This window comes from Euprymna scolopes, chromosome 17 (genome assembly GCF_053919585.1).
Source record: "Euprymna scolopes isolate OS-2025 chromosome 17, ASM5391958v1, whole genome shotgun sequence".
Lineage (NCBI taxonomy): Eukaryota > Metazoa > Mollusca > Cephalopoda > Sepiida > Sepiolidae > Euprymna > Euprymna scolopes.
The window spans coordinates 110798523-110920463 of record NC_136498.1 but is presented as its reverse complement, the minus strand read 5'-3'; the positions used below and the strand labels follow the sequence as shown (position 1 = coordinate 110920463).

General features: G+C 33.3%; 4 protein-coding genes across 8 annotated transcripts; 3 read left to right on the top strand and 1 right to left on the bottom strand.

Annotated features, from left to right (window-relative positions):
* The first annotated feature begins 8635 nt into the window (after positions 1–8635).
* Positions 8636–9004, top strand: LOC145297056 (uncharacterized). Its single transcript, XM_080143283.1, has one exon. It carries the CDS (start codon positions 8636–8638, stop codon positions 9002–9004), a length of 369 nt encoding a protein of 122 aa, XP_079999409.1.
* Positions 9005–11659: 2655 nt separating this feature from the next.
* On the bottom strand, positions 11660–13333 carry LOC145296882 (microfibrillar-associated protein 1-like). The gene has a single exon (XM_080143026.1). It carries the CDS (start codon positions 13053–13055, stop codon positions 11730–11732), a length of 1326 nt encoding a protein of 441 aa, XP_079999152.1. The 5' UTR covers positions 13056–13333; the 3' UTR covers positions 11660–11729.
* A 61-nt stretch (positions 13334–13394) lies between these two features.
* On the top strand, positions 13395–43418 carry LOC145296881 (divergent protein kinase domain 2A-like). Of its 4 annotated transcripts, XM_080143023.1 has the most exons (6): positions 24285–24302; positions 27631–27839; positions 28656–29388; positions 30845–30967; positions 37126–37303; positions 42732–43418. In XM_080143023.1, the coding sequence occupies exons 3-6, from the start codon at positions 28699–28701 to the stop codon at positions 43076–43078; spliced, it is 1338 nt and encodes a 445-aa protein (XP_079999149.1). In that variant the 5' UTR covers positions 24285–24302; positions 27631–27839; positions 28656–28698; the 3' UTR covers positions 43079–43418. The 4 variants fall into 4 exon arrangements, with proteins under 4 accessions (XP_079999150.1, XP_079999148.1, XP_079999149.1 ...); XM_080143024.1 differs by lacking the exons at positions 24285–24302; positions 27631–27839 and adding an exon at positions 13395–13501; XM_080143022.1 differs by lacking the exon at positions 27631–27839 and having other exon boundaries at positions 24164–24302.
* Positions 43338–116387, top strand: LOC145296878 (methylcrotonoyl-CoA carboxylase subunit alpha, mitochondrial-like). 2 transcript variants are annotated; one of them, XM_080143015.1, is made up of 17 exons: positions 43338–43356; positions 63260–63309; positions 63714–63853; positions 66798–66893; positions 69637–69758; positions 71063–71210; positions 74591–74712; positions 82513–82624; positions 86499–86580; positions 90823–90950; positions 93662–93845; positions 98980–99089; positions 100272–100485; positions 102523–102609; positions 108957–109144; positions 113237–113416; positions 116245–116387. In XM_080143015.1, the coding sequence occupies exons 2-17, from the start codon at positions 63303–63305 to the stop codon at positions 116359–116361; spliced, it is 2037 nt and encodes a 678-aa protein (XP_079999141.1). In that variant the 5' UTR covers positions 43338–43356; positions 63260–63302; the 3' UTR covers positions 116362–116387. The 2 variants fall into 2 exon arrangements, with proteins under 2 accessions (XP_079999141.1, XP_079999140.1); XM_080143014.1 differs by lacking the exon at positions 43338–43356 and adding an exon at positions 53500–53605.
* The last annotated feature ends 5554 nt before the right edge of the window (positions 116388–121941 follow it).

Below are 121941 nucleotides of genomic sequence, written 5' to 3'. Positions count from 1 at the left end.
TGTGATGGTTTTATGAAGGGGGGGGGGTAGAGCTCAGCCGAGCATCTATCATGGAAATACCAATAAATTAGAGAACTACTAACTTCTCTTTAAGAAAAGGACTTGTAAGGAAGAGAAGCGATTCTCACTAGATTGTGAAGTCAATGTTTTTTGTACTGTATGTGCAGGGAAGGTACATCCATAGACATGGCAACATACTAAATCTCAAGACATTTCTGACTCTTGTACAAGTAAAGGATTGTATTAGATTAATTTTCTAGAGCAATAGAATGATCCCATTTTCTTTTTTTTTTTTTTTTTTCAGATTCGCCCATCCCAAAGTGATTTGCAAGTCATTTATTTCAGTTTGGGAATACAAGATACATTCAGAGCATTGCCAAAGCCACTGCAAGGAAGGTTGGCTCTCTATTGTGTTAGAAAGTTACCTCTGCAAGGCCACCATTCTCCCATGTATGGAGTATTGTTGTCATATTTGGACTGGTGCATCTGCTACTAGTTTCTCACTCCTAGACAGGGTTCAAAAGAGAGTTGCCAACCTGAACTGTCATTTAAGCTTCAACCTCTGTCCCATCGACGAAATGTTGCATCCCTCTGCCTGTTCTACAAGTATTTTAGTGGTGGATGCTCTAACGAACTACAAGCCCTTGTACCCCCTCAATGTAAATATCCCCAACAATTAGCAAAATCCGACCCCTACACAGATCCCTAAACTTTCTACTCTAATAGTTTTTTCCTCAAAACTGCTAGACTCTGGAACTCCCTTCTGGGTTCCTGTTTTTCCAACTGTACTGACATGCAGAAGTTCAAGTGAACAGACATCTTGCTGTTCAATTCTCTACAACTTATGTCCCCGATACTAACCCCTACATCAAAGTGGCATTGTGCCTTGTTTGGGGTGAAAATGGAATTTAAAAAAAAAAAAAAAAAAAAAAAATAGTCCTTGGAGCTTGTTAAAGCAAAGGTCTTTCGTAATGAGATGCCAATTTTCAAGTAATTCAGCTGCCAGAATATGCCGCGGCAACATTCACGGAATAAAACAGCTCAGTAAATGATGCAGAAGTACTGCGTTTCTGTTTTATACTCAGATTAAGAGATCATCTTTGTAGCATCGCTCCTGCCTTGGCTAGGGTATAGGCATCTATACAAATTGCACCTTTGGAAATTGCAAGGATTGCACCTTTGGAAATTGCTAAGAAGCACGGTGACTATTAGTAATAAACAATTATAAGATGGTAGTTTTTTGTTGGTGTTGTCATCGTATTTAAGTGAATATTATTTTTGTTAAATTCCGAAAAAAAAAAAAAAAAAATCTGGTTTCAAAACATTTTCATCTTGTTTGTTCACTTCATTTAAACCTTGCACTTTATTTCATTCCACATCAATCTGCAAGGAACGCGTTAACAGGTTATTGATCCAGTAACTTTACAAGTGTACATTTTTTTTTTTTTTTTTTTTTTTTTTTACAAGAATCAATACTTATCAAGGCCTAAAGGCTACTTGAGGATAAGGGTTAATGGTGTAGATTGGGTAGAATTTGGATTATTTTTTGTCAGCACAGATTCTGAATATGCTTTTTGAGAGAAAAAAAATGTTTTGCCAACAACATATATTGACTACCTGATAGAAATATCAAATGGCGGCCATTGATAAAGCTAAGTCCATATAAATTGCATGTTGCTTCACCATTGTTCAAACTTGAAGGCTTGAATTCCTGGAATGTTCAATGGCAGGGAGGTCTCTATTCAAAATTTCAACAGTAGTCAGCTATCATGACGAACTGCATCTCATCGATCCTGATACCGTGTCTCCATCTCTTTTGGGTCCTGATGGAATTTCTCCTGCTCACGAAAATAGGTAGTGCATCTTGACGTTCATGTTGCATGCAGTCCAGGTTTCTGAAAGCAGTCTGCGTAGTTTCTGGCCTTATTGCTGCCAAGAAAGCTTTTCACAACCAGAACAAATGCTTTCCGTGTTTCTAGCTCCACTTCATTTACCGAGTTTTTGAATTCTACATCTCTGAGCTGCCAGATTTGAGGACTCTCAAAGATGCCAGTTTTCAACTTTTCCAAGGTCAATCTTGAAAAAGTTTGCCACAACTGAAGCAGTCACCATCCTTTTCTAGAGTCTTCATGATCTGTTTGATGTGTAACGGTGGGAAAAAGGTCATTGATGACGTTACTTTCTTTGAAAAGCACCAATTTCTCCCACACAGGCCAGTCTTTTGTGTATGCTGAGCAAAGTTTTCGAAGATTTCAAGGTTTTAGAACTGTAAACTGATCACTTTTCGACATAATCACCCAGAACTATTAGACCTGAATACTTCTTTTCAATAAAATAATCATTTAACTAAACAATTATTCAATATGGCATTTTATCCTAACCAACTTTTAAAATGCTCCACATGTGAACAAAAACATAAAAACCGACATGTCGTCATAGCTCAAAAACTTGACCTGATTGAGATAAACCAATGATTCAGTGCATCAGATTAATCCTAAATCAGATGAAAAAAAACAGATAACAAATTTGCTGATCAGTGACTTATTTAAATACTAGCCATTAAGAAAAAAAAAGATGAAAATAAGGTGAATAACTATGCAGTAAATATTTGCTGCTGCACCACAATGTATCTAACATTATGATATTATATAGGATCTGGAAATTATGTTTAAAAATGCAGAGATCATGTATAATTTATGCATTATCTAAAGATTAATTTATTTGTCTGTACATCCAGTGTCACAAAAAAAAAAACAAAAAAAAACATTGTAAACATTAATTAATGAAACAAATTACCTCCCTTTATAGTAGCTCTTTATCAGTTAAAATCATTAAAACCATTTCCTCTCGAAAAATTTTCAAAAAAAAAAAAACAACAAAAGAAAAAACATGGCTGTCTTTTTACGGTTTCAAATTGGCTATTTTATTTCATAATTAAAAGAAAAGTCATGCTGAGAGGAGACTTCCTAGTCTAGTTTCTTGTAAAAATTTTTAAAAATGTGCAAGTGAATTGACATCTGTTCTTTTATAATTTATATAAAAAATATTAAAAAAAAAAACTGTGTTGTGTGCTGAATTTTAATTGAAAAAAAAAAATCTAAATTTTTTAAATCAATTCTTTTTAGCTTTAAAAAGGTTAAAGAATTTGCTAAAAAAAAAAAAAAAGTTTTAAATTTGTTTTATTTTATTTTTTTATTCATTTTATCTATGTTTTAAAAATTTGCAACTACTGTGGAATTTCCACGGGTTCTGCTAGTTATTTTTATTTTTCTTAATGGCTGAAAGTTATCCCGGAGTGACTAGTTACTCCAGCTTATGGTACCCTTTTTTATGGCTATTGCTGCTTTTTTCCTGTTGATTATGCCTCAGAATTGTCTGGTCTGTATGAAGTTCTCGTTAGTCACCGCTATTCATTAACATGCAAGTTGTTTGATTTTACTCCTAACACCATGATGTGATGACTGAGTACATCTGCGTTCTTCCTTATAAAATATGATTGGCTGATTAAGCCATAAATACCAACTGGTAGAGCCACCTGAGAAAGATGTCAAAAGATACACTGAAAACCTCACATTTAAGGATATACAGAGTGTCCAAAAAGTTACTGAAGGGTTGAAAATCTTTGTCATTGATACTACGATGAGGAAGAGCTGGATTTTAAGAGGAGTGCTGCTGCTGATTATATAGTTGAAGGCATATAAAAAAGGGAAATTTTGTCAAAAGAACAAAATCGTGAAGGAGAGGAGACGACATTGTTTTTTGCACATCGTAATAAAGATCACAGGAAAAATTGTCACAGTCATTGATCAATTTTTATCAACAAGCAATAACTCGGATAAGAAATGACAGTAGAGCAGAAAATACAACACTGACAAATTTTTTTCCCCAAATATATCACAGTGAAATGGGTAATTTGATATGAACTGACAAAAATCACTAAACCTTGGACAAAAAAAAAAAACAAAAAAATTAAACCATAGACAAATAAAAAAAATCACTACAATATGGACAAAAATAAAAAAACAAACTAAACCATAGACAAAAAAAAAAATCACTACACCATGGACAAAAAAAAACAATGGACAAATAAAAAAATCACTAAATCATTGAATAAAAGAAAATATCACTAAACCGTTGACAAAAAAACTAAACCATGGACAAAAAGAAAAAAATGTCACTAAACCATGGACAAAAAACAAAAATGACTAAACCATGGAAAAAAAAAATCTCACTAAATCATGGATTAAAAAAATGACCAAACCATGGACAAAAAAAAAAAAAAAATCATGGGCAAAAAAGAAAAAAAATGTCACTAAACCATGGTAAAAAAAAAAAAAAATATCACTAAACCGTGGAAAAAAAATAAAAAAATTCACTAAACTGTGGATAAAAACAAGTCAGTAAAACATGGACAAAAAAAAAAAAAATTCACTAAACTGGACAAAAACAAAATCACTATAAAATAAAAGTTACTAGTACAGAAATATTTTTTTTAATTTGATTTAAAGAAAAATCACATGGATTGAATGTTATCTTTTGGAACTTTAGAGAAGAGGATTGATAATTTGTATTATTCAGACTAATGTCATCTTGCATGTTTATTTCACAACGTTTTGAACGATTTAACTTTAATAAGCCAGATCATTGTGAGATAAACATGCAAGGCGAATACAATAGTCAGAATCCTACAAATAATACAATTTAGATTACAATGTTTTAAATTTTTTTTTAATTTTTATTAATACTATCATTTTCCTTAATACAAAAATCATTTAAAAGAGAATTTGAAGAAATCCAGATAATCATTTTTTTCTATTTTTTTCAAGACTGTCACATGAGTCAACATGAAAAACTACTTGTTTCCTGGAATTTTAAACGTTATTTAGGGAACAAACAAGTAAAAAAACATATCAAACACAAACTATGAATAATTTTTAGGAATGAAAACAAAGAATAAAATACAAAAAAAATGTAAATCCAATAAATAACTTAAATACAAACAATAAATATATAAATGCAGAAATATTTTCTTTAATTTAGAGAAAAATCACATGGGTTGAATGTTATTTTTTGGAACTTTAGAGATGAGGATTGATAAATTGTATTATTCAGACTAATGTTCTCCTCTTGCGTGTTTATTTCACAACGTTTCGGTCGATTTAACTTCTGACCTTCATCAGGTGTATTTTTTTAAACTTGTGAATTTTGCCAGATGAGTTCATTCAATGTTGATAATTGGACCTTCGCTCATCTCAATAAGCTTGGAAAAGTATGAAAATTAGCCGAGTGGGTTCTCCAAACTTTCTGATAACAAAAGAGCCGGACATAGACCAAACAATACAATGCTTGGTTTTTTTATTAGGAGCAAAGTGTAAGAGAAAAAAAAAAAACAATCAAAATAATGCAAAATGTAGTCTGATATTACATTACATTGTTTTTCTCCTCGGTCAGTGCAGGAAAAATCCTTCTAGACCAAGGAAATTTTATTTTTATTCCAATCTAGAGTTACAATTTCTGGTGAGCTGGATTTTATCCACATTAAAATCTGACCTTGTGTCTAACAATCTCTGAATTTTTATTGAGCTGCTGAAAATTTTGAAAAGCAGATGCAACAATTATGCACCAAATATGAAAAAAAAAAAAAAAAAGCTGTCTGCCTATGTTTGCAGTTTTGCATGTGGAGTTATGATTTTCTCAGTTACTATTGAAATTTAGTTTATTTGCAGGGGGGGGGGGGGTTAATCTGGAAAAAAAAAAGCAACAACAAAAACCCATGCATTCTTTTTGTCATACATAAAAGTGACCAGAATGGACACAAGATAAAGTAGGATAAATAAAAACTTGTCCAGATATAGGTTAGTTTGGAAGTAGTTTGAGACTTTCTTGAAAGTTCAAACGCGTTCATTTCAAAAGTTTTTACTTATACAGAATACGGACGGTGCTAAAATGTTATTTAGAAATCCATTCTTAACATGATGAGTGGAAGAGGGTATTTCTTTTTTTTTTTTTTTCAACTACTCTATATTTTCAACTAACAAATATAAAAATTGAATTTAACTTGAAAATCTTATGTAAAAATAACATGGTGTGTATTCTGCATACTGCATAAAAGTTTCTCTATTTAAAAATTAAAGTCCTTTTTTATTTATTTTTTTACATGGAAGTCACCACTTATCAAGGCCCGGAGGCCACTCAGGGATAAGGGTTATTGCGTGTACAATAATCAATGGGATAGTAGCGTAGTAATCGTTAGTAATGGAGATCTGATAAAGTGTCTTACTTAAGGGGGGTATTTCATCAGGAATTTGTTTATGTTGGACTTGAAGTTGTAGTCAGTTGGGAAACAGGCAAACGGAACAGAGTTCCACAGGAATCATGACATCTGATTTGGAGAAAAATCAAATACTTCATAAAACTTACCTGGCACAAGGGATTCTCACCCTTCAATTGGAGTGAAGTGGAATATGATTTTATTTGGTTCAGCCATCCTACCATTTTTAAGTAGGAGATACCATTTTTAAGTAGGAGATACCATTTTTAAGTAGGAGATATGGATTTATCACCTGTTACCTGAGGTGTTGCTTCCAAAGAATGCTAATGGGTCTGATAGCGACAAATTTTGCTAACTTGGTGCAGTGGAAGGAGTGGATTTAAAATATTGGTACTAGTGCACTTATTGATCCGTGCTGAAATAATAACATTATTATTTAAAAAGCCATACTTAACATGGGGAAGGTGTTTTGTACCTATTCTATACTTTAACCTTACAATCGAATAAAAAAAAACAGTAAACTGATGATGATAATTTACTTTCTAGAAAGTTTGTTTAAAAATTGAAAAGCTTTTGTTTTCATGATGTCTGATTGTGGAAAAAATGTTTGTACTAGTGCAGAGAGTGATCCGGACGTAAATAATAACATTATTTAAAAAGCCATTCTTAGCATGAGGAGGGGAAGGTGTTTTGTACATATTCTATACTTCAACCTTACAATTGAATAATAAAAAAAAAAAAACAACATAAAACTTTAATTAAACTTGGAAATACGATTAAAAAAATAGCATGGATCAGTAAGTGCACCAGCACCAAAATATTAAAGGCATATATGGAATTTAAAAAGAAATAGACATGTAAAACCAGCAGAAAATCTTTAAGATGAATTACAAAAAAAAAAAACAAAAAAAAACCAGTAAACTGATAAGTTAACTTTCTAGAAAGTTTATCAAAATTATTAATTTCAAAAGTTTGTTTAAAAATTGAAAAGCTCCTTTTTTTTTTTTGTTTTCATGATGTCTGATTGTGGAAAAATGTTTGTACTAGTGCAGAGAGTGATCCGGACGTAAATAATAACGTTATTATTTAAAAAGCCATTCTTAGCATGAGGAGGGGAAGGTGCTTTGTACCTATTCTATACTTCAACCTTACAATTGAATAAAAAACATATCATAAAACTTTAATTAAACTTGGAAATACGATTTAAAAAATAGCACGGATCACTCTGCTCTGCACTAGCACCAAAATGTGTAAAAAGAAAAAAAAAGGGGGTTGAAGGGCAGTGGCGTATCTAGGGTATGGCAGGCATGGCCCGTGCCATAGACGCAAAAATTGCTTGACAAAAATTAAAATTTGAACATATGCATAATTACTGGAGCGAGTTTTTCTGCATAATTCCGATATATTCAAACCGGAATAAACGTAAGGCTACCACCCATTTTTATGCATTCCATGTCAAATCATCCAGGGCTTGACACCCATACCCTCAGATTTGGCTGTAATTTGCAGTGCAGGTAGACAATATAGAAACTAAGAAATCCTGAAAATTTGAGCATCTAATTCCAAGCGGTTTTCGATTTAGAGCATTTTTTGTTTTCGTTTTTGCTGCATAATGTGGCGCCCGGGATAAATTTTGTGATGTCATTTCTTTGAATATTTTCTGATTGAAAGATCGTGTGGCTCTGAAAATTTGCACAGGTAAGTATTTTGACCCAAGGAATCCAAAAATGGCATCAGATTTGCTAAAAAGTTAATCCTTATAGAGATATTAAGGGTTTTTGGATTTTTTACCCACATGCACCAAAATCCAATAAAAAAGGGTGTGGCTGATATGGTAATGCATTTTTTTTTTTCATATATTTTTTCTAGACGCAATAAATTACCTCTGGACCAAAAATGGTAAAAAGTTCTTGTTCCGTTCACTCACAGTTTCTGTTGAAAGTCGAGTCTATTTTCGATGATAATGAAAAATATTCTCTCCCCTATTAGATGTAATAATTAATTTAGACATTTGCTAAACTGACATCACACCTTAATTTTGGAATAAATTTGCAAGTAAGCCAGATACTAAAAAGTTCTGATAACAATTTCAACAATTTCACAGGCCTATAGTCTTCAAAATTAATTGATAAGGGTTGGAAACACCAAGCTATGATAAAAGTATGCTATTTTTTTAAAATAAGAAACTAGTAATAGGATGGTAAAAATCTTAAACTTTTAGTACTATCTCAATCCAACAATTTTTATTAGAAAACTTCTTCAGAAACTTTTTAACCCTCAAAATACCTGCTCTATTCCCGATCAGAGCATCAATCCACATTGCAGCAGGAGGGTGGATTTAGTCAGTGGAAAGCACCTGAAAGGATGACCGTTCATGAAAATGCTAAGAATCATCGAGAGTGTTTTACACTGTGGAAAGAACTGGAAAGAAATCTGACTGAAAAAAAAGGGATTCTTGACGTAGAACTCCAGTTACAAATTGAAAAAGAAAAGCCTAAATGGCGTGACATTTTCATGAGAATATTACACGGTATCAAATACTTGACAAAACAGAACCTTGCTTTGCGAGGACACAGGGAATCACTTCAGGCAGATGGTAACTCAAATGTGGGTAATTTCCTTAGTTTAATGAAATTTCTTGCCGTCTTTGATCATGTGATGCGAGAGCACCTCGCTCTTATTGAAAGTCATCCTTACGCATTATCTTACATTTCCCCAGGTGTTCAGAATTAATTTATTCATATTATGGCATCTACCGTTCGCAAGAATTTACTAGACAGCATTAAAAAAGCTAAGTATTATGGTCTTCTATTCGACTCAACCCCGGACCAGGCACATCGTGAGCAGATTTCAGAAGTTGTAAGGTATGTGGATATTGATTTTGAAAGGAAAATAGTTTGTGTTAGAGAGTCCTTTCTGGGTTTTCTCCATATACGTCAGAAGGATGCTGCAAGCTTCGTTGAAGTTATCATGCAACAATTGGAGAAAGACCAGATGAAGATAGAAGATTGTCGGTCACAATGTTATGACAATGCTGCTGTGATGGTGGGACACAGAAGTAGTGTGCAGCAAAGAATAAATGAAAAAAACAAGCTGGCAGTGTTTGTAAATTGTGATAACAATTCACTTAACCTTGTAGGTGTTCAGGCAGCCAGGCAAGACACAGAAATGGTCTCGTTCTTTGGAGTTATTGACTCATTGTATAGCTTCTTTTCCCGTTCCACACAGCGGTGGTAGAAATTAAAAGATGCTGTCCCACTGTAATCGCATACTAACATACGAGTTTCTAACATTGTTGGATTTTTGGCACAAAATACTTACGCCAATAGATAGAGTGCAAAAACGATTGCAAGACAAGACACAAATGGGACGTTGAAATCAAAAGAAGGACAAGGGGAAAAACAAGAATGGCTGGTAAAAATGCATGAGATGCCGGGTTATCAAGAACAGATGAAATGAAACGAGTCATGAAGGGAGCTCTAGACCGCATGCACAAAGAAATGGATGATCAATTCTCCCGGTTATTTGACATCGATTCCAAATTTGGCTTTCTGTTGGATGTCCAAGGCCTTTGTTACGGTCCTGACTCATCTGACTGTGAATAATTAGAGTCTATGTGTGAAAATTTAGGAGCTGTGTACAGTTCAGACATAGATGGCAAGCAATTATATGAGGAGATTATTGATTGCAAAATGTTGATATCAAGTCGTGCCAACTTAAAGTTATCGCGTCCTGAAGACCTTCTAACATTCATAGTTGAATATGGTGATGAGAGCGTATTTCCCAATCTTCGAATTACTTTGCAAATAATGTTGACAATGGCAGTATCTATTGCAAGCTGCGAGCGAAGTTTCAGTAAACTGAAACTAATTCTTTCATGTCTCCGAGCCTTAATGAGTCAGGACAGATTGTGTGATCTAGCTTTGATGAGTATAGAAAGGGAAGAATTAGAGAAAACTAACTTTGATAAAATCATAGACGAATTTGCTTCCATAAAGGCACGAAAAGTGTTATTTTAGAATGGTATTATTGAAACAAAAAAGGCCGGATTTATTGAGGTTTATTGTGGTATGTTTGTTATCCTTCAATTTCTTCATAATAAAAATAAATGAAGTATGTTGTAGTCCTTTCTTTTTGGATAATTTAGAATTTTATTTCTTAAAGCAAGAATAACCACATAATTACTTTATTAAAACATTCATTTCATGGTTTATCTTTCGTTAAAATTGTGCCTGTATTATAATATTATGTAGGTTAGGTATATCTAAGGTATTAATTATTAAGAAGGGGCGCACATTCAAACTTTGCCATGGGCGCCATTTTACATAGGTACGCCACTGTTGAAGGGCGATGCTTAAAAGGTGCAGGTTGCAAAAAAGAAATCCTCCTAAAGCGACCCGCCCAACGGGGTCTGGTAACAACACTATCTAAACTTCCTGAGTAGACTTAACGGTCTGCTGGTCTCTATGGTAACACAGAAAGCTGGTAATCACCTCCCACCCCTCCTACTCAATCCTGACTATAAATATCAGAAGTAAACAGACATTCAAGTTGGTCACAATATCCCCCGTCGCTGAGCCCGCCAGATGTAAGTAACATTCATCCAACTCATTTGTAACATTGCCGTTACATAACGAACAAGAGGAAATAAATAAAAATTCAGGTCGGCACTTTTTCCGGTAAAACTTGCGGAGAACACTGTTTTACAGTTGTTTTCTTTAAATTGTGTCCAATGTCAAACTCACCGTTCACATTCGGCATGTCAACTTTTAAAGGTTTTTGGGTATGCTGACAAGGTTGGGGATGTCTATTCTGAAAGCCGTTCTTAACATGGGAAGGTTGGGGGAGGTATCTATTCCGAAAGCCAATTTTAAAAAAACATTTTTTTTTTTACAGCGGAAAAACACGTTTTTATGAGACCACGTTGAAGGCCCCCATCTTGGATTTAAAAAAAAATTTGTTTGAATTTTAGAAATGACAAAGGGAGATAACTCCAGTTAAAGCGCTGACACCCCTCCCCATCTTTAATACTAGCTTTTCTTCATAAAAATCGAACATTTTGCTCGGTATCATAACAAATTGTTTTTTCGCTGTAAAATAAAAAAAATAAAAAACTTGATGAAATTAAGTGAAATTTTTTTTTCAGAGAACTTCGTTCCATAACGGATACATACAATTTAAACTTTTTTCGATATTTTAATTTTTTAATGTCTTGACTAAACTGTACAAGTACCAATTTTGCTAACTTTGTTGCAGTGGAAGGGGCAGATTATAAACTTATGAATTGAAATTAATAAAAGCATACATGTAATTAAAAAACAAAAAAAAAAAAAGCAGAAAATCTTAAAAATGAATTACAAAAAAAAAAAAAAAAAAATAGCACAAATGTAAATGTTATAAAATTATTTTTTTATATTCCCATAAAAAAGTTTTAAATAGAAAAAAAAAAGAAAAAGATTTATTTTCTTTTCTTGACACTAGGTCTCTCAAACAACTGTTTCATTCCACCTCCTTTCGTCATATGGAATTTAATATTTTGAGCAGAGTCTGTAAGCCATGGTGAATCAAACTGTGTTGTGTCTTGGTCAACCAAGTGTGTATATTTTGTTCGGCCTGAGCGGCCAAAGTTCTTGACCTGCATAACTTTTGGAAGAATAGTCTTATCAAAATGATCTTCCAGAGTTGGAGCAGAAAAGTCCCGTTTGTATACCATGTCATCTTCGTCCATATAGAACGAACCCCTGTGATAATATTTCTGGAGAAACTTGTACCTTCCCTTGGGCGCTTTGTTTGGAATCACCTTCGGATTGGCACGCAAATCTGCCCTCCTCTCCTCGTCCGTCATAGTTCTCAACCGATCGACCTCACCTTTCTCTTTTTCCAGCGCTTCCCTTTCATCGCGATCGCGTTTGATTCGCTTCAATTCACGGACTTTCCATGTTTCGTATTCTTCCTCATCATTCTCGTCGCCGGTGTCGACAGCGTTGCAAGGATCGTCCTCTACTTTCTCTTCGTTCTCTTTCTTTGTCTCTGTTTCGATGATTTTCAAGGTTTGTCGTCGACGCTCTTCCGTCATTCGCTTTGTTTCTATTTCTTGTTCACGTAATTTCTGGTCTTCCTTCTCTTTTTCTTGTATTGTGATTCGGTCTTTTTTGCGTACAAAGACAGGTTTCAACCTGGGCCCGGTCTCCTCTTCAGAGTCGGTGTACTCTTCATACTCCGACGATTCCTCTTCACTTTCGCCTTCTGAACGTTCATCTTCGACATCCATCACCTCCTCTTCTTGCTCTTCTTTCCGCTGCATGGCCCGCTGTCGAAGAAGTTCTCGACGCCGTTCGATCTCCTCCTCATCCAGCTCTTCCTCTTCGCTGCTCTCTTCTTCTTCGCGGCGGTGCCGATTGGTATCAACCTCCTCATCTTCAGAGGCTTCTTGTAAGATCTCGGGCTCAATCACCTCACGGCGATGTCGTGTCACCCGATCTTCGACGTCGCTATCATTGTCTTCATCATTTGCTCTTTCTTTCAACCGTCGCAGGCGAGGGTCTTCGTACTGGGTCTCGACAGGGATCACTTTCGCCACATCGAGCACAGTCTTCTTTGGACCAAAGTGAAAATCAACATCTTCCTCATCGCTACTAGTGTCAGGAGCATAATCAGGTCTTTTACCGGTGACGTAACGATTCACCTTTACTTTTTGCATAGTAATATCACCCTTTTCATTTTTGATAGGGACGGCACCAGCCGTCGACTGAAGCGGAACGGAGTTGTTCGGCCTTCCACTCATCTTGTTTCAGCGTTTAGTCCTACTTCCTTAAAGAAAGAAACGAAACAAGATGGCTAAAAACGAAAACAATCGTTCGACTGTTTTGTTTATAATTACTCCGTCAGCAGCTCAGAATTAGTGAACAAACAAAAAAAACGATATAATATTTCGTTCGAAAAGTTCTTAAAAGTGAATTGTTTTGAAGAGTTTTAAAAAGTACTCACAAACGCAGTGTAACTTCACAGAAAAGAATATAATCATTAATGAAACACGACCAAAGGAAGACACTTTTTGATTTTCAAATTAGAGATTTCCACTTCCGATTAGAAATTGCTCAATCAGAGTTATTTCCCCTTTAACTTTTTTTTTTTTTTTTTTTTAAACTTCAGCCAATGTACATTGTTCTCAAGTTTCAGATACAGGCTGTTCCTATGTCGAATTCGACTAATTAAAAAAGTTTAAATCCGGTAAAATATTTATGATGTATGCACTAGTCACGGAACGAAAATGTCATATTCTAAAGAACACGTAAATTGATCAAGTTTTTTTAACGAAGAAAATCAAAATTTACGATTTTTAGCGGTTAAAAAATTGTAATTATTTTAAATACAAACATAATCTCGGTAGTCGAAGCGAGTTGTCGCCTTTGAATTTTAACACATTCTAAAATAACATGCCGCTGTTCATAAAATTTGATGGCCGACGTACACGAGTACTGCTACGCTACTAGCGAAATATGTATCGGCTCCGATATTGAACGTTGTTCGATTGAGGGAGACATCATTATTTTTACAAGGAAAGAAGTTTTGCATGTGTTCGTGTGTCTTTTTTTTTTTTTTTTTTGGATGGATATTTTTTTTGCCGGAGTTTATGTAATTATTAACACGAAAATTGGTGAATATTATTTTCAAGTTTTTTTTTAAATTTAAAAAAATTTTTTTTTTTTTTTTAACTTTAATATTTTTTTTGTTGTTTTTTTTTTTTTGCCGGATTTAACAAACAAACAAAATGAAAGCAAAACAAAACAAAAATTCGGTGCTTTTCTTTTTTAATGGTTTAAGTGCCCCCCCCCCATGTTTTAATTGTTTTTTAAAGGAAAATTGGTGAAAGTCAAAATTAGCATTGTGGTGATAAACAAAAAGCTTTAACGTGTACGTACCTAATGGAATGTCGTAGATCGAAACATAGTGAAATGTTATTTGGTGCTAGTGCACTTGCACTTCTTGATCCGGGCTATTTTTAAATAGTACTTTCAAGTTTAAAGTTTTACGATACCTGTTTTTATTAAATTGTTAGGTGAAAGTACAGAATAGGTACACAAACACCCTCCTGTCCCATGTTAAGAATGGCTTTCTAAATAATGTCATTATTTCAGCACGGCTTAATAAGTGCATGAGTCATTGCATGAGTGCATGAGTACCTTTTATTTTCTTGAATAAAAAAAATTTCCCCAAAACTTTATTGGGTTTTTTTTTAATTGCCATATTTTTCATGAACATGCGCTAAAAATGTGTCAAAATTACATAAACTCCGGCAAAAAAAAAGTATCCATCTCCCCCCCCCCGCCCCCCCCCCAAAAAAAAACAGATAAAACATGGGACGGGAGGGTGCTGTTGCTGTCTGTGTACCTATTCTGTACTTTCACCTAACAATTTAATAAAAACAAGTATCGTAAAACTGTAATTAAACTTAAAAATAGCGCGGGTACTTTCACCTAACAATTTAATAAGAACAGGTAATTTTTTAACATTGGGAGAGGCACTTAAACCATTAAAAAAATAACGGTAACATAAGTGCATCACTGCAGTGCAGTGATGCACTTATGTTACCGTTACACTGCACTGCATCATCAGCACCAAATTTTTGTTTTGTTTTACTTTCATTTTGTTTGTTTATTAAATCCGGTCAAAAAAAAAGTAAAGTTTTTTTTCACCAATTTTCATGTTAATAATTACATAAACTCCAACAACAAAAAAAAAATATCCATCCCAAAAACAAACAAAAAGAAAACATAAAATCATAACAAAAATCATGCGCAAATTTCAAACCAAAATAAATTTAAAAAAAAAAGCTAGGTCATACGCAAAAATACTGTTCTTGTAAAAATAATGATGGCTACTCAATCGAACAACGTTCAACATCAGAGCCGATGTGTATTTCGCTAGTAGCGTAGCAGAGCAGCACTGCAGCAGCACTCGTGTACGTCGGCTAATTTGATTTTCTAATTAGATAATTAAAAAAAAACAAAAACCTTTCTGATGAAATTTTGGAATATGACATGATATATTCGTTCCGTGACAGTTACATTCATCATAAAGATGTTTCTATTTTCTGTATTTTTTGTTTTATAATTAAATAAAATTCAAAATAAGAACCTACGCCGCTAAACTACACCTTCACCGAACCAATTAATACATAATATAGACCAGTATTTCTCAACTTTTTAGTGCTTTGCATAACTCATAAAATAAGTAACATTACTACCTCCCCCCCCCCCAAAAAAAACTCTGGGTAAAAAAAAAGAAAAATTATGGTAATCTTGAAGATTCGTCTCCCTTTGTTTACAAATGTTTAAAATGCAAGAGAGCTATATACTCAGTCCGTTAATTCCAAAGTAGCTGAGCAGCGGCTTGGTTCCCACCAGTTTTGGACAATAGCAAACAGGATCCTGAACAGAAGCGTGCGTTCTATCCCAACCATCATCAATGGACCTGAGGTCATCTCGTCAGCATCAAACAAGGCCAAACTATTTGCAAAGAACTTTGCAGCTAATTCTACCCTATGTGACGAAGGCCATCAACTCCCCATATTTCCTCCTATAAAAGACAACATGCTATGCAACCTACAAATATCTGTGCGTGAAGTCGTCAAGCTAATCAAGAACCTTGAAGCAACTGGCCCTGACGGCATTCCAATTATAGTGTTGAAAAAGCTTCAACCAGAACTTGGCCCCATACGTACAAAACTGCTTAAGTGTTGTTTTAAGGAGAAGTGCTTTCCAACACCCTGGAAAACCTCATCAGTATGCCATGCATTTAAGAATTCAGGTGATAGGTCATCTCCCTCTCAGTACAGATTAATAAGTCTCTTGTGTGTCATGAGTAAGTTGCTTGAATCCATATTAAATAAAGAAGTAGTCAACCACCTCAGCAGAAATAACCTTCCTAATGACATGAAATATGGTTTCTGTTCTGCTAGATCTATAGCAGATGTGCTAATGGTTATATCTCATCGGATAAGTGAATCTCTCGATAAAGGCTTCCTTTCTAGGGCAATTGCTCTTGACATATCAAAGGCCTTCAATAAGGTATGGCATAAGGGCCTACTTCACAAGATTTCCAGCTACGGTATAACTGGAAATGTGTTCTCAATTATCAAATCATTTTTCTCTGATAGGTTCATAAGAGTAGTGGTTGATGGGCAGAAATCAGAGGCCCACAGTATTAATGCTGAAGTCTCCCAGGGGTCCATACTGGGCCCAACTCTCTTCCTGATCTACATCAATGATCTCTCAAAACACGTACTTAAATCATTCGTTGACATCTATGCTGATGACACGACCATCTATGGCAACACATCAAAGGCCGTAAATGACAAAGTTCTCTCTAATTCTCTCTCCTGTGATCTTGAGCACGTGGTAGAGTGGGAGAAGAGGTGGCTGGTTACTTTTAATGCATCCAAGACCAAGTTTCTATCTTTACATCATCAACGCTCTGATCCCCATCTGGCATCAATTGAAATGGATGGCTCTCGTCTTGGGAGGCTCCATGTTTTGACAAGCTTCTGGGATTGACGTTTACTCCTGATCTGAAATGGAACAATTACATCACATCCGTTGCCAAGGTCGCTGGAAAAATGATGGGATCCTTCTACCGCTACGGAAGATATCTCACTGCTGATGCAATTCTCTATCTATATAAAAGCCAAGTACGTCTAAGGATGGAGTACTGCTGCCACATCTAGGCAGGAGTTGCTAAAAAACAGCCTGTCTTGCCTTGACAGAGTACAAAATAGACTCCGTAGCTTAGTGGGAGATGCCCTTTTCTCTTTCCTGCAACCTCTCTTCCACACAAGAGACGTTGCGAGGTTGTCTTTGTTTTATTGTTATTTCCATGGCAAGTTCTCGTATGAGCTTCAATTTCTGGTCCCCCCTCACAAATCTTTTACAAAAAGCACTCGTCTAGCTGAACCACTCAATTTTCCTCACTCTTTATCTGTGCCTAAATCAAAACGTAGATTCCATGGGCAAAGCTTCTTTCTGAGAAGTGCACGCCTGTGGAACTCTCTTCCGTTTTCTTGTTTCCCACCTAACTACAACTTGGATGTGTTCAAGCCCAACATAAACAAATTCCTGATAAACCGCCCCCTTAAGTATGACACTTTATCAAATCTCCATTACAAACAATTACTACGATATTGTCCCATTGATTACTGTACACGCAATAACCCTTATCCCCGAGTAGCCTATGAGCCTTGATAAGTGGTGACTACGATGTAAGGAAAAAAAAAAAAAAAACGTCATTTAGCAGAAGTGACGTCCGACATATTTAGCTACGAATGACCAAAACCGTATAGAATGAAGAAACCCTTTTTTTTTTTTTAAGAAGTTTTAGTCAAACAGTCTTTATTTGAACTTAATGGACTTTTTTATATTTATTAACTGTTTTATTCTTTTTATCAAACAAAAATAGAACTTTTATAATGAAATATATATTATGGACTGTTTTCCAAACATCGAAATTTTAAAATTATAGTTTTATTTAAAAAGAAAAAAAAGTAGACGAGGTGCTTTTCTTTTGAGATATTTTTTCTTCCATTTACGGTAATTCTTTTGGCACGCCAGGACACCAAATTTCATTCCGTCATAAAAACAATTTTCTACAGAAAAAAAAAAAAAAAATTATTTTTACATTTTTATCTCGTGAATAAACATAAAAATATTAAAAACCTTGGTTATTATTTGTAATATCCAACAACAGTTGAAGTCAATGTTTTCATTTTTTTTTTTCTTAAACGAAAGTGACTTTGTTTGATAAAATTGTTTGGCGTACTCATTAATTATTTTTCCTAAAGAATAAAATTGAATAAAGTTTATTTTTATAAGAATGTTTAGAGATTTACTTAGCAAATAAGCATACAAATATAGGAAAACCCGCATTTATTATTTTTTTAAAAATCCAAATTATACACCGGTTATGAAGTTGTCTTCGGGTAATTTTTTTTTTTTTAGGACGCCAGCTCACAAAAAAGTACGCCACGCATAAAATTATATTAAAAACCGCGTTTATTATTTTTAAAATCAAACAGCGGAGTTGAAGTCAATGTTTTCGATTGTAAAACAAAACTTTTGATAAATTTCTGTGTGGCGTACTCATGAATTATTTTTTCTAAAGAATAAAATTGAATAAAGTTTATTTTTACAAGAATTTTTAGACATTTATTTAGCAAATATGCATAAAATTATATATGAAAAACTGTTTATTTAAAAAAAATCAAATCAAAATTATGCATTGCACCGGCTATGAAGTTTTTTTGTTTTTTTTCTTAAACGAAACTGCCTTCATACCTGGCGCATAATTTGATTTTTTTTTTTTAAATAATAAACGCGGCTTTTCAGAGTAATTTATCAAAAACAGTTTTGTTTTACAATCGAAAACTGACTTCAACTCCGTTGTTTGATTTTAAAAATAATAAACGCGATTTTTTATATAATTTTATGTTTATTCACAAGATAAAAATGTAAAAATAAGTTGTTTTTTTCTGTAGAAAGTTGTTTTTAAGACGGAATGAAATTTGGCGCGTGGCGTCGTCCTGGCGTGCCAAAACAGAATTACTGGTTGGCTTCTTTTTTTTTTTTCTTAAACGAAAGTGACCGTTTGATAAAGTTGTGTTTGGCGTACTCAAATTATTTTGGTACTCCTTGGGCGTCGAGTTCCATGGCGACCAGCAGAAAAATTTAATAGGTAAATGTTTACTTTACAACAGAACACCGACCAATAATTTTTTTTCTAGGTTTTCGGGGTCGCTGACAACGAATCTGATATTCGAACCCGTCTCAAATTTACCGTTTACATGGTATTAACTCCTGAACCCTCGCACTATTTTGTGCCAACTCACCGCCATTGTTTAGGCTATTCTTACATGATGCGTTCGCGCATAGTAAGGTGACCTATCACATCGCGGAATAATTTTTTAGCAGACATTTAAAATAATAAGAAAGTTTTCAAAAACAATGTTGTTCATTTTTCTGTGTTATGTAGCTTGATGCTTTTTTAATTGATCTAAAAAAATTAAGTTTTCACGAGCGGTCTACAAAAGCATTTTCATTTTTCGTTTTTTATGGTTTTTTTTTTTTTGTATTTTTTTGGAAGGGGGCGCATATATCATAAAGTTCTTTTCTTTTTTTTTTTAAAGATTTTTCAGCGCTCGTTAAGATTGTGTCGACAGATCGATTTTTTAAATATATATGCTTTAAGCAAAAACAATGTTACATACTTAATTGTCATGAAGAAGATAGTAACATATCCCAAAATTATGAAAATTCATTGGTATTGATTTTTATTATGAAAAAGTCTATTGCTAGAGACAACTAGGCATCTCCACGGCGATATGTAAAACGTCAGCATTACATACATTAATAGTGACGTTATCATTTCGTGTGTTAGTCAATTCTATGGATGGGCATTCGCGTTATAATTGTTAATGGAAGTAACATTTTTTTTTGCTATGAATAAAAAATGATATAAAACTTACCTTTTGTAAAACAAATAGATTTTTATTAACGAACTACACAGACTAGAGTTAATGAAATAAAATTAATTTTAACGTCTTCTGTTGACACATATATTTAAAGATAATGTTCATTACAAGCCTCCATACATTTTTGAAAAAAGGCACAAAACATAAGGACCACCCTCTATCAAGTTAAATAATAAAATCAAAACGGATTTTTTAAGCCGATTTTGGATTTACAATTTTTATTATCTCAATAGTCTTATATTCTCTTATATGAATATATTCTTTTATTATCATTGGAAACCTGTTATTAAAAAATCCGTTTAAAGTTCATATTGCGTAATATTTGAATTTAATATCATTTAAAACTCTTAAAAAATAATTATTTTTTAGAATTGTTTTTTTTTTTTTTGTTATAATTCAAATAATTATATTACCGAGAAAAAAATTATCAAGAAAAGTGTTATTTTTTTTTAACATAATAATATTGATTTTATGTCCAACTTTATTTACAAGTTTAAAGTAAGTGAAATAAATAACAGGATTATATATATATATATATATATATATATATATATATATATATATATATATATATATGTATATATGTATATATATATATATATATATATATATATATATATATATATATATATACTAGCTGTACCCAGCCATGCGTTGCTGTGGCTCAGTTTGTTAAAATGGAACACATTCCTCAAGAAAAATTGCATTTTGTTCGTTTATTTACTTTTATTATTTTTTGCAATTTTTTTTTATCAATAAAAGTTGTTCCCCCCCCCCCCAATTAACTTTTTACCATAAATTGTTAGGTGAAAGTTTTTTTTGTTTTTTTTTCAGGAAAACTTGCACTTTTTTTTTTTAAAGAAATTTGGCAGTAAACGTTTCTTTTTGAAAACGGAATTTTTATTATAAAAAGAACAGATGAACATTGTAAATAGTTAGGTGAAAGTAGAGAAAAGTTTGATTTTTTTTTTTTTCAAGAGACTGTACAAATTATGTTTTTCAACAGATGTTAAGAAAAACAGAAAACATACTTCCATCATTAATTATGCAAAAAAATAAATAAACTGGAAAACTTTCTGTTATTAATGTTTGCTAAAAAATAAATACAGTAAATTTCGTTTAAGTGTTAGCATATGCTGCATCTTAAAAAGTTGGTTCATGCTGGCAATTAAATAAAATAAACGTCTAAAAATTAGTAAAAATAAGTAAAATCATGAATGACGGCTCGGGGGGGGGGGAGGCAAGTAAGTAGGAACAACACAATCATTTGTGTAAAATAATTAATATTCGAGAAATTGTAGACAGTAACAAAAATACCTGATACCAAATGCAGTAAAATTCAAGTATCTTTTATACGTGCTGAAACTGTGTTTAAGTTATTTTTACTTCATTTCTTTTATTAAAAGTTGTCTTTCCAACAATTAACTGGTTGCATGTCGTTTAATCATTGGGGACTTCACTCTTGGAAAATTGTATAAAAAATCTATGACTATGACTAACTCTAAATTTGGGAGTGCAACTCAAACTTAGGGTTAGTGGTAGATAAGTCATTTGTTAGGTGTGTCAGAAATTTCGTGAAAAATATTGAATAATTCCACCCCGTTTTCTAAGCTTATAACTACTCGAAAAATATAATTCAAGCCCTAATTTTTTTTTTCAATTAAAGGAGCAAGGATCAAGGTTTCATTTAAAAAAAAACAAAAAAAAAACAAACAAACAAACAACGTGGTTTAAAAAAAAAAGGTTTTAAACTTCAGACTTTACAGGTAAATTTCTAAAAAAAACACTACTTTTTTCTTTGTTTTAAATTTGAATATATTATTTATTGATCTTTTATCTTCAATTTGTGATATATAACATTTTGGTGAGTAAATGAATTATTTACTTTTTAATAGACATTTCAAAATGGGAGGCGTGAATTAATTCGCCCGCCTGTCTTTCCAAGCTTATAACTACTCGAAAACTATAATTCAAACCCTAATTTCTTTTTTGAATTAAAGAAGCAAGGACCAAGGTTTCATTTAAAAAATAAAAAAAAAATAAGAAAACAACGTGTTTTTAAAAATAAAAAAAAAAAGGTTTTAAACTTCGAACTTTTCGTACTGGTAAATTTCTAAAAAACACTACGTTTTTTTTTGTTTTAAATTTGAATATATTATTTATTGATCTTTCATCTTCAATTTGTGATATATAAAACTTTGGTGAGTAAATTATTTACTTTTTAATAGACATTTGAAAATGGGGCGGGGGCTTTAATTAAAAAAAGCTTGTCTAAAATATTATACTCAATTTATTGGAAAGAGCATAAAATTTCACATTGACCCTGAAAATATCGTAAAAATTGAATCAATAGAAAAGTTTTGATAGATTTTTCAAGTTTAAAAATTGAAAATACTGAGCTCGTAAAATTCAATTAATTTCATTACTGTTTTTTAAAAAATAAAAAAGTAATATTTCTATTACTTTTTATACAACTTTAATAGTTTATTTTGGAAGTATAATCCATAAAGAAAATAAACAACCCAGTTTTAAAAGAGAAATTACGAGTTTTTTATATTTTATTCGCAGTTTCGTGTTAGGGGTGTCAAAAATTCATACAAAAATTCTGATACACCTTGTCATTTATTTACAACTTTTGAGAAATTAAGCCTCCTTACTCCTTAAGCGATAAGCGGACATTTGTTTATTTTTTTTTTTTTTATTATTCAGGGTGTAAAATTCACTTTGAACAACATATTTGGAAATTAGAAAAATAAAAAAACCCAAAAATCTTTGTTTTAGCATGTTAAAAGTATTTAGGTTGGTAGATAATTAAATTCTACTGTGTTCGGTATAAGATTTTTTTTTTTTTTTTTTTTTTGCTGTTGTTTCTTGCTTTTTAGAATTTTTGACTAAGGGGGGTTGCTTAGATCGTATTTTAAACTAAACTACGGAGGTTGGAATGCCCCCCCCCCCTTAAAATGTACTTGGAAAAATCGATTTTATAGCGAAATTTAAGAATGGTTAGCCGAAAATAAAGGTGAACAACAAAACAAATAATCAATAAATAATTGTTACCAAAGGCAATAAATGCTACTTTTTTTTACTTACATGAATGAGTTTATTTTATGTTTTAAAGTATTTTCAAGTGCTTTTCTTTATTTTTTAATCTAAAATTGCGGATGTGTGGCTGCGAAATATCTCCAGATTTTCTAGAATTCCCTGCTAGATTGCAAACGAAATCTCCAGATCTAGCGGGAAAACCGCTAAATTGGAAACACTGGTCGCGTGACAGAAAGCGGTGATAAATAATTGTCCATAAAACAAAAAAATGGCCTATTGGTACAAAGAAAACCACCTATTTATTATAGAAAAATTAAGTATCATGTTATAATTAAAGAGATATATAAAAACACGCATAGGTACAGCAAACATATTATACCAAAATGTCGAAGCAATCATTTATTTAGTTATTTAGACTATTAATTACGAACGAACCAAGTGTTATATATATATATATATATATATATATATATATATATATATATATATATATATATATATATATATTTTTATTTGATCTCTTCAGCTTTAAAAAAATGTTGAAATTTTTACCGACCTACATTTATTTTGTTTAGTTTTGGGACCATGAAATATAGGGGGAGGTAGAACACCTAAAAAATATCTATTTCCTCTAATATATTTAACGAAACCTACTTTTATTATATAAGTTTATTCAATAATGAATAATTATCGAAAATTTTAGGAAGATATGACTATTATTTGATTTTTGCTAGATTTTTAAAACATGGGTGTGTCTACGGCTTAAAAAACGTCACTACATAGGAACGTTGTTTTAAAGCGTCGATAATATAAACACGATTTTTGTCTCGCATTTTCATTATTTTTGTATGCTGTAAAAAAAGTAAAAAATATTAGCAGTTTATTTGAAGCTTTTTTTTTAAATGGTAAAAAAAAAATGATAATAAATTAAATTACAATGTGTTACACTGTTACATATAGGCGGGCGCGCACTGGAGGTCAGAGGTGCCTATAAAAAAAGTGTGGTGTGGTGCGCATTGGAGATACCTATAGACAACAAATATTGCACGCCATTGACGTAATCTAAAATATTCTTTCCGAGTTATGTCCCCTGTGTGTGAACTCTTTACTGTCTACTTAATACCGTCTTATTTTACCCAATTTTCCGTAAAACTTAGTTTTAACTATAGATAACTTTCTTTCTACTCGATGAATTTCCGTAATCTTACTAATCTCTGCATAATAATTAAGTACGTGATATATATATATATATATTTGCTTAAAATGACATTTAAAAAATCGATCTGCCGACTCTATCTTAACAAGTGCCGATTTATTCTGTATTTTTGTTTCGAAAGCAGATTCAATTCTAAATAAGCATTGACATTGATCGACAGTTTATAACTTTAAAAACGTAAAGAGTTCCACTTTCGGAAGTGACAATCAGCTGAGAGTAATCTCCCTTGAGAAAAGCAGATTACGTTCTTGGTAAGTCTCTTTAAAAATCTGATGTGAGAATTCTTCGTTCTTAGCACAGTTGTACGATTACCCAGAAGTCATCGTTGAGCTTAATTAAGCGTTCATTATAACTTTTAATTTACTAAATGTACATCAGTAAGTTAAAAGGAATCCGAAAAACAATATTTTCGTCTTTTATTTTATTTTTATTGATAAACAACGAATGTTAAAATAATGTAATCAAATTTAGGGTTTGTATTACTGTACACATAGATTCGAAAAAGTTGTCAAAAAACAAATATATAACAAATAAATGTTATCAAAGGCAAGATAAGTTACTTTTCTACCTAACTGGATATATTTTTTTGTGTTTTTATTCAATGTAACATGTTTATTCAGCTTGAAAACCATACAGTGTTTACCGATGTATTGGAAAATTCAAGATGGCGTCTCACACCCTCTTTAACACGGTAAGTTTGGGAAAAGGTGTTATAAATAAAAAACTATACAAAATACTATTAAAACCCCGCCGAATATATGTCAACCTATGTCACAGTAACATATATTGAGCGAGTTTTTAACAATATTTTAACCGGTTTTTTATTTATAACACCTTTTCCCAAACTTACCGTGTTAAAGAGAGAATCAGACGCCATCTTGAATGTTCCAATACATCGGTAAACACTGTATGGTTTTCAAGCTGAATAAACATGTTACATTGAATAAAAACACGAAAAATATATCCAGTTTGGTAGAAAAGTAACTTATCTTGCCTTTGATAACATTTATTTGTTATATATTTGTTTTTTGACAACTTTTTCGAATCTATGTGTACATTAATACAAACCCCAAATTTACCTTCGTTTGGTTGGAACTTAATTGGAGTGTTCAATTTCACTGGTTTTGATAGCAAAAGTCTGTGTGTGTGTGTGTGTGTGTATATATATATATATATATATATATATATATATATAATCACACACACACACACACACACACACATTGAAAAATCAAGTTTGAAATTTTAAGTAAATAATGCTTAAAAATCAGTCCAGTACTTATGCAGAATACAGATTGTACTATTTAAAAAAAAAAAAATTTTTTTTTTTTTTTTAATGATTTTCAAGTTAGATCCAATTTTTACAGTACGTTTTGTTTATTAGCTTGTTAGGTGGAAGTACAAAATAGTTACAAAAAAAACAAACAAACAAAAGCTCACCCCCTCTTATGTTAAGAATGCCTTTCTGCATAACGTTGTTATTTCAGCATAAGTTGTACATTGCAATATTTAGTATATAGCCTAAGAATTAACCCTTGTCTTCTTGGCATCTAGGTATGGGTTCGGTTTACACTGAATTAAAAGTTAAGATAATACAGTGTTTAGTACGTGAATAGAGCTAGGTAGCAAATATGTCCATTTAAGCCTAATTACCTTAGATAATAATATAATGTATATATTTATATGGTAATGTTGACACATACAGGCCCTATGTCGAAACAGACGTCATGTCCAGTGTCACGTGACTTTTGTTTATGTAAAATACGACCTTAGGGAATTCCTGTTACCGAAATGAATTACGTTTTAATAGTTTTTGTATCTTGCTTTTCACCTATTAAGGTTAACATTTATTTAAAAAAAAAAAAAAATAAAAAATTTTTTTTTTGTCCTCGAAGTTGCGTTGGTTTCAGCGTCTTAAATTCTTGTACGAAACAAATGAACAAATCTATTAACATCGAGTTAACCACCTGTTTTTTTGTTTTTTTTTTATTGACTCTGATGTCGCATTTTGCATAAACATAAGTCACGTGACACATTGTTAGCCATGACATCTATAGGAGTTAATTTTATAGGAGGGAAATGTTGTGCATTTCTCTCCGAATAATTACTTAGATAAACACAAGGCCAAACGATATTGCTTTTAACGAAACAATAATAAAGGGTTTATTTAAAAAAAGGCGAGATTGTATCTCGAACTGGAGAGAAAGAAAGAAAGTGTAAATGTCTGTTTGAAGGTATCGTCTGCCATCAGACTGCAGTCGTCAACAAGTGGCAGTGGGAGGGGTGAGTGAGAGAGGTCTGTATAGGTAGCTTGCTGGTGTCTCTCTGTCAATCGCAGATGAGATCCCAAAGGGCTAAAAAATAGTCCTTAAGGGGACAGCTCAAATCAATGCGCCCTGCCAACCAATTGGTCAGTGTGGCCGAATCACTTTGGCACCGGGCATTGATCCGCTTATAGTAAATAGTTTGTTAACTGCTACACATCTATGTTTCGGCATATGTCAACATTATTTTATATATCGATTTAAAGTATTTACTTCAACAATGCTCAGTACATGGGTAATAATCGGGTTATCTCCAAAATGCAGTCCTCGGAAGAATCAAGGTACTGGAAGTGGGTACAGAACAGAAGCCTAACACGAAAAACAAAACACAACATAACACATTCAATTTAAATTGATGTGAAATATTTATATGTAGGAATAAACGCTAGCTATAGAGCATAACATTTTGCCGAATTTGTTTGGCTCTATTCTGCCTCTCCACATAAATTCATACAAATATGATGAAAACAGACTTGCTGATGTCCTGTATTGCTGATGTAGTTTTCTTTTGGCCCTCCTCAGTGTGTTCTCAACTAGAGACAACGAAATGGTAATTCCTTCTTTCTAAAATAATAACAGGGGAATACATCTTTTCTGGTAATAATAAAAATAAATTTTGTTTCATTACGTGTTCGAGTTCCAGTTCGGTGTTTAAGTTTGATGGACATAAACGATTTTTTTTTAATTTTTTTTTTTAGCAGTGATTTAGCCAGGGTATTCCAATATCGACATTTATCCACCAAAGCCCATTTTGAAATGGTCTTTTTTTTTTTTTAACGAAAAGTTTTTTCTTTTTTTTTTCTTTTTTGTGTCAATAGTAAAATGAAACAATTTTTTTCCTATTGTATTTTTTTTTTTTTTAATAAGCAAACGAACAAAAGTTTAAAGAGTAGTTTACAAAAAAATAAAAAAAATAGTGGCGGATATGAAGGAGCTTGGCCACTACCTGTAAATGATTTCCTTTTTATTTTTTTTTTAATGTTTTTTTTCATGGATTATCATCGATTATAGACTTAACTTTCAGGTTTCAATTTTTTTTTTTAATGACTTTTAATGTCAGGATAACTTCTTAATTGTACCGTTCTACTTAATTGATTCCTAACTTTTGGATATAGTCGCTGTCATAACCTTCATAATGTGTCACGTGACCAGTGATAATGTGAAAATAGCTCTTGAGATGTAATTCAAATGCGACAAAGTATCAATCCTCATCTCAAAATTTAATTTTTTTTTCTTTTTAAACCTTAACATGTAGCAGCCAGAACTGGCTACAATCACAGGCAGAAGCTAATTCTTGTGACTCGAGATTTGAAATCCATTTTCTCCCTGGCTTGTCCAGTCACAAGCCAGCTCTCAGTCATGTGACCGAGTACATAAAAGGCGAAATCTGAAACTCTTGACCCTCTTTCTTACTCGCCCCAGCTGGCAGCCGACTTCGCGTGGGGCTGTGGTCCCAGGCTGAATGTGAGTACAAAGCAAGATAACATGGCGACCTTTCAAACTCCTACTTGCTTCCACGTGCACTTCACACACATACTCTTTCTTTTCTTACCACAAAACACTCACTCTTTGCTCTGTCTCCACTATCGGACGCACGCTGCTACATACGTAAATACACTGAATACCTTTTCCCTTTCTTTCTCCTTTAACCGGTCCTTCGTCCCCGACTACTACTATAAAAACATGTGCGCACACAAACACTGAACTCTCATACTAACCCGTTCCTCTTCTACTAACGCAGATGACAAAGTTTATTAATATAGAATGAAACTCCATTGCGTTGTCTCCCTCATCTATAAACATTTGATAAAAACAATTTATTTTTTAAATTTAAAACCTTTTTAACATTTTATAAAAGCAATTTATTTTTAAATGTAAACCTTTTTAATGTTTTGTAAAAACAATTTATTTTTAAATGTAAAGCTTTTTAACATTTTGTAAAAACAATTTATTTTTTAAATGTAAACCTTTTTAACATTTTGTAAAAACAATTTATTTTTTAAATGTAAACCTTTTTAACATTTTGTAAAAACAATTTATTTTTTAAATGTAAACCTTTTTACATTTTGTAAAAACAATTTATTTTTTAAATGTAAACTTTTTAATGTTTTGTAAAAACAATTTATTGTTATTTAAAATGTAAACCTTTTTACATTTTGTAAAAACAATTTATTTTTTAAATGTAAACTTTTTTAATGTTTTGTAAAAACAATTTGTTTTTTAAAATTTAAACCTTTTTATCATTTTGTAAAAAACATTTTTTTTTTTTATTATTTCAAGTTGATCATTACATGGAAAGTCTACAACTTCAATTCTTTCATAAATGGATATTTCCAACAATGGACTTCGGCAGCGACGCAGAACCGAGCCATTGAACATGCTTAGGTCTGCCATAAAATCAACGTCTTCGAAATTCAGCCGACTTTCTCTTCGAACAAAATGCGTCCTCATATTCTGTGGGTTTATGTTCATAGTGGTCTACATCTTGATGGCGATGCACCAGGTTTCCAATCGCCTCCAAGAAGACGCCTACTTAGAGACTCACAAGTGCCCTGCTTGCTACGGTGCCAGCATTTGTAAAAAACTTTACGATGGCAAAGCCCAATTCTCAGGCATATCCAGCATCCGATCGTTTGATCTCATAAACTTTAAAAACTTCCATTATGGAAAATACCGGGGCGACAACGTTATTTTAAAAAAATTAGCCCAGGACAATGTCTTGCGGGAAATAGATGAACGAATATGTTATTCAGCGAATAGGAAGATTGGTTGTGATGTTGGTAGGGTTTCTTACCTTGCGGATTTCACTAGGGAGATTCGCACCACTGATTTGCAGGTCGCCCACTTGATGGGTGTGAGTGACATGTTCCGATGTCCCTCACCACGCTTTGTACGACGGCTTCTATCCAAGTACAAGGAACGCGCCAAACACGAAGTTCCCATTTATTATATCACCGATAAAATTCAAGTACTTATCACAGCGATGATCAACAGTGAACCTTTAATGCTACAGGTAAGTCTTGATTATGTTCAGTAGGGCTACCTAGTGTTGCCTGGATGCATGAATAGCAAAATAGAAGCATTTAAATGTAACCTTTTTCTTCTAAATTGCTCTTTTTCCTCTTCTCTTCTCCTCCGTTCCATCTTTTCCTCTTCCTGATGAGGTTCCCATTTACAACATCTTATCGTCTCCTTCTTCCCCATCTTATCATCTCCTCCCCCCCCATCTTATCGTCTCCCCCCCCCATCTTATCGTCTCCCCCCCATCTTATCGTCTCCCCCCCATCTTATCGTCTCCCCCCCATCTTATCGTCTCCTACCCCCCATCTTATCATCTCTTCCCCATCTTATTGTCCCCCCCCCATCTTATCGGTCTTCCTCCCCCCTCCCCCATCTTATCTCCTCCTTCATTCCTTCCATCTTATCTCTTCCTCCTTTCCTCATTTAATATTTCAACGGAATATGTTCTGATGAACTAGTTTCACTTGTACCCCCTTGACGTACATATCTCCGACAAACCTGCTTAGCAATAAGATCTCACCCCTTCACTGTTGATGTTCCTAAATGCCAGGAAACTTTCTATTCTAATAGTTTCTTCCCTCGAACAGCTAGACTTTGGAATTCCCTTCTTGCTGCCTGCTTTCCTGGCTGTACTGGTATGTAGAAGTTTAAATGTAACATAAACAAATATCTTGTTAATCTTTCCTAGACATGGACCCCTAATAGTAGCCCCTTACGTCCAAGTGGCGATATGCTTTGTAAGGGGTGAACATGAGTAAAAAAAAAAAAAAATCTTATCTCCTCCTTCTTCCCCCTAGCTTATCTCCTCCTCCTTCCCCCTAGCTTATCTCCTCCTCCTTCCCCCATCTTATCTCCTCCTCCTCTGCCCCCTCCACCTTGTCTTCTCCTCTGCCTCCCTCCACCTTGTCTTCTCCTCTGCCTCCCTCCACCTTGTCTTCTCCTCTGCCTCCCTCCACCTTGTCTTCTCCTCTGCCTCCCTCCACCTTGTCTTCTCCTCTGCCTCCCTCCACCTTGTCTTCTCCTCTGCCTCCCTCCACCTTGTCTTCTCCTCTGCCCCCCTCCACCTTGTCTTCTCCTCTGCCCCCCTCCACCTTGTCTTCTCCTCTGCCCCACTCCACCTTGTCTTCTCCTCTGCCCCCCTCCACCTTGTCTTCTCCTCTGCCCCCCTCCACCTTGTCTTCTCCTCTGCCCCCCTCCACCTTGTCTTCTCTGTCCCCTCCTCCTTCTCTTCTTACCTTCCTTTCTCCTACTCATTTTTCACCACTTTTTTCTTGTCTTAAAAAGGAACCATAAAAAAAATCACAGCAACAGTTTTTTTTTTTTTTTTTTAAGTTTTGAAAGATTTAAAAAGAAAGATTTTGTTTTTTATGTAGGAAACCAATTCTGGTCTGAAATTCATTCTTCTGCATTGTCAGGAATTCTTAAATGATTTTTTTCTGTTTTTCTAGACATTTCCATCTGCTGACGGCTGGCCATTTCCCGCTTACATTGGAGCCTGTGGGAGGTTCATTATGGTTGAAAATTGTGGGCAGCCTCTCAAAAACTTCTACGATGAACCAATTACAAAAAGAGTAAATAAAATAAACATTTTTTATCTTTCATTACGAAAATTTCAAATGGCAAAAGAAAAAGTAAAGCATGAGATCTCCCTCCCCATGCAATCACTACTCTTTGAATGTAATGTAAACAATCATTCATGACAAAACTACTGACTTTAAAAGTATTTAATATTAAATATGCTTTAATATGATAATTTTGGTTCTAGTGCACTTATTGATCCGCGCTATTTTTTAAATAGTATTTTCAAATTTAATTAAAGTTTTATGATGTCTTTTTTAATTATATTGTGAAGTTAAAGTACAGAATAGCTACAAAACACCCTTCCTCACCCATGTTAAGAATGGCTTTCTAAATAATGTTATTATTTCAGCACGAATCAATAAGTGCACTAGTACCGATATTTTTATTGTCCAGATTTTAGATATATTATTATAGAGTGGTGATTTAAAAAAAGAAAAAAAAAAAAAAGTATTTAGGGTACCATCTGCTAGAATTGAAACTGAAATTGTAGCATTCAAAGCTGATTTTACCACTGTAAACATGACACACATATAAACCAATTAAAAATTAAAAATAAACAAAGATGAATGTGCAAATTGTTTAATGATTTTTTTTTTTCAATTTTGACCCATTTTTGACCCTTTAAAAACAATTTTAACCGACTAAAGACCCATAAAAGAACGGAACGGCCCTTAAAACATCCAATCATTTGTAGGCCCCTAGCACTGCTCTGCAACTTTTAGTTTCGGAGGAGATAAAGTTTGAAAACATGGAGACGGACCGACAGGCAGACAGAAATATAGCCGTTTATATATTAGATTTAAGAAAATGTACAAAAGGAGGTAATTCTCATCCTGATTGTTATATTCACATGTTGGCCGACATAATCTCTCGAACCTTATTCATGTGTATCCTTTCAAACTCACAACTTGCACAGAATTTCGAACTAGACCCTTTATTTAGTCTACAAGATTAGTATAATGATAATAACCCTGAACTTTGATGTTAAAACGCTCTTACGAGCAAATACAGATTTTTTTACGAAAGGGAGATATATCTCAAAAATTAAAAATACACTGTCCTGATTTGATGCACTAAATTGCTAAATAAATATCTATGTGCATGTGTGTGTGTATATATGTATGTATATATCTGTGTGTGTGTATATATATGTATGTATCAGTGTGTGTATATATATCTATAAAAGTGAACATGTCTGTGTACATTTCCCTACGCAATAACTTTGTCAATTTTTAGGCTATAGACTCAAACTTTTATATACAGGGTACTGAGATTTGGGAAAATCGATGTGATCGGTTTTCGGCCAGAAATTTGACTGTTAAGGGGTCAAAATTCAACGATTTGACCTTTTGAGAACTCTACCAAACTCCTCTGACAATTTTGGGTATAAACACTTGAAATTTTAGATATAGGTTCCTTGGACATGGATCTAAGTTAATAACTTAATTTGCACCCAGAACAATAAATTTTAAGCAGTTATAAAAGGGGTCAAAGTTAAAAAAATTGACCTTTTTTTTTTTGCTTAGCATGCACCTCCAAACACCCGGGCAACGCCAGGCACCCATGCTAGTATATATATATATATATATATATATTAGTGATGGGACAATTCCAATATTTTTACCGATTCCTATTCTTTATAAATCTCTAATTATTTAGCTATAAGATTGTTATTTTCCCCGATCTTCATAAAACACGTTAAATATGTAGATATTTTCCTAAACGTCAAAATACACTTGTGAAGGATGATCTATCGATTTTAGCTTTACTGGTATTTTAAAATCAATAAATATTTATTATTTTATCATTATAACAGCAATGGAAGATTTTATTTTACAAAAAAAACAAATAAAAAAAAAAAGACAAAAGAATCGTTTTGGCATTGGAAAATAAGCATAAATTTTTCCGATTCCGATACCCCCCAAATCTTCTGATTTTTTTTTCGATTCCCGATTCCGGTTCATTGTCCCAACACTAATATATATGCATATATGTATATATCTGTGTATAATGTGTGTGTATATATATATATATATATATATATATATATATATATATAGGTGTGTGTATATATTGAATTATAATATAATTATGTTATCAAAGAGTAAATCTTTAACAAAGTAAAACTTATCAAGATAGGAAAAGCTCAACATTATTAAGAGGAGCAAACAATAATATTCAATGAAAGATGAAGAATAAAGTTACAACTTTATTATATCATCAGAACAATAGGGAAAAGTTAAGGGGAAAATTAAGAAAAAAAAACTTTTTAAGCAACGGCATTTCAAAGCTAAATGCTTTTTTTTTTTTTTTTTTTTTTACATGGAGTTTACCACTTATCAAGGCTCAAGGGCCACTCGGGGATATTGTGTGTACAGTAATCAATGGGATAGTGTAGCAATAGTATTGGAGAATTGATAAGGGGGCATTACTTAGGGGGGGGCGGTTCATCAGGAATTTGTTTGTATTGGACTTGAAGACATCCAGGTTGAAGTCGGGAGGGAAACAGGCAAGCGGAACAGAGTTCCACAGGTGTGCAGTTCTAAGAAAGAAGCTTTGGTCATGGAATCTACGTTTTGATTTAGGCACAGATAAGGAGTGGGGAAAATTATTGACGGTGGTTTCAGCTAGTCGGGTGTTTTTTGAAAAAGATCGGCGAAGGGGGGATCAGAGAAAGTAATAAAATATAAGGTAATAGTAAATATATATATATATATATATATCTATAAAAGTGAACCTGTCTGTCTGTCTGTCTGTGTACATTTCCCTACGCAATAACTCTGTCAATTTTTAGTCTATAGACTCGAAATTTGAAATACCGGGTACTGAGATTTGGGAAAATTGATGTGACGGGTGTCAGCCAGAAATTTGGCTGTTAAGGGGTCAAATTTCAACGATTTGACCTTTAAGAACTCTACCAAACTCCTCCGACAATTTTGGGTCTAGACACTTGAAATTTTAGATATAGGTTCCTTGAACCTGGATCTAACTTAATAAAGTGATTTGAGCCCGAAACTATAAATTTTAAGGGGTCATAATAGGGGTCAAATTAAAAAAAAAAATTTACTCTTTTTTTTTTTTTTTTTTTTGCTCAGCATACACCTCCAAACACCCGGGCAACGCCGGGCTGAAATGCTAGTATATATATATATATATACTAGTATGGATACCATGAAGTTCGGTTTGGCCACACCTGCTATACTAAGAATATTGACCAGTTTTTCATTATGTCAACTCCATCGTTACCCCAACAAAAATTTCAAAAATAAAAGAATGAATGAAAATATGAAAATGTAATCCCGCCCCCCCGAAAAAAGCAAAAGTATGTGACAAACTCTCCACCAGATATTTAGGCAGAAGGGATACGAAGAGAAGCTATTCTCTGGATATTGAGCACCTTTTTATGACTATATTCCAGTTTAAGCGAATTTCTTTTAATGCTCCCTCAGTCTAGAAAGATTTGTTGTTACGGTTTGTTGCTACGAAAACAAACTGTAAATAATTCAGTTTCAAAAATACCAAAATAGAATTTGTGTCAACCGAAATGCAGGTTTTTATGTTATAAAAATGATGAGTTTTGATTTATTGTTTTATTAAAAGAAAAAAAAAAATTAGCAGTTACAATGTCAAAAAATAAAGAAAAAAAACTGGTAAAAAAAACGTAAATGAAAGGTTTTTTTTTGTTTTTGTTTTAAATAAGAAATTGTAGTTGAATTGGATTGTTTATTTTAAAATAAAAATCCACTGGACCAAAACGTTAATTGCGAAATCACGGAAATTATTTTATTTGAACTGATTCCAAAAATAATGCTTGAAAGTTTGTGTAAATTATTTTTAGTTTGATTATCCACCGAAAAAGAAAACAAAAAGAAGGGAAATAAGTCAAAACTCAAATAACTCAAACTGTTTTATAAAAAAAAATCGATGTTGGTAAAAATAAATGAAATTAAATATGTTATCAATATAAATCAAATTTAAATAATAAAATTAAATAGAACACTTAAAACAATTCTCTCACTATAAACAATAATTAACACACCGCTATTTAATAAATCGATTTTCCTTAATGTAATAGGCAAATGACATCATCTCTCAATCATCTATTTTACAATAACTATATATATATATATATATATATATATATATATATAGGACTGAATGAAGCAATGAAGAAATGGACTTTTTGTATATATTAATCAAATTGTGAATAAACAAACAAACAGGCAGGAATACAGATTTATAGATATATATTAGGGAAGATAGAGGAGAAAGAAGGAGAGGAAATAGAAACAGTAAGTAGGGAATACAGAAATACATATATAAATTACAATATAAAAATGTGAGCATGAAAAGTAATATGGTTAAACTTAAACATGGAAAAGAAAAGTACAAGATATTCTTGTAAAAAATATAAGTTTATGACTTATAATATTGCAGCATTACAAATCTTTTTAAAATTGAATTTAAGTTATAAATTTATATTTTTTTACTAGAATATCTTGTCCTTTTCTTTTCCAGTTTTAACAACTAGTCCTTTACTTTTCCATGTTTAAGCTTAACCATATTACTTTTCATGCTCGCATTTTTTGATTGCAATCTATGATTTTTCCAGGCTTCCAGTAAATTCACTTGTTTTTTGTTTTATTTCAGTCTTATTTATTTGGCCCCATAAACATAACATACATATATGTAAAAACAATGTACGGCACTCATCTACTTTCATTCTCTCTGTTTCACTTGTTACTTCTCTTTTTGCGAGAGCGGTGAATTAGTAGCAACACTAGTCGCTGATATTACATGGTTGCTATGGAAATGAGCCATAAAAAATGTCGCTCACCTCCTTACAAATTTTTATGATTTTTAACACCAGTAAATTCATCATAACTTTTGCTTTACTGAACGAAAATTGAAAAATCTTTTCACAATATAGCTGAGAATGATGATCTATAAACTGTTATAATTTTTTGAAATTTGGTCAAAAAATGAGTGAGCGGTTAAGCTCTAAATGACTAAGACTGCCACTTAACCATATTTTCAGACACTACCGAAAAACAAAAAATCTGAAAGTGAAGAAAATGGGATTAGAAAAATGTTCACAAACAGTGTTCAAAATAAGTTCAAAAGTTTTGAAATGCCATGGCCTAAAAAGTTTGTTTTTTTCCTTATTTTTCCCTTAACCTTTTCTTATTGTTTTGATATAATAAAGTTATATATAACTTTTATTCCTCATCTTTCATTTAATAATATATTAAATTGTATTATCCTGAGTCACATCTTCTGCTTGGTGTGGATTGTGAACCCACGTGGCTTATTTTTCGCCATTCCCTCTGATCCAGGGCAAGTTGATTGATGGATCCCCTTCTGTTGAGAGATGTCCAATCAAAAACATTTTCTCTTCATCTCTAAACTATAAACTCTTTATAAGTATCATTGGCAACAGAATCCCAAGTGATCTTTATTCCTGTCTCCCCGATTCCCAAGCGACCTATTAACCTGAAAGGGGCACAATCGAACAGATTTTTGCCTTGAAAAATCAATCGAGGTTCGATAAAACATTATACATTTTTTTTTTTTTTTTTTTTTTTTTTTGACACAAAAGCTTTTGATAGTATCAAATTAAACAACTCTGGTCAATTTTAGATAAAACTCCTCTCAACAAAAACTACATTAATCTTCTAAAATCACTTTACAATGGATCACAGACTTTTATAAAAACTAACCTTGGGTTTAGCCGCTCTGTAAACATTAAACAGGGCATCAAGCAAGGAGATATGGTTTCAGCAATCCTGTTCTGTTTCACTAACTGCTGTTTTGCTTAAGACAGAAGACAGAAGAGACTTGCCAAAGCGTTTTTTCTATAACTGGACAAATCCTCTCCAACCTCTCATACACTGATGACAATGTTAATGGATGCACATATAAACTTTCAGGTTTTATTTAATGTATTAGCAAAGAATGTAAAAGAAATAGGATTAGAAATAAACCTAGAGAAACAGAATGTATGTCTGCAGTTAAATCACAGTTTAACTTAAACATGACTATTCACAGTAAACCCATCAGGTCACCCAATTAATTTATTGGCATAAACTGATTTTTTCCAGTGATCATGAGACAACATTAAATTGTATACATTTTCTTTTTTTTCCAGGCAGATCTTGCTTATCAAGTATTAAAAATCGCAGAAATTCTAACGGAAAATCCTGATGGTTACGCAATTTATTGGACCGAATTGAAAGTCAATGACTTTGTTGTGGACAAATACGGTCAAGTGAAATTTGTTGATCTAAAAAATACAATTGTTGTGGACCGACAAGCAATTGAGACAAGTAAGTTTTTGTTTGCTTATTTCTCAACACTTTAAAATCAAATATGTTGATGATGTAGTTGCTGTAGCTCTTATCATGATCATCATCATAATCAGTTTAGCATCCGTTTTACATACTGGCGTGTCTTGGACAGTTTCATAGAAATTGATTTGCAAACTAACCTATCTCTGACCAGGTCTTTATTTAACAACTTCTTTCCCACAGAAGACGCATTGCTAGCCTGTCTCTGCTCTATCATTATTTTCATAGTGACCGCTCATCTAAGCTTTAAGCAATGGTCCCCCTTCGTCAAACTTTCACAAAAACCACTTGTCTAACTAGAAACACTATCGACACCTTCTCCCTCTCTCTATCCGTACCTAAATCTAAATGTGGATTCCCTGAACAAAGCTTCTTTCCTAAACTGTGTGCCTGCGGAACTTGGTTCTGTGTGCCTGCTTACCAGCTGACTAAAATACAGTTGTCTTCAAGTTCAATGTAAACAAGTTTTTACTGAGATGTCCTTTTAAATAATCAAATCATACCAAGTTCCCACTACTAACAGTTACTACACTGTTGTCCTGATGATTGCTCTACACCCATATCCTCGAGTGACTTTCAGACTTGATAACATTTTGACCGTCCCCCTTGTAAAAAAACAAAAAAAAACTTACTTTCGTCTATCTTTAATCACTTATGTTTGCTTCAGCTTCCCTGTAAACTATCTCGTCTATTCTACATCTACTAACCCAAGAACTCTCATCCATGTTTTTTTTCTCAACGTAGTTATTCAAGTTTCCTGTTATGTCTTCCTACACTGTCGGCCCTGTCGGTGGGGCATTAGAATATGCTGACTGCCCCCCCTACAGAGGGTAAAAGTCCCTCAATGGGGGTCCTGGATATGACCTTAAACTATATCCAATGGTGAGGCCCCAGCTTGCGGGCTCCGGGGAGTGTGGAGCCACCCTTTAATTGCCATTGCTCCCAGGTCCACTCTGACTCGGAGTGGTAGTACCTGTTAGGGTCCCAACTATGGGTTAAATAGAAACTGACTTGCAAAAAACAAATATATTCTATTAAAAAAATTTTCTTCAAAATCACTGGATTCAGCATTAAATAACCTGAAAAGGGTTGATATGCCGTAAAACAAAAACAATCAACCAATCCTACACTGTCCAAATTTACTTTTCTTCAAAGGTTATCAGATTCAAGCCTGTATTTAATGCTCATTACATATCCAATGTATCATTCTCATATCATTTTTTGGTGATTATTTACAACTGCATTTATTTAAACAAAAAATAGAATATGGAAAACTTTTGATACATGTACTCGTCACGGAACAAAAATGTCATATTCCAAAAATGATGTAAATTGCTCAAGTATTTTTTTTTTTTTATCTAAGAACATAAAGATTTACAATTTTTTGCAATTTTAATACTGTATCCTTTATAAAACTGATTTTGATTTTCATAGTCATTTTTTTTTAAATTTATTTATTTTCTTTATTTATTTATTTTTTTACTCGCGTTCACCCCTTACAAGGCATATTGCCATATGGATGTAAAGGGCTAATATTTGGCACCAGTCCTAGGAAGGATTAAGAAGATGTTGGTTTACATTACATTTAAGCTCCTGCATATCAGTACAGCCAGAGAAGTAGCTGGAAGGGAATTCCAAAGTCTAGCTATTCGAGAAAAGAAACTATTAGAATAGAAACTTTATGGCATTTAGGGACCTCAATAGTGAAGGGGTAAGATTTTGTTGCTGAGCGGGTTTGTCGAGGATATGTACATTGACAGGAGCAAAAGTGCAACGAGTTTACCAGAGCACATTCCATTAAAATATTTATAAAACAGGCACAGGGATTGATTGATTTACGTGATTTTTGGAATATGACATTGCAACGATGGGACAGTACGTAGAGCTTAGTTGATAAAGTGAAACCTGTTAGATTGAAGACATTTTTTTGAACCGTATCCAAGAGTGAGAGGCTAGTGGTAGATGCACCAGCCCAGGTGTGGCAACAATACTCCATGCATGGGCGAATGGTGGCCTTATAAAGGTACAGGATACTCTTGGTAGTGACAGTAGTCTTCTAGCTTGATAGAGGGAACCTACCTTCTTTGCAACAACCTTTGCAATATCCTCAATATATTTGTGCTGGTTCATATTGTCCGTGAATGTTAGGCTGAGGAGTTCGAAGGAAGAATTCTCAGGTAGAATGTTATTTGTCATGACTAAATAGGTGGTTGGAGAGATGTCTTGTAATTGTTAGAATTGAGTTGTCTCCCTCTTATTTATTCAACGTAGCTGATCAAAAATTCTTTGTCTTGCTTCATCATAAAATTTGATTCTCTTAGTTAAGAAAACCTACTTGATTGATTTACGTGATTTTTGGAATATGACCTCTTTGTTCCATGACAAGTACGTATACCATAAGGATTTTTCTGTATTTTTAAAATTTCTTTAATAAGTGTAATTCTAAATAAGCACCCATTTTTTTTTTTTTTTTTTTCTCCATACAACATATATCCTCAACCCTCATTGGCCAGACTTCACTTCCACACAGTGGTTGAAAATGGTAATGCTCTGCTGATTAGTAATGACAAAAATTCCTGGAACTTCATTCATTCCTTGTTCTTACAATCACACTAGCACTTGTTCCATGCTGTTCACCAATGGTATCCCCGAGGTAAAACAGCTTCACCATTCCGATAGTCTTTCTTCTGATTTCTCGGCCATCTCTGTTGTCTTGCAATTCCTACACAGAAATCAGTTATCATCTCCCAACCTAATTCCACTGCACCCAATGTTTACAGTTACCACAAAAAAACTGAATTGCATCTGACTCCCTTTCCAAAAACTAAGCAGGGGAACTTTCTTATTTTTGGGAGCTTTCCAACACTTCAACCACTGATTATCTGTTGGTCTCTCTTGCAGTTCAGAAAAAAAGTGGGGGCATCTGATAAACTTACTACGTGTCTCTGGTGACTTCCTGTCCAACACAATATCCTGACACATGGTTCTAATTCTAAACTTTTCATTTCTAATGATATTGCGAAATCCTTGCGTCACTCACTATTATTTCCCATCCATATCTCTAACACGTACCTCTCTTTCCAGATTTCGAACACCACTCCTTCTCTGGCCACATGTGTCCTTTTGTTTCTGCTATGACATCATTTCGCGCAACTGGCTTGATCATTTGCATATGTTAGCTGTCATAAAGCTGCTGCTAACAGTTCTGGCTGTGTTATCTTGGTCATTGCTGAGGGCACGAGCACCAGCTTAGAAATATGAAAAAGATAAACTACAAAAGTAAATTCACAAGTGAAAACATATCGCGTTTGAATCAGTTGTGCTATGAGTGTGTGTGAGAAAGAACCCTTCCCCAAACGTTGTCTGTTGATGGTTGTTTGTTGAAGCATGTTTGTCTGTCAATTGATCAATTCAGTGCAACTTTACTATAGTGTGTCTTTGAAAAAAAAATACATTCCAGAGAAAAACATTCTTACGTACTTACGTGTCATACTGAAATTAGTATAAATTCCAAAAATTACGAAAAATGGTCCCATAGGAAAATAATGATAAATAAAAACAGAATTTTTTGAAGTTATGATTTTCACTGTAAATTAACTCTTTAGAATATTGAAAATAGGGGGAGATAACTGCATTCTACAGTTTAAGTTGCCTTGTGCAAAATCCAATGACACTATCTTTCAGGTCGGCCTTCTTGCATTTTTCTGAAAATCAGCTCTGACACATCTTCTACTGGACCATTTTTACAAATTTTTATAATTTGTACTAATTGTGACCTGGCACTTAAGTACGTAATAATGTTCTTTCCTAAAATGCCTTTGTTTGAAAATACAACACACTATAATAAAGTTGCATCATCAATTCGCATCATCTGCTAAAACTCTTCTGAGCTGCAAACTGTCGCCAACCGTCCCAAACTGATATAAATACTGAGAGTAGAAAGTGGATTTTGTGTTTACTTCCAGCAGACACGTAATTCTCACTTTCCTTATTTTTGTCCTTTAGTCCTCACATTCCAGGAGTGATGTTTCTGACAAAGAGGGAAGAATTGCTGTTTTCTCAGTCAGAATCTGTTCCATCACTTATCTTTGACAAGTTTTTGACCTTAAAGTAATATTTTTTCTTTAACTTGTTTTTTAGCTCTTAAGATCAAGTGGTTTCATGTCGTGTCTGGAGCGATTTCCATTAAAAAGAAGATAAATAAACTAGCTTTGACTCCTAAACTTATTGATTCAAAATTGGAAAGTTACTGCCACACCTGATTAATAGAAACTAACTATTTCTGCTCTATCAGCTACTCCCAACTAATAATCTGGGAACAGACCACTGACCGTGAGGTGTCTTCTTCAAAAGTTCGAAATAATATCAGTGTCTACCCCCGTCGTCTTTTTACTAATCTCACTTCCTATACTTTTACTCTGCTGATGAATCATTGGTGCTTTTACAGTATAAAAACAAAAAATATATTGAATTTCAAGTAAAGCAAATGGCACCACCTACGTAATTGTCAGTTATCAAATAGTAAAATATCCGAATATTATGAAAAACAATAAAGTCGAAAAATAATTATTTATGAAAAATAGTTTTGAATAAAGATTATGATTAGTCCTACATCTTGATATTACTGTGTCACGTGACATGAATTTCTGACAGAAATTAAAAACTTATGACATTTCTGACAGGGGAGGTAAATATTTTCTTTTGGTAAAAGTGAAAAACGTGATTTTACAAAAATACTTTTTTCATGAATAATTATTTTTCTACCTTATCATTTTTCATGATATTTGGATATTTTACTATTTGATAACTGATGATTAGGTAGCTACCATTTGTCTTTATACTGTAGAAGCCCCAAATAATTTCTTCCTATTGTTACAGATCTTGACTTTGGGCAGAAGAGGCACATTCATAGTATCACAGAAAATCCATTTATTTTTTATTTATTTTATTTTTTTTTTACATAGGCATAACCACTTATCAAGGCCCAGAGGCCACTCGAGGATAAGGGTTAGAGTGTGTACAGTAGTCAATTGGACACTATAGTAATCATTAGTAATGGAAATTCGGTAAATTTGTTAGCTTAAGTGGAACGGCTCATGAAGAACTTGTTTACGTTGGACTTGGAGACAACCATATTGTAGTCAGCTGGAAAGCAGGCAAACAGAAGACAGTTCCACAGGCGTGCAATTCTAAGAAAGAAACTTTGTTCATGGAATCTACATTTAGGTTTAGGCACAGATAAAGAGTGGGGGAAATTATTGATAGTGTTTTCAGCTCAGTAGACAAGTGTTTTTCGTGAAAGCTTGGCGAATGTGGTAAATATCGTTTTTTAAAATTATTTTCATGCACAACTTGAATTTCTATCGTTAAAATCTAATTGCTTGTTTCATTTTGTTTCCAATTGCAGAAGATAAAGATGCTTACATGGAGAACCACGAAGCTAAATTTGTTGTTTACGATGAAGTTGTTCCTCCAATACCTTACAAGGAATTATGCAATCACGTTCATTCTGACTGGAATATTTATATGACTTGCCGTCACATCCTGTCTGGACATACAGCAGACCCCGAGATTCCTGGTGGCTTCCTGCATGACATGTCCAAAGCCGCTCGTGACGATTGGGACATGGACTACCTACTTAAGGAATGCAACTCGCCTTCAACAAAAGGCGGAAGATTTAAAATGCTTCAAAAGTTGTTTCACACATTGGATGCATTACGGAATGGAAAAGAGACACACAACGTAGATGTTTGAAAACAATTAGCCCCCCCCCTCCTTTATTTCTTTTTCTTCTTTTTTTTTACCTTATTATTTCTGCATACTTATTTTTGTATTTTTTTTTAAAGTAGTTTTATTTTATTTATTTATTTTTTTTTTTTTACATTGTTTCATTTACTTATGTGTATTTATATTTACTAATAGAGTAAGTTTTTACTAGTAACTTAGTCTCCATTTCATATATACTCGAAAATATCTGACAAAGTGGGTCAACCATTGAGCTTGGAATATTATTATATGAGTTGAGGAAAAAAGTGAGTATGCAAAGCCAGTTAAATTTTTTAAAGTAAAGACAAAATCTAAAATAAAAAAAAAATACAATTTGAAAGCAAAAATGAAAAACAAACTAGTTTCATTTTGCAGGTGTCAGCTCCACACAAAACCTTTATCAACATTGAGGGACATAGCTTCAAGATAACTAAACGTTTTCTTAGCAGTTTATGAATGTCCATCAATACGTTAGAGATGTGTAGAGGATTTGAACTTTAAAATGCATCAGAAATTACTTAGTTTTGAGTGCAGATGCAATTTGTTTAAATTTTCTGTAAATCTATCCATCATGGTGGAATTTAAACTAGAACGATCTCACCAAAAATTATCTATTGCTAAAAATTCGCCATGAGGGATTAATTTATGTGAAATTTGAACAATCTGGAACCTACTCAAGCCCCATTATTAAAAATTAAACTAAGATTTTTTTTTTCCTAAATAATTTCTGAAGGTAAATTAAAAATAAATAAATAAAATATGAAGAAAAATGAAAATTGTTCATTTACTGTTTCCAATTTAATAAATAAAAAATAAAATAGAAGAATATTAAGTATTAGGAAGAAAATTGAATTAATTTGTTTTAATTGAAAATCATTTTTTTACAAATAATTTTCAATTTTTGACATTTGAATTTTTTTTTGAAGTTTCATTTCATTCATCAATTCTTCAGGGGGCAGGTGAGGAACAAACCATTATTTATTTATTTTTTTTTATTTATTTTAATTTTTTTTTTCTAAAAGGAATTTAATGTTACGCTTAATACCGGGCAACACCAGATACATCTTCTAGTTCTAAATAAAATATCTTTTTATAAACTCATAATTTGGATATAAACAATTATTTGTAATATTTTATCACCCATACACACAGTTGCAAACAAGATGGCTAACACCCATAATATTATATCGCATATTATTCATATATTTTCTTATTAAAACATTAAACTAACCAAACTAACTTTTTGTGCACTCTGAAAAAAAAAAAACTGCTAACCAAAGTTAGTAAAAAGAGGAATGTTAAAAGAAAAGGGAGAAGTGCTAAAAAAAATATACTAAATAGCTTCCAGAACTAAATATTAAAATGGTTGAAGTTTGCCTAGGTGATTGATGTACTGGTTGAGGAATTTATTTTTAGGAATAGTAGCCTTGCAGGCTGGTAATAAAACAAAACAAAACACAACAGTATAATTAACAAAAAGTGTATTAGCAAAAATGTTACTGAAGTACACGTCATGATTTGGGGGCCATAACTGCCACAAATTGCTACTAATTAATAATTAGATGTAACTATATTTATAATCTTTTGGTATATCAGTTATTCCTGAAATCGGTAAATCAGCTTACCTCACAACACATGCAGCAGCCCTGCTGTTTTAACAGCATCGGTGACCACGGCTCTCCAAATTGTAGAGCCATAATAATCACGCGAAGACAAGTAAAGACAGTAGTTTCTTGTTGCTTTCCGTCTTGATTCCGGGATGTATCTTCCCCATGAGTTAAAAACACCCCTAAATACCAACCTGGAAAATTCTACGACTCTGTGTGGTACGTACAGAGCCTAGCATTCCCAAATGATCATCCGTACTGGCCAGGCTCATCATTGCTTAACTTCGGTGATCTGGCGAGAACCGGTGTGTCATGATTGTGCCGTATACATAACACTAAGTATATCAAAAAGATGTTTGTTTCCTTTTTATTTAATTTTACTGTTAATGCAAGAAATAGTTCAACTTTATAAATACTGAAAATAAACTGAAAATTGGGGAATATTTATTAACTAGCAGGACCCATGTAAATTTCATGAAATCAGAAATATAGTTAATAACTTCCTTTAGAATAGCTAGACTTTGGAATTCCCTTCCTGCTACCTGCTTCCCTAAATGTACTGATATACAGAAGTTCAAATGTAACGTAAACTAACATCTTAATCTTTCTTAGGCATGGTCTCAATTAGTATCCCCTTACATCCAAGTAGCGATATGCCTTGTTTTGGGTGAAGGTGAATAAATAAATAAAAAAATAAACAGACGTTTTGCTAAATCTGCCCACAAAATTAGTTCTTTGAACAGAAAAACCAATAACATGCAGCAAGTGTGAGTTTATTAGCATTTCTATGAAAAATAGTGTCCATTGTATTTTAAAAATAGAACTAACCCAAACGACACGAGTCAATAAGTACTAACAAATACTATTGTGCTACATAGTTCAATGCGAATAATAAAATCATATTGTAAGAGAATTTAGTCCTTTAGTCAAGCACCTCTTGGCAGACAAGATTTTTTTCCCTGTTTCTTTTGAATGTTCCCTTACTACAAATGATAATAACTAAAAATAACAATAATCAACACTTTTATCTGGTCATGGCTGATAGAACTGGTGGTGGACGATTCTGATACAATTTCTGATTTTGATTCCGATTCTTTTGAAATCTCTGTTTGCTTTTTCAGATTGCTATAAAGCCCATGTAATATGTGCATATATTTTCACAAATGTCAAAATACATGGGGTGGGGGATATATAGTTTAGTTTTACTGGTAGTTTAAAATCAAATATTTATCATTTGTATCAACAAGGGAAAATTAAGTTGTGTAAAAAAAAAAAAAAAAAAAAAAAAAAAAAAATTAAAAGAATCTTTTTTGGCATTGGAAAATAGGCACAAATTTTTTTTTGGATAATACAGAAAGTTGTGATTTTTTTTTTTTTTTTTTTTTTTTTCTAATTCCAATTATTCGTCCCAACACTAGATGGAATAAGATAAAGAAATCCTCCCCTTCCCAAGTTCAAAATGCACCTGAAGAAGGTTGGAGGTTACATTGTCTGATACATAACAATCACTTAGATAAGAATAGTAATTCGAATAATGCATAATACTAAGCTCTCTCTCTATCTATCTATCTATCTATCTATATATATATATATATATATATATATATATAGTAATTTATAAAATATATATATTACTAACTAGCTCTACCTACGTATTGAGCACTTTTGAAGTAAATACTTAAAGTTTACGCATAAATCTATACTTTCGTATATTAATTTTATGTGAGTAAATGAAGTAGTTATATATATATATATATATATATATATATATATATATATATAAACACTGTTCAAGTAAATACTGAAACAATATGTGGGTGTGCGTGTGATTTTTAGATAGTAAGGATATGAATGTCAAAAAATAAAAATGGATAAAAAGACCAAATATAAGAGAAATCACAACATATATTGGTCTTTGCTTATACCTTATTTATTTTTATTTGTATATATATATATATATATATGTGTGTGTGTGTGTGTAATCCATAAAATGTCAAAACATTCCAATAATCGCAGCCAAATTATTTTTAACATTTCAGTATTTTGTAATATTTGCAAATATTGTAGAGATACCTTTTCATATTATTTTTTCTTAATTTTTTTTTTTTTTTTTGCACGTTTTTATATTGCAATTAAAACCTTTATAAAAAAACAAAAAGAATTTGTGTTTTTCTTTTTTCAAAAGGAATTTTTGTTTACGTTTTTCAAGATTTCCCCCACTCTTTATCTGTGCCTAAACCTAGACGTAGATTCCATGAGCAAAGCTTCTTTCTTAGAACTGCACGCCTCTGGAATTGTTTTCCGTTTTCCAGCTGACTACAATATGGTTGTCTTCAAGTCTAACGTAAACAAGTTTTTTATGAGCCGTTCCATATAAGTTAACAAATTTACCGAATTTCAATTACTAAGGATTACTATATTGTCCAATTTCTACTGTGCACTCTTTAACTCTTATCCTTGAGTGGCCTCTTGGCCTTGATAAGTGGTGATGCATATGTAAAAAAAAAAAAGTCTGCATTTTGTCATGTACATAGAATGAATGCAAGTTGAGAAAGACGAAAGAAAACTCAAAAGGAAGAGAGGGGATGAGAGTATTAAGAGAAAGAATGAAAAGTTTACATAACTAGTAAACGCATAAAAAATATTAAATACGGAAATTTCAGATTAAGTAAAAATAAATAAAATAAAAAAAAGTTTCTGTTAGCAATAAGCTGATGTGTACAGGAAGCTACGTCATAGCAGGAAGTTGACATTACTAAGAAGCCAGTTAGATCGTATCCAATATTTGAAGCGAACAGACATTTTGTTTTGCAAAGCCCTTTCACCTTGCTTACTGTGATATTCATACTGCGATTCTGATTTTAAAATATAGTCATTTTTTTGTTTTGTTTTTTTAATCAGAAAATATTTGTTTCATATTTTTACAAATCTTAAAAAAAATTATTTGAGTTAATTCTTCACAATTTAGAAAAAGGGGTTCACACAGAATATAATCTATATATCAATAGAATAGCGTGTGTGTTATTTATTTTGTGTGTCACGCTTACATCCGAGTGACTGTCATTTAATTGTTATGGACTTCCATTTCTTGTAATAATTTTACCAAGGATTCTTCATAAGTTTTGGTTTTGATTATAGCTGATGGCACTCCAGTAATCTATTTTTTTTTTTTTTTTTATAAATTTATCAAGAATTCTTCATAAGTTTTGGTTTTGATATCGATTGTAGCTGAAGGGACTCCAGTTTTATTCATATATATATATATATATATATATATATATATATATATATTTTATTCATTTTTTTTTTTTTTTCTCCACAAGTTTCGGTTTCAATTTAAGTTGATGCACCCAAGTCATATGGATATATTTTTTATTTTTGAAATTGCAACTTTATAATATAAAAAATCAATAGAACATTAACTCTATAATAATATATACAAAATCTGCGAGAATTAAAATATCAAAAGGTAAGGAAGATGAGGTGGATAATTGTGAGTTTGAAACCCTTGTCAACATCCGGGCAGCTTTATCCTTTGCTGCTATACTCCCTGTTGGACTCCTTCTCCTCCTCCTCCTCTTGTATTTTTACTTTGTGAACTCGTGATACTGAAAAAAGGAAATTTTTCTTATTCATGAAATTGAAATCTTTACTATTACATAAAAAGAACTTTGTGTGTGTGAATTCGTTCCCTGTGGACTCCTAAACAGCTGGGCTGAATTTTATGAAATTTCACACACACTTTATGTATCTGGCAGTGTTTTTGGATAGGTTTTGTATCAGAATGTCTTTGATAAGTATAATACCTTTTAACTTGGTATGTATATATATATATATATATATATATCCCGAAACAGTATTTCATGGTAAACTGATGATCCCTTAAAAAATAAATTATTACTGGTACTATAGTGAATTCGAGAGAGCAAGTTGATGCAGTGATTTCAGGTGATTGAAAGACTTACTGACTAAATAGTTTTCTAACGATTGATAAAAAATATATATATATTTTTTTTAATAGTTTTAAAGGTTAAAAACTTCCAAGACTAACTAATATATATATATATATATATATATATATATATATATATATATGAGCAAATAGTTAATAAAACATGTTAAAAAAAACACTTTGAAAAAGAGTTAAAAACATATTTAATCTGAAAAAGAAACACTTAATAAGTGGATAGTCCTTAATCCACGGAGTTTCAAAGAAATACTTTCCTTCTCATCAGAATGTAGGAATTAGCAAAATGCAGGATCGGATTTTGCATACAAAAGTATTTGCTGAAACTGCAAGTAAGTCAAAGATCTTACTTGATAACAAAAAGTGAAGCAGAGGGAATATGGTGAAGAAAAAGGTGATTACGTGTGAATGGATAGTCTGGTGAAAGGTAAATTATCCAATGACGGTAAAATCCAAAAATATAAATCCAAGAAAGTTAATTAATAAATATATATATATATATATATATATATATATATATTGGTATAATGTTGTGCGAAGACCTGACCTCCCTCGGTTAAGATGAAACATGAAGAAGACCGTAATCCTAGTGTAGTTCTAGCTAGTTCAGCTCCAACATCCACCAAAGTCCTGCGACGCAGTCTCAGTCGCTTTCACGAAGAGAGGGTTGATATGATGCAGTTGATGATTTTTTCTTTCTTCGGCTGAAAGAGATAATTCAACTTGGTTGTTTTTCCTTAAGTTTACTTGCAAGTCCTAATTATCGACGCTGACTCTGGTTGTAGTCTTCATATGAAATTAATTATTCATGAAAGAGAAAAAATAGAAAATAATTATACAGTTTTTAACAGGAGAATTAAAAATAAAAAGAATGAAAATGTTGATTACAACTCTCTTTTTCTAGTAATTACAGTAGTCAATGAACGTGGCCTTACTTGCTTATCAACCAGTCAAAGGACAAGTGCTTTCTTGAACGGGCTGGAGTGTGGAGTGGTGGACAGTCTCCAGACTGAGATCAAAAACTGATTTTCTTTGCTCTACAGTGCTTTACATATGAAGGAGTCGTGTAGGTCGGAGTAGACATGGGTTTTCCATCTAACCAATCATCGTCAAATCTGTTACACCTTGGTTCGTTCTGATTGGATAATCAGCCACCTTCCATATACATCCCAATCAGGAAACTTTCCACAGAACAAAGGTTCTCATCAACAATTTTCTCATGCACCCGGCCGCTTCAGTTCTTGACCTCTGGGGCAAATTTTTAGCCCAAACAATCAGTTAGTAATCTCCAAATAGTCACTTTTATAGCAATATTGTTTCATATTTTAGACTGTTTTTTATTTTTTTTACAAAGAAAAATGTATTTCGGTGCAGTTATCTGCTGTCATTCGGGACCTGCCATGAAATTAAAAAAGCAGTTTTCAACCATAGCTCTAATTCAGCTCTCCTTACTCCCTCTGGGGTAATCTCTCATTATCATGGCTGGTTGGGTCACAATAGTTTTCCAGGTTACATGTATCTAAGAGCCAAAAAGAGAAAACAATGAATATAATGAGTTCATTGACAGTGCTCAATATATATATATACTAGCATTTCAGCCTGGCGTTGCCCAGATGTTTGGAGGTGTATGATAAGCAAAAAAAAAACGCTGTCAATTTTTTTAAAATTTGACCCCTATTATGACCCCTTAACATTTATTGTTTTGTGCTCAAATCAAGTTATTAAGTTAGATCCATGTCCAAGGAACCTATATCTAAAATTTCAAGTGTTTAGACCCAAAATTGGTGTAGGATTTTGGTAGAGTTCTCAAAGATCAAATCGTTGAACTTTGACCCCTTAATTGCCAAATTTCTGGCCAAAAACCGATTACAAAGATTTTCCCAAATCTCAGTACCCTGTATATCAAATTTCGAGTCTAGACTTAAAATTGACAGGTATTGCGTAGGGAAATGTACACACACAGAGACACATTCACTTTTATATATATACTAGCATGAGTTCCCGGCGTTGCTCGGGTATTTGGAGATGTATGTTGAGCAAAAAAAAAAAAAGTGGTCAATTTTTTTAACTTTGACCCCCATTATGACCCCTTAAAATTTATTGTTTTGGGCTAAAATTAAGTTAAGTTAGATCCATGTCCAATGAACCTGTATCCAAAAGTTAAAGTGTTTAGACCGAAAATTGTTGGAGGAGTTTGGTAGAGTTCTCAAAGGTCAAATCGTTGAATTTTGACCCCTTAATCGACAAATTTCTGGCCGAAAACCGATCACATCGATTTTCCCAAATCTCAGTACCCTGTATATCAAATTTCGAGTCTGTAGACTTAGAATTGTCAGTTATTGCGTAGGGAAATGTACACTTTAACTTATATAGTAGCACAGAAACCCAATCTTGTCTGGCATCAAATGATGATCAACAAATGTTTCATACTCCCATATTTTTATTGTCATCGAAATTGGTGAAATAGCCTATTTTCCAATCAAATTGCTTGATTGCCTCCTCTAATTGGGGACCCATCGCGGTGCACCAGGAAGAAGCTACGCATGCCTCTCGAGTGACTTAGTTCACAATACATTGTAGTCTACATTGCACTGTAGAGAACTTACTGTTCATTTTATAAATTTATTTTTATCTATAATGGCTTGTAGTAAAGGTTGAAATACAAAAGGCAGGTATTATTTAATTAATTGGAATTCATTATTGAGATGAGTAATTTGTATTAATTTATTTATTGCGGATTATTATCCTCATCTTTTACTTGTTGCTTCATGACGTTTCGACCAATTATTCCTCTGGCCTTCATCAGACCAAATGAACCTGACGTTTACCACCTAACGAAGGCCAGAGAAATAGTTGGCCGAAATGTCGTGAAACAACAAGTAAAAGATGAGGACAATAGTCCGCAATAAATAAATAAATGCATGAATGAATGCATGAATGAATGCATAAATAAATAAATGAATGCATAAATGAATGCATAAATAAATAAATAAATGAATGCATAAATGAATGCATAATAAATAAATAAATAAATGAATAAATAAATAAATAAATGAATGCATAAATAAATGAATGCATAAATAAATAAATAAATAAATGAATGCATAAATAAATAAATGAATGCATAAATAAATAAATAAATAAATGAATGCATAAATAAATAAATAAATAAATAAATGCATAAATAAATAAATAAATAAATGAATGCATAAATAAATAAATAAATAAATGAATGCATAAATGAATGCATAAATAAATAAATAAATGAATGCATAAATGAATGCATAATAAATAAATAAATAAATGAATAAATAAATAAATAAATGAATGCATAAATAAATAAATAAATGAATGCATAAATAAATAAATAAATAAATGCATAAATGAATGCATAAATAAATAAATAAATGAATGCATAAATGAATGCATAATAAATAAATAAATAAATGAATAAATAAATAAATGAATGCATAAATAAATAAATAAATAAATGAATGCATAAATGAATGCATAAATAAATAAATAAATGAATGCATAAATGAATGCATAATAAATAAATAAATAAATGAATAAATAAATAAATAAATGAATGCATAAATAAATAAATAAATGAATGCATAATAAATAAATGAATGCATAAATGAATGCATAATAAATAAATAAATAAATGAATAAATAAATAAATAAATGAATGCATAAATAAATAAATAAATGAATGCATAAATAAATAAATAAATAAATGATTAAATAAATAAATGAATGCATAAATAAATAAATAAATGAATGCATAAATGAATGCATAAATAAATAAATAAATGAATGATTAAATAAATAAATAAATAAATGCATAAATGAATGCATAAATGAATGCATAAATAAATAAATACATAAATGATTAAATAAATAAATGCATAAATAAATGAATGCATAAATAAATGAATGAATGAATAAATAATACTCATCTCAATAATGAATTCCAATTAATTAAATAATATATACCATTCGGTACGGACCCGACAATGGAAGATCAGATAATAAATAAACATGGATTTATAAGACGAAAAAATCCAACCTTCATCGCCCTTCGAGGTCCATGATGCAGCAGATAGAGACGTTGAATACAGTTCCAGGTGAACATTGTCTGAAGATAGCGGTTTCAATCGTACCCAAAGCTGGCCAGAGGCCAAAACGTGATGAGATGAAAAACAACTATGGAAAGGCAGTAATTGCTGAAAATGCTGTTAGGAGATTCGGAGTTCCTATCCTGTTACAGTTACCACCTGATGAAGGCCAGAGGAAAAGTTGGCCGAAATGTTGTGACGCAACAACTAAAAATAAGGATAATAGTCCACAATAAATAAATGAACAAAAGGTAAATATCATGCTTCAATTGTGCTCGAAACAGAAACATTCATTTCGAACGCACCCTTGTCATATCAAAGGACCTACTGTTGATTTTATATGTCGGGCCTTTTGGCTTGTGTGGTAATAAACATTCTCAAATCCATGTGTGTAAGGTGTTAAATTTGGTGAAAATCACCTTTTCCTTATTACATCAGATTATTTCGATTAATGATTATTGATACTTATCAAAGACATTCCGATACAAAACCTACCTAAGAACACTGCCAGGCACATAAATTCTCTTTGTGTGAAATTTCATAAAAAATTGACCCATTTTCGAGTTTATAGAGACACAAAGTTCTCATATAATAGATACATACATACATACATACATACATACATACATACATACATATCTATATCTATATATCTATATATCTATATATATAAGGTATGTAGCTTATAGTGTAAAGCAATGAAGAGCCACATCTCATAGGGAAGTAACCCCGAATAACTTCCGCAAATGTGATTTTTTTTATTTAAGAGTTATCGAACTTAGCTGCGACACGCTGGAAAACTTCAAAGTATTGTTATCAGGTTAGACTTATTATTTATGTTTATGTCCATATTGTAATTGTGATAATCTTGTCAATGATTTAAAGTTTATATTTTGATTGAATGTCGTTTATATTAAATGTTTATTTTAGTTACTTGATTCGATAATGGTGTTGTGTTTTTTTCGCTTCGTTCACCTCGTTTTTCAAACTTACAAGAGAACAAACTTATGAATGACCTTTTGATTACGGCGGTCAACAAAATCTTGTTTATCTTTTGATTTTAGCGAAATTATGTAACATAATAGTTGCCTTTCGTCTTAGTTTTTTTTTTTTTTATTATTCTAGCCAGGAATTAGTTTCGATCTCCATGTTCAAGGCTTAAAATTGCTTTCAACTGTCGAAGGCTATGATGTAAACACCGTCTTACGGATAGCAGTGGCAACTCCCTCATTTATTAGTATAGATTAAAAAGGAAAAAAGTTTATTTTAAGGTCCCGAACTCCGTGTTGCCAATAAATGAAAGTAAAAAAACTAGCTAATTCATTTAGAACAAATTTATTCATAATTCTTTTTTTCCGCCCCCCCCCTCTTCTATGAAAACTAAAATGCCTTTTATTTACCCTCGTACTAACCCTAAGTAGTAAGTTAGCGGTTGCAAGAATTTTTATTATTTTTATTTTTTTTCAGGACAAGTAGACCTATAGATTAGATGGGGGGGGGCAACATGTAGTTCGGGATCGTAAAATATCATTTATTTTGGTACTTGTACAGTTTAGTCAACACATTAAAAAAATGAAAATATCGAAAAAAGGTTATATTGTACGTATCTGTTTTGAACTGAAGATCTCCGAAATAAAAATTTCGGGTTTGTATTACTGTACACATAGATTCGAAAAAGTTGTCAAAAAACAAATATATAACAAATAAATGTTATCAAAGGCAAGATAAGTTACTTTTCTACCAAACTGGATATATTTTTCGTATTTTTATTTAATGTAACATGTTTATTCAGCTCGAAAAATATGCAGTGTTTACCGATGTATTCGAAAATTCAAGATGGCGTCTGATTCTCTCTTTAACACGGTAAGTTTGGGAAAAGGTGTTATAAATAAAAAACCAGATAAAATACTGTTAAAAACTCGCTCAATATATGTTACCGTGACATAGGTTGACATATATTCGGCGGGTTTTTAATAGTATTTTGTATAGTTTTGTATTTATAACACCTTTTCCCAAACTTACCGTGTTAAAGAGAGAATCAGACGCCATCTGGAATTTTCGAATACATCGGTAAACACTGTATGTTTTCGAGCTGAATAAACATGTTACATTGAATAAAAACACGAAAAATTATCCAGTTAGGTAGAAAAGTAACTTATCTTGCCTTTGATAACATTTATTTGTTATATATTTGTTTTTTGACAACTTTTTCGAATCTATGTGTACAGTAATACAAACCCCGTCAGCCATTACGAAATTTGTTGAACACGCCAAAGGGAGATAACTCCAGTTAAAGCGCCGACACTCCCTCTCCATCTTTATTACTAGCGTTTCTTCCTAAAAATCGAACCTTTTACTCGGTATCATAAATTTTTTTTTTTTTTTCGCTGTAAAATAAAAACTGCTTGATGAAATTAAGTGAAATTTTTTTTCAGGGAACTTCAGACTATAACGAGTACGTACAATATAACTTTTTTTTTTTTTTTTTCAATATTTTCAATTTTTAGTGTCCTGACTAAACTGTATAAGCGCCTTTATTTTGTACAAGGGAGTCACCAGTCACTTATCAAGGCCTGGAAGCCACTCAAAGAAACATAAACATTATTTAATCAACAATTACGTGTAAAACTTTAATGTGATTTTAAAATCTTGGTAAATGTTACCTTACGCTACAACAGAACACCGACCACTCTAATTTGTTTTTTTAAGAGGTATTCGAGGTCGCTGAAAACGAATCTGATAATCAAACCCTTTAAAATATCTTTAAACTGTCATTTCGATCGAAATTGAATTTTAACGGTCTCGTTACGCCCACCCACCGCATATCGTTTGTTTTTTCGTGACACCCGGACTTATGGTGTGTGTTTGTGTTCTCGCCAATTTATTATTCCTGCTAGTACTATTCTCGCAACAACATCTTGCTTGCTTAAAATGGCATTCCTATGAACTCTCATTATGTCGTAAAAATTGCCCCACTCCCCAGTGTATTATAAACACCCCCAACCTCTCCATATTAAGAACGGCTTTCAGAATAAACACCCTCAACCTCGAAAGCCGTTCTTAACATGGGGAGGTTGAGGGTGTGTTTATTCCGAAAGCCATTTTTAACATGTTGGGGTGTTTATAATACATTGGGGCACGTCGTAAAAATTGATTACATGTTGTTCATTATCCCTAAGTCCGGGTGGCAATACGAAAAAAAAAACAACAATAAAAATGGCTGAAACAATACGCGTGCAATAACGAGACAGGCTGATGATGCTAAAAGTCAATTTCGGCTAAAATTAAACTGCAGTTGTTTATTATTATTATAATTATTATTATTATTATTATTATTGTTGTCGTCATCGTCGTCGTCGTCGACGACGACCATTATTAAAATCCATAACGAATTCCTAATCGAAGGCTATATTGACAATCGTAGGTTGTATTTTGAAACACTGAGAGCATGGTCGACAAAAGGCGACCTACACTTGGAAAATGCAAAATGCGACATCCGGAAACATGAAACGAAAATATGTTTTCGTAGTTGTTGCCTTTTATCTATATATTAATAGGATAGCGTGTGTGTTATTTATTTTGTGTGTCATGCTTACATTCGAGTGACTGTCGTTTATGGACTTCCATTTCTTGTAATAAATAATTTTACCAAGAATTCTTCATAAGTTTTGGTTTCGATTATAACTGATAATGCACCCAAGTCATATGGATGTATTTTTTATTTATTTTTGAAATCGCAACTTTATAATATATAAGAATCGGTAAAACATTAACTCTATAATAATATATACAAAATCAAGTGTACTTTACGACCGGGCTTTGCTGGGCGTTCATACCAGCTTAGATAAATACTTTTGCAGTTTTAACAAAATAATATATCATCAAAATAATATCAGAGCGTCTCCATTTACACTGAACATCTACAGAATTCCAACATCAATATATTACATATGAATGAGTCCCCTGTGGAATTTCTACAGGCCCTGCTAGTTAACATTTCATTAAAAAAAATAGTCGCAAATTCCTTTTCTTTTGTAGTGTTTTTAAATTTTTAAAAAAATAAACCAACAAATCTCTGATTTAAAACCATTAAAACAATTCAAACCATTAAAACAATATTCATAATTCTTGTTTTTAACAAAAATGTTAAATTTTTACTTGGTTTCCACCTCAACATTTTCCTTTAAAATAACTTTTACTGGTTTTAAGGTATGCTGAAAACGAATATCACGTTAAAATTTTCCACAAATAAGTAATTTTCCGGATATTAAGCAATGTAATTCCTTATGTTAAAAGTGGTGGCCATTGTTGTACGCGCAAGCACACATATTTTTGATGCATGCGATGGCCTTCACTTTTAACATAAGGAATTACATTGCTTAATATCTGGAAAACTACTTATTTGCGGAAATTTAAATTTGATATTCGTTTTCAACATACTCGGAAACCTGTAATAAGTCGTCATTTTAAAGGAAAATTGTTAAGGTGGAAACCAAATACAATTTTTTTTTTTTTTTTTTTTTTTTTTTTACATGGGGATCACCACTTATCAAGGCCCGGAAGCCACTAAGGGTTATTGTGTGTACAATAATCAATGGGATAATATTGTAGTAATAGTTAGTAATGGAGATTTGATAAAGTGTCTTACTTAAGGGGGCGATTAATCAGGAATTTGTTTATGTTGGACTTGAAGACATCCAAGTTGTAGTCAGGTGGGAAATGGGCAAACGGAAGAGAATTCCACAAACGGGCACTTCTCAGAAAGAAGCTTTGTTCATGGAATCTACGTTTTGATTTAGGCACAGATAAAGAATGGGGGAAATTATTGACAGTAGTTTTAGCTAGACGGGTGTTTATCGTGGAAGATTGGCGAGGGGGGACCAGAGATTGGAGCTTCGACGAGCACTTGCCATGGAAATAACAATAAAACAAGGACAGGCTCGCAACGTCTCTTCTGTGGGAGAGAGGTTGCAAGGAAGAGAAAGGGGCACCCTCACTAAGCCATGAAGTCTATTTTGTACTTTGTCAAGGCAGGATAGGCTGTTTTTTGAAGCTCTAGCCCAGATGTGGCAGCAATACTCCATCTTTGGACGTACTTGGCTTTTATACAGATAGAGAATTGCATCAGTAGTGAGATATCTTCTGGAGCGGTAGAAGTTTACCCCACAAAATTACAAAAGTTAAAATTACAAAAATGCTCGTATTAGACGAAGGAATCTCTTGATGAAACCATTTTTTAAAAATTTTGGAAAAGAAAATATGCTGCGTTTGTTGGATTATTTTGCATGAAGACTATTAAACCGTATTTTGTTTCATGTTACTGGATGTCACATTTTGCATTTCCCAAGTGACGTCACATTTTGGCAGCCATGTTATCAATGTTTGGAAATACGACTCATGATTGTCAAGATTGACCAATAGAAAAACGCAAAATTAAACTCGGAGTCAAGAAATTTATTACACTTCATTTTGTTTTTGGCTCTGGCAAACAAAAACTTCTTTTTCTTTTCCATTTATTTAATTTATTTTAATTGATTTCAAATGAAATAATCAGTTTCGGATATTTTTATGAGTTGATTTACATTTTCATCAGCATCTTTTAATTGAGTTACACCGTTCACTGCAGATGACTTTAAAAACAGGAAGTTGCTTGGATCTGTAAATGTGCAGTTACGCTAAATTTTTTAGTCTGGATATATACACACACACACACACATATTTTCTTATAATATATACCAATCCTTATTTAAGAAGCTTAATGTAATTACAGAGCAATATAGTGAATAAATGACAAAAGACTATATTCCAAACTTCATGATGTTGACCATCTTATAATTTATTCCTTTAATTCAGTTGACATTTACAATTCTTGATGGTATCTGTTTCGTTTTATTATACATATATATATTATACATGAGGTGCTTCAATAAGTTTCCAGAATTTTTTCATATGGGCACTTTTATTGATAGTACACACATGAAACTCTAGTCCCCTTTCGAAGTAATCTCCTCTGGCTGCAACACACTTTTTGTATTGTTCCAACAACTTCTCGAAAGCCCCATGGAAGTCCTCTTGTGTGAACGTGGCAATGACCCTCGTCACAGCTCTCAATTGTCTCATAATGACAGCCTCTAAGGTTTTCCTTAAGCCTAGGGAATAACCAAAAGTCACAGGGAGCAAGGTCTGGATTATAGGGAGGGTGAGGAACTATCTTGATGCTCATCTTGATCAAATAGTCTGTGATCTTCTCTGAGCACCCTTGGGACAAACTTTGCAGAAATCTTCCACATCTTCAGTTCCTCGTGAATAATTTTGTATACAGTTCTCACACTGACATCAAACTGTGCACTTATTGTTTCTATTATCATTACCAACTGTTACACTCAGGCTTTACTAGGGTGTATTCCAGTTCCTGCTGTAGCTGTTTATTTGAACCTGAAATCATAAAAATTTGTCAGTCATCTCATAAGATGTATCGCAATAACATACTGAATTTTCAAGCGTCTATGACAATTTTAAATGCTTGTACAAAATAAGTCTGGAAACTTATTGAAGGCACATTTTATGTGTATTAATGGCCTGGTGAGACACATTTTATTGAAGGCACATTTTATGTGTATTAATGGCCTGGCGAGCCACATTTTATTGAAGGCACATTTTATGTGTATTAATGGCCTAGCAAGGCACATTTTATGTGTATTAATGGCCTAGCAAGGCACATTTTATGTGTATTAATGGCCTAGCGAGGCACATTTTATGTGTATTAATGGCCTGCCGAGGCACATTTTATGTGTATTAATGGCCTAGCGAGGCACATTTTATGTGTATTAATGGCCTGGCGAGGCACATTTTATGTGTATTAATGGCCTGGTGAGGCCACTTGGGAGACAACAAAGCATAAAAAAACCTAAGCAAAATTTACCCAAAAGCAGCAAAACTAAAGCTGGTCTACGATGACCCTATATTTACAAGTGTAGGCAAATTTGGGCATATTTTGAAAATATAATTTTGTTTTTTTACCAATTGTCATAAAATTTTAACCATAGAATAGTATTACAATCTTAAAAATGCCTGCAAATTTTCATGTAGTTTCATTATTCAATTTGGCTATGAGTTTATATATATATTTAGTAAAAACCTGAAGAGAGTGCTGAATACTATTGCAGAGCAAATATATGTTTTATTTTTTTATTACTGTTTTATCTGGCTGGTTACATATGTTTCGGATGTTGGACCATGTTTATGATCCAACAGCTTTGTCAGACCTTACAAAAAATTCTTACCTTTTCTGTAAGATCTGACAAGGCTGTTGGATCGTAAACATGGTCTAACATCCGAAACATATGTAACCAAACAGATAAAACGGTAATAAAAAAAATAAAACATATATATATATATATATATATATATATATATATATATATGTACACACACATACATATATATATATTTATAGATATACTACCTTTTTTGGCAATTTTATAAATTCAAAATCTTGGCGACTATTGATTAGAATTTAACAAACGAAGGCTCGTTGGAAAGCTAATGACCTGAATTGTGTAGTGGGCTATGTGACATTTGCCCTTAAGGTCGCATATTATTGTTTCAAAAAGTTGATGATCACTTTTCTATATTAATTTAACGTAAAATGGCCACCTTTTTGGGGTGTCTTATTTTTTTTTTTTTTAAGGCTGGTATTTATTGTGTCCTGGTAGACCAACAAAAAACCTACCTTAAAAAACTTGTATAGATTTTCGGGTATGTTGAAAACGAATATTGCATTTAAATTTTCTGCTAATAAGTATTTTTCTGGGTATTAAGCAAAAATATGTGTGCTTGCGCATAAAACAAGGGCCACCACTTATAACATAAAGAATTACATTGCTTAACACCCAGAAAAATACTTATTTGCGGAAAATTTAAATACGATATTCGTTTTCAGCACACCCAAAAACCGAAGTTAAACAAGTTTTGGTTTTGTATTGGTCTACCAGGCGACAATTACCAAATAAACATCACCCCTAAAAAAAAAAATACCCCCCCCCAAATAGGTGGCTATAAAGTGGGTGTTCATTTTACGTAAAAATATATAGAAAAGTAATTGCCCCACTTTTTAAAACTATAATTTCTTCATATCTTGGAAACTACTTTTTCCTGTGATATAAACTGTTATTTTCATTTTTAGCCTCCTTTTATAGGATTTTTGAGGGTGGAAAAATACCACACTTTTTTCAATATTTCAATCATAGTCGTTTATTTTCCTAGTTTTGCATATGAATTACAAAACAGCTGATATTTCCCCAAAACCTTTGGCCTTGATGGAGGAAAGACTAAAAATTGCTGCTATGGTTTCAAATGATCTGAAATAACAGGAAAGGGAGACTTGATTCCAAATATTTCTCATATGTTATATCTCCCCTCTTTGGTTTTCATACATAAAGTAAATTTCACAGTGTATAAGGATTATTTGATACTGGAGATATTCATGATCGTACCCTATTTCCAAAAGAGGGAAGATATAACATATGAGAAATATTTGGAATCAAGTCTCCCTTTGCTGTTATTTCAGATCATTTGAAAGCATAGCAGCAATTTTTAGTCTCCCCTCCATTCAGACCAGAGGTTTTGGGGAAATTATATATATATATATATATATATATATATATATATATATATATATATATATATATATATATATATATAGTTTAACTCGTATCAATAAGGAAGATAAAAAAGAAGAACCTTTTTAGGACATGGCATTTTGAAGCTAGATGCTTCTCATCAAATATCTGATGATTTAGAAAGTTCTTTTTTCAACCGAACTCTCATCTCTCACTTTTTATATTAATTGCTCCACCTAACAGTGTACAACTTCTTCTATCTTGATAGGTTTATTTGCTAAAAGGCTAATTGTATTTTTATCAGTTATATATATCTCTATATCTATAAAAGTGAAATTCTCTGTGTGTGTCTATTTCACTACCAAACTACTCTGTCAATTTTCAGTATACAGATTCGAGATTTCACATAAGGGGTATTGAGATTTGAGAAAATCTTTTTAATCAGTTTTCGGCCAGAAATTTGGCTGTCAATGGGTCAAAGTTCAACGATTTGATGTTTGAAAGCTCTACCAAACTCCTCCACCAATTTTGGGTCTAATCACTTGAAATTTTAAATGTAGGTTACTTGGACATGGATCAAACTTTTTAATTTGATTTGAACCCAAAACAATGTTAAGAGGTCAAAATTGGGGTCAAAGTTTTAAATATTTTGACCTCTGTGGTCTCTACCAAATTACTCAGCCAATTTTTGGTCTAAACATTTGAAATTTTACATGAAGTATATTCAGAGATAGGGCAAGCTTTTTAATCAGTTTTTGGGCGAAAATTTGGCTGCTAAGGGGTCAAAGTTCAAAAGATTTGACCTTTGCAGTCTCTAGCAAACTATTCAGCCAATTTTGGGTCTAAAAATTTGAAATTTACATAAAGGGTATTCAGACATGCAACAAGCTTTTTAATTAGGTTTTGGGCGAAAATTTGGCTGCCAAGAGGTCAAAGTTGACCTTTGCAGACTCTACCAACATCCTCTGCTAATTTTGGGTCTAAACACTTGAAATTTTAGATGTAAGTTACCTGGATATGAGTCAAACTTTTTAATATATATATACATATGCACATAAACTTATGAACAGTGAATAGTATAGCTAGACCAAACAACTCATCAGAGACCCATATAAATCCATAAGATAACTTATTTGAATTGTTTACAAATTATATATATGCTCTGAAAGTCCAATCCATTTTTATTGAGCTTTAATAGATATGTCAATTTTATAAAACATTTTTATTGTATATATACATTAAATGTATATATATTATTAAAAGATTTATACAGTAGAACCCCGGGATATGGTGGCCCTAGGATACAGTTTTTTCAGTTTTCAATGTGTAATACAATGTTTTTCCGACCCCTGGTTATGGTATTTGCTCCGCCTTATGGTGTTATCTATCATATACATGTGTATTTTATACTGTACTGTATTTTGTTACTAATTTTTAATGCTGTATTCTGGAGTTCTACTATATATATATATATATATATATATTTATTTCCCCTCGCCTTTTTTTCTTTCTATTCAAAAAATGCTACATTGCCTAAAGTGTGTTTATTCATAAAGTTTAAAGAAATGCTGGTTTTTGAAAATTTTCAAACGATATAATGTTTGAAATTGTCGAACTAGACATTGAAACAATTGTAACGTAAAATGAAATACACTTTTTGTTGCCATCAACACCTTGTCTTGAAGTCTTTATTTTGCACACGCAGTATATATATATATATATATATATATATATATATTATATAAAAGTGAGAAGTTATAAAAGACCTTTTAGAATATTAGTTAATTGTTAGCCGTTAATTTAATAACTTTGAATGAATATTACATTTACTTTTTTTCCCCCTTTTTTTTCAGGGAATAAAAATTAAAACGAAAATCAAGAAAAAGAATCCTAAAAATGTCAGGTAAGTAAATCTTTTTATTGAAAAACTAGCAGAGAGGCGTCCAGTCTTGCCAATCGTAAACTACGCTTAATATATTTTCATTTGTGCAGATTTCACATTTATTATTACAGTGTAATTTCTCTATTGAATATTATATTGTACCTAATATATAGTATAGTAAAAAAAAAACATTACAAATGTTTTTATGACTAGGGTGGATTCCACTGAAAACATCACAAACTTGAATAACAATCGTTTTCATTTTTAATTTAATCATAAAAAAATTATCGTATTGCTTGATTTTCCAATGTTTTCATTTTAACGAAATAACATTTTAACAAAATAACATTTTGCTTGCTTCTTTTTAAATATTAATTTTTTATTCATTGATTTTTTTTTTTTTTTTTTTTTTTTTTTCTTTTCAGTTTCCCGCCTGATTGATAAAGTTTTGATTGCCAACCGTGGGGAGATAGCATGTCGCGTTATCCGAACGGCCAGGAAGATGGGCATCCGTTCTGTGGCTGTCTACAGTGAAGCGGACCGTAACTCTATGCATGTTGCCATGGTGATTATTTTCTTTCTACTTCTTACCGTGTCACATGATGATAGGAGGGAAGGGTAAATTATAAAATCAAGATAACACCACAAGATAATCTTGATTCTTTCTTTCGTTTGTTGGAAATAATTCCCGTTTGATTTGCGTTGTATTTTTGTTGAAAATGAACCACAAGTAATGCTAGTTGTATTGCCAAAGTGATTTGTTTTTACTTTTATTCAGCCCAAACAAGGCATATTGCCACTTTGAGCGAAAAGTCCTACTATTTGGGATTGTGTCTAATCGGGGACTGTGGGGAGTTGAGCAACGAGATTTCTGTTCACATTACATTTAAATTTCAGCATATTAAGGAAGCAGGAAACGGAGGGAATTTCAAAGTCTGGCAGGCTAAGGGAAGAATCTATTAAAGTAGAAGTCTTTCTGACACTTAGGAACCTTGATAGTGAAAAGGTGTGATTTTGCTGCTTATTGGGTTAGTCTGACGTGTGTACATTGAGAGAGCACATTTCATTAAAATACTTGTAAAACAGCCACAGGGATGCAACACTGCAGCGACGGGACAGAATTTGGGAGTTTGTCTGAAAGTGCAGGAGCTATTAGATATGCAACTCTTTTTTTAACCCTGTCTAAAAGTGAGAGACTAGTGGTAGATATATTAGGCCAGATATGGCGACAATACTCCATGCATGGGCAAATTGTGGCTTTGTGAAGATATAGGATGCTCTCTGGCATGAATAATTTTCTAGCATGGTAATGAGAGCCCATCTTCTTTGCAGCAGTCTTGGAAATATCCTCAATGCATTTGTTCCAGTTGATACTGCTTGTGAATGTTGAAATATGCACTTTTAGGTAGGGTGTTATTTTTCATGGCAATCGAATTTAAAAGGTTTCTTGTAATTGCTAAAGGAAAGAAGCTTAGTCTTAGTAGCATTAAATGTTTCCACTACAGACTGAAGGTCGTTTTCTAGAGTTTCTGCCATTGTCTTGGATATGTATACATTCTTTTTTTTCTTCATGTCTAATATAGAGCATGGTGTCATTAATACCCATCTCGGACACAATTTTATCAGAAAGGTCATCTATAAATATCATATAATATTTACTTTCTAAAATTGGCTAATATTTTCTATCCTTCTTGAGGAAGCCCCCTTACTTTGATAGGCTAGGTCCCGCATTATCAACCAAGCTCAAACCCCTGTCCCATCCTCGCAATGTTACATCCCTATGCCTGTTATATAGGTATTTTAATGCATCTCTTTGACCTAAATACTCCTAACCTAACAAGCAGCAAAATTCCACCTCTTTACTGTAAAAATCCCTAGATCCAGAAAGCCTCCTACCCTAATAGTTTCTTCCCTTGAACTACTAGATTTTGGAATTCCCTTCCGGACTCTTGCTTCCCTAACTGTACTAAGATGCAGAAATTTAAATGTAATGTGAATAGACATTTCGCTGCTCAACTCCTTCCATAATGTCTCTGTAGACATGGCTCCAAATAGTAGCCTCTTACGCCTAAGTAGCAATATGTCTTGTTTGGAGAGAATAAGAGTAAAAAAAACTTTAAAAAAAAATTCTTTTTAGACATTTATGCAGATGACACTACCATCTATGGCAAACACTTCAAAGACCAGAAACGGCCCAGATCTCTCTGATTATCTCTTCTCTGATCTTGAGCACATAGTGCAATGGGGAAAAGGGTGGATGGTCTGCTTTCCAGGTGACTACAATATCGTTGTCTTTAAATCCAGCGTAAACAAGTTCTTATTGAACCATCCTCGTAAATAATCTAATTATATCAAATCACCCCTACAAACAATTATTATGCAACTGACCCAATGACTACAATACATACATTAGCGCTTATCCTCAAGTGGCGGCCTCTGGGCCTTGATATGTGTAACCCCTTTATAAAAAACAAAAAAAAAACTTTTAAAAAAAATAGTATGAGATCTAAAATGAACACTTATATCTAATCTGTTGCTGAAGTTGCTGAAAAAAAAATTGGTTGGATCATTCTGTTGCCCTGGAAAGTTCCTGACTCCTGATGCAATCCTTTAGCTATATAAAAGTCAGATTCGTCTTAAGATAAAGTTGTACTATTTCAAGTTGGAACAATAAATTTATTGCCCTAAAGAAAACAATGCTATAGCTTTATTTTAAAACTTGTATTGAAAAAAAATCAATTCATTTAACTTGATTATGTAGTAGAGCTGACATCTATTCAATGTAGCTGCCTTCAGCCTCAATCACGGGTTCATTACTGGAAGCATGCCTTTTCCACAAGTGCCGGCGGGAGCTTAGCGAATATTTGGCAGATGACATCGATCAGGCTGGCTTTGGTATTGTTGGGAGGTCATATTGATATTCTCAACGTATGACCAAACAAAGTAGTCCAGCAGGTTCAAGTCGGGGTAAGAGGAAGGGGCGAGTGAGAGAAGGATACAAAGTTGTAGCACTCCTTCTGAAGCCTGCCTGAGTCTCTTTGAACATGGGCCAGCGCCATCCTGCTACCAGATCCAGTGAGTCAAGTACGATAACAATTAGACCAGCTTGCCACGTCTTTAAAAAGTGTTTTCAAACCTACTTATTCTTGACATAAAGCTATCATATGAACAGTTGACAAGCAGATAAAAATTTGATGGCAACTCCAAGTAACAAGCTTTTTTTTCTAGATGAAAACTGATTAAAAAGTTTTCCATATGTCTGAATATCCTATATACCAAATTTCAAGTCTGTAGATCAGAAAATTGAGTACATAGGTTGAGAGTTGTCCTTAAACACACACACGTTCTCATTTTTAAAGATATATATAGATTTATTTAATTTTGTTTTTAATAAATTTTTTGTGAAAACAAATCTATGATTTTGTCTCGCTTACAAAAGTTGAATGTTTATTGCAATCGAAATCCTAACCCATTTTTTCTTCTTCTTTTTTTTTCACATCCTTTTTAAGGCTGATGAAGCCCACCACATTGGTCCTGCAGCTTCTCAACTAAGTTACCTTCAACACGGCAAGATCTTACAGATTGCGAAAGCAACCGGAGCTCAGGTAAGATGATAATGACATACCTCACTGTTGCCGTCTATTCAATAAACTTTTCAGAATATCTTCAGGAACAGGAGTGGGTAACATTAATTTTAGAGGAATCCTAAAAAAAAAAATTCTGTTTCTAAACAAGTTATTATTGTGTAAGACCATTTTATTTTCACAAAAAACAGTAAATTATTGTGTAATACTACTGATGTCCCTCCCTCCCTCCCTCCCAAAGTATTAAGAAGTTTAAACAGAAAAATAGAGGAACAATTTTTATCAGTAAAACAAAGACAATGGAGAGGAAATTGTTCACCAAGGAACACAAAAGGGAGCTGAATTTGATTGTTAATCAAGGTGTGGTGGATAAAAGATCAGACATAAAGGTAGATATATTTACAATTCTGAATTTTTTAAGATGAGATGTGAATGCTTGTATTGTTTTGGTTACTCGGACAATTATTCTCATCTTGGGTGTTATTAGCGCAACGTTTCAGTCGACCTTTCTCGGATGTGAAATTCATGTTTTCCTTTTCTCTACTAAGGAAAAGAAGGGTTAACTCTGCATTGCAAGAATTTGGACTGTGGGTTTGAGGGTGTGTCCGAAAATCGTAAAGAAAGTTCAATCTTCAGGAGTCACTAAGATATTTTTTAAGGCTTTCCTATGACTCGATTTCACCAAATATCTATGCTAATTGTTAATATTAGTGAAAAAATGTTTTCCGAAACAGAAAATGCTTCTCAGGCATATTGAAGTTGTCTCCCTTACATTGTGTTTGCGTGACAGTTGAGGGCAATTTTATGAGTTTGATACAGTGGAATGCGGGTTGTAACTTGGAGCACATCGCAATGTGTAGCTCTGAGCAAATAGAGATTAGATGACGGCAACTGACTAACATAGGCTCGGAAGATGACTATATAATTGTGGACCTTAGCATGTAAAGCTCAATCGTGTTACACACACACACACATCTAGAGTGCAACTGATATTTGATACTATCGTTGTTCCCCCACCACCAAAAAAAAAGCGTTCAGAAATAAAAACAGGAAAAAAATATTAAAAAAAAGAAAAGGAATAAGTTTATCAGCAGCACAAAGGTATAGGAAGTTGTTCACCAATGCACACAAAAGAAAGTTAAGATAGGATTGTTAATCAAGGTGTGGCAGATATAAGACCAAACATAGAGGTAGATACATATTTAGAAGTAGTTTACGGGCACTTTGAGGAGTGGTAGTGAATTTTGTGACAGTTTACAACATGGACAGTTTACTGACAGTTTAGGGTTTGTGACAGTTAAGGGCAGTTGCGAATTCGACACGGTGGAAGGCAGATTGTAGCTTTGACCAGATCGAGTGAGTTTTAGGAGATTGAGATGAGCTGATATCAACTGACAAATATGGTTTCGACAGAGCATAGCTGTTGATCTTAGTGTATAGAGGGTCAATGGTGTCATACGACTGATATTTGCAGAGTATCAGAATTTGTGCTATTTGTCAAGTGATGGGATTTTGCTGCTTGTTGGGTTGGTTGGGAGCATGCACATCGAGGGTACAGATGCTAGGAGTTCATGAGCACATTCTTTTTACCTTTACAGAATTCAATCATGTCTGCAATGCCAAAAACAAAAACAATTTTTCCTTTACAAAACAACCAAACCAAACACCATGAATAAATATTTGAGAATATAAAGAACGTGAATCATAAAAACTTTTTTCCAAAATTACTGGATTCGGCATTAAATAACTTGAAAAGGGTTGATATGCTATGGAACAAATAAACCAAACTTCTTTCGGCTAAATCCAATTTGATGTTGAGTAGGCTGTGGGTGACCCCCCACCTCCTCACACCCACGCACACTTCATGATGTGTCTCATTTTTAATGGCCAACAACATTCTGTTAAATTTCAAACATGATTGTTAAAAGATCAAATTCATGCAATATTTTTATTTTTTAAATAAATAATTATTTAAAATTTCTAATTTTCAGCTTATGCGAAAGCCTTTATCAGGAAGGTTTAAACAATACATTTTTTTTTTTTTTTCTTACTAGCTATGATGGTGTTTGGGTGCAGTCTCTAGTTGTCAAAGATAGAGATTGTATCACCCAGTTTAGTGTAAATGCGTTAAAATTAATATAAATCCACTGTTAATAATCACAGTGAAAATGAAATTCGAAACATGATGGTTAAAAGGTCAGACAGTTAATTTTTATTAATTTTAATACTTGTGTGTATTTTTATTAATTTTAACACTTGTGTTGATTTTTATTAATTTTAACACTTGTGTTAATTTTTATTAATTTTAACACTTGTGTTAATTGAACACAAACACTGAACTGGGCGGTACAATCTCTATCTTTTACAACTACAAACTGTGCCAAAATACCATCATGGCTAAATAGAAAAATAAAAAGTATTATCTATAAACTTTTCTGATAAAGGTTTTGGTATAAGCCGAAAATTAGAAATTTTAAATAAATATTTATTTAAAAAATATATTCTAAACCTTTCTGATGAAGGTTTTGGTATTAAGCTGAAGATTAGAAATTTTAAATAAATATATATTTATTTAAAAAAATAAAAATATTGCACGTGTCTGATTTTTTTTAAATGCCATGTTTTGAATTTCATTTTCACCATGGATTTCTATTAATTTTAGCATTCTATTAATTGTGATCTCATTTTAATTGTTTTTTAATTGAGTACAACGTTTCTATTAATTAAAATGATATTTTATTGTGTGTTCTACCTTTCTCTTCAGGCAATCCATCCTGGTTATGGCTTCTTGTCAGAGAATGCTGAATTTGCAGAGGAATGTGAAAAGGAAGGGATTACTTTCATTGGACCGCCACCGAATGCTATCCGTGATATGGGAATTAAAAGGTACTGTGTTTATACATCAGCCCCTGTGCAATATGTTGGATAAAAACTCTTTGATATTGTTTATCTCTTTTTATCCATGTGATAAAATGATGTTCTTAAAGTTTTGTAGAATTCAAGCAAATGCTTTTAGAATCAATGAAAATTTGCTGGCTCTGCTTTTTTGTGTGTGAAACAAGAACTCTCAGTTCTTGTCTCCAATATGGAAAGTTGGTCTTATTTCAGAACTAGCAGGCCACCCGGTGTTGCCCGATTGTAAAATACGCAAAAATATTATATTTTAATTAATGCAGAATTTTTATTAATTATAAATAGAAATACCATAGGTATTAAACGTGACATTAAATTCCTTAAAAAAAAATGAAATAAAAAAACGGAAAGAAACTGAGACATGTGCATGCAAGTATTATGTTTTTTCTAAATAGTTCACTTTTTGTAAGTAAAAAAAAAAATACTCGAACTGAGATCAAAACCAAAAGTTAAAGACAGTGAGTCAAGTACGATAACCATTAGACCAGCTTGACACGATCTTTACAAAGTGTTTTCAAACCTACTTATTCTTAAAGAAGCTGTTTTGGTTCTTCGTTATTGTAGTGAAATTTGAAAATAGTTTTCGAAGACAATTAGCGAAAATTGAGTTTTGCAAAAAAAAAAAAAAAAGAAAAGAATAGAAACCGATGTTTAATTGTACCTATTTACAATGCCTCCCCACGGGACAGAGTTAGACACCAGGGTCGTTTTTTAATGTGGAGAAAAGGTACAAAAATAAAAATTGTCTCAGTCGTGAAGGATTTCTCCTCCACTGAAAGAGAACAAGAAATGGAAGGGCAGCATCTGAAGAACAGATACTACACTTTGATCTTGACCAAAAGGGCCCAACCGATGTTTAATTGTAACAAAAGGGAGGTAAATCATTTCTGAAAACTGAAAATCCTTGCCAGTGTAGTGAAACTTTTTGTTGTCTTTGAAAACTGTTTTCATTAATAATTAATTTTCTACCTGACTGTTTTTCGTTATTTTTGAATATGCTCATTACTGCGGCAAAACCATTCAGTAGATACCATTGGTTTTACTTGAAATTTAATATTTCATTTTTTGAATTTCATTACAATAATGAAGAGGAACCCAGGAAAATCGAATTACCCCGCACAAAGGGAAATAACTCTGTTCACTACAACTATTTGTATACGCACATTCAAATACTTTGGATAAATAAAATATTGAAAATATTTACCTCTGTTTAAAATATTTGCACCTTCTGATCTTTTGTGTTTTTTTTTTTGTTTTTTTAAATTTCTGTCCAACAGTACTTCAAAAAAAATCATGTCTGAAGCTGGAGTTCCTGTAATCGAAGGTTACCATGGTGAAGATCAGTCTGATGCTCGTCTAAAAGAAGAAGCTACCAAAATTGGTTACCCTGTTATGATTAAGGCCGTCAGAGGTGGCGGAGGCAAGGTAAGTGCTAATTCTGTTCCATTCTTTTTCTTCTTCAATTCATTAATTTTAATACATTTGTTATGAAATAGATTGAACAGAATAAATGATCTATCTATCTATCTAACTGGAGAGGTGGACAAGAAATGGATATGATGAATATTTATAAAACTTGTCAAAATATAACAAAGCTAGATCATAGACAAGTTTACCAGAAGGTCTGGTCAGCTGATCGGATCTACGTGTGAATCACGTGATCAGGTTAGCTGGAGATGAGAGGAGTTGGAATTTGGAATTGAAGCAGAGCGATTGGGCTTTACGGTTGTCTCTCCTCCTCTCTTGGAAGGGAGTGACGTCTCTCTCAATGTAGACTGTTAAGACCACAAGCAAAGAAATTCACTTTCTATTCTTCTGCGCCTGGAAAGTAAAATAAAAACTAATATGAAAACCAATCATCGTCTTGGAGTCAATGTGTTTTGTCCAAAAGATTTCAGCCCCCTCCAAGAACAAGAAGGGATGGACTAGTGAGCAGAGAAAATATAGGTATGTCGAAGATACACATATTACACCCACACGCACGCATATGAACATTGGACGATCACGAAATATAAAACGGATTCAGAAAGTGAAAAAACCACTAATAGACATTTAGTAACACATTTAGGACACGTTACAAACATGAAACGTATAGACCCGTTTACATGGGTGCCGTTCATGTTAGATAACGTAACATGACTCATTTTGGTGCTGTTTTTGGTATGCCATTATATAACACATTGTACAGACGATATTTGTTCACAAGATTACTGTTTAGAGAAAGAAAATGTTCTTTTCAAGATTTTTTCATCCAACTTGTGTCAGTTTTTCTTTATGACCTGTTCTGCCAATTTCATATGATAAAACTTGCTTCTGAATTAGATGTAACGCATACAATGATTTCCAATCACTGGAGAGATTGGAAAGACAAAAAAAAACTTGATAAATGACTGCCTCACAAATTGAACGATCACCAAAAAAAACGCCATTATGAAGTATCATCTTCCTTTTTTTTTTTTACGCAACGGGAACAACCCGTTTCTCGACCAGGTTGTGACTTGCGATGAAAAGTGAGTTCTTTATAACAGCCAATGACACTCACCTTAATGGTTAGATGCTGACGAAGTTCCACGACACTTCCTGAAGCCAGAGTTGCACCAAAAGAAGGATATGCTGACTGTATGGTGGTCTGCGACTGGTCTCATCCATTAGTTTTTTTAATGCAAGCGAAACTATTACGATGGACAATAGTGATGGGACGATTCCAATATTTTTGCCAATTCCAATACAATTACCGATTTCTTACTAAATTCCTGATTCCGATTCTTTATAAATCTCTTAATATTTAGAATTAAGTTATTTTTATCCGATTATCGTAAAAACACATCGTCGGTGTGCATATATTTTGTTCAAACGTGAAAATACACTTTTAGCTTTTAGCTTTACCGGTCGTTTAAAATCAATAAATATTGATTATTTTATTATTACTACCAGCAGTGGAAGATTTTGTTTCAAACAAAATCAAATAAAAAAAAGAGATAATTAAAGGAATCGTTTTGGCATCGGAAAATAAGTACAAATTTTTCCGATACCGATTCCGATCTCCCAAAAAGTTCCGATTTTTCCAATTCCCGATTTCAATTCCGATTAATCGTCCCAAGTAACACTAGTCAACAAGTACTGTCAACAAATACATGAAATGCATCAGAAGCTTAAACAACACCACTCAGCATTAGTCAACAGAAAAAGCCCAATTTTCTGCCGTGACAATGCCAGATTGCACGTTGCTAAACTGATCCTACAGAAGTTGAGCGAATTGTGCCATAAACTCTGCCTTGTCCACCATATTTTCCAAGTCTTTCCCCTACTGACTACCACTTTTTCAAACATGTTGACAACTTTCTGCGTGAGAAATGTTTCAAAAACCTAAGCGATATCAGAATGCAAGATTTGTAATGTTACTGACATAAATACACTTGTTTTGCATTGACAAAAGTGTGTTGAATCTGATGGTATTTCTTTCAATCAATAAATTTTTGTTCGAGCCAAGATGTGTTCATCTCAATTTAAAAGTTAAAAACCACAAGAACTTTCCTGTCAAGCTAAAATATATAATGTCGAGGCAAGTGGGCAAATACAGAAAGCTAATCAAATAATATTCAACATCAACTCAAATTGATGTAACACGGTTATTAAATCCTTAGATCCATTTTATTAGCAATACACACGGACAATAAAACGCTTTGGATAATCACAGATTTCAAGGGGGTTCTACTAAAATCAACATATTTTAAAAACTGAAGCCCTTTAAGTCCTCAAAATACAATCGTTTTGTTCAGAAATAAATATACTTTCAAATCAATTAATAAATAATACCATATGTTATATATTTTAAGAGTTTTAAGCAAATAAAATGACAAAAATGTGAACATAAAACAGCGTTTTCGGCAAGGTTTTGTAAAGACCCCCTCTCATTCGTAAATGCTCATACTGCGTTTGTATTAAGAATTTTATCATTAAATTTAGGAAACTAACCAGAAGAGACGTCAATAGTTTGGAGTGTCTTAAATATTTTTGACCACCCGTTTTTTTGTTGTTAAAAAAAGACTTCAACATGACGAGTATTGAAAATTTAAAAAAAAGATGTTCTTTGGACACCCATTGTCCAATAAATCAATCTTTTTACTATTTTTATCCATTAAAAATATAATTGTATGTTTTCTTTTGTGGTAGTTAGTAATTTAAAAATAGGTAGAATCACATTTTTGGAGAGGTGGTCAGACAGAGGGGAGGGGTTTACAGAAGGTATTAATCTACAATAATACCAAAGAAATATTGCAATATATGCATTTTTAAACAGTGCTAGATTTAGATTTGTTTATTGTACATAAAATGCATTACAATTCAACTTTAAGTTCTCTAACCTCTTTTCTTTTAATGGCTACATGGCATTTTTAAGGAATTACAGCATATTTATGTGCATTTACTGTAGATTGTTTGAATACCATTAATTTCTGGAGATTTTTAGTAGCATATTCTAATTCCTAGCACAAAAATACACTTATATGGTAAACTTCATTGCTTAATCTTGTGTTTTAACAAAGATATAACATTTTTACTTAAAAAGTAGTGTAAAAAATCTGACAAAATGCATATGGTCTTAAAGGGGGAAAAATATCCAAACATATGAGGCACAAAAATAGTCATAACTTCCTTAATTTTAATCAGATTTAAAAAATTAAAAAAAGATTATTTCTTAGTTCATCAACCTCTTTCTATATATGCCATTATCGAAAAATTTTAAGCCATTACAATTTTTTCATGTGTATTGCTAAAAACCTCCTCCTCTTTTCTGTTTCTTATAGGGAATGAGAATATCAATGAGTCCGGAAGATTTCGATGAACAGTTGGAATCGGCTCGCAGGGAAGCCATGAAATCATTTGCTGATGATGTGATGTTGTTGGAAAAGTTCATTGTAGATCCGAGGTTAGTTCTATGTTTATATATATATATATCTTTTTTTTAATTTTTTTTTTTTTTTTTATTAGTCTTTTTCTATTATACAAGGTGACCCCCCTCCCTCTCCTCCAAATGTCACCCATGGAATTGTTAATTATATCCAGTCTTTTCTGCAATCATGAATATTCAAGCGCCTTTGTTTTACCTCTGGGCAATGATTATGTGGGGACACTTTGGTGATCGTCTCATCAGTAGGTGGTGTGATCTTGAATGTGCTTCACAACTACTGGACCATAACCTCCCAGATTTTTTTATCTTTAGGTTTATTTCAAAGATTATGTATATCAATACAATCCCTTAACTGTTTCTGAACGAAAGACGGTTATCGCAGTGAAAATAAGGCCAGCACCAAAAGAGGTGCATCAGTTTTACATTTTGTACTCAATTGTGCATACAATGCGCAGGTGCACCTTTTGGAGTATGTTATTGCACATGTGTCTATTCTCTGCATTAATTTTTCTGCACCAAATAGTATTTAAAGTATGGAATTGGATATAAACTTTGATAACTTTGTTATAATACAGCCTCCTATTCCAGTAACTTCTTTGCTAAGAATTGCATCTCCTTACATCAAGTGGCTTTATGCTTTGTCTTGAGCGACAGTGATTTTTTTTTTTTTTTTTTCAAATTTTAATAACATTCAAACTACATTAAATTACACAAAATTATGAAAAAATTTTAATAAATTTGGATTCTTTTTTGTTGTTGCTAATATGGGGAGGGTTTTCTTAACACCACAAAATTAAGGCCTTTTTCTCTGGATATAAATTTTGATATTCCAATAACTTCTTTTCTAAGAATTGTAGGCGTGTGAACTGTTGACTGTTTTGCTTGTACCTATAACCCTTGAGCTTTTCGAGACAGTTTAATAAGCATCTCCTGTCTTTGTGCTAATCGTCTTCCGTTCTTTTAGCTCCTTCCATCAAGTGGCTTCATGCGTTGTCTGGAGCAACAAAAAAAAACTTATATTATTAAAAAAAATTTTTTTTTTTTTTTTTTTAAATGAAAACCTTATAGAATATTTTTTTTATTTCTGATTTCAATAACGTTCAAACCATGTTAAATTGCACAAACTTATGAAAAATTGTAATAAATTTTGATTCTTTTATGTCTTGCTAATTAATGCCTTTTTGGAACATTAGGCGTCCATTTTCTTTTTTGCCGGTTTTAATGTGAGATTATTAGAAATAATTCACTTAGGAGAAGAAAAAGTGATTACTATACACAGGGTGGTCGCTAGAAAAGCGGGAAATTTGGAGGTCAGCTTAGATCATGAATAAAATGCGTGGTTGCTATTTTTTGATTGGTGCCGTGTGAGTGTTGTATAAATAAATCGCTGTTTGATGCTGCAGTGAAGTGCACGGATGACATTTTGGGCATCTATGAGTATAGCATAACATTTGTCTTTGAAAAACTTTGTAAAAATTATTCTTTGTAAAAAAATAAATCATTGTTTGACAAATTTCCTGCTTTTCTAGCGATCACCCTGTATGTATATATATATATATATATATATATATATATATATATATATATATATATGGTGACTGCCACTTCTTTACAGAAGACGGCCAACCCTCACGATACGATGGCGTGTGAGTGAGTCCGCATATGATTCCACATAGCCCCACCTGGCCTGCACAGTTTGCTGCATATTCTGCAGGATAACCTTGTTGGTGACCGCCCCCCCTCCCTCCCGTGCTCCCAGTTCATGTCCCGCGTGCGTAGTTCCATGACTCTTGAGGCCTGCCTTTGACAGGCACACCCTGCCGCATATCCCGCACGAGTACGCGGGGTCGAGATCAAAGTCCCCTGTATCCTCTCGCTTTCGTAAGGCTCGCTTTATAGTGGCGTGCTCAACTCTCAAAACCTCAAAATTCTCACATCCCGCGTAGACGTAGCGCCTCCAACTTTCCCGGTCTTCAGCTATCTCTTCCCACCTTGTTATTTCTATGCCAAGTGCCCGCAGGTTTCCCTTAACTACATCTTTGTATCTTTTCTGAGGTTTGTGATTGGGTCGTTTGCCACATTCAAGCTCCCCATAGAACAATTGCTTAGGTATCCTATAATCCTCCATTCTCACTACGTGACCCGCCCATCGAGTCTGGTTTCGAAAGACTCGAGCCTCTATGCTGAATGTGCTCGCCTTCTTGAGCACCTCTTCATCGGACAAGAGAGCTTGTTTGGTGACATTAAATATCCTGCGTAGGCATGTCTGGTGGAATCTTTCCAGAGCCTTGATATGACAGCGATATGTTGTCCATGTTTATATATATATATATATATATATATATATATATATAAACTACATTCCTGAATGCTTTAGATGAGGATTGATTATTTATATTAATTGGATTCTTTGGGCAACTGTTCTCATCTTCGGTGTTATTTTCACAATGTTTTGGTGATGGAATGAGAGCATGCTACCTTTGTGGATTAAATAAAGGGTTTTGTTCTGTGCAGAGTTCCGAGTTTGACAGAAAGATTTCCGAGTGTGACATGATACACCTGAAGAAGGTCAGAGATTACATCAACCAAAACGTTATGAAAATAACACTCAAGATTAGAATAGTAGCCCAAAGAATACAAATATATGTATATATTACTATGTATGTATGTATATGTTACATGATAAGGGCTGTCCCCTTTTCATGTAAGTATAAAAATAGAGAGATTTAGTTAAAATGAAAATGAAATAGCATAGGCGAAATTCGAACCTCGTAATTTAGGTTTAGAAATAGATTACATGTGAGAATTAGAAAATGGAATGTAAAGCAAACGATTGTTTAGAATAGAGATAAAATATTTCAAGAAAAGAATGTGCACTGTCAATTTTGTTATGAAAATTCAATTGAAAGAATGCAGCTCTAAGATAATGTTTTTAACATATTGGAAATATAGGTTACTGAGTATAGGTTAAAATTCCTTTTGTGAAAAAAAGGAAAAGTTTTGGACACGCATGTCCAGAACACGTGAAAGAAGGCACATGTTTTAACATGTGTATGACGTCATGGAAAATAGAAAGTTCTAGAAATAGATAGAAAAACTTTAGAGTTGTGCAGACAGAAGCAGGGGGAGAAACTCAGAGAGAGTCTGAGGATTCGAACGTCTAGAAGCAAGACGGTCACTTTGAAACTTAATATGTGAAGCTTTGAATTCTTGATGATGAAAACCACAGCCGGTCGTGAGAAGAAATAAACCCATCATGTGTTTTTATAAAACGTCGTCTTGTGTTGTGATTCTACAAAAAGGTAAATTGAATTGTTATTATATGTCTATATGTCTGTGTTATAAAATGTCTTAATATACACATCTTACATACACGTCTCGATATCTCATATCAACAATGTGAACTCGACATCTCATATCTACACTAAGACTGTCTGAACACTATCTCCTCACTCTAAGAGCTTCTCATATCAACACTTCTAAGTAATGAACATTTTTAATATATATGAATCCCTTCATAACACGAACACGGAACGAACAATCTCTCTCACAACATCCCTCTTAATAAGACTCTCTAAGAAACTCTCTCCTCTAGGACTCACTCTTAAAATTCTCTCAATGAAACCCCCTATATAACATATATATATATACACTCGTGAGCAAAAAAAAATGGGCCAAACAAAGTTTATATATTTTATTGCACTTAAAGCTATATTGAACAAAGAATAATTGAACAAAGAAACTTAAAGGAGACTAAAAACACAGAAAAAGACATTTCCTTTAATAAATGCTTAGGATGGAATCGTATTCCTTTTTGATTTCTTCATAAGATCAATCCTTTTAGACATGCTCTCAACCAAAGTGGAACACTGTGAAGAGGAGATGCTATTCTATTCGCTTTGCACAGCTTCCTATAGTTTGTCATTGTTCTCAAAAGTTCTTCCGACCAATGCACAAGATATTATGAACCAAATATTATCGATTGGGTTTAAATCGAGGCTTTGACCTAACCAAAATACCACATTAATTGAATTATCAGAAAAACGTTTTTTTGTGACTTTAGCAGGGTGTGCAGGGGCATTATCATGTTGAAAAATAATGTTCTGGGATATTCCCAGCTTCTGGATACTTGGTAACAGTCCTGTTTCTAACATTCGAATGTATTCCTTTGCATTGGTTGACTTCTCACATCTAATAAGTTCCCCAATTCTTGCTGCAATAAAAGTTCCTCATACCATTATCCCTCCATTCCTGTGTTTAACTGTTGTTTTTATGCAACTTAGCGAGAATCATGCCCCAGTTCTTTGATTGCACTGTTCAGGAGCATCGGGAGCATCACTAACAAGTCAAAATCTTGATTCTGTCTAATCGGAAAAAATTCCTGAACCAGTCTGTAGCTTTCTTGCCATAACACGAGAAAAATCTCTTTTTATCATTGATGTTCTTCTTAGATAAAAATGGCTTCTTTGCTCACCTTTTAGGGGAAAATCCTATTTCTTTCATTCGTCTAGATATTGTATATCAAGAAAGAGAATTTCCAGCCCCTGTTTTAATTCTTTGCTATGGTCAACATTTTTTTTTTGATCTTTCAAAACAGTTAATTTAAGACTGTGGTTGTCCTTCAAAGTGGATGCCCTAGGACGAGCAGATCCAGATTTCCCTTTTACAAAGTGTTCGGCTTCGAACCTTTGACCAATTCACTTCACTACAGAAAGAGATGTTTTCACATTTTCTTTTCTTAAAATATCAAAAATCTGCTTGTAAGTCATTTTGGACTGCTTTATTAAACCTGTAACTCGGTTTTTTATATCCTTGTCAAGATGCGGTTTTACCATTTTTAGGATTAATTTTGCCACTTATTATTATATGCTATAATAATAATGATCTACAAAATAGAAATTTTCAGTTAAAATTAACAAAAATTCATGGAAAAATATCGAAAAATCGATTTCTTCCTTCTTTCACTCTTGGCCCATTTTTTTTTGCTCATGAGTGTGTGTGTGTGTGTATATATATTATTAGGGGGCGCCTGGCTTTCACTGGTCATAAAATATGCTTAAATATATTTTAATTTATCCAGATTACATATATATATATTATTATAGAGTTGTGATTTCAAAAGTAAAAAAAAGTATTTGGGTGCTATCAGCTAGAATTGAAACTGAAAGCAGAACTGCAGCATTCAAAGCTGGTGACGTTACCACTGTATCAACGTGACACACATATGAACTAATTAAAAATTTAAAATTTAAAATAAACTAAGATGAATGTACAAAATGCATAACGATTTTTTATCAATTGTAACCCTGGAAAAACTATTTTAACTGGCTAAAGACCCATAAAAAATCCAATCGTTTAATGCCCCTAGCGCTGCTCTGTGACTTTTTATTTCGGAAGAGATAGTTTGAAAATATGGGGACAGACAGACAGATAACTTTTTATATATTAGATTATTATTATTATTCACATAAAATGTTACAAGGAGATATAATATTTTATGTATCAGTATTTACTTCAACAGCGCTCAATATGTAAGTAAAGCTAAGTTGTAAGTTATGACTGGTTCTTCCGGGAATGAAATTTGGAAGATTTTTGTATAACTTAGTTGCTATATATATATATATATATATATATATATATATATATATATATATATATATATATATATATATATATATATATTCTCATAACATACTATGTACTATATATACAGGGTGGCCGAAAAGTCCCAGGACACTATACATGTATTTTTAATAAAACACACAGTATTTTTTAATGAAACACACAGAAAACATATATATTCAACAAAAAAAGAGAACTTTATTAGAAACAAAGCAGAAAACAACTAGAGTAATTTAGTGGTCTAGGGGATCAGTATGTTGGCCCTCGTTGTTCTTGCACAATTCCATTCGCCTCCAGGTTCTTTGTGCCATTTTTTTTTAGAGAATTCCTTGATACGCTAGCAAAAGCTGCAATAATCGCATGCTTTAGCTGATCAATGGTTTCGTATCTAATACCAGAATCTTGTCCTTTAATTAAACCCCATAATGAGTTGTCTGGAGTGGTCAAGTCGGGGCTTCAGTGTCCTGGGACTTTTCGGCCACCCTGTATATTAGTGATGTGATAATTCCAATATTTTTACTGCTCTTTTTTTTTTTTTAAATTATTCTAAATTTCCGATTCAATTACTAATTCCAATTCTTTTAAAATCTCTAAATTTAGCTATAGAATTACTGTTTTTTTTTAATTAAAAATTTTTTTTTTGATTACTGTAAAAACCCATGTCACATGTGCATATGCTTTCGCAAACGTAAAGTGTTACATGTGTGTGAGGAGGGATATGATGAGGTGTATATATTCTCATGTATATATATTCTCATGTATATATATTCTGTGTATGGAAAAGTGACAAAGCCGTGACCGTCTGTCTTCTGTGTGTGCATAGGGGTATAACAGTTGCGTGTGTGTGTGTATAGAGGTATATCTCGTATGTATGTGTGTGCATAGGGTATAACAGTCGTGTGTGTGTGTATAACAGTCGTATGTGTGTGTGTATAAGGGTATAACAGTTGTGTGTGTATGTATAGGGGTATAACAGTTGTGTGTGTATAGGGGTATAACAGTTTGTGTGTGCATGTGTATAGGGGTATAACAGTTGTGTGTGTGTGTGCATGTGTATAGGGGTATAACAGTTGTGTGTGTGTGTGTGTGTGTGTGTGTGTGTATAGGGGTATAACAGTTGTGTGTGTGTGTCACATATAAGAAGATCTCAAGACATATACCTTTTTCTCGTCCTTGGTTGGTCTCCCTTGCGACGATTCATGCCTGCTCTCCAAAAGCACAACTTGAGTTTATTGTTTGGAGAAGCCTTTATTTGGATTCCATACTTGACAGAGCAGCCTCTCATCGATGAATCGATTCAGAATCTTTTTTTTTTTCTTTTTTCGTTTTCTCATCTTGAATCGAGACTCTCTTGTTTACTCTAGATTATCAAACTGAAGACTCAAACTGAATTGTCTGGAAAATGCATATGCGTCCCTATTTATTTTAAGGTGTGTGTGTGGGGCGGTAACCCCCATTATTGGCTTGCATTCAAAATACACTCCCTTACCTGCCTCGTGACCCCTTGCTGCATGCTGGTGCATGAAAGTAAATGGGTTTGAAATCTATCGCCGGTAACCTTTTGAACCTCATCACACTTGATGCCATCCCACACTAATTCATATCATGGCCTTCATAAAAAAAGTGCACTTGTGTGTATGTGGTGAAATGATCTGTAAATATCAGTTTTACTGATAGCCTAAAACTCAATAAATATTTATCAGTTTATCATTAGTATCAGCAATGAAAAATTGAGTCTTAAACGAAGGCAAACAAAAAAAAAACAATTCAAAGAATCGTTTTGGGCATTGGAAAATAGGCACAGTTTTTTCTGATTTCGATACCAATTCTGATGCACTAAAAGATCTGGATTTCTATGATTCCCGATTCTGATTAATCATCGCAACAATAATAATATGTATGTGTGTGCACAATTTTAGAAGTTTATTCATTCATTTTGTATGAATCCGTTGGCATTGGTTTCCCCGATATCTTTCTGGTTCAAAGAAAGACATCAGGTACTTACAAAAGGGACCACATTAAGATTGCTAGCATCGTAAGTAAAAGAATGGAATTTGAACTTGGCATACACAGGTTGTTCGTCCGTGTCATTAAGCCCTAGCCACTGTCACCTACGATTTTAAAAATAGATTTTTTTTTCTTTTTTAAATTTTTGTGCCTTCTTTTCTTTTTTTTTTTTTTTCAATTTCTTTCTAGGCATGTTGAAGTCCAAGTGTTTGGTGATAAACATTCTAACTATGTATATCTGTTTGAAAGAGATTGTAGTGTCCAGCGACGTCACCAGAAAGTCATTGAGGAAGCCCCTGCTGTAAGTCGATATTTATATATTCTTCTAGCTACTAGCTCTACCTACCAATTGTTGCGTGATGTTTGTTTTGCTTTTTAAATGATGCCGAGTTGTTTTTATTTATTTTTTTTTTTTTCAGAAAGTTTTTGTTTGAAGCAAAAAAAAAAAAGAAAAAGAGAAGTCTGTATAGACGAATATAGAATTATCCCCTCCTTTTTTTTAACCACAATATCAAAACATTCTTTTGTTCCAATCAGGCTATAATCATTATTAATTAAAATGCTGACTTCATCCTATAGTGATGTCATCCACTGTGCATGGTTATTCCCATTGGTTGTAATTGATAACCTCACAAAATGATGACATCATCTAGTATACACAGGCACATAAGCAAAATCCAAAGGATTTTTTTTTTTATCACAGATTGATTAGATAAAAATACACTAGTGTCGATAGGATTTATTGAAGATGCAGTGGGATATTGTTATCAGTTCTAAATATTATATTATTAATAATCTATATATATAAAAGCGAAAATGTATGTGTGTATGTATGTTCGCTTTTCCTCGATGTCCACGAAAGGCTTCTTTCAGAGAAGCGCTTGCTCGCTTCACAACTTCTTAAAACTTTTTATATCATCTATAAATTGTAATATCTCAGAATTACCCACGGAGCTCGCCTGTCTATTTAATTTTATTGACTTTCAAACGTTAATTATTCCACATTTCCCGCATCGGCACGCGTTACATTCGGTTTTCAGTATAAAAAAAAGCGAAACTCGACTCTAATCACTGGCCGAAAGCCAGTTTGTTCAATGTCGACTTCGTCATATCAGACTGTAGCTTTCATTTCGCTCCTCCTAATAAACAGGGAGCGGGTTTTTAAAAACAAACACACCGATTTATTCAAAACTGTCCCGCACAAAATCGTAACTGCTGAATACCTATCGCCGTCACGTCAATCAAAAACGCGCACCTGTTTGTTTTTTTAACACTTTACTATTTTCCAACTGCGCGTCGTCAACGCTTCGGGTTTTTTTTCACATACCCCGAAAAACACCCGGGCAACGCTGGGTACCCCTCGGAAGTCTATTATATAAATCTCACCTGTCTGTTTAAGTGTATGTATGTATGTTTGTATGTCTGCCTAAAACTTGTGACAGAGGTGATGGATTTTCACGAGATCAGTATCGTTTTGAAGCCTGACCCTTCGGACGACAAGTAACGAAAACTTGGCTAAAAACATTAATTCCTTCACCCTTAACTGTGCACTTTTCTACAAGGAAGGGTCGATGTTTTTCATTGACATTTTTGCAAATCATTCAAACCTCATGTCAACAATGTCGCATAAAAGACGTTATTTCCACTGCCCGTGACATCACAATCACAGTGGGCGCATCGATAAGACCGTTTCTTTTTTTTTTCACTTCCTTTTCCTCTAGCTTATTATGGGTTCGAGCTTTCTGCTCCTAATTTGTTTTTGCTCAACCAACAGCCTTACACATACCTCCATTTTCTTTTCCACCATCGCGTCATGGGTTCAAGCCTGCCTGCCTCCTACAACTTTTTTTTTTTTTTTTCAACACACACCTACAAACATCTGGGCAATGCTAGGTACCCAGGCTAGTAATAAATAAATATTGGTATTCATGCATTTAAGTAAAAATACTATTACATACTTAGGTGTCATTTCTAAATGAGTAAAGATTCCAAAAGTTTTCGTAAAATGATCAAGATTGGCTAGAATTACTTTTTACAAAAAAAAAAAAAAATTCTTCTTGTTATTCTCAATCCGTCATTTTCAAATTTTCTAGCTGAAGTTAATTGAAAACAAGGGAGATAAGTCAGTTTGTTATATGAAATTAGCAGCAATAGAGGAAACCAATAAAACTGCATTATTCAATAGTGCGCTATTAGCTATAGCAATTTGTAGTTGGAATGGTTTCTTATAATTGTTAAAGAAAAGGAGTTTTGTCTTTGTTGCATTAAATGTTACCATCCATTTTTTGGCCCCATTCCACTGCAGACTGGAAGTAATTTTCTAAAGATTCTTCCATTGTCTTGAATGTATATGCAAATTCTTTTTTCCTGTTGTGAATAGTATGTAGTGTCATTAGCAAATATCAGACACAGTTGCATTAGAGAGATCGCTTCTGAAAATCAGGACAATAATGGTTCAAGGATCACCTTCTAGGGCACATCCACATTAATGTCATATTATTTAGAAATATTGTCATCAAGGACAATTCTGGATCTTTCGTTTGGCTAAGAAGGATCTGATTATATTAAATACTAGCAGAGAGGCACCGGTTGTAAAATATTCTGAAATATATTTTAATTCATGTAAATTTTGTATTTAAAAGGATGATTAGAATCTTAAAAAAAAATCTCTCTGTCAGAATATATGAGTAGGGTTATGACAACAGCATATTCTTTTCATTGTTTTTACTCTCGAGTATATATCCGACACAGTTAGACACAATTAATCAACTGAGAACCACATCACTCTACATAAAAACATATAAGATATCAATAGATATATACCTGAGAATCAAAACAAGGAAAAGAATATGCTGTTGTCATAGCTCTATATACGGGTTAGTAGGTGAATAGCTGGCATCCGATAAAATGCCTCATCCCCAGCTTGAACAAACTGATAAGCGAATTGAAAAACAAAAAGGGGTGAATAATAACAGAAACGGTGGAAGGAGGTGAATAAAATTAATTCAAGAGAAACGGATAAAAACAAATGATTATCGCAACAAAAGATATATACAGGGTGGAATGATAATTGTCACTCTAAAGAAAACAACGCAACAGCTTTATTTTGAAACTTTTATTAAAAAAATGAATTCAGGTAACTTGATCATGTATTTGAGCTGACATCTGTTCAATGTAGCTGCTTTCAGCCTCAATCACCGCCGTGATACGAGTCCAGAACTGGGAGCATTCCTTTTCCAGAAGCGCCAGCAGGAGTTCAGCAAATACTTGGCAGATGGTAGCGATCAGGCCGGCTTTGGCATTGTGGGAGGTCATGTTGGTGATGTTCTTGATATATGACCAAACAAAGTAGTCCAGCAGGTTCAGGTTGGGGGACGAGTGGGAGGGGTGCAGTAAGAGAAGGGTATAAAGGGTAGCGCTCCTGAAGCCAAGCCTAGGTCTTTTTGGACTTGTGGGCTGCTATCACACCCATGGTCTGCCAGCGGACACCTGATTGCACCTGAGGATCACCACAATCTTCAGCACATCCAGATACAGTTTGGTGTTGACTTTCAAGTAGACCTTGAAGATGTGAGGTGGCATGATGTGGCTCTCACTTGAAACCACACCAAAGACCATAACCATAGCTGGAAACTTTGTTTTCATCATCCTGGGCATGTCCTTCTTATTCATGGCAATCCAGCGATGCCTTTTGAGGGTACTGGCAATGGTTCTGTTGTCATAACTTAGATTGTTAGAGAGCATGTGTTGTGCAGCGGCGCATCTCCGATCTCACTTGTTGAACATTGTGTTACTTGCAAACATTAAAGACGGCTCTTATCGCTCTGCTCTTGGGATTTGTACACAACTGGCCAACTAGTAGATGGTCTGCAACAAAAAACAAGAAAACCAGTTTTCATCAAATGGAAATGGAATCATGTTGTCTTTTCTAGGGTGACAATTTTATTGTTCCACCCTATGTGTACTTGAAAATTGATGATGTCACAAAATGACCTGTAAATATTTATTTTAATAATATATATCACAAATACTGCCTCAACAAGTCACAGGTGATCCGGTTTTCTATAAAATTGTTGTACAATTTCCCCCCTCCCCCCGAGTAGAAAAAAAAAAGAAAAAGTGCAACAATTCTGATTCATGAATTATAAAAAAAAATGTTGTTTTCAAATTTTCAGCCAGGAGTTTCGGAAGAAGTAAGAAAGTCAATTGGTGAAGCAGCCGTCCGTGCAGCAAGGGCCGTTAATTATGTTGGTGCCGGTGAGAAGAGACCCCTTTTTTTTGTTCTTATCAAAGAGTATTGCAGTAATTAGAGTTAGTCAATTGACCAATTCTTTGTATTAAATAGTTTTTCAATACAATGAAAAAAAAATTTCATTCTACTCCAACTTTATTTTAAAAAAAAAATTATTTCTAATCGATTTTATTAATTTCATATTTAATTTTATGACACGTTTTGATTAGTATGGAGGACATTCCAAAAGTAATGCTGTCAATTTTTTTATTCCACCTGAATAGATCAACAGAGATTGCAAATTGCATTGTTATGATGACTGAAGTTATACATTCATAACCTGAAAGTTTCCTCTCTCTGTTGCAGATATTGACAGTATGAGACTCTAAGAAAACAATCCTTGTCATGGATGTGCATCAGAAGCAGAAGGGTGTCAGAGAATTCTTGATAAAAGTTCATTGAGAATGGTGGTGACTATGTAGATTTAGGTTTCTCGTTTTAATGGTACCACTCCTGTCTTTGTAGCTCTTCAACTTTTTGAGTTAAAAAAAATAGTATGCTTTACTTTTAGAACAAGCGTCATAATACATGTTTTGATTATTAATATCATCGATAGAGGAAGTGAGAGATCAGCATCTCACAGTTCTAGTCGTCCTATTATTATTATTATTATTATTATTATTATCCTATTAAAAGGGATTTTATTGAATCAGAGGAGTTTTTGTATGCACCATTCCAGTTCTCATCTTGAATTTTGGAAAAAATAGTGGCGTACACTTCAGCATCTGAAAGAGATTTTATTTTAGTTTCAAAAGATGAATCATTTCTAATACAAATAATGGAGGTAAACGAAGGTAGTTATTTAATTTGTTTTTTTTTTTTTATTGCATAAAAAAAATTTAAATACTAAATTTAAAAATGCTGTATTTGCTGATATCTTTATCAATATTCATAATTTCAGATATAGTTTTATTCATTAACTTTTTAAGTAAAATACTTATGAATAAAACGTCAAAGTAAAACTATGCATATGGCTTGGGTGTTTATTCAGATTAGCACTTATGGCAATAAGCAAAAATGAAGAAAAACTTACTTTGTACCTACTTGTCACGGAATGAAGATGGTATATTTGAAAAATTACAAAATTAATCAAGTAGGTTTTTTTTTCTTTTGTTTTTTTCAAAAAATAAATTTGCCTATTTTTACTGATAAGTGAAGGCCGAAACCATTTTAATATTCTTCAAATTTTCTTAATTTATATAAAATGGCCCTTTTAAAAAAAAATGTTTTTATCATTTGAAAATTTTATTTTCTGAAAAAAAAAAATATTTATGTTGTGTTAATAAATTATTGTTTGGTTTTAAATTGTACATTTCAGTTTTTTTTTTTTTTGACATTATCAAAAAAAAAAAAAACGATTTTGATACGAAATTCGATTGTCTGTCTTGGTCCTGCTATAGCCATTACTTTTTTCCCTCCCATTAACAGAGTAAAATTTGATTTTTTTTTAATAAAAAAAAAAAACAACAAAAAACTATGTGATCAAATTACATGATTTTTGGAGTATTTCATCTTTGTTCTGTGTCTGGTATGTACATCATACAGATTTTTTTGTATTTTCTTTACTTTTAATTGCCGCCATAAGTGCCAATCTGAATAAACACTGGTTTGTTTTCTTTTTCTGTGTACCCATTCTTCCAGTTACCATCTTGAATTTTGATTTTTGCTTTTTTCTTTATCAATATTCATTATAATGTTGGATATATTTTATTGCTCCATTAACCTTTATTCTACCAACCATAGAACTTACTTCCTGATTTAAGTTTTTTCTTTTTTAAACTTTACCATAGCTTGAAGACTACATAATGTTTGAAGTTTATGTGAAAGCAGTATATATGAACTCTGGAAAAAAATTAAGTTAGTTTAGTGCAAAAATATGCGTTATAAAATTATAACAATTATCCAGTTTTTATCATAATATTAAAAACTGCTTATAAAAAGAAAATAAACAAAATGGCACAAAAAGTTTATTGCGTGTTATGTTTAAAAAATTATGCATCATATAGTAATCACACATTTTTTTAAAAAAGAAAAAACACATTTTAACTGCAAAATGTCTTGTCTGCCATTTTTTGCTTACATTTAGGTCAACATCCAAGGGACATAATTCAAAATATAATTCAAGTTATAATTCAAGCAAGGTTTATTCATAATACTGGCTGGAAATTCTTTACCTTTCAAATTTTATTTTATTTTTTAAAAACAAAAATACTGGATGGATTTGGATAAATTTTGGTATACAGGCATTTTTTTTTAACCTAACAGGTATGTACACAAAGTTTTTGAGCAATTATAACTTAATATTGGAATCATCATCATCATCATAGCGTTTCACTCCATCTCAAAATTCATCGTCGGCCAATGTCAGGGAGGCATCCCTCAAGTCCACATCGGAGCATGCCCTGCTTAGGGGGCAATCTGTGAGGACATGTGCGATAGTTTGCACATTGGTACCACAGGGATACCAAGTGTCCTGTACATTGCCCCACTTGTGCAGGTTATTCTGTATTTTGGCAACCTTCACTCAGACCTGGTTGAATGTTACCCAGTTCAGAATTCAGAACCTGCTGGGAAATCTTCTTTTGGTGTCGGAAGAGTCTTGTTGTTATCTTTGACTGATTCGTTCCATTAATTCATTCCATTAACACAGATGGAAGGACACTGGTGTTGTTTGTCCAAGGCCTGTGATAGTGACAAAGTAGTAACGGCGGCACCTCTTAGTGTCCAAATATGGGATAGTGATTGTTGTTGCTCTGCGTGTAACACTCTGCTTTCACCATCGCCTCTCGGTGAATCTGTAGCAGAGCGATTCTTGATGTCCTCTAGCAAGCGTTGCCCGGGTGTTTGGATGTGTATGTTGAGCAAAAAAAAAAAAAGTGGTAGTAGGAAGGCAGGCTTGAACCCGTACCGCAAAGGAGGAAAAGAACGGGGAAAAAAAACGCTGACGTCTTTGCTGTTACGACCACTGCCAAACCGGAAATGACTTATGTTTAAATTAAGGCTAGACAATCAAAAGGAGAGGATGGCTTTCAAAAATATTGGCGAAAAAGCGACCCTCCCCCTGTAGAAAACTGCCCAGTTGAAGGTGAAGATATTAATGCTTTTAGCCAATTTTTTGATATTTGTCGTCTGAAAAGTTGAACTTCAAAACGATACTAATCTTGGTAAAATCCGTCACCTCTGTTGAAAGTTTTAGGCAGATATGCATACATACATACATACATACATATATACATACATACATACATTTATATATTGGTAACTAAAAATTTTCAACCCAAACCGATTAAAAAGCTTGCCCTGTCTCTGAATACCCTTTATGTCAAATTTCAAATGTTTAGACCAGAAATTGTCAGAGTAATTTGATAGTGACCGCAGAGGTCAATTTTTTTTAATTTGACCTCTATCATGACCCCTTAACATTTATTGTTTTGGGCTCAAATCAAGTTATTAAGTTATATCCATGTCCAACGAACCTAGATCTAAAATTTCAAGTGTTTAGACCCAAAATTGTTGGAGGAGTTTGGTAGAGTTCTCAAAGGTCAAATCGTTGAACTTTGACCCCTTAACAGCCAAATTTCTGGCCGAAAACCGATCACAAAGATTTTCCTAAATCTCAGTACCCTGTATATCAAATTTCGAGTCTTTCCATTGTTTTTTGGTACTTGTACAGTTTAATCAAGGCATTAAAAAATGAAAATATCAATAAAAGTTATATTGTACATATCCGTTATGGAATGAAGTTCTCGGGGAAAAAAAAATTTCACTTAATTTGATCAAGTAGTTTTTTTTTTCTTTTTCTTTTTTTTTTTTACAGTGAAAGGACAATTTGTTATGATACTAATCAAAAAGTAGCCATGTTTCGATTTTTAGGAAAAAAGAGCTATGATTTAACATGGGGAGGGTGGTGTCGCCGCTTTAGACCGAGTTATCTCCCCTATGGCGTGTTCTAAAAATCCAAACATGGCTACCTTGAGTGCGCTGTCATAAAAACGTGTTTTTCCGCTGTAAAAAAAAAAAAAAAAAAATACTCAATCAAATTAAATTAAATTTTTTTTCGGAGAACTTCAGTCCAAAACGGATACGTACAATATAACTGTGTTTTCGATATTTTCATTTTTTAATGTCTTCATTAAACTGTACAAATACCATTTTTGTATATTTTTTATATGTATTAAAATTATTTTTAATTTTTTAAAAACTTTCAGGAACTGTTGAATTTGTTATGGATAAGGATTACAATTTCTACTTCATGGAAATGAATACACGTCTTCAGGTTGAACACCCAGTGACGGAGATGATCACTGACACTGATCTTGTGGAATGGCAGATTAAGGTCAGTTTCACGGCTTACCTTTCCATTGTTTTAGTGAGGTTGTTTGTTTTTGTTTTATATGTCCATACATTTGCATAAGAGGATCCGGGAATCCGTAGGTTGGTCAGTTATGCTTAAGTTGAATGGACGCATTCTAAAAATATCCATTCTTATTTGCGACTCTGAAAGATTGCAACAAATATTTCTTTCTAAGATGAGATGAGATGAAGATGAAGATGATGACAGTGATATGTAGCAGATGAAATCTTTCTCTTTTTTTTTTTAACTAGACTATCAGAGACTGAGATTGTGTTTTGGGATAGCTGCTCCCATTTTTTTTGTAGGGCTGGATTGACATGAAAAGATAAAATAACAATATGAATTATTTTGTATTAGCTGCTCCTATTCCCTTATGTGAATGGATTTAGAGCTTATCTTTATATTAATACGATAGCATGTGTGTTATTTTGTGTGTCACACTTACATCCAGTTTGTTTAATTATGTACTTCCATAATTTTACCAAGAATTCTTCAATTATAACTGATGACACTGAAGTCATCTATTTTTTTTTTATAAATAATTTTATGAAGAATTCTTCATAAGTTTTGGTTTCAATTATGGCTGAAGGAACTCGAGTTATATAAATATATACATATATATTTTTTCGTAAGTTTTTATTTTGGTTTCGATCCAAGCTAATGCACCCAAGTCATATGGATATATTTTTTTTATTTTTGAAATCACAACTCTATAATATATAAAAATCGATAGAATATTAAGTCTATAATAGTATATACAAAATCTGCAAGAATTAAAATGTCATATTTAAACATACTTTACGACCGAGCTTTGCCGGGTGTTCGTGCTAGCTTAGATAAATACTTTTGCAGTGTTTACAAAAACGCTACAATAATATCAGAATGCCAACATCAATATATTACATATGAATGAGGTCCCGCTAGTACATAGAAATTAAAATACTGATATAAAATGACAATCCCCTCTCTCCCCATTAGCCATTCATGTTGCTTCCTAGCCCACTCAAATATTCCCACTCAAATAATCCTTCTAATCTCGCGTGCTTGCCCACTCAGCTATCTCGGCTAGTCTCACTTCCAAGCCCACTCAGATATCCCTGCTAATCTCGTTTCCTAGCCTCCTCAGTTATCCCTGCTAGTATTGCTCCCTGACCTTCTCAGATATTCATGCTCATCTCATTTCATGCCAAATAAGATAATCCTGCTGGTCTCACTTCCTAGCCCACTCAGATATTCCTGATCGTCCTGCTTCCTAGGCAACTAAAATATCCCTGCTAGCAACGCTTCCTAGCTCACTCAGATATCACTTCTAATCTTTCTTCTTAGCCCACTCAGATATCACTGCTTTTTCTGATTCCAAGTCCACTCAGATCCCTGCTAGTCGTGCTTCCTAGCCCATGATACTCAGCTAGACACAGCTAATCCTCAATTAAATGTGAAGACTCCTCCTTAATACGAGAAATATGATGTATGATGACAACAAAAAAATCTACCGAATTTTTACTTTGACTTTTCAATGTGCATTTAACATTCAACCGAATGAGTTTTTAAATACGTTTGTTGTATGACAACAAAAAAATCCAATGAATTTTCACTTTGACTTTTAAATTTGTTTTTAACAGTCAACCGAATATTGTTTCAGTTTTGATTTAAATATGTTATAACTGCTCAGCGCATGTGTTGTCAAGCATTGTGTTATCTTGTACCATCTCATTAATGGTGATGTCTACTGCTTGTTGTAGAAGAAACAAAGGTGTTTCTACATTATAATAATGAAAAAAAATATTGAATTTCAAGTAAAACAAATGGTACCTACATAATTGTCATGATACAAATAATAACATATGCAAAAATTACAGAAAATGATAAAGAAAAAAAAAAATTATTAATGAAAAAATTGTTTTCGATATATATGTCTCATATTAGTAGCATCCTATTAACGTGATATCTGCTGCTTGTTGTAGAGGGAAGAAATATAGTCATTGTGGTAATTTTACACCACAGTTGCCAATACATGTCGACAACATGTCGCAGTCTACATATTCATATCAGAAAATTAAGCGACGTACTCATTTTGAACTTATGAGTTTATCTCTGCAGACAATCATCAAAACCATTTTGTGCTCGTTACGTGTTACATTGTTTCAATTTCCCCTCCCCACGGAATGTTCTTGGGGGAAATCCATGTTTGTCCCGATCCAAAGCGAATGACTTAATCTTTCTTTTCTCTTCACATACTTTCATCCAGTGGTGAGGCTCCAGTTTGCAGGCTTTGAGGAGTGTGGAGCCACCCTTTAATTATCATTGCTCCCAGGTCCACTCTGACCCGGAGTGGTAGTACCTGTTAGGGTCCCAACTATGGGTTAAATAGAAACCGACGTGAAAACAACAAATATATTCTATCAAAAAAAATTTTTCTTCAAAATCTTTGGATTCAGCATTAAATAACCTGAAAAGGGTTGATATGCCGTAAAACAAAAACAACCAACCAACGAACTTCACATACTTTCGACGAGTTTACTGGTTTCTGACATCGTATCCTGAGAAGCCATATCACCATTGTATTATTCGCAAAGCGGTTGATATGCCATAAAAAAGATATAGCGCTCAAACCAGATAAAATTGCGGACATTTTGGAAGGTGTATTCACTTTGGCAGTCACTCTTGCATATTTTACATTTTTTTTTTTACAGGTGGCGAGTGGTGAACAATTGCCAGTCAAACAAAGTGAATTAGTTTTAAGGGGCCATGCATTTGAAGCCCGTATTTATGCAGAAGACCCGGACAATAACTTCATGCCGGGAGCTGGACCCCTCCAGTTCCTATCTCCTCCACAGGCAGAAACAAATGTCCGAATTGAAACTGGTGTTCGACAAGGTAAATAATTCATGAATTGCTTTGTTTTCTTCTTTTTTTTTTATTTTTTTTTATTTTGCAATTAAAACTTTTTTCTGTTCAACCTATCAGATATGTTTTGGTAATCAACTAACATTTGTATGAAAATTAAATGGAACGATCTTATATCAAATGTTGAAGTACTCAGCAGAGCCAATACGGACAGCATAAAAACCATACACTGTGATGAAAAACAATTGCATCCTAAAAATCCTATTGTATGGAGAATTGGAAAATGGGAACAGAAAGATTGGTAGGCAGAAACTCTGCTACAAAGATGTGTTAAAGCGCCACCTAAAGGCAATGAATACAAACATGAAAAATTGGGAAGAGCTAGCAGCAGACTGAAGTTGATGGTGCAGTAGGCTTCATGTTGTGGTCCGGTTTAAGGGGTCACAATTATAAGGTGAAAGAGTCCTGGAGTTCACTGCGAGCGGTTAAACTACGAGTGTACTCTCTGTTTTAAGGTAGAAATGTCTGGCATTATATAAGCCAGACGAATCCATATTGTCCATGGATATAGGGGTGTTAACTACTCCAGAACACTTCACAAAGGAAAGGCAGAAATAGAGGCAAAAAATAAAAGCCAGGTCTGAACAAAAACAGTTCCAAAGGCATAACCCTGGTAACTACCAATGCTACTTTCCGCACTGAGCGTGGAATGTTACAACACTGTAAGATAAAACACTGAGACCCTGAGTGGTCATCTTCAGCTATGAAGGACTGCGTGATGATGATGTACGAAAGGTATGAACCCTACAACTTTCTCTCCATTTATAGGTTTAATATATAGGTTGTTGTTAACTGTAATTACGGCCAGCCAGTCATAAAGCGATTTAGATATAAGTCTGCCTTTCTTTACGCTCTTGGCAGACTGAAGAGTAGATAATGGAGACATCTTGGAGATATTTAAAAAATATATATATTTATACAAAATGCAAATGAATTCAGAGGCTGTTCGTTGTAATAGCTGCTGATTGATTGGGTGAGCAACATCTTCAATGTGTATGGAGAGATGCCTGAGTGATATATATATCTATAATATAAAGCTGAATGCCTGTGTGTGTATGTGTCTGGTCACGAATAGGCTCCTATATGGTTGACTATTTTAAAAAAAACTGATTACATATAATGATAAAAGATGTATCGAGACACAGGAATGGGTATGTTTGATCTGGCAGAACGGTGGTTCATTAAAATTGTGGGGTCTGCGTTCGCACCTAGTCCACAAAATATGGAAATAAAAAACTTAAAAATTAAAAAAAAAACGTTTACAAGAGTTTTTGATATAGAGGTACATAAGAATACTTTGATAAGTATGTATTAACTTAAATAGGGATGGTATAATAAAATTGTGGGGGCTGCGTTCGCGCCTGGCCTCCATAGAATGGAAATAGGCACAAACTTTAATAGAAACTTTTCATATCTATCTGCGTTAGTATACTTTGATAATTATGTTTCAGTTTGAAGAAATATGGTATAATAAAATTATGGGGCGTTCGTTCGCGCCTGACCTCCATAGAATGGAAATATGTCACAAAGTTTAACAAGGTTTTTTTAATATAGATCCACAGAATATTGTGATAAGTGTTTCAGTGTGAACAGGTATGGTATAATAAATTATGGGGGTTATCTATTTTATTTTTACTTTCATCATATTTTGCTTTGGTTTTGATACCCCCAAATTGGAAGCTATCTCATTACAACCCTTCTCTTTCATAACCTATCATACTTTCATAAATCAGAGTCCATTTTCTGTAGGCTGTTTTTGAATCCAGTCAACGACGGGTACTTTTGCTAGTATATATATATATATTAAATATACGGCACAATCACGTTGACACACCAGTTCTCCTCAGATCACCGAAGTTAAGCAACATTGAGCCTGGCATTACCAAATGGGTGACCGTTTGGGAAGGCTAGGCGCTGTATGTACCGTGCCAAGTTGTAGAAATTTCCAGGTTGGTATCTGGGGGCGCATTATTCACTGGGAGAGATGCACCCCCATTCTAAATAAAATAACACAAATACTTGTCGCACAATTTGATTAATATAGAAATACTGGTTTTACTCAACATGTATGACCAAAAATTATGTACGACTAGTTGCCACTGCTGCTGATTAAAGCAACTTCGACACAGGTGATCGGCTGGGTCCATCAGCATAAAATAGCGTTAAAAAATCTTGTAAAAAAGCAGAATAAAATGAATTTACCAAGAAGTTTCAAGTAGGTTATTTTTTGGCAAATATCTGAAGTTCATACCTAAAAAGATATTTACGAAAGAAAACTCCCGATTTTTATTAAATGTTCCCTCTTACACAGGCGATCTACTGAGTTCATTTGTGCAAAAAATGTTGTTATTAAAATAAACAATAAAACAACTTAGCCGTGATTATATTTGGCAAATTTTTAAAGACAGAGACTTTTTTTAACCCAGTGTGCCACTTTATTTTATTGTTTAATCTTTGTAAAAAAAAAGTAAGTTTATTTCTTTATTATTGAAATAAAAAAAAAAAAAAACGAATTTAGTCAGTCACAACTTTCAGCCGAGAGGGGCTTTTGTCAAATTAAAGTAACCTTTTTCTTAAAAATGCAATAACAATGTAACGCAATAACAATGTAACAATAAAAATGTAATACAATTACAATGTAACACAATAACAATATAACGCAATAAAAATGTAACGCAATAACAATGTAACGCAATAACAATATAATACAATAACAATGTAACACAATAACAATGCAATACAATAACAATTTGATGCAATAACAATGTAATACAATAACAATGTAACACAATAACAATGTAACACAATAACAATGTAACGCAATAACAATGTAACGCAATAACAATGTAACACAATAACAATGTAACGCAATAACAATGTAACGCAATAACAATGTAACACAATAACAATGTAACACAATAACAATGTAACACTAGAAAATCTTTGTAAAAAGTAGAAGAAACCCTTATCATTATTATCAACTATTGCTTGTTTTTTTTATTGTTTGTTTTTTAAATTAAACTTTAAACTGTCGAAGTTGCTTTGACTAATTAAACCCTTAACGGCTGAGACAATTATTTTTTTCCAATGCAGTGTGTCGAATAATTGTTTGAGTCTTTTAGGATTTAATTAGGCGTACATAAAATCGTCTTTAATTTTTAGTCGTGGATAATAAGTAAAAATAAGGCACGACTAATCTAAAAAATAAACTTGTTTACTTTTTAGATTAGTCGTGCCTTATTTGTTTATTTTTTTGTTTATTTTTTTACAAAGATTTTTAACAAAAAAAAAATGAAAAAAGTGGCACACAAAATTGTAAAAAATAATTGTTTCAGTTTTTAAGGAGTTCCTTATGTAAATAAATACTAACGTATCTATTTACTATCTGCTTTAAGAGAGAATATTTAAAAAAAAATAATTTATATAAATACTTTTTATATGAATCTAAAAATATATTTGCTAAAAAATAGTCTTTTGACTGAAACTTGTGAGTTAATTAAATTTTTTTATTACATTTTCACCCCAATCAAAGCATAGTGCCACTTTGATGTAGGGGGCTACTATCAGGGGCATAAGTTACAGGGATACTAGGGATACTATGTAAGGAGTTGAGCAGCAAGATGTCTGTTCACATTACCCTTGAACTTCTGCATGTTAGTACAGTTGGGGAAGCAGGGACCCGGAAAGGAGTTCAAAAGTCTAGCAGTTCTGGAGAAGAAACTATGAGAGTAGAAGGCTTACTCTGCTGCTTGTCGGGTTTTACTGGGGTATTTACGTCGAGGAGGTACAAGGGTTCGTCGGAGCAGCCACATTGTTTATTTTAATAATACCACAACAAATTTTTACAACATTTTGCGCTGATAAACTCAGTAGCTTGTTTGTGTTGAAGTTGCATTAATAACAAATTAGCAAAAGGAGCAAATAATCGTCCATTATTTAGTTGTGCAATTTTAGTAAACCTCGTTATGTACAACCAAAATTCTGCATGACTAAATGTTTGATTCAGTTTCTGCTGATTCAAGCAACTTTACACGTTTCTATGTGACAAACAGTCAGTCGTACCTTAATCGGACATAATTTTGGTTAGCATTTTTAATAAAACCCTAGAAATACTATCACAAAAATTAAATAACGCCATCCACTTAATAATTTGGCATTTAATTTAAAAAGAAAATGTTTTTCATTTTTCTTAACTATGTAGACAAATGAAAATTTGTGTGTGTGTGTGTGTATATATATATATATATATATATATATATATATATATATATATATATTCTGCCTTTTGGATCATTTTGGACCATCTTCCAGTTACGCGATTTCTTTGGAACTTACCTGTTGGATTGAAGTTTTTAATTCGACCGTGTTTGGATTTTACCATTCTTGGATTTTTTACCCTTCACCGGACTATCCATTCATGTGAAATCTTTTTATCATTTTTTCTTTTACCTCCTATTCCCCTTACCTCACCCTTTTTTTTAACCAAGTAAGATCTGTGACTTACTTGTGGTTTCATTAAATACTTTTACATGCAAAATCCGATCCCGCATTTTGCTAATTCCTGCCCTCTGATGAGAAGGAGAGTATTTCTTCGAAATTCCGCAGATTAAGGACTATCCACTTATCTTGTGCTTCCTTTTTAAAATTAAATGTTTTTAACTCTTTTTCAAGATGTTTTTTAATATGTTTTATTAATCATTTGTTCATATATATATATATATATATATATATAGTAATTTATAAAATATATATGGCGATTAAGCTACACTGAATATTCTGCGTTTCATCCACTGTAGGATTCGTCAGGCTTATGCGCATAAGCCTGACGAATCCTACAGTGGATGAAACGCAGAATATTCAGTGTAGCTTAATCGCCATATATATTTTATAAATTACTAACTAGCTCTACCTACGTATTGAGCACTTTTGAAGTAAATACTTAAAGTTTACGCATAAATCTATACTTTCGTATATTAAATTTATGTAAGTAAATGAAATAGTTATATATATATATATATATATATATATATAAACAACACATTTATTTTAAAAGAAATTTTTTTTTTTTTTTTTTCAATTTATTTTTTTTTTTTCTTTTGATCAGGTGATGAGGTTTCCGTTCATTATGATCCAATGATTGCTAAACTTGTGGTTTGGTCTGAAAATCGAGAAGCTGCCTTAAAAAAACTGAAAGCAAGTCTTTTAGATTATCATGTAAGTTATCTGCCAATCTATATACTGTTAAAACTTTGTGGATCTTGATTGCTTGTTAGCGTGTTTGTTTGTCTCCGTACAGAGGAACCTCACATGATTAGCAATAAATTGACCTCTTTTCGAAAGAAACTGAAGCCTGGGAGTATGAACCTCCCAGGACTGAATAGAACCATACAGTAACAAAGACTTTTTCATACGATAATTCAAGATAGCAAGCAAGATCCATAGTTTTAATATTGTAAATATATATATTTTAAAAGCGAAGTGGGGCATTTTTAAAATTTTTTTTTTTTAAACCTTATAAAAAAATCGACTATAATGTAAAAAGAAACAGGATCGACTAAAAGTAAGAAAAATAAATTGAAAAGGAAGAAGATAAACTTTTCAATTTATTTTTCTTACTTTTAGTCGATCCTGTTTCTTTTTACATTATAGTCGATCTTTTTTTATAAGGTTTAAAAAAAAAAAAAAAAAAATGCTTTGCTTTTAAACTATTACAATTCTGTTGTACTTTGAATTTAATATGTATATATATATATATATATATATATACAATGTGTGTTTGCAATTGAAAATTTGTCATGAAAAGGGGATGATCGCTTTTGGCGATTTTTCAAACTATAAACCTTAATTTGTAATGTCATCCATTTAAATATTTAATATACAGGGTGTCTCAGAAGTTGTACACCATATACTGATCTTCGTGGAATGGCTACTCCGCTCACCAGATCTGTCCCCCTTAACATTTTTGTCTTCGGGAACATCTCAAATATGTACTAGAATTGTCCATCTGTTGAGCTAATGAACAAGAAAATAGATATTATATTTATTTTTATAAAAATCTAGATGATGTGCGACTTTTGGGACACCCTGTATATAACAAATACACTCCTACCTCCTCTAAGTATGACTTGCTTAGGAGAGTGAGTTTGATCGGAATTAATGTAAGAAATAAAATTCAACAGAAACAATTGTTATTTTCATCTGGTAGGTACTGGCAAGAAGTGTGACAACTTGGAATTGTATGGTACCTGTGTTTCTAGTCCTATGATGACTGACTGGAAAGGGGCGGAGAACAACTGTACTTTATTAATATAGTAGATATCTAACAAATACTGACCCAACGGGTCACAGATGGTCTAGTATATTATAATATAATTGACTCTTTTTGTTTTTCTTTAGGTGATTGGATTGAGCACAAATATCAACTTTTTGGTCAACCTCTCGAAACACAATGAATTTGAAAAGGGCAACGTTCACACAAATTTCATTCCATTGCACAAAGAATCGCTTTTCCCTGAATCTTCCCTCTCCCCACTGACTGTCTGTCAAGCGGCTGTTGCACTTGTGCTCTACCAACATGACAAGGTGAAAAGCATGGCAGTAAAGACACAAGGTAAGTTGGCACAGAGGAGGGCCAAGAATGAATACTGTTAAGAGGCATCTATTAGATCTCTATGTTCAGTAATCAAAACATGGGGTTCTTCTTTGTTATTAGAGCGGAATTCAAAAATTGAAACCAATAGTCATCTTACTGTGACATGCCAATGAAAATGTTGTTCTCTTTATCATCTCATCTCCGTCGTCTTTCAGGACGCTTCACCACCGAAATCTACGCTACTTCTCCAATCCTTCGATTTTGCATGGCAGCTTGCAGGTCCCGAACACTTTCCAATCCTGTGTCCTGTAGCAGGTTGTAGGTCATCCTTTTTCTACCACAGTTTGGGTGTCCATCTGTTGGTATCCAGAGAACCAGCTTGCTGGCTTCCTCTTCGCTGTGTCTCATGCAGTGACCGGATACTCTCATCCTTCTCTGCTGCACTTTCAGTGATACTGGTGGTAGGTAACCATAAAGCTGTTGGTTTGCAGGGGCAGCTGCACATGTAATTGGTTTCAAATAGTAGCCCCTTACGTTAAAATGGCACTGTGCTTCGTTTGGGTTGAATTACAGTAAAAACAATTAAAATAGTATTTTCTATAAACTTTAGCCTTACTAATTAGTTGATAAATCGTCATCTCATCTCCGTCGTCTTTCAGGGAGATTTACCACCGAATCTACACGACTTCTCCAGTTCTCTCGATCTCGCATGACAGTTTTTGAGCCCTGAACAATTTCCAATCCTGAGGTCATTCTTCTTCTACCACGGTTTGGGCGTCCATCTGTTGGTATCCAGAGAACTAGCTTGTTGGCTTCCTCCTCGCTGTGTCTCATGCAGTGAACAGCTACTCTCATCCTTCTCTGCTGTACTCTCTGTGATACTGGTGGTAGGTTACCATAAAGCTGTTGGTTTGTTGTGTGTCTCCTCCATGATTTATTGAAGGCCATCCTGAGCATCCGTGTGTAACAGCCATCCAGTCTCTTCTTCAGTGCATTTGTAAGAGTCCATGCCTCAGCACCATAGAGAAGCACTGTTTCTACTGTGGCAACAAAGAGTCTTACTTTCAACTTTTCTGAGAGTGGATGACCATATCTTCCTGAACTTGTAACATGCAGTCCATGCCAGTGCTTTTCTCAATTCAAAATCTTTTCTCTTTAAATATTGGATATCGTTTATTAAAAATAATTTCACACTCGTCTGGTCTTTCTTTCTTTCTTTTTTTTTATTTTTTTACCTCAGACAAGGCGCATTGCCACTTTGGTGTAGGGGGCTACTATCAGGGGCAGCAACTACTGGGGCACTATGTTGGGATTTGGGCAGCAAGATGTCGGTTCACGTTGCACTTGAACTTCTGCATGTCAGTACAGTTAGGGAAGCAGGAACCTGGAATGGAATTCCAGAGTCTAGCAGTTCTGGGGAAGAAACTACTGGAGTAGAAAGATCTTTTACATCTAGGGATCTCTACTGTGTGGGGTGGGATTTACCTGCATGTCGGGTTTGTCGAGGGTGTCTACGTCGTGGGGGCACAAGTGTCTGTAGTTCGTCAGAGCATTCACCATTAAAATACTTGTAGAACAGGCAGAGGGATGCAACGTTTCGTCGATGGGACAGAGGCTGAAGCTTAGATGCCAGTTCAAGGCCTATCAGATTGGCGACTCTTTTTTGAACCTTGTCTAGGAGCGAGAGACTAGTAGCAGATGCACCAGCCCAAATGTGACAACAATACTCCATACATGGGCGAATGGTGGCCTTATAGAGGTACAGGATACTTTCAGGGGTCAGTAGTTTTCTAGCACGGTAAAGAGAGCCTACCTTTTTTGCAGTGGCCCTGGCAATGTTTTCAATATAATTGTTCCAACTCATGTTTCCTGTGAACGTTAGGCCAAGCAGTTTGAAAGATGTACTCTCAGACAGGGAGTCACTGGCCATTGCTATTGGTGGCAGAGAAGGTTTTTTGTAATTATTGAAGGAAATCAGTTGATAACTAATTGTTATCGGGTGTTTCAAACAGTGAATTTCCTTTTATAGAATCTTTTTCTTTTTTTTCTTTCCAGATCCGACTTCTCCTTTTACTCATTGCGTTGGAACACGGATCAATGAGAATTTGGTCAAAAATTTAACATTGAAAGATGGGGATGAAAGTGAGTTCAATTTTTTTTTTTTTTTTTTTTTGTTACCCCCGACAAAAGGAGGGTGGACCTGTAAATTCACACTTGTCCGTTCGCCTGTCTACACTTTTCTCAATAACTACGCCTTGGAATGATATGAGTAAAAAAGTAACAGAACAAATTTTCCGGGAAAACTCTGGTTGCCCTCCCTAGGGGTGTCTTTCAGGTAAAAATGGCTAAAATTGACACTTTTTGTGCTTATTAAAAAAAAATTGATGCCTTGGAATTTTATAAAACTTTCTGAAAAGTTGTAACTAACTGATTTCTTTATAATTTTGTTTGTCTATACTTTGTGATAACTCTTGGGTGTGCCCCAGGGACTCTTTTAGGGCAAATAAAAACACTCCATTTTTGGGACTATTTTATCATATTTGTCCAAAATTTTGTGTGTATGTCTATTTAGCAGTTTTGCATGGTGCTGAACTCAAATTTAAATATGTTAAGGCCTTAGGGACTTTTTGGGGCTAAATGGGGGGGGCACAAATGATGGACTTAGTCATTTTTTTTTTTTTTTTTGCATGGTGCAGAACTCAGTTACATATGTTAAGGCCTGAAACTGCACTGTTCGTTAATTTTCACTTTTGGGGCTAAATAGGAGGGTGGCTGAACTAAGTCATTTTTGCCTCGTTCATTGTGCACTTACAGGGAAACCATGCATGCTTCATTTGTTTTTGTTACGATATCATTTATTTTCGACAATATTTGTTTTATATTTCTAAGTTTTTGTGATGAGGATTAATAATGCGTATTATTTGGACTACTGTTCTCATTTTGAGTGTTATTGAAAAAAAAAACATATTTTACATAAGAGTCACTACTTATCAAGACCTGAGGGCCACTCGAGGATAAGAGTTAATGAATGTACGGTGATCACCGGGACTACAGCATAGTAATCGTTAGTGGTGGAAATTGGGTAGAATTTGACTATTTAAGGTGCCAACTCAACAAGAACTTGTTTATATTGGACTTGAAAATAACCATATTGTAGTCAGCTGAAAAGCAGGCCAGCAGGACAAAATTTCACAAATAACAGTTCAAGGAAAGAAGCTTTGTTCTTGGAATCTGCGTTTAGATTTAGGCACAGTGGGGAAATTGTTGATAGTGGTTGTAGCTAGTTGAGTGTTTTTTTATGAAAGTCTTGTTGGGGTGGACCATCGATTGAAGCTCAATGAGCATATATATATATATATATATATATATATATATATATATATATATATATATAGTACTTGCACAGTTTAATCAAGACATTAAAAAATGAAAATATTGAAAAAAATTTAAATTGTACGTATCTGTTATGAAATGAAGTTCTCCGGAAAAAAATTTCACCTAATTTCATCAAATAGTTTTGTTTTACCAGCGAAAAAACAATTTGTTATGATACCGAGCAAATGGTTCGATTTTTAGGAAGAAAAGCTAGTTATTAAAGATGGGGAAGGAGTGTCTGCGCTTTACATGGAGTTATCTCCCCGTGGCGTTTAATTCAAACAAAATGATAAAAAATATCCAAGATGTCTGCCTTCAACGCGCTCTCATAAAAATGTGTTTTTCCGCTGTAAAGAAAAAAAAAAAGCTACTCGATCAAATTAAGTCAAAAAAATTTTTGGAGATCTTCAGTTCAAAACTGATACATACAATATAACCTTTTTTTTGATATTTTCATTTTTTAATGTCTTGATTATACTGTACAAGTACCATATATATATATATATATATATATATATATATATATATATATATATATATATTATATAAGTAGAGATCTATAGTGATAAATAGGATTGTACACCTAAAAACACTAATAAGTTTAAGGCTCCCAAAATTCATACTATTTGGTTGGTGCAAAAATGATGCCGTTTTTATTATATATAGTTAAACATATAAAAACGACATTATTTTTGCACCAACCTAATAGAATTGTTTGCAAGAATCTGTGGTGTAATAGATAAAGTACGAAATAAAATTCAGTTGTGACACTTTTCTGGAGGTTGAAGGTTCAATGTGTCTCCTATGTTATTGAAAATAAGCTCTCTAGAACTTTCTGAAAGTAATTAATGAATTAATAAAAATTTATTTTTTTCTGGTGGTACCAGGTCGTAACCTTTCTCTTTTCACAAGGGAGCTAACCCTTCAGGATTAATACCAGCAGAAAAATGAACAGAAAAAAAGAAAGAAAAAAAGAAAACTAAAATATACAAAAGACTTCTTTGAAAAAGGTATATTACACTGGAAGGTTCGGGAAAAATTTAATAAGAAAATGATTTTAATCATTTTATAAAATATTTTATAGCATTTTTTTTTTTTTTTCTAATATTTTCAAATTAAACTTAAAATTTTTTCAAGTTACTATTTAAAATTCACATCAAACTATGCACGTACACACACATCAATTTCAGACTTAGAGCAATAGTTAGAAGGACTAGACATATCCTTTTCTCTTTCTCCGTGAGGGTGTGACCCCTCAAGGTTAATACCATTGAAAAAAAAAATAAATAAAACAAAAGTTTTCTTTGAAAAAGTTGTATTACATCGAAAAGCTCAAAGAAAAAAAAAAAAAACGATTTGAATCATTTAATTTCATAACAATTTTTTTGTTTTTCTAATATTTTTAAATTAACCTCACTAAATGTTTTCTAAGATGTGACCAAAACTTCTAAATATTTTTAAAATAATTAACATTTCCTTTATATTTTAAAGATATTTCATAAACATGCCATTTTTAATCTGTTTACTATCGTTAAGACAATTAATGAACACATTTTTAGTTATTCAGATAATGTTTAAATTACTTCTACTTGACACTACTTCCTCTAGTGTGTGGAGGGGTTATTTCTTAGGGATTCCTATTCGGTCAATAATCTGTCAAAAGGCATTATATATATTTATATATATATTAGCAGGGAGACTGGACAATAGCCAGGATTGAATGATCAATAGATGTTTCACATTGCATATTTTTATTGTCATGGAAATTGGTAAAATCTACTATTTTTTTCAATCCAATCGATTGATTGCCTGCTCTAGTTGGGGACCTATCACAGTGCACTAAGAGAAAACTTCATAAGCCTCCCCACAGTGACTTAGTCCATTGCACTTCGAGCCTTGATATGTGGTTACCCCCTTGTAAAAAAATGATTTCAATCATTTAATAAAATATTTCATAACATTTTTTTTTCTAATATTTTCAAATTAACCTTACAAGATGTTTTCAAAGGTGTGACCAAACACCTATTTACAAACTTTACAATCATATTCTCACTGTTATTTTTGTTTAAAAGTTTTGAAAACTGTTGGTCTACATAGTATTTAAAAATACTAGTGATTGGTCTTCTGCATCTCTGTACAGACCAAGCAATTTCCTATGCACCGTAATTTGCTTGAATTTGTGATAAATCAACTTGTCAATCATTTCAACAAAAATGATTGACTCCTTGGCAAACAATATATATTTTTCGGATTATTTGGATTAAGCAGACTACGGTTTTCATATTGAGTGTCATTTGCTCAACATTTCAGTTGATGTAACCTCCAACCTTCTTTAGGTGTATAAGTCATTACGTTTGATAGAGGGAAAGGCTTAGGTTACATACTTTTTAGGTTTTGTATTTAGATTCTCGCTTAAAACCTTACCAAAGACTATAACCATAGCTGGAAACTTTGTTTTCATCACTCAGGACATGTCGCTGTTATTTGTGGCAATACAGCATTTTGAGGGTGCTGGCAATGTTGTCATAACTTGGATCGATAGAGAGCATGAGTTGTACAGTGGCGCCTCTCCAATCTTGCTCGTTGAACTTTGTATCACTTTCAGACACGATAGAAGTCTCCTATCGCTCTTGGGATTTGTACACAACTGGCCAACTAGTAGATCTTCTGAACCGTCAAATCCTTTCTCTCAGATTTATAAAAGTGGTTATGTATAGGCCGAAGTCTAATGCACATTGTATCAACGCTGGTGTGTCTCATAGGTTCATTCTGGAGCCAATCTTCTCCATAAACTTTATCAAATCACAGTCTAAGATCGTTTGTTGACATATGTGTAAATGATGTAACTGTCTATGGCAGCACTACAAAGAGCATTAATGATTTTTCTGTTTCTCTCTATTCCGACCTGGAGCATGTAAAGAGGGAGGAATAGTAAATAGTTATTTTTAATACATCTAAAACCAAGCTTCTCTCCTTTCACCACCAATGCTCTGAACCTTACCTTTCTGCGAATTGAAAAGAATGGCTCTCTCCTAGAGGAAGCCTCCTGTTTTGATAAGTTTCTCGGACTGACTTCCATTTCAGATCTGAAATGGAAGAATTATATCAAAATTGTTGCTAAGTTGACTGGAAAAATGGTTAAATCAGTTCTACTGCTCCAGAATGATCTCACTCTTGATGCAGTACTCTTCATTTATAAGCACCGGATACATTCTACAGGGTTGAACGATAAAAGTGTTGCCTTAAAGAAACCAATAATACAGCTTTATTTTAAAACTTTTATTGAAAAAAGCAATTCAGGTAATTTGATTATGTAGTAGAGCTGACAACTATTCAATGTAGCTGCCTTGAGCCTCAATCACTGCCTCGATACAGATCCGGAACTGTGAGCATGCCTTTTCCACAAGCGCTGGCAGGAGCTTGGCGAATACTTGGCGAATGGCAGCAATCAAGCTGGCTTTGGCGTTGTAGGAGGTCATGTTGGTGATGTTCTCAACATATGACCAAACGAAGTAGTCCAGTGGGTTCAGGTCGAGAAGTAGGGGGGCGCCGGTGAGAGAAAGGTACAAAGTCATAGCACTCATTCTGAAGCTATATCCAGATACACTTTGGTGTTGACTTTCAAGCCAACCTTGGAGATGTGAGGTGGCATAATGTGGCTCTTACATGAAAGACCATAACTATGTCCGTGGGCACATAACTGTTATTCATGGCAATCCAGCAATGCATTTTTAGAGTGCTGGCAATGCTCCTGTTGTCATAACTTGGATCGATAGAGAGCATGAGTTGTACAGTGGCGCATCTCCGATCTCACACAACTGGCTAATTAGTAGATGGTTTGCAACAAGCAAATAAAACTTGTTTTCGTCAAATGGAAATGGAATTGGGTCGTATTTTCTAGGGCAGCAATTTTATCGTTTCACCCTGTAGAAAAATTATCAAAACTGTTGCTAAATTGGCTGCGAAAATGATTAAATCATTCTACTGCTCCAGACAGTATCTTACTTTTGATGAAATACTCTTCATTCATAAGAACCAGATACCTTCTAAGATGGAATGCTGTTAGCACATCTGGGGAGATGTCACTCAAAACATTCTTCCTGCTTGACAGAGTACAAAATCTAGTAAGAGATGTCCTCTTCTCTACAGTTTTTCTGGTGCTTCTACAGAATTGGGACGAGACTTTGTAATCGATAAATGAAGGTTTCTGATAAAAAACAATGGTTTTAACTGATTTTTTTTGTCAATTCTAATAATTTACAACGGTAGCTTCCAAATTATGCAGTTGAAATTATCTGAATATTACTGAATTATTTAGTGTTAGTAGGTGAAAAATTGCTGCTATCTTGTTTCAATCAAAACGGAAATTTACCTCCCTTGTGAACTCTCCTGTGTCTTACAATTGTTTTCATCAAATTCTATTTTTTATTTTCTTTAATAAATAATTTTCTATCTTATCGATTTTCATAATTTTACAAAAATACGAGGAATACGTAGATACCATAGTTTTCATGTGAAATTCAGTATTACGATTTTCGAAATGTTCTCCCAATAGTGTAGAAGTGCTGTTTTTGTTTTTACAGGCTTTTTTTTTTTTTTTTTACTCTATTGTTATTTTCAAGGTAGGTGCTTAACTGACCTCCAATCTTTAGTCCCCCCTCCCAAATACAACAAAAACTCCTCCGCCTATAACAACTATAAATAATTCCTTTATTCCTCTGTGTACCTTAAATAAAATGGAACTTCCATGAACAAAGTTTCTTCCCAAGAACTATCTGTGCAAAGTCATTTTCAAGTCTAATATAAACAAATTCTTAAGTTATCCTCTTAAATAATCAAATTCTGCTCAGTCCTAGTTATCGTTACCAATCCTCAATGTTGTTCACCTAATAAACTCTTATCCTTGAGTGGCCTTAGAACCTTGACAAACAGTAGCTCATTGATACAAACGCAGTAAGAATAAACAGATTTTTATTTTTACTTTTGATTATTGGGCAAATTAAAAAGCTGCGTGTTTTATTGTAAACAAAAACATATTCATAGGAGATTGTCGGCATTATTGTAGGTAAAAAAATTCACTAACTCTTGTGTTATTTATTTTTTTGTTTCAACAGAAATTGACCTTCAGTTGGTTTACAATACCGATAAATCTTTTACTGTGCACCACAATGGTCAACAGTATAACGTGACGGGGAATTTGCAGCCAGAAGGCGAGAGGAAACGCCTTGTATGTTGCATTGATGGCAATGTTACATCCAGCTTTGTTGTCTTTCAGGGTGACAGCGTACACCTCTTCAATATGGTAAGTTTTTTATGTAAAAAAACATTTTAGGATTAATATAAAGTTTTCATTAGTAGATTTTAATTACAATCATTTATTTTTTTTTTTTAAATTTTCTCCCTTTGAAGATTGTAACGTTGGGTATGGGGCAGCCAAACCAGCTGCCAACATTGCCCTGCTTTTTCTTGAAACCAACCGAGAGCTCTTTTTAGTATCCTCGTTGTTCCCTTAAGTGCAATTGTCTGGATCTCTTTTGCACTTGGCTCGCCAGGAATATTAGTTAGGTAAGACTTCAGATTCTTCTTCATAAGCCCTGTGGCATCTATAATAACTGGTTTAATTGACATCTCCCTAAGATTCCAGTTTCTTTTCATATCATTCATGAGATCTTGATATTTAATCTGTTTCTTCCTTTCAGCTCTGTTCAGACCTCCATCATTAGGGACACTCACTTCAACTACGGTTGCAACTCTCTCTGACTTATTCCATATAATTGTGCCAGGTTTGTGTGTGTGTGTGTGTGTGTAGTCTGTTCATAGGCAGCTAAAGTACCCCCACCTACCTGAGTTTGTCTAAGGTTTGTCTCAGGTTTGAATGGTGAGGAACTAGCAGAATTCAAAACAAGAACTTTCTATAACGTATGTGTAGATATTGGTGTAAACATACATGCTTAGTGAGGTTGTAAAGCCTGTCAGCAACAGGTCATTTATAGAAAATATATCTGACTTGGCGTTTAACGACCCATAATTTGATTTCTTCACTTAAAAAAAGTTATTGCCTTTCTGGACAGGAGTTCATGCTGAGAGATGAAACCTTGTAATGCCTCAAAAAAAAAAAAACTGTAATTAAACTTTAATTGTGAACTGTGATTATATGTGTAACATGCACACACGCAGAAGACGACCAGAAGTATGTATTTAATATATACATGAAAAGAGAACATGTTATACATTCATGAAAAGAGAACAGGTTATACATTCATGAAAAGAGAACATGTTATACATTCATGAAAAGAGAACATGTTATACATTCATGAAAAGAGAACACGTTATGCATTCATGAAAAGAGAACACGTTATACGTACATGAAAAGAGAACACGTTATACATTCATGAAAAGAGAACACGTTATACGTACATGAAAAGAGAACATGTAATATATACATAAAAAAGAACACGTTATACATTCATGAAAAGAGAACACGTTATACATACATGAAAAGAGACATACTTGTTTACATAATACGTTTTTATATACACCACTATGCTAAACTCATTGTTCAAACTCCTTGACTTAACATTCACAACCATATGTGTAGATATATATTGGTGTAAACATGCACACTTAGTGAGTTTATATAGTCTGTCAGCAACAAGTCATTTATAGAAAACTAGCAGTTCAGCCCAGCTTTGCTTGAGCCCTATGTACTGTTCATAACTTTATGCACACACACACATATATATATATATATATATATATATATATATATATATATATATTATATATTAAAAAGTTTGACTCATGTTCAGGTAACCTACATCTTAAATTCCAAATGTTTTGATCCAAAATTGGCAGAGGAGTTTTGTAGAGTCTGCAGTGGTCAACTCTTTCAACTTTGACCTCTTAGCAGACAAATTTTTGCCCAAAAAGCTTGCATGTCTGAATACCTTTTATGTAAAATTTCAAATGACTGACTAGTTTGCTAGAGACCACAAAGGTCAAAAGCTTTTAATTTTGACCCCTTGGTAGCCAAATTTTCAGCCAAAAACCGATTTAAAAGCTTGCCCTATGTCTGAATACATTTTATGTAAAATTTCAAATGTTTAGATCAAAAATTGGCTGAGAGATCAAATTTTTTTTTTTTTTTTTTTAACTTTGACCTCAATTTTGACATTTATTGTTTTGGGCTCAAATCAAGTTAAAAAGTTTGATCCATGTTCAAGTAACCTACATCTAAAATTTCAAGTGTTTAGACCCAAAATTGGCGGAGGAGTTTGGTAGAGTTTTCAAAGGTTAAATTGTTAAACTTTGACCCCTTGACAGCCAAAATTCTGGCCGAAAACCGATTAAAAAGATTTTCCCAAATCTCCATACCCCTTATGTCAAATCTCAAGTCTGTAGACTGAAAATTGGCAGAGTAATTTGGTAGGGAAATGTACACGCACAGAAAGGCATGCACACAGACAATTTCACTTTTATAGATATATCTTACTTGGAGTTGAACCACCTAGAATTTGATTTCTCCACTTAGAAAAGTTATTGCCTCTCTAGCTCTGTAATGTTCCCATGGACTATTGTCCACAGTCGCGGTGGATTATAAGTTAGATGCAATCCCCAAAATGTAACCTATCGAACCTCTTAAATGTATTCAGGAATTCACTGGATGCTGGAACCATGCATATATCATCAGTTTTAGTTCCAAGGTGCACAAAAATGTACAGACCCTAAGTCCGTGTAGCAACATAATTTTCACATGAACTGGTTTTCAAAGATACTAAAATGGTACTTGTATAGTTTAATCAAGATGTTAAAAAATGAAAATATCGAAAAAAAGGTTATATTGTATGCATACGTTATGGAATGAAGTTCTCTGAAAAAAAATGTAACTTAATTTCATCAAGTAGTTTTTTTTTTGTTTTTTTTTATCATTTATCATACCGAGCAAAAGGTTCGATTTTTAGGAAGAAAAGCTAGTATTAAAGAAGGGTGGGGGGTCGGCGCTTTAAACTGAGTTATCTCCCCTGTGGTGTGTTCAAAAAATTCAAAAATGGCTAGTTCAGTCCAAAATGGATACGTACAATATAACCTTTTTTTGATATTCGCATTTTTTAATCTATTGATTAAACTGTACAAGTACCACTAAAACAGTACTTTTGCTCTTTGGGACATTTTCAAGGTAGGTTGTCCGGTTGTTGCTAGTCGTTTCTTCTCTTACAAAAGTCACCATTCTGTTGATGACCTTCGTCATTGGAAAGGTTTGTTCATGTCTGTGAAAACCTGAGTCACTTTCAAAACATGGGAAAGGTAAAACCTGATTAACAGCTCATTGATAATTGTTTTCTTATGAAAACTCTGTCTAAATTAAAATTGGTTGGTTCCTGTTGTTTTTGACATAGGAATTCCAGGTTACTTAAATGACATGCCTAAGTTTAACATATTTCTTCTGGCGGGGTGCTACCAGAAGTAGTGACAAGGCAAATCAGTTTCTTCACTTTTTTCTCTCTTGCCTATATCTGCATTACGTTTTTCCAATTGTTTTTTTTTAATTTTTATTTGATGATCATTGAAAAGCTTTTTTTCAGTCTTATTTTAATTAAGAATGATTGAAATTAGTTGCATTTTTTTTAAGACTTATTGCAAACAGTTTTAAAACTCTTTTTAAACTATTTTGGGAATATTATGTATTGGGACACATTTTTTTGTAATGATTGAAATTTTGTTATTTTGGTTTCAATAATTTTATTTCCATACTTTCATAAACATATATTTATTATATAAAATTAAATAAAAACTTTTATTTTTAAAATTGAAAAAAAAAACGTATTTTTATAATTTCATAAACATAAAATTTCAAATAAAATAAAAACTTTTTTTTTTTTTAATTTCGTTATTAAAAGTGCAAATAAAAACTAATTGTGTTATTTCTATTTGTATAATTTTGTTAATTTTTATTGTCTACTTTTCAATAACGTCCTTTTCTCCTATTTTCAATAAATCGCTTCACAATAGAAATACTGAAGAATGATAAAAGTGGGGGAACTGATTTGCCTTGTCACTGCTTTCAGTAGTGCTCTGCAGGAAATTAGAAAGTACGTTAGCTGACTATAACCCATGCCTAAATATCACCCAAATAGAAAATCAGCAGGAGCAGTTGTTGTGTTTTAATTTGGCATACATAAATAGTAAAACGATCCCATGGCTCTTTTCAACTAGATCTACTTTGATAAGTTTCCGCAGCACTTTTGCTTTCACTATTCCTAATTTTATACAAACTTTACACAATGATCGTTCTGCAAAGCATCTGCAACTCCTTTGCTAAATGTATTGTACAAGAAAAATAATTGCTGAAAGATCGATCAATTGCTCATCTTATTTCTTTTCTTTCTTTTCTCAGAACGGTTCCAGTGAATTAAAAGTTCCTCCTCCAAAGTTCATGGGATCGGGCAGTACAGATATGGGTGGGAAAGCAGCAGTATCTCCGATGCCTGGGGTGATTGAAAAGCTCTCTGTGTCGGCTGGCGATAAAGTAGAAAAAGGAGACCCACTTCTTGTGATGATTGCGATGAAAATGGAGGTGAGTTATTTTTTTATTTGTTGCCCCCTCCCTCCCCCCACACACCTCCAACTTCCTTGGCAAAAAAAAAAAAAAAATCGCAACTTATGTTCGATTAACTGTGTACGATGAATTTGTTCCAATAAGTTTTGCGTTTCAATCCAAAATAATCCAAAAATGTCAGGGACGTTCGGGGAGGTGGTGTTCAAGACGTGACAAGAGAAACGTGTGTTCGAGGCATAGCAGGTGTTCAGAAAAACACGTGTTCGAGACACGCAGGCAATGTCACAACAGGGACGAAAAGCCACACCCATCCTGGAAAGAAGAAATGAACTGTTTAATAATTTAGAAAAATGCGTTGTTGGAAATACCAGATATAAAAGCCTTTGTTAAAAACAAAGAAAAAGTGCGTTGAGTTTTTTCCTTTCTTCTGTTTTCTTGTGATGGAGGCTACAACATGTTGGGTCCAAAAAAAAATCCAAGTAATTTTTTTTGTTCAAAATTAATAGTGACATCGTAGTATTTGCTGTTAATCGGATTAAGCTGTCCGAATGATTTACAAATAATCAAAGTTGGACAGTCATATTAAAATACTGTTGGGTCACCCACTGAGCTCAGGCTAGATTGTGTGAATCTGGAAAAGGGGAGTTTGCAAAGTCAGTTAACTATATGAAGGATATAAAAAAAAAATAATAAATGCCTCCTATTTTTTTATTCCGGCCAAACGAATCGGAGTGGATTACAAATTGCATTGTTATCATGACTGAACTTATGCATTCATAACCTGAAAGTTTCATCTCTTTGCTGCAGATATTGATGGTACGAGATTCTAAGAAAGTGACCCCTCTCCTAGACATGTGTCAGAAACAGAGATGCATCTTTAAATTCCTGAAGAAAGTTAATTGAGAATGGTGGTGACAATGTAGAAAAATAAATTCTGGAGCACAAAAGGTTGCTCGTTTTAATGTTGCCACTCCCGTCTTTGTAGTTCTTCAGTGTTTCCTTTCTTTTTTTTTTTTCAACTTTTAATGACAAAATTAAAAAAATAAGTTTTTATTTTATTGGAAAATTTTATAAGAAATATGTTTATGAAATTATAAAAATAAAACTTTTTTGAATTATAAAAAATAAAATTTTTTTATTTGAATTTATATAATAAATATATGTTTATGAAAGTATAAGAATAAAATTTATTGAAATCAAAATAACAAAATTTCAAACATCATAAAAAAAAACATATCCAATACATGATATTCCCAAAATAGTTTAAAAAAAAAAAAAAAAAAAAAATATTTAAAAAAGTGTTTTCAATAATTTTTTTTTAAAAAAGGTATAAAAGGTTTTTTCACTAATTCTTAAAAAAAAATAAAACTAATTTCAATAATTCTTAATTAAAATAAGACCGAAAAACTTTTCAATGATTTTTAAATAAAAAAAAAAATGACGATCAGAAAAACGTAAAAAGAAAACGTTCATACACAGGGAAGATATAGGTGTTAGAGAAAAAAAGCGAAGGAATTGATTTGCCATGTCACCACTTCTGATATCGCTATGCCGGAAGTTAGGGAGTATGTTAGTTGACTATAACCGTGACCTTTATCATTACTTAATGGCATAATGTCTCAAATATTATAATCTGGCTACAGACCATAGAAAAGTCAGCATTACTTTATATATTAGATATATAATGTGATATAATGAGAGCCTTGAGATGAAAACAAAGCAAAAGAAAAAAAAAAAAAACAGAATTAGGGTTGATAAAATTGGTAAAATTGGAAAGCAGAAACCTTTCTTTGTCCATGACATCAGTGGGCTGAAAATAATAAATAATTATTTTTAATGCCTAGAAGGGGAGTAAACTTGACAAAAAATCCGGTTTGAAGTCTCGATAGATGGATGGTAAAGCACTACAACACCTTTCCGGCAAATCCTGCAACTGCACTGGCTCCAACCGTATTCGCTTGCCTTTCTGTCGGACTTTGTCTGCAACGCAGAGAGGGGGACCCAGGTAACAGGGCAAACCTAGGCATCCTTATCACCCGCCCAAGCCTGCATCCAGAGAGCTAATTCCATCTTTGAACTGTATAGCCACAGCAGATGATGCAGTGCACCAGACTAGATGCAGAATGTCATTTTCTTGTTAAACAGAAGGTTGCCATCTAGAAAGCAATGTAGTTTGAAAGGAGGCCACAAAGAAAAAAATCAAGAATTTACATTAATTAACGTAAACAATCCTTATTTACCAGGGTTAACTATGGAACAAAACTATTTGACAGACAGATTGGAGATGAACGTTCACTTAAAGATTTCTGTTAACCTGTGAAAGAATTTAACAACGACATGAACAAAGCTTCTTTCTTAGAACTGCACACCTGTGGAACTCTGTTCCGTCTGCCTGCTTCCCACCTGACTACAACTTGGATGTGTTCAAGTCCAACGTTAACAAATTCCTGATGAACCGCCCCCTTAAGTAAACACTTCATCAAATCAAATCTCCACACTAACGTACTGTACTTGCAATAACCCTTATCCTTGAATGGCTTCCGGGCCTTGATAAGTGGTGACCATCATGTGAAAAAAAAAAAAATCATTTGTCTTATGTGTCCTTAGGGAAATAACTCTTGCTTTGACAAGACACACAAGAGAGTAAATTAGATTACGGCTTTTATGTTAACACCTTTATCTTGATTAAAGAAACAATAAAATTTGTCATTGATCGTGTTACAGCTGTTTCTGTTGATGATGACATGCAGTCAATGGCGACAGAAAGCTCTTTCTGTTGCAAATATTTAAATTTCTTAAAGTTTTTGTTTTATCTTTTTTTTTTTATTATTTTTTTTTTTTTCCAGTTTGTGATCCGTGCCCCAAAAGCTGGTGTCATAAAAGCCTTGCCCTACCAGATAGGTGTGACTGTACCCAAAGGTGCTGTACTCGTAGAATTTGAAGAAGATGCTGAAGACTCTTGATGGTTTCATAAATCTATTTACAAAAAGAATTTGCAAAATTTGTTTTAGATATTTATTTTTATTTTTTTTTTTTTTACTTCATGAGAATTTAAAATGTTTTGTTTTTTTTTCACTTGGCCATTATGATATTAGCAGAAAAAAAAAATTGGGTTGTTTGAATAAAAATTAATAAATAATCATGGCATTCTTTATAAATTTAGAAAAAGTTATTTGGGAGGTGAAAATGCATCTTGTATACTTTGCCAATGAATAAAAATTTTTGCAAAAAATCTTTTTTGATCTTAGTTGTTATTCTCATATAAAGACGATTTAAGGAAGTTATTTTGAACAGAAAAGATGGAAGACAAACTTTTAAGACAGTTTTTTTTTTGCTGGTATAGCTTTTATAATAAAGTGCCCCTCCCCCTCCCATAATCTGATAAAATTAGATTTTTCAAAATTATGATTAAAGCCCCCCCCCCAAAAAAAAAAAACTACTTTTGTTTCAGAGTCTTTGATATACAGATTATTTGGATTCTTTGAACTATTGTTCTCATCTTGGTTGTTATTTTTTCAACGTTTCGACCAAAGTAAACTCCAACAATCTTCAGGTGCAGCTTTCTTAACTTTAAGAACGTACATAAAAGTTCAAACTGAACTTTTTACCTTATGGAGGTAGTTTGTTCTTGTTCCATCAGATAAAATAGAAGACAAACTTATGAGACATATTTTTTTCTGCTGGTATTGCTTTGATTATAAAGTGACCCCACCCCCCTCTTCTATTATCTAATCAAATTAGATTTTGCAAAATTAGGACAAAAGCCCTGGCAAAAAAAAAAAGAAAAAAAAAAAAGAAACGACTTTCGTTGCATAATTTTTAATATATGAATTATTTGGATTCTTTATTGTTAATTATTATCAATTATTATTATTAGAACTATTAACTCCTCTGTTATTTTTAGTTATTATCGTCTATATTAAAGATTGGATCTTCAACCTCCAGAAAAGCAGAAAAGTGACACTTTTTTTTTTTACATAGGCATCACCACATTATCAAGGCCAAGAGGCCATTCGAGGATAAGGGTTAAAGAGTCTACAGTAGAAATTGGACAATATAGTAATCAATTCGGTAAATTTGTTAACTTATATGGAATGGCTCATCAAGAACTTGTTTACGTCGGACTTGAAGACAACCATATTGTAGTCAGCAGGAAAATGGAAGACAATTCCACAGGCATGCAGTTCTAAGAAAGAGCTTTATTCATGGAATCTACGTTTAGGTTTAGGCGCAGATAAAGAGGAGGGGGAATTATTGATAGTGTTTTCAGCTAGACGAGTGTTTCTTGTGAATGTTTGGCGAGGGGGGGGGGACCATAGACTGAAGCTCAGTCGAACTTCAATTTGGCAAAAAATAGAATGAGCATGTTTCAGTTGCATTTTTTTTTTTTTTGAGACAGCCTGTATATTGCTAACTTAAAGAAACTCTGACCTAAAAACAAAACCCCAAAAAACTTAATCATTGTTTAATTCAGTTTAATTCAATTCAATTCATTTGGCAAAATATAAAACAATGATGTTTCAATTGCCACGTAGGGAAAGGGTGGTAGAAATTTACACAAACGAGGATACAGTAGTCCAACACCTGTCCAAATTCACTTTGGATTGTTGTATTGTTAATACATTTATTACCATACTTGGAAGTCGATTCCAAGGTCCAGGTGTTATATATTAGTAGGTGATTCCCAGAAGAGAAACATTCAACGAGTTGCACATACGTAAATGTGAAGAATGCAGGACTTTCCATTATTGTCTAATGGAATGCATAATTTGACTCAGGAATATTTGAGAAGATATCGGTCAAAGGATTGAAACAATAGACAATGGGAAATATTAAAAGTAGGAAAAATTGTTTATATAAAATTGTCACAAAGAGGAAGCGAGTGTTATATTTCTTCACTCAACCACACAAAACCCTAGTAATCTATAAATATAAAAGCGAAAATGTATGTATGTGTGTTCGCTTTTTCTGTGTGTCTACAAAAGGCTTCTTTTAGAGAAGCGGTCGGTCGGTTCACAACTTTTTAAAACTTTTTATATCACATACAAATCATAATATCTCACAGTTAACAACGAAGCTCGCCTGTCTATTTAATTTGCTCGATTTCGGGAAGATAAATATTCAATATTTGTTGCTTGCCGCATGTGGGTTAGTCTTTTTCCTATAACATCTTCGGGGGGGGGAAGCATTCAGCTGTAAATGAATACTATCCCGCAGTCAAAACTTGACCTCATTTAAAACGGGCACCTGCTAAATCCAACTAATTAAATAAATTCAAACGTGTTTCCATGAGCATCTCGCAGTGGGGCAATGGTTAACAACGCACATTTTTTTTTTTTTCACACTTTAATTTACAACTTTGCCTCAACGGTTCGGGTTCGATCCTCATACTTACTTTTTTTTTTACTTCCCCCCCAAACACCCGGGCAACGCCGGGTACCCCTCACTAGTCTATATATATAAAAACGAAAATGTTTGTGTGCGTTTTCGTGTATGTCCAAGAAAGGCTTTTTTCTGAGAAGCGATCGGTCACCTCACAGCTTCTTAAAACTTTTTATATCATGCCTAAATAATAATATCTACGAGTTAACAACCGGGGTCGCCTGTTTATTTAATTTGCCTGACTTTGAAAAGATAAATATTCAACAATTTTCAATCGCCGCATGCGCATTAAGCTTTTTCGTATAAAAAAAAGGAGCGAACAGACTCGTAGTAAATAAAACACTGTCCCGCACAAAGTTGACGTCATTAACTCGTCAAAAACGGGCACCTGTCAAGTCATACGTTTTTTTTTTTTCACACTTTATTATTTTCCAACTGCGTATCAAGGCTTTGTTTTTTTTTAAAACAAACACCCGGCCAACAATTTACCCCAAAACACACACACCTACAAACACCTGGGCAACGCTTGGTACTCCCCACTAGTTTATAATATAAAATTGAAAATGTGTGTGTGTTTGTGTGTGCATTTTTTTTGTATGTCCGCCAAAGGCTTTCTGGAGGGTGGACTCGGGGTGGTCACTTTTTCTTAGACCTTTTTTATATACTGTCTAGATTATAATATGCCTGATTTACGAAAGGAGGTCGTCTGTATTTTTTATTATGTTACAAAATTCATGCTGTGATTTCATTTTCTCTACCACTTTGGCATGATGTTTGACCCAGGAAATCACACGTTGTCGTTCAACCACCTGCTTTTTTAAACGTTGAATTTCAGCTGTTCTCAATTCCCTGCTACTGTAGCGTTGTGGTAAGTCATCAGGCTATTCGCCTCAAGGCTTCGGGTTTGAGCCTACCTCCCTCCCAAAACTTTTTTTCTTTTCACCCAGGCCACACCAGATACCCGGCTAGTCTATTATATAAATCTCGCCTGTCTGTTTAAATGTATGTATGTTTGTATGTCTGCCTAAAACTTTCGACAGAGGCAACAAATTTTCATGAGATCAATATCGTTTTAAAAATCAATTCCTTCAGACGACAAATATCAACAAATTGGCTAAAAACATTAATTCCTTCACCCTCAACTTGACACTTTTCTACAAGGAGGGGTCAGTTTTTTTTGCGTCACGATTTTTGCAAGTCATCGCATTGGTTGGAAGGACTTTACTAATTTCAAGTTTCCGAACTTCCAGTCGCATCATGGAGTAAAGATAAGGCATCAAGTTTTCTTTCACTTTCTTTTCTGCCTTCGCGTCTACTACCACTTTTTTTTTTTTTCAACACACACCTCCAAACATCCAGGCAATGCCGGGCACCCAGGCTAGTGACTTATAATCAAAATCTGATTTATTGGTGTGAAATAAAAACGATATATTTTTTTATAGATCAGCTGTGTTGTTGTTTTACTTCCTGTCAGTGTGTATATATCTCGTACCAACGACACCAAAGTAGATGTTAATAATTATATAGACTGGACAACCAGCCAGATTCTAATTGAGAAAGTGCCCCTTCACTGGTTCAATCAAGATCGGCAGGGAAATAATTTCTTGTGGTGCTCGGGTAGACCTCTTTCTGGTACAGGAGTGAATACATCCTGAGGTATATTGAAGAGTTTGTAGGCCAAAATGAGATCTCTGCGTAATTGTAGATGATCAAGGGGGAAAGGTTGTTGAGTTGGCTCTCATGGGCTGATCTGCCGTTGCCCGGGATTTAATATAAATCATCAAATATTCTACATCACTAAATTGATAAGTTTTTTTTTTTTTTTTTTTTTTACATAGGCATCACCACATTATCAAGGCCAAGAGGCCACTCAAGGATAAGGGTTAAAGAGTGTACAGTAGAAATTGGACAATATAGTAATCATTAGTAATGAAAATTTGGTAAATTTGATAACTTATATGGAACAGCTCATCAAGAACTTATTTACGTTAGACTTGAAGACAACCATATTGTAGTCAGTCGGAAAGCAGGAAAACGGAAGACAATTCCACAGGCGTGCAGTTCTAAGAAAGAAGCTTTGTTCATGGAATCTACGTTTAGGTTTAGGCACAGATAAAGAGTGGGGGGAATTATTGATAGTGTTTACAGCTAGACGAGTGTTCCTTGTGAAAGTTTGGCGAGGGTGGACCATAGATTGAAGCTCATTCGAACACTTTCCATGAAAATAGCAATACATCAGAGACAAACTCGCAACATCTCTTCTGTGAGATAGAGGTTGCAAGGAAGAGAAAAGGACATCTCCTACGAGGCTACTAAGTCTATTTTGAACTCTATCAAGGCAGGCCAAGTCCTTTCTAGCAGCTCCTGCCCAGATGTGGCAACAGTATTCCATCCTTGGACGTACCTGGCTCTTATATAGATAGAGAATAGCATCAGCAGTGAGATATCTACCGGATCGCTAGAAAGATCCCACCATTTTTCCAGCGGCCTTGGCAACAGATTTGATGTACGTGTTCCATTTAAGATCAGGAGTAATGGTCAAGCCAAGAAGCTTGTCAAAACTTGAGGCCTCCTGAAGACGAGAGCCATTCATTTCAATTGATGCCAGATGTGGATCAGAATGTTGATGATGTAAAGAGAGAAGCTTGGTTACTTTATTATAAACTAAGAACCAAGATTATATATATATATATATATATATATATATATATATATATATATATATATATATATATATATATATATATATATACACATACAGTATATCACAAAAGTGAGTACACTCCTCACGTTTCTTCAAATATTTAAGTACATCCTCTTCATGGAACAAGCTGAAAAATTATTTTTTGACACAATGAAAAGTAGTCTGTCTGCAGCATATATAACAGAGTTCATTTATTTTTCCCTCAAATAACTGAAAATATAGCCATTAAAAGCTAAATCCCTGGCAACAAAAGTGAGTATAACAGAGTACTCCTCACCTGGTCACCGCCACACATGCTTAAGGCCATTAGAACCAAACAAATTAAATTTTGTCTCATCAGACCATAGGACATGGTTCCAGTAATCTATGGACTTTGTTGACATGTCTTCAGCAAACTGTTTGCAGACTTTCTTGTGTATTGCCTGCAGAAGAGGCTTCCTCCTGGGGTGACAGCACA

Excerpts from the sequence above, each read along its gene's own strand:
- LOC145297056 (XM_080143283.1), top strand. The coding sequence starts at position 8,636 with ATGACCGTTCATGAAAATGCTAAGAATCATCGAGAGTGTTTTACACTG.
- LOC145296882 (XM_080143026.1), bottom strand. The coding sequence starts at position 13,055 with ATGAGTGGAAGGCCGAACAACTCCGTTCCGCTTCAGTCGACGGCTGGT.
- LOC145296881 (XM_080143024.1), top strand. The coding sequence starts at position 28,699 with ATGGATATTTCCAACAATGGACTTCGGCAGCGACGCAGAACCGAGCCA. Across the intron at positions 29,389-30,844 it reads GTGAACCTTTAATGCTACAG|ACATTTCCATCTGCTGACGG; the intron begins GTAAGTCTTGAT and ends CTGTTTTTCTAG. Across the intron at positions 30,968-37,125 it reads ATGAACCAATTACAAAAAGA|GCAGATCTTGCTTATCAAGT; the intron begins GTAAATAAAATA and ends TTTTTTTTCCAG.
- LOC145296878 (XM_080143015.1), top strand. Across the intron at positions 90,951-93,661 it reads TTGTGGAATGGCAGATTAAG|GTGGCGAGTGGTGAACAATT; the intron begins GTCAGTTTCACG and ends TTTTTTTTACAG. Across the intron at positions 93,846-98,979 it reads TGAAACTGGTGTTCGACAAG|GTGATGAGGTTTCCGTTCAT; the intron begins GTAAATAATTCA and ends TCTTTTGATCAG.